The sequence below is a fragment of the Acomys minous genome (genome assembly GCF_964271855.1).
Source record: "Acomys minous genome assembly, chromosome: 12".
Lineage (NCBI taxonomy): Eukaryota > Metazoa > Chordata > Mammalia > Rodentia > Muridae > Acomys > Acomys minous.
Window position 1 is genome coordinate 4590575 of NC_140493.1, and position 137341 is coordinate 4727915.

The following is a 137341-nucleotide window of genomic DNA, read 5'->3' on the forward strand; positions in this document are numbered from 1 at the left end:
TTGAGTTCGAGGACAGCCTGGTCTACAAAAGTGAGTCCAGGACAGCCTAGGATACATAGAGAAACCCTGTCTCGAAAAAAACCAAAAAAAAAAAAAAAAAAAAAAAAACCCAAAATTTTACTTAATTTTTAAATTTATGTGCATTGGTGTGAGGGTGTCAGATCTTGGAGCTACAGACAGTTGTGAGCTGCCATGTGGGTGCTAGGAATTGAACCCGGGACCTTTGGAAGAGCAGACAGTGCTCTTAACCACTGAGCCAACTCTCCAGCCCCATTTATTTATTATTATGTATACAGTGCTCTGCCTGTGTGTACACATGCGTGCAAGAGGGCATCAGATCACATTATAGATGGTTGTGAGCCACCATGTAGTTGCTGGGAATTGAACTCAGGACCTCTGGAAGAGCAGTCAGTGCTCTTAACCTCTGAGCCATCTCTCCAGACCCTCAAAGAATCCTCATAGCGGTCCAACTGCCTCTGCCTCCCGAGTAAAAATTATTATTTTTATTTCACGTGTATAAGTGTTTTGCCTGCATGCAGGTGGGTGCACCATGTGGGTGCCTGGTGTGAGCAGGGGCCAGAAAAGGGCATCAGATCCCATAGAACTGGAGGTGCAGATGGTTGTGAGCCACCATGCGGGTGCTGGGGAACTGAACCAAAGCACCCTGAGGACCAGTAAGTGCATCTAAGTGCTGGCTGTGACAACAAGCCCCAATAGGAATTTAAAAAATGGATAGAGACGCAGCTCAGCCCCAGTGGTACAGAGAGCGCTTCACTTGGACAGACCTTGCCTAGAATGTGTGGGCCCCATGTACAACTCCCAGGACTACCGCCACCACTACTAATACGTGTGTGTGTGTGTGTGTGTGTGTGTGTGTGTGTGTGTGTGTGTGATGGAGGCAACAGGATCCAGAATTTAAAACCAATGCTCAAACAAGCTAAAGTACAATCAAAGTAAAATCAACAGGGATGCTAAGAAGGCTGGTGAAGTGCTGCGGTGCCTGTATGAGCACCTGCGTGCGATCCCCAGGGGTGTGTAAGATGCTGCACAGGGCGTCTTAGAATCCCAGCAATGGAGGAGTGACATCAGCAGAGTCCTGAGGTTCATTGTCAGGCAGCCCAGCCTAATCAGTAAGCCCCAGGTCCCATTGAGACCCCTCCTCAAAAACAAAACAAAACACACACACACACACACACACACACACACACACACACACACACACACACCGTGGGGCTGGAGAGATAGCTCAGTAGGGAAAGCATTTTTCCTTGAAAGTCCGGCAACCTGGGTTCAATCCCGAGAAGCCATGTTAAGGCGAGAGGAGAAAACCGAATTTTAAAGATGCCCTTTGACTTGTCCCATGTATACCAGTCCCCAACATTACCCCATCTCTACTACCTGCTCCCCTACCAAAAAATTAAATAAAAAACATAAATGAGGCCGGGCGTGGTGGCGCACGCCTTTAATTCCAGCACTCGGGAGGCAGAGGCAGGCGGATCGCTGTGAGTTCGAGGCCAGCCTGGTCTATAAAGCGAGTCCAAGACAGCCAAGGCTACACAGAGAAACCCTGTCTCAAAAAAAAAACAAAACCATAAATGAGTAAATTAATAAGAATCACCTGGCAGGTGGTGGTATAGCATAGGCCTTTAATCCCAGCACGGCAGAGGCAGAGGCAGAGGCAGAGGCAGAGGCAGGCAGATTTCTGTGAGTATAAGGCCAGCTTGGCCTATAGAGTGATACTAGGACAGAAACTCTGTCTTGAACTGCTCCCCTCCAATACAAAATATGATAACTTAGATGTGACACCTGAAGGTGACATGACTGTGTGGCCATGAGGTGGCAACATAAGAAAAAGTCAAGAACTGTAGAAGTGCCAGACCAGATTGCTTCAGCTTTGTTACTTTGTTGAGGTTTGGAACTGTGTTTTTCTGTTATAGTATCCATATAAGACTTTGCTACATTGTAATAGTGATTGAACCAAGGACCTGGTGTTTGTTAGGCAGGTGCTTTCCCACCTAAATCACAAGTACGTTTTGTTTCGTTTTTTTGGAGACAAGGTTTCTCCGTGTAGCCCTGGCTGTCCCGGAACCCACTCTGTAGCCCAGGCTGACCTCGAACTGAACTTAGAGATCCACCTGCCTCCACTGCTGGCTTCAATTAAACACTCAAGTAACTACGATAAGCTAGATATTAGCAAGTCCAGGTTACTGTAGATACCCAATTTGGAGGTTTGCCCAACAGTTGACAACACCTTGTCTGCATGAAGCGGGGTGTTCAGGACTGGGTAGACGGTGCTGGTAGACTTGTAGGATTCAACTCCAGATGTGGAAAACTGCCTGCCTGAGTAAGTGCAGAACCCCAGCTTGCCACAACTAATGCAGAGATAATCTGTTGTAAAGTTAAAAATTGCCACAGTTACTAGAGAGATGGTTGAGTGATTAAGAGCTCTTGCTGGGAGCTGGCATGGTAGTGCAGGTCTTTAATCCCAGCACGCAGAGAGTCAGAGGCAGGCAGATCTCTGTGAGTTCGAGGCCAGCCCGGTCTACAGAGTGAGTCCAAGAAAGCCAGGGCTACACAGAGAAACCCTGTAACAACAACAACATGTTCTAGGCCAACATCATCATCAACAACAACAACGTGTTCTAGGCCAACATCATCATCATCAACAACAACAACAACAACATGTTCTAGGCCAACAACAACAACAACAACAACAGAGTGTTCTAGGCCAACAACAGCAACAACAGAGTGTTCTAGGCCAGCCAGAGCTACATAATAAGTAAGACCTTGCCTAAAAAAAAAAAGAAAAAAAGGCCGGGCATGGTGGCGCACGCCTTTAATCCTAGCACTAGGGAGGCAGAGGCAGGCGGATCACTGTGAGTTCGAGGCCAGCCTGGTCTACAAAGCGAGTCCAGGACAGCCAGGGATACACAGAGAAACCCTGTCTCAAAAAAAAAAACCAAAAAAAAAACCAAAAAAAAAAAGAAGAAAGAAAAAAGAAAAGAAAAGATAGAAAAGCAGCTTTTGTGGCACACACCTTTTTTTTTTTTTTTTTTTTTTTTGGTTTTTTGAGACAGGGTTTCTCTGTGTATCCCTGGCTGTCCTGGACTCGCTTTGTAGACCAGGCTGGCCTCGAACTCACAGTGATCCGCCTGCCTCTGCCTCCCGAGTGCTAGGATTAAAGGCGTGCGCCACCACGCCCGGCTGTGGCACACACCTTTATCCTAGCACTCCGAGACAGAGATAGGTGGATCTCTGTGAGCTCCAGGCCAGTTTTGCCTACAGAGTTCCAGGAAAGTCAGAGGTATGAAGGGAGACCCTGTCTTATAAAACAAAAAATACAAAACAACTACCAAACCCAATCCAAACAAACAAACAAAAAATATAAACTACAAAAATAATAAAAAATATCCCCAAACCCTATATTGTTTTGAGCTACAGCCGCCACATATTGATGTTTCTTATTACTGTTTTGAGACAGGCTTTCTCTGTGTAGCCCCGGCTGTCCTAGAACTTGCTCTGTAGACCAGGCTGGCCTTGAACTCACAAATCTGCCTGCTCCTGCCTCCTGAGCACTGAGATTGGAGGTGTGCCCCACAACTCCCAATGCTGTTTATGATGATGCTTATTATATATATATATATATACCAGCAAGGAGCTGAACCCTGCTCTATGAAGCATAGCATTAGTCAGAATTTTGCTTTGGTCTTACCGAATAACTGAGAAAAACCAAAATGCACTACAAGGAAGGGGTGTTTTTTTATTTTTATTTTTTTAAGATTTATTTATTTATTATGTACACAGTACTTTTTCTGCATGTATGGGTACCAGATCTTATTACAGATGGTTGTGAGCTACCATGTGGTTGTTGGGACTTGAACTCAGGACCTTTGGAAGAGCAAGCAGTGCTCTTAACCTCTGAGCCATCTCTCCAGCCCAGAAGGGGTGTTTTATTTGGGCTCAAAAGTCCATAGTTAGTCTACAGTCAGTTGGCTCTAAGTTTGTGCCTGCGGTGACCCAGTCTCATTGACGTAGAAGCAGGCATACAGGAAGGGGCCAGAGTGGACCAGAGCCTCACAGATACCCTCCCCCAGGAACAGCCTGCTGCCCAGGCTTTGCCTCATCAAGGGATGAACTCATGGGCTAATGTAGAGCTGTTCATGACATAATGGTCTGCCTCAGGTTCGTGTGTGTGTTCTGGGGACTGAACTCAAGGCAGGCCTCGTGCAACTCCAACCTCTGTGGACACATTTATTTTGTTTTTGTTTTGTTTTGTTTCGAGACAGTTTCTCTGTGTGGCCTTGGCTGTCCTGGACTCGCTTTGTAGACCAGGCTGGCCTCGAACTCACAGCGATCCCCACCTGCCTCTACCTCCCGAGTGCTGGAATTGAAAGCATGTGCCATCACGCTCAGCCCCTCTGTGAACACAGTTAAAGGCTAGGAAAACGGAGCGGGTCTTTCTCAGCAAGCCTTGGGCATGACTGGTCCAGCCCATGTAGAACATGGCTCAGTGGCCTTTTTTCTTTTTTTGGTTTTTTGAGACAGGGTCTCACTGAGTAACAGGCATGGCTGTCCTAGACTTGCTTTGTAGTCCAGGCTGGCCTCAAACTCACAGAGATCCAACTGCCTCTGTCTCCCAAGTGCTGGGAATAAAGGCATGAGCTACCCACACCCGGCCTTTTTCTTTTTTTTTAAGACAAGGTCTCTTGGGCTCAAACCACTATGTAGCTGAGGCCATAATGAATTTGAACTTCTGACCTTCCTGTCTTCACCTCTTAAATCCTAAGATCATAGGCCTAGGCCACCAGACTTTTTTGTTTTGGACAAGGTCTTACACATTAGTCTTGTGTGGCTTGATTTTGTTTAACCCAGGTGACTCTCAAACTCCCAGCATCCTCTTGCCTCAACTCTTTTTTTTTTTTAAGGATTTATTTATTATGTATACAGTGCTCTGCCTGCATGTACACGTGCACACCAGAAGAGAACCCCAGATTTCATTATAGATGGTTGTGAGCCATCATGTGGTTGCTAGGAATTGAACCCAGGACCTCTGGAAAAGCAGTCAGTGCTCTTAACCTCTGAGCCATCTCTCCAGCCCTTGCCTCAACTCTTGAGTGCTGAGATCAGTAAGTATTTGCCGACTAAATTATACACATATTTGGTGCCCTGATTATAAGGAAATAGCCTGCACAGTCACGCTCTGAAGCAGTTTTCCCAAGAACTCCAGTTCTGTCATAACTCCTAGAAGAAATCACCAACCACCAACGAAAGGTCCGGGCTGAATGCTAGGGAAAGAGGAGGGAAACTGGACCTGTTTTTGTTTTCTTTTTTTCCTAGCCCAAGGATCCTAGAGACTTTAGAAACCAGAGGCCCATCCCCCACCCCCACAGGGTTTCTCTGTGTAGCCCTGGCTGTTTTGGAACGCAGGCAGTGCAGTAGATTAGGCCGGCCTCTAACTCTGAGACAAGCCAGTCTCTGCCTTCAGAGTGATGGGATTAAACGCATGAACCACTACCACCCGGCTTCAGAGGCCTAGAATCTTTCAACGAAACCTCCAGTCCCCTTTAATCCAGTACCGTGGCGGGTAGTGACAACTGAGTTTTAAGCCAGCGCCGTTTATGTGGAGTTGTAAGCCAGCCAGTGTTACACAGTGAGACCCTATTTCAAAAGCAAACGTTCCAGCCCAACCACAACTGGTATTTTCTTTTTTGTTTTGCATTTTCACAACAGGTGTTTTCCATCTACGATTCAAATTCACAGCCTCTTTCGCTAGTCCGCAAGTGGGCAAGTTACCTCTAGGACCCCGATTTCCTTTCTCTTTCTTTATGAATGAAGAGTCACAGGTCTACGCATGTGCAGCTCCCAAAGATCCCTCTCCACGTGAAGCCCACCCGTCCCTCCGGTGGAGGACTCCGCCCTCCTTCATTCTAATAGACCAATAGGGAGCATCTTGGGGGGCGGAGCTGGGAGCCGCCCCATAGGGTATCCCGTCCGCCCCCGCCCCCGGCCCCCCCCCCCCCCCCCCGCTCCATCCCCGACCCCGCGCCCAGGTCCCTTACGTAGAGCCGCGGTGTTTTGATCACGTGGTCCGCCCGGGGCGCGCGACTTGTTTTGGTTTTTCTTGGGATTGCTGGGCGTAGCTTCAGTGAGCGGCAGTCCTTGCCTGGTTCCACCGCCGTCTGGTTCCTGGCTGGTTTTCGGACTCTCTCGGCCCTCACTCATACAAGCTCCTCGGGGCGGCGTTCCTGTCATGCCGCTGGTGCGATACAGGAAGGTGGCCATCCTCGGGTACCGCTCCGTAGGTGAGTCTCCGCCCTCCCGAGAGCATCGTTGCTTTGTGGCCAGAAGAGGCGCGCTGTCGCGGAAATGTGACACGAGAAGCCAATGTGGCCTGGGAAGTAGTCGGATTTACTGCTTGGAGATGGAAGGGTGGAAGGATGCTGGAAGAGGAACGCGCAAGGGTTAAAGTGTACCGCGCCGTGGTTGCATCAGTGGTCCTGGCGTTACTCTGGGAGCCGGGGTTGGGATCTGTGTTTGAAGGCGTGGTGGAGGTCTACGGGGGTGCGGTGGGGAAGCACACAGTAGCAAGTGTCCTTGGGCTGGTGCACTTCATCCTGGGGAGTCGTGGATCTTCCATAGGGTGAGGCGGGGTGGGGCGGGCCAGGGAAAGGCTCCCTGCAGCGCCAGTGACTGCATCCAGCAGCAGAAACGGTGCAGAATCAACGCGTAAGGATGGTGGTAATGATAGGCCAAGGGGTCTTGCTTGGGGTCTTCCACGGACTGGAAAGCTAATTTGGGGTGCCCTTTGGACACCAAAGGACAAAAGGTGTGAATATGGATGGATGGTTGTATTATAACAGTCTCTGGTCCTTAAAGGGAAGACATCTTTGGCACATCAATTTGTGGAAGGCGAGTTCTTGGAAGGCTACGATCCTACAGTGGAGAACAGTGAGTACTATTCTTTTTTTAATTTATTTTTCCTTTTGGCTTTTTTTTTTTTCCGAGACAGGGTTTCTCTGTTTATCCTTGGCTGTCCTGGAGCTGATCTATAGGCCAGGCTGCTGGCCTGGAACTCACAGGAATCCACCTGCCTGCCTTCCCATCCTGAGTGCTGGGATTAAAGGTGTGCCGCCCTTCTTCAAAAGTGTAGTGTTCTAGTTTTGTTTTTGTTTTTGTTTTTCGAGACAGTGTTTCTCTGTGTAATAGCCCTGGCTGACCTGGAACTCACTTTGTAGACCCGGCTGGCCTCGAACTCACAGAGATCCATCAGCCTCGGCCTTCCGAGTGCTGGGATTAAAGGTGTGCGCCACGCCCAGCTAGTGTAGTGTTTTTTAGTGTGAAGGGAACAGAATCTAGATAAACTGGGTATTCTCTGTCATTTATAATTTGATATTTTTTTGTTGCCAAGTTGCTGATTTTTTTATGTTAATTTAATCCATTCTGATAGTCCTGTTCTGCATCTAGAGAATGGAATTTACAAGGTTCTAATCCAAGATAGTATCGATCAGTGGTTCTCAACCTGTGGGTCGTGACGTCTTTTGCAACCCTCTAACTCCAGAAATATTTATATATGAATTATGATTCATAACAATAGCAAGGTCAGCCTGGCGGTGGGGGTGCATGCCTTTAATCCCAGCACTTGGGAGGCAAGTCCAGGAACAGGCAAGGCTACACAGAGAAACTCTGTCTGGAAAAACCAATAGCATGATCACAGTTATGAAGTAGCAACAAAAACAGTTTTGTGTTTGGGATGTCACCCAACATAGGAAACTGTATTGTAAGCTCTCAGTATTAGGAAGGTTAAGAGCTGTTGGTCCAGATGAAGGTAGCAAGTCTGTGTGTGTTGCTCCCAGGGTCAGGCGTATAGGAACACTTATCGATGGCACTACAAAGCACCTCACCAAAAAACAAAACAAAACAAAACAAACAAACAAACAAAAAACCAAAAACCACCTCACAAGCAAGAGGTTCTCCTTTTTGTTTTTCCAGCTTACAGCAAGACAGTGACTCTTGGCAAAGATGAGTTTCACCTTCGTCTAGTGGACACAGCAGGACAGGTACCAGTTGGGGCAGGGTGTCCTAAACGTTTCAGGTTGTCCTTATGTAAAGTCTGGTGGTCTGTGTGGTTCATGTGTGACAACGTATGAGAAGAAGATCATTTGAGCTGTTAGCAGTTAGCAGCCTCATTGGAGCCTTCATAAATACTTGTTTAATGGAGTGTCCCAGGGAGGGACACTCAGCAGCTTATGCCATCTGAGGCATGTCATGTGGCTCTGAATATTCCTGTTTCTGCTTCTTGTCAGGATGAGTACAGCATCCTGCCCTATTCGTTCATCATTGGGGTTCACGGTTATGTGCTGGTGTACTCTGTCACTTCTCTGCGCAGGTATGTGATTGAGGTTTTGAGCGGGGCTTGGCAAGACTCCAACAATTATCCTAGAGCCAAGATTATAGCTCTTTTTCTTACGTCTGAAGCTTCCAAATCATTAAGAGCCTGTACCAGAAGCTCCATGAAGGCCATGGTGAAACTCAGTAAGTTGGCCCTAGGAAGTAGTGTGGGCGAAGGGACGGATTCTTCAAGGGGGCCTGGCTGGCTTGGGGAACCCTCTAACCTTGATGTAGTTGCGGTCCATGGAGAACGAAGAAGGGGATCTTAACAGTCCTGAAGTAGTAAGTGCTGTTTTCTCACAGGCTGCCGGTGGTGCTTGTGGGGAACAAGGCAGATCTCTCTCCAGACAGGTGTGTAAATCTCTGCTGCTCAGGTCAGAGGGAAATGTGTTGTACTGGGGATGAGTTAAGCTGTGGTTCTTCCTGGCTTTGCTGCTTGACTGAAGCAGTCTTACTTTTGTTTTGAGGCAGGTTTTCACCACGTAGCCTACGGTGGCTGTCCTTTAACTCCCAGTCCACTGCTTCAGCCTTCCTAATAGTGGCAACTGAGAATATAGCATTTTCCCTTTTTTTTTTTTTTTTTTTTGGTTTTTCGAGACAGGGTTTCTCTGTTATAACAGAGCCCTGGCTGTCCAGGACTCACTTTATATAGATCAGGCTGGCCTCGAACTCACAGCGATCCGCCTGCCTCCCGAGTGCTGGGTTTAAAGGCGTGCACCCCTCCTCACCTCCCCATGCCCAGCCCCTTGATGATTACTTAAGGATAATCCAGTCATATTTCAATTCAATCCATACTTCAAGCTACAGCCTTACATTTACCCATCATGCTTTTGTTTACATGTATTTTTCTCCTCAAGCCTTGGAGGAGGGGTCTGGTGCGTCAAAGGAAATCTAAATCCTACAGGTTTGGTGTTTTTTGTTTTTTGTTTGTTTGTTTGTTTGTTTGTTTTTGGGAACTTGCAGACTTTGCTCTCTGCCTTCCTTCTTTACATCTTTCACATCTGCTTCCAGAGAGGTACAGGCATGGGAAGGGAAGAAGCTGGCAGAGTCCTGGGGTGCGACATTTATGGAGTCATCTGCTCGAGAGAATCAGGTGCTGAGCCAAAGACTCGGTGGTGGGGCAGTGGTGCGTTTGCCTCAAGTAGGGTTGGCTGAACTAATTGACTGTGACCTCTGAAGCTGCTTATTCCTTGTAGCTAACTCAAGACATCTTCATCAAAGTCATCCAGGAGATTGCCCGTGTGGAGAGCTCTTATGAGCAAGGCCGCCGGTGCCATCTTATGTGAGCTCTTGGCGCGGAATAACTGCCTCGGGTCTGCCACCGGCATTTTCCAGCCTGCAGTGGGGTGGGGGTGGGGCCGACTCAGGACTTAACTGGTATGGTTGCCAATTATGTCCCTAGCACTGTGGGCACACAGTGTGGTACCCTCATTTTTTGCACACTCATCCCAGGTTCTGGTAGCCTGGATGCTAATGTTTACAAAGGGGCAAGACGTCTCATGGACACTGGCTTCTAACTCCTTGTTTTTCTAAATGAACTTTTACAGTCTGTACAGTTGGGATACCTGTCTCGGGCATTGATTATCCAGGATCCACCGTTCTGGGTCGATTTTGGGTGTTGGTTGGGTAAGGATGTTGGTTGCTTGGCAGTTCCGAAGTAGAACTGGCTGCTGGGGTGATTGTGTATTTGCAAATAAACTGAGAAATCTTTTGTTGTTGACTTTTCTGTGTCTGGGGAGAGCTGAGCAGTGGTGGAGTATGGAATCTTGCCTTTCTCCTCCCTAGGAATCACTATCCTAAGACTTAACTACTAAAAAATAAAAAATAAAAAAGGACTTAACTACTTGTCCTTTGCATTTATCTTGCTGTTTTGTTTTGTTTTGTTTTTCTGTACTTCACTAAGTTCTATTGGCCTGCCCCACCCATGTAAGTTTGCGGGGTCTAAAGTTCCCCTTAACTATGGATATACCGCCCTCTAGTGGCCAGCTGCCATATGCTGATTAGCTGTTGTCCTGGGGTCATGATTTGCTGTAGCTCTGCAAGAAGGAAGCCCCTCATTCATTTATTTATTTATTATTTATTTATTTATTTATTTATTTATTGGTTTTTCAAGACAGGGTTTCTCTGTGTAGCCTTGGTTGTCCTGGATTCACTTTGTAGACCAGGCTGGCCTCGAACTCACAGCAATCCACCTGCCTCTGCCTCCCGAGTGCTGGGATTAAAGGCGTGCGCCACCACGCCCGGCAAGCCCCTCATTTCTAAGGATGTGGAGGAGAGTAGAGGCAGAGACTACAAGTATATGCTAACCTAAGAAAACTGAGAAGAGTATTGTGCTTGGTGTGTGCTGGTTCTGCCGCCCCTCGAGGCCCTTCTCCTCTGCCCCCACTCCCCCAGTCACCTTTTTTTTTTAACCCAGACAGGGTTTCTCTGTGTAGTCCTGGCTGTCCTAGAACTTACAGAGATCTGCCTGCCTCCAGAGTGCTGGGATTAAAGGAGTACACCAAGCCGGGCGGTGGTGGCGCACGCCTTTAATCCCAGCACTCGGGAGGCAGAGACAGGCGGATCACTGTGAGTTCGAGGTCAGCCTGGTCTACAAAGCGAGTCCAGGACAGCCAAGGCTACACAGAGAAACCCTGTCTCGAAAAACCAAAAAAAAAAAAAAAAAAAAAAAAGGAGTACACCATCACTGCTCACCTTACTAAGAGCCTCGTCCCTTTCAATATAGCGATCATTTTTTTTTTCCTTTATCCCTTTGGTTCTCTTTTTGTGCCTTGCACACCTTTGGAATTGTTTTTGGAATAGTTTTTTAGGCATCAAAGACTTGCTTTTGTCTTTTCTGATTCACTGTTGTAGTAGGATGGGTATTTCTGCTACTAAGAGGCTTTTTTTTTTTTTAAACCTGCTTTGTTGTTGTTGTTGTTGTTGTTGTTGTTCTCGAGACAGGGTTTCTCTGTGTAGCCTTGCCTGTCCTGGACTCACTTTGTAGACCAGGCTGGCCTGGAACTCACAGCGATCCGCCTGCCTCTGCCTCCCCAAGTGCTGGGATTACAGGTGAACGCCACCGTGCCCGGCTTTTACTTACTTTGTAAATGTGTGTGTGTGTGTGTGCGTGCACGCGTGTGCAGGTATCTGGTGAGACTAGAGGCATCATATTCCTTGGAGCTGTAGTTACAGGTGGTTGTCAGCTACTTAACTGCACTTGGGTCCTCTGCACAAGCAGTGTGTGTTAGCTGTTGAGCTGTCCCTCCAGCCCCTGCCTCTGTTTTTCTTGACTACTCACCACCATTTATCCTCAAAGGGAGTTGTAAGGGAGACCTAAGTGGCACTATAGCATGCTAGAGGACAAAGACCTCTGTCACCAGGGGAAGCTGAAGTACACCCCCCATCAGCCTGCATTGCCCATTTGTGAAGTATGGCTGAATTGGCCTCAGAAGCTGGGTGTGGTACCCTCTGTAATGGCAGCATATTGAAGGCTGAGGCAGGAGGTCATCCTGCGCTGTATATCAAGGTTTTATATACTACCCAAATGCTCTATCACTGAGCTATAGCTCCTAGTTTTGAAAAATGTATTTTAAAAATATTGTGTGTGTGGGCATACGATACCATGCAAGTGGCCCTTAGAAGTCCACCTGAAAGAGTTGATTCTCTCCTACGATGTGCGTCCTGGGGCTCAAACTCAGCTCTTCAGCTCTGGCGGCGAGTGTCTTATTCATTGAACCATCTTGTCAGCCTTCTAGATAGTTCTTTTTGATTGTTTGTTTATATTTTTAAGACAGGGTTTCTTTGTGTAGCATTGGCTGTCCTGGAACTCACTTTGTAGACCAGGCTGGCTTTGAGCTCAGAGACCCTTGTCTCTCTGCCTCCGGAGTGCTGAGATTAAAGGGATTAAAAGTATGTGTCACCATTTCCCAGTGACCTACTCATTTTCTATTCCTGAGTGAGTGTTTTACCTGCATGCATGTCTGCACTACATGTGTGCTTGGTGCCTACGGGGATCATAAGAGGGCATCAGACCCTGTGGACTAGAGTTATATAGGTGGTTGTGAGCACCATGTGGGAACCAAAAATGTCTTCCAAAAGAGCAACAAATGCCCCTAACCCCTGAGCCATCTCTTTAGAGACAGGGTTTCTGTCTCTAAGGCTGTCGACTGTCCAGACTTACTTTGTAGACCAGGCAGGCCTTAAACTCAGAGATCCACCTGTCTCTGCCTCCTGAATGCTGGGATTACAGGCATGCACCACCTTGCCCAGCTATTTTTTTTTATTAATTAATTAATTTTGTTTTTTCTTTGTTTTGTTTTGTTTTTCGAGACAGGATTTCTCTGTCCTGGACTCACTTTGTAGACCAGGCTGGCTTCGAACTCACAGAGATCCACCTGCCTCTGCCTCCTAGGTCCTGGGAGTAAAGGCCCAGCAAGATTTATTTTGTAGCTAGGCAATGGTGGTGTACGCCTTTAGTTCCAGCACTGTGAGGCAGAGATAGGCAGAGTTTGAAGCTAACCTACTCTACAGAGCAAGTTCCAGGTCAGTCAGGGCTACACAGAGAAACCTTCCCCCTTCCACAGGGTTTCTCTGTGCATAGCCCTGCCTGTCCTGGACTCACTTTGTAGACCAGGCTGGTCTTGAACTCACAGAGATCCACCTGCCTCTGCCTTCCAGGTGCTGGGATTAAAGGTGTGCGCCACCACTGTTCTCTTTCTCAAACAAAAAATAGTGATTGGGATTTTTAGTGTTTTGCCTACATGTACATCTAAACATCACATGTGAGCAGGGTCTTCTGAGGCCAGACGGATGCATCAGATCTCTTGGAAATGGAGTTGTGGATGTGGGTTCTGGGAACCAAACCTAGATCAGCTGGAAGATCAACCAGTGAGTGCTTTTAACCACTGAACAATACGCCACCTGGCCTCTGAATGTATTGAAATAGCGTCTCACTAGGTTACCCAGGCAGGCTTGAGTCTACCACTCCTGCTTTCTCCTTCTCAGTAGCTGGGACTGCAGATTCCAGATTGTGAATCACATTGTGAAAAGACAAGACTGGTGTTGCTGTTTAAAAAAAAAATTGTTCTTCTGATGGGATGTGTGTGTGTGTGTGTGTGTGTGTGTGTGTGTGTGTGTGTGTGTAACGTGTGTGTGCAGGGTGCAAGTGTGGAGGTCAGAGTACCACATTCAGGAATGAGTTCTCTTTGTTTTGTTTTTGAGACAGGGTTCTTCTGTGTAGCCCTGGCTGTCCTGGAACTCACTTTGTAGACCAGGCTGGCCTTGAACTCACAGAGATCTGCCTGCCTCTGCCTCCCGAGTGCTGGGATTAAAGGTGTGTGCCACCATGTCTGGTTTCTGGAATTGGTTCTCTACATCCACTATGGGGGTCCTGGGGTTCAAGCTCCTCCGGCCTGGTAGCAAACTACCTGCTGAGCCTCCTGAGCTTAGAGGGTGACTCTGAAGTCCTCACTGTCCTCCTGCCTCCACATCCCTAGTAGGAGATCATAGGAGTGCAGCCCCAAACTTGGCTTGAGACCTGGTACTGAAAAAAGAGCCTTGGGCTCTGTGCTAAGGGGGCTTACCAAGCACCTCACAGTGTCTCAGACCAACCTGTAACTACAGTTCTCGGCTCTGATGCCCTCTCCTGGCATCTGAAGGCTCCTGCATCTATGTAGTTAGTACACACAAACTAACATAGCCGCACAGAGATACACATACAAAGAAAACTGTTTCAGAGCATTAAACTGAGAAAGGAGGGGGCAGGTGTGGTATGCGCCTTTAACTCAAGCTCTCAGGCGGGAGAGGTGACATGGATCTTTTTGTTTTTAAAGATTTTATTTATTTTATTTATTGTATATGAGTGCTTTATCTGCAGAAGAGGGCATCAGATAGCATTATAGATGGTTGTGGTTACTGGGAATTGAACTCAGGACCTCTGGAAGAGCAGGCAGCGCCCGTAACCACTGAGCCATCTCTCCAGCTCTGGTGACATGGGTCTTCTCTCCAGTTGAGAGGTAGCCCTGTCTACACGGCAGCTTCCAGGTTTTTCCGGATTACACGGTAAGACCTTGTCTCAAAACAAAACCAAGTACACCAGGGAATTGAGGTAATATACACAGAATTTAGGAGAGTCCACCATAGATGAACCAGTCAGTACTATCACCTGGTGGGAGCCTGCTCTTCCTTTTGGGGTACAGGCCGTAGGAAGGTACCTCCTACTTTTCAACTCCTGGTTAAACTTGTACTATAGCTAAGACAATTGTGGGATCCCTTAAAGTTTCTTTCTTTCCTTTTTTTTTTTTTTTTTTAACTTTCTTGAAGTTGACTTCAGTGACCAGACTAGAAACTATGATGCCAGTGTATGGAAGGCAGGACGTCTAGCACTGATCCCTCCTGTGACCACAGTGGGATCCACACTGGCCAGTTTGCAAGGTCACACAAGGCTAACATAGTTATTATTAAGTTACTGAGTTGCACCACCTGCCTACATTTCAAAGTACTCAGTAGCTACATGTATCTAATGGCTTGCTTTGTTCCTGTGGACACAGCACATTTCCATCAGAATGAATCATGCTGTACTTTTCCCACAAAAGTAGCCTCAGACCTAATTTGCCAGCTTCTTTCTACCTTTTCCTTTCCTTTTTTTTTTTTTAATTAACATTATTTATTTATCGTGTGTGTTTGTTTGTGGGAAGACCCTTGACATGTGAAGGTCAGAGCACAACTTGGGATCAGTTTAGTCCTTCCACTATGTGGGCCACAGGGATTGAACCCAGGTCTTTTGTGGGTTCGGGACAGAGACAGGGTTTCTGTGTGGCCTTGGCTGTACTGTACTTGCTTTGTAGACCAGGCTGGCATGAAACTCACAGTAATCTGTCTGCCTCTGCCTCCCGAGTGCTGGGATTAAAGGTGCGCCACCACAGCCTGGCTTGGTTTGGAAGTGCCTTTTACTCTCTAGCCCATCTCATAGGCCCTTAACTCTTTATTTTTTATTTCTATTCTACGTGGAAAACGCTGCCTTTGGTTTGAATCCTGGGTTAAGTCCTCAGTCAGGGCGATTCCTTGGATTTCCTATTGTTTAGCTTTAGTCTTTTCACCTGTAAAATGGGGATAATTCCACAATGCTGGTGAGGAAAAAGTAAGAGGATATAAAGTAACGAGTACCCAGTTAATTTGTCTCAACCTCCTTGCTCCCTGTATACGGTCTATACAGAAAAGACAACTATTCTCCCCCTCATCCACACTTGGGGTAAAGGCGCTTGCCAGGGTCTTATCCAGATTAACAACATTCCAGCCAAGTAGCAGGGTATTTAGCTTAGTTATTAAAAAAAAACAACAACAACAAAATAAAAAGGACAGGTTCAGAAAATTTTCGGGAAAATTAAATACGGGGTGGAGACACTCTACAGCGATGTTTGGTAGGGACGTGGTGTTTGGGGATCGTGAGGACACAGACAATCCTTCGGCACCAAAGGGTCTTGGAGTTAGAAGACCCGAGAGTCGCCCAGCTTTCTTCCGGCCCCCGAACGTGGCAAGAACCCACCAGTGCCAGGCGCCCTGCCTCACTTTCTCCATTTGCGGACTCCAGTTCCCAGGATGCAGAGCTGCGGCCAATCTCCAGCCTCTCTTTCCACCCCCCAGCCCCCCCCCCCTTGGCAAAGATTTTCCCCAGCCAAAGCAAGGAGTCCCGAGGGTCGGTGACTTTAGGGAACAGGATTAAGAAGTGGCCAGACTCCTAGCTTCACTACCCAGAAGGTAAAGGAGGCAGTTTCTGGGCCGCGGTGAAGAAGAGGGGGGCTTTATTCCCACGTGTCTGCCCGGCGGCCAGCCTGGCGCAGTCGGGGTTAACCTGCGGCGGAGGGATCCCGGAGCGTGTGCGTAGAACTGCAGAGTCACAGCCTTTCCTCCAAGAGGGCTGTACCCCTCCGCCGCCCCGCTCCAACACAAAATAGGGCCTCCTCTTCTCCTTTCTCCCCTTCTTGAGTGGGGTTCCCCAGGCAAAAGGCCCTCCCTGGATCGCGCGCCGGACGCTCCACAAGTCTCTACGACCGCTGCCCAGCTCCCAGGCGAGGAAATAGCCTCTTCGCAGGAACCACCCTACCGGCCGAGCAGGAGGCGGAGGGGGGGAGGCGGAGCGGCGCCGCGCTGCACTACTTTCCTCTCCGGTTGCAAATGGCTGCCTCGTTCCCCACTTTCCGCTCAGTTTCCTGACCCCCCGGCGCCGGGAGCCGGGGTTGGACCATGCACCTCTAGACCCCCCGCGATCGTAGCCTGCCGGGGGTCTAGGGGGTGCTGCGGACCACAGCCGGCCAGGCCGGGGGCGGGGCAGCTCCCGAGGCCAGAGGGGAAGGGAGGCGAGCGCTGGGCCTGGAGCGGCCGGAGGGGAGCGGGCAGAGGGCTCGCACCGCCCGCCCCTTCCTCTTCCTCGCCCACCAACCCTCCTCCCTTCCCCGGGGGGAGCAGAAGGTGGGGGGCTCGAAGGCGCCGAGGGGGGGGACGCTCGGGGTCGCGGAGCCCGGCGCTGGGTGTGTGTGTCAGGTTCGGCCCCGCCGGCTCCGCGTCGCCGTAGCTCGCGCGGCCCCGGGGCGCCGGCCGGGCGGGGAGAGGGGCTCGGCGCGGCTGTGAGGGGCTCACGTTCCATCCGGGCCCGGCGCGCGGCGCGGCGCGGCGCGGCATTCCTTCCGGGCTGCTGGGGAGGCGCCTCGACGTTCCATCTGGAGAGCCTCGACGTTTCGCCCGAGCCCGGCGCGGGCGGCCGGGGCGCTGGCCGGGCCCTAGGACTGAGAGGCCGCCCGGCGACGCGGATGCGGAGCCAGCTCGCCCAAGATCAAAGCCACCGGTGCTCTCTTTGTGTCCGCTCGGGATTCGCCGCCCTGGGGCTGTCCATGGAAACCTAAACTGCTGGAACCTGAGGCAGAGAACCCCTCTTGGCTTCTTGCTTTTTTTAAATTTTTTTTCCGCTTCTTTTTTTTTTTTTCGGGGGAAGGGTGGCCACTCCGACCTGGATTTACCGTTCTTGGCCCCCCTAAGCCCCCCCGAGTGGGGGGCGGCTGTGATCGCTCTGGCGGTTGGAGGTCGGGGAGCGGCCCGGGCTCTGGCCATGTTCTCGGATGAAGATTTCTGGATCGCCTTGTGAAGAGGTGAGTGAAGTCCGCCCGGCCTGGGCCCAGAAAGGGTTGGACTGGGGGCACGGCCAGATGGACTATCTTGGCCGGTGCTGGCCTTTAGGTTGGAGAAGGGGGGTGCCAGAGCTGGGGAGGGTTCCCTTGGCAGGGTCTGTCAAGGGAACCTGAGCCAGTCGCCAAGGCAGAACTGAGGCCTGGTTTCTTGGGGTGTGCCTCTTTAAAGATTGGGGGTTCAGGGAACTACAGGAGTTTGGGAACATGTCCAGATAGCCTCTCTGCTTGTTTATTTTTGTGTTGAGGGAGTTCGACCAAACTAGGACCCAGGCCCTGATGCCAGCACCAATCCCCAGGCTGCTGTCCCCCACCTCCGCCACCCCCCCCCACCGCCACCCCCCCCCCCCCAGCGTTCCTTGGGATAGAGCAACTTGGGGCGCGGGTGCCACTGCCAGGTCAGACTTACTGCCGGATTGGACTTTAGTGTAGTTCCTACCTATCCGACCACCCAAAACAGTCAGTGGGAAACTCAAAGGAGCCCTGGGTCCTTCACGGGGGGAGGGAGGGTGGGTGGAAACTGGTGTAGTCAAGAGGATGGCTGGGGCAAGAAGGAGGTGGGGCTGGGGCAGCTCCGGCCCTGCTGGTCAACTTTAAACTACCTCTGCCTGGCAAAGTGACCCTAGCAAGGCCTAGTGGTGTCTTAGCCTGCTTTGCTTCCCCTCCTGTCGGGGTGGACATAATCTCCAGGGGATTATAGAGGAGGCCGTCGAGAGAGATCTGTTCTCCACAAATGTGGGCTGCAAAAAAAAAAAAAAAAAAAAAAAAAAAGGCTTTTGTCTCTTGCTTTCTCTGGGCCTAGTGTAGAGAGTTAGCTGCCCATGAGCCCCTGCCCAATCCTGAAAGCCCTCCGCCAGACCTCTACAATGCTTTTCTGGCTACTGAATTGGTAAATAGTTATGCTGCCCCAGCCCTGTAGAATAGGGTGTCTTGTACCTCTTTGGTGGAGAAATGACTTTATTTGTGCTTTTTTTTCTGCTGGAGGCCAGTGACTCCAGCTCCGGTAGGAGGTGCTGGGGAGAAGGGGTGTGTTTGTGCAGTAGGAAGGGTGCAGAGTTAACCTCCTGCCTCAGCTCTGGGCCCTGGGCTGGGACAGCCTCTCTCACACCTGTCATGTTGCCCAGCAGGGTTTTGGCTACTGCCTCTCGTTCCCTCATTCCACCCCCTCCAAGATACATTTGCTGGGTCTCCCTTGAGTCTTGTCTCAGAAAGGGGAAAGTAGGGGGTCTTGGCCTTGAAAGATTTCTGAGAGGTGGCCCAGGGGTGGTGGGGTAAAGGGAGCTGTCACCTGTGGTCTCTGCCTCTGTTGTTCACTCTCAAGAGAACTTCCCTAAGTGGGACTCTGCCTTGTTTGCTCTGGCTGCCCCCTAGGCCACCCAGGGACAATGTGTTAGCATTGGGATCCTTCCTGGAGGGCTGGCTGAAAACGGGGGTGGAGAGAGGTGTGGTTTTGATTCTCTAGCTGGGAACCAGGAAGTCCTGAGCCCCACTCAAGAGCTGTTCACTCAAGGGCCTGCTCCATCCTTTCACCCCTCCAAGCCTCCATTTCCTCCCGTGCAGAGAAAATGGAGCGAAATCTCTTGGTCAAGGGTGAACCCAGGAAGGAGAGCGGCTGGAGTAAATCTCTGCCTCCTTTCTTGCTGTTCTGGGCTTCTTAGTTTAAGGGGTGTCAACTCCGTAGAGCGGAGGAAGCCTGGCCCAGGTATTCTCGTAGTTTTGATGCGGGAGGGGGCACCCCCTTGGGATATACGTGTGCCTCTGTTTACTGCCTGTGAATGCTGGGACAGGAGACCTTTGCCTTTATTTGCTTAAATGCCTCCAGGGACTTGACTGCTATGGCACTTGGTATTTCGGTATAGATGCTGGCCGGCAAGCTCGAGTGGTCAGGGGCTAAGGTTTCAGGCTTCTCGGAGGTGCCCCTGAATTTTTTTTTTCTTCCTGGATTCTTTATGGTACATACAGAGAAAGGACAGCTTGCTGCTCTTTGCTGCTCAGTCTTGCACTTTCTGTAGCCCCATGAGCAGGCCTCTTAACTTTGCCAGGCATTGCTACTCTGTTCCTCAAGGCTGGATGGAGAGGGTAGTTTCTGTACCTTCTTGGGCAGGGCTAGCTTTTACCAGCCAGAGAAAGCTGCGCTTGGGGGAGGGCAGAGGAATTTGTCCCTCTGGCCTTGTGTGAGGCGGTCCTCCTCCTCCCCACTGTATTATCGCTGTTGTTTTCTATTTGTTGCTGTTTGTGGCTCTCTTGGCCTCAACTCTGAGAACAAAGTTTGTGGAGGGTCTGGAAGGGTTAAGGAAGATAAAGTAAGATGCAAACACGGAGAAAACTGTGTGAAGTCCTCTTGGCCCTTTGGGGTGCTCAGGCCTTGAATGACTGAATAGGGAGAGGGGCCTGGCTTGAGCTTTTGACCTCCAGTCCCCCCTCCCCACAGGTGGCTGGCTGGCTCGGAAAGGGCCTCTTGCAGTGCAGAGCGCTGTGAGCTGGCCTCATAAGCATCCTGCTCTCCTGTAATTGGACTGTTGTGTGTGTGAGGTGGTTTGGGGATGGAGGTAACAGGTGTCAGGTGATGCCCCGGGCTCTTTTCCCTGTCAGGTTCTGAGTGTTAGGAGGAAAGTGAAGTGATGTCCTGTACTTGGACATGGCTCAGGGGGGAGCACCAACATTGGGAAATGCAATTGTGAACGTAGGGAAAGGAACTGATACTGTGGTGGCTAGGCATTGATTCATTGATCTTGGGCACGTTGAGGGTTCCCCTTGTTATTCAGCCCCAGGTGATTGACTGGGATGTTTGCCTTCCTGTTTTAGAGGGCAGGATTATCTGTCCCCATGTTGGTGTGATCATTGGCTAAACAAGAGGAGTGGGAATGGTGGGCGATAAGTCCTCAGGCTCTTAATATTTACACTTCTTTTCTAGGGACTCCCCTTACCTCATCACCATCTTCTTTAGAAGCACTAGACTCTGGTTAAGTCAGAAGACCCACCTTCTCACTAACAGCTGCAGGCACTTAACCTGTTCAGCTTTCTTATGTAGGGTTTCTTTCCTACTCATCATTTTGGGAATTCTTGTCTATCTAAAAGGTTTCAGTATGTAGCTCTGGCTAGGCTGGAACTCTGTGCAGACCAGGCTGGCCTCCAACTTGCATTTGATCCCTCTGCTTCTGTCTTCCAAGTAATGGTGTTGTTGGTTTGTGCCACCAGTCCTAGTAGCATCTCTGTAATTTCTTATTCTTAGTTTCTCTTAGTCTTTGTACTCTACTTAGTGTGCTGCCTTGGAGGTCAAGGAAAATACCCCCAGTGTTGTGTGGGTCTCAAGCCTTTCACATGTAACTTTAATGTGTATCATTGGATTTTGAGATATGCCGGTCTGTATGAGAAGGGAGAGAGGGACCGTTAACTCTTCAAGTATTTGGAAACCTGGCTTGACTTAAGAGGAAGGAAACTATTCTGCTCTGTTATGTCCTGCCCCATTTAGCCCTCCTCCAAGTCCAATGTGCTTCCTGAGACTACAACTCCCAGCATGCTTAGCCTCAGGCCTTGCTTACACATGCTCAGTACCTCTTTGGGCCCACTTCTGTTAACTACTAGTAGCATCTAAGGAAGAAGGGCAGTTGGCGTTGCTAAGGGCAACAACTTGAGGCCTTCATGCTAGGTGAGACCCAGGGCTCATTTAGGGGTGGGGCCAGTGGTGGTCCTGAGTTTCATCTGCCAGGCAATTGAGGTTTCTTCTGTTGTATTTGGGATGTCCTTGTTGAAAGCAGTGGAGATCCATTCATAGCTAGCCTTTGGCATGATTAAGACTTCTGGGTTGTGATTACCCAATGGGTTGCTACTTTCAGGCCTGTAAAATGGTAGCTGACCTGAGGTCTGAGGCTAAAGGTGAGGGGACAGGGCCCAGGAGTTAAGATGAGACAGTGGATTGTACTAAATGTAACAGCATGCATTTTTAGTTGGATGTGATTGCCCTAGGAACTGTTACAGAGGAGGGTGGAAGTGGGAGAGTGGGGTAGAGACCCTGAGAACCCAGAATGGGAGGAGGAGGAGGTATGTGTTCGGGGAGGAAGCGGGTAGTGGGAGACGAGTTACTAGAAAATGTCAGTGCTACACGGACTTGTAGACAAAGTTTATCTCTGGTGTCTAAAGGGTCTACTTACATGAACTGACTTATAATGGGACAAAGGCTCAGTGGGGAAGCTTACTGGACATACAGGTATCTTTTGGGCACCGACAGGTCTCCCCGAGAGGGCCCTGCCCAGTCGGAGAGAGGGATGGACAGGCAGAAGCCGCCTGGTGAAGATAAAGATTCAGAACCGGCAGGTGAGTAGGACAAACTTCCCAGTTTGCTGACAGCTTTTGACTCCTCGTGGGTAGCCCTTTATTTCTGGTCCTGGCACAAGTCCTGCCTAGGTCTGTAATAGGTTATTGAAGAACTTGGTTCTTTAAATGCCTTCTCTGTTAACCACTGAGGGTTTAGTCTCATGCATCTGTTGAGTAGACTTGGTGATACAGGTAGGGCTGACATGTCCTTTTCTGTCTGTTCATTCAGCTGATGGGACTGCAGCCTCCGAGGAGCCAGGTGCCACTGAGCCAGACCTTCCCGTCCTGTGTGTCGGGGAGGTCTCTGTCCCCGGTTCTGGGAGTTCCAGGCTTCAGAAGCCTCCTCATGACTGCCGGTAACTTGTTTGTGGAAAATGGGACTTTATGGGTCCATGAGAGTTTGATGGAAGCGTGTAAGGCTTTTTTCTGGAAGAGGACTTTAGGATGCTTGAGTATGCCACATCATGGGGTTGGGGGGCCAGGTAGGGGCTGGGTAGGATATGTGAGTATGCCAGGTTGTGGCGGGTGGCCTGGTACTGATATTTGTGTGTCCACAGTGGGGGTCCAGCACGGCGGCGGTGTGCTCTCTGTAACTGCGGAGAGCCCAGTCTGCACGGGCAGAGGGAACTACAACGCTTTGAATTACCATTTGACTGGCCCCGGTCTCCAGTGGCATCCTCTGGGGGAACCCTGGGTCCCTGTGACGCTGGGCTGCCCAGTGAGGACCTAGCACAAATTGGTTTCCCTGAGGGCCTTACACCTGCCCACCTAGGAGAACCTGGAGGTAACTGAGAAAATGGGTTTGGAAGCAGGGTGGAGGCCTGGCCGTCCTGAGCTACTGGACACTGTTAACTTGTCCTCTCTGTCCCCTCCTTCCGGCCTGTAAAGGGCACTGCTGGGCGCATCACTGGTGTGCTGCATGGTCAGCAGGCGTATGGGGGCAGGAGGGCCCAGAACTATGTGGTGTGGACAAGGCCATCTTCTCAGGGATCTCACAGGTAGGGCTGAAGACAGGGCTGGCACGCTTCTGGGGAGGAGGGCATAGTGGGCCGTCCTGGGAGGGGCTAGTGGCTGAACTGTCTAGAGAGAGTGGCTCTCAGGCTTTGCTCCCTTCCCCGCAGCGCTGCTCCCACTGCACCAGGTTCGGAGCCTCCATCCCTTGCCGCTCACCTGGATGTTCACGGCTTTACCACTTTCCCTGCGCGGCAGCCAGTGGTTCCTTCCTATCCATGAGAACACTGCAGCTGCTCTGCCCAGACCACAGTGAGAGGGCTGCACATTTGGGTGAGAAGTCCGTGTTCTTTGGATATAGAGCAAATGAGGGGCCGAGGGTGCCTTGGATGTCGGGACTCTACAATGCATTATTCAAAGTGTAAAATTACAGAGTCATTCTGTCCCAGTAAAGTAGATGCGAACTTGGTGAGCGCAGGAGCTTTGCCTGTATTTGCCTATGTGCAGATGCTCTGGTATCTGCAATGCCTGGAACAGAACCTGGCAAGTATTTGAGAGGCATACTTGGTAACTGTATTTTATTCTATGTCCGTGAAATACCTGTTAAGTATATATCACAGTGTCCATGGCTGACGTCACTGCACTGTCCCTGTCTTCCTACGCAGAGGAGGCTCGCTGTGCGGTGTGTGAGGGGCCGGGCGAGCTGTGCGACTTGTTCTTCTGTACCAGCTGTGGGCATCACTACCATGGAGCCTGTCTGGACACCGCACTGACTGACCGCAAGCGTGCTGGCTGGCAGTGCCCTGAATGCAAAGTGTGCCAAGCCTGCAGGTAAGAGTGTGAGGGCTGAAGTGTAGCCATATGCAAAATTTGGGCAGAAAATGAGGCTAGGAAGAATGCCATGATGTGTTCTGTGCCCCTCAGGAAACCTGGGAATGATTCTAAAATGTTGGTCTGTGAGACGTGCGACAAAGGATGTCATACCTTCTGCTTAAAGCCACCCATAGAGGAGCTGCCTGCTCACTCATGGAAGTGCAAGGTGCGTGTCTTCTGATGCCACCTCCTTTAGCGTCTCCAGAGTTGCCTTTTCGTGCAGTCTGACTAGTGCCTGTCTTGCCTGCTTGCTTCCCCTAGACGTGCCGGGTGTGTCGGGCCTGTGGCGTAGGCTCAGCAGAACTGAATCCAAACTCTGAGTGGTTCGAGAACTATTCACTCTGTCATCGTTGTCACAAAGCCCAGGGAAACCAGCCAGTCGTTTCTGTGGCTGGTCAGCACCCACCTGTCTGTAGCAGGTAAGTGGTGTAGACAGAGATTGGATTGGGCCTTGGGAGGGATGAGGCTGGCAGGACCATGTTACACAGGTGGATAGCTGCCAGTGCTGCTGTCAACCCACTATATCGACGCCTTGCCCCAGTCTGCTCGCTAGGAGTTGTTACCTGGTGAGCCACAGCGCCTACTCCCCTGTACCCTCTGCAGACTCTCACCCCCAGAGCCTGGTGATATCCCCATTGATGGGCCCCATGCTCTGTACATTGGATGCCAAGGGCATGCAAAGGGTGGGCACGTGACCTCTATGCAACCCAAGGAACCGGAGCCCCTACAATGCGAAGCCAAACCACTAGGTGAGTAGGGCCTAAAGGCCCTGAAATTAATCCTTTGTTCTGTGGTAAGAGACAGTTTTTGCTTTGCCTCAGACCTTGCACTTTTTGTGGAGTTAGATCTGAGCTAGGTGGGAATATGGTATGTTGTGCCGACAGGGAGAGCAGGGACCCAACTTGAATCCCAGTTGGAGGCTCCCCTAAATGAGATGCCACTGCTGCCCCCGCCTGAGGAGTCACCCCTATCTCCACCACCTGAGGAGTCACCCACATCTCCACCACCTGAGGCCTCACGCCTGTCCCCGCCACCTGATGAGTCACCTGAATCCTTGCCACCTGGGGCATCACATCTGTCCCCACCGACTGAGGAGTCACCCCTTTCTCCACCACCTGAGGAGTCTCCTTTGTCTCCTCCGCCTGAATCATCAACCTTTTCTCCGCTGGAGGAGTCGCCCCCATCTCCTGCACTAGAGACACCCCTGTCCCCACCTCCTGAAGCCGCACCCTTGTCTCCGCCATTTGAGGAATCTCCTCTGTCCCCCCCACCAGAGGAACTGCCTTCTTCCCCGCCACCGGAAGCATCTCGCCTATCTCCACCACCTGAGGAGTCACCGATGTCCCCTCCACCTGAGGAGTCACCGATGTCCCCTCCACCTGAGGCTTCACGCCTGTTCCCACCGTTTGAAGACTCTCCTCTGTCCCCTCCACCTGAGGAGTCTCCTCTGTCCCCACCTCCAGAGGCATCACGCCTGTCCCCACCCCCTGAGGACTCACCCATGTCTCCCCCACCTGAAGACTCCCCTATGTCCCCTCCTCCTGAAGTGTCACGCTTCTCGCCTCTGCCTGTCCTGTCACACTTATCTCCCCTGCCTGAGGTATCCCGGCTGTCCCCGCCACCCGAGGAATCTCCCTTGTCCCCGCCACCTGAGGACTCTCCCACGTCCCCACCACCTGAAGCTTCACGATTGTCCCCGCCACCTGAGGACTCGCCCACCTCACCTCCACCTGAAGCCTCACGATTGTCCCCTCCCCCTGAAGCCTCACCTGCTTCACCACCACCAGAAGACTCACTCGTGTCTCTGCCGCTGGAGGAGTCACCCTTGTCGCCACTGCCTGAGGAGCCGAGACTTTGTCCTCAGCCTGAGGAGCCTCGACTCTGTCCCCAGCCTGAGGAGCTGCCCCTGTCCCCACAGTCTGAGGAGCCATGCCTGTCTCCTGTGCTTGCAGAGCCCTGTCTATCTTCTCAGCCTGAGGAGCTACGCTTGTCCCTTGTGCCTCAGGAACCACACCTGTCCCCTCAGCCTGAGGAACCGCACCTGTCCCCTCAGCCTGAGGAACCGCACCTGTCCCCTCAGCCTAAGGAATTGCACCTGTCCCCTCAATCTGAGGAGCCTTGCCTGTCCCCCATGCCTGAGGAGCCATGCCTGTCACCCCAGCCTGAGGAACTACACCAATCTCCTCGGCCTGAAGAGGCTCTTGAGGAACCAAGCCAGTGCCCTGCACCTAAGGAGTTGTGCTTGTTTCCCCCTACTGGGGAGCCACCTTTATCACCCATGCTTGGGGAGCCAGCCCTGTCTGAGCCTGGAGAACCACCTCTGTCCCCGCTTCCTGAGGAGCTGCCCTTGTCCCTGTCAGGGGAGCCTGCCTTGTCACCTCAGTTGATGCCACCAGGTAAGGAGATAGGTGTTCATGAGCCCTTACTCTGGGGCAGTCTTAACCCTTTATGGCACCTCTAATCTAAGAGCCTCTCTTTTTCTCTTCTCCGCCAGATCCTCTTCCTCCTCCACTCTCACCCATTATCCCGGCTGCAGCCCCTCCAGCCTTGTCTCCTTTGGGGGAGTTAGAGTACCCCTTTGGTGCCAAAGGGGACAGTGACCCTGAGTCACCATTGGCTGCCCCTATCCTAGAGACACCAATCAGCCCCCCACCAGAAGCTAACTGCACTGACCCTGAGCCTGTGCCCCCGATGATCCTTCCGCCATCTCCAGGCTCCCCAATGGGACCCGCTTCCCCTATCCTCATGGAGCCCCTTCCTCCGCCGTGCTCCCCACTCCTCCCGCATCCCTCACCTCCTCCAGCCTCTCCCCCTTCCCAGTGCTCACCTCCTGCTCTGCCACTGTCTGTACCCTCCCCACTGAGTCCCGTGCATCAGGCAGGGGACATCTCAGACGAGGCTGAGTTGCATGAAATGGAGACCGAGAAAGGGCCAGAACCTGAGTGCCCAGCCTTGGAACCCAGTGCCACCAGTCCTCTGCCATCCCCTGTGGGGGACCTCTCTTGCCCTGCCGCCAGCCCTGCCCCAGCCCTGGATGACTTCTCTGGCTTGGGAGAAGAAGACACAGCCCCTCTAGATGGGACTGAGGCTAACCCTTCACAGTCACAGGCTGGACAGACCTCTGGCAGTCTGGCTAGTGAACTTAAAGGTTCTCCTGTGCTCCTGGACCCCGAGGAGCTGACCCCTGTGACCCCTATGGAGGTCTATGGCCCAGAATGCAAGCAAGCAGGGCAGGGCTCACCCTGTGAAGAGCAGGAAGAGCCTGGTGCACCAGTGGCCCCCATGCCACCCACTCTCATCAAATCAGACATTGTTAATGAGATCTCTAACCTGAGCCAGGGCGATGCCAGTGCCAGTTTTCCTGGTTCAGAGCCCCTGCTGGGCTCTCCTGACCCTGAGGGGGCCGGCTCCTTGTCTATGGAGCTGGGGGTATCTACAGACGTTAGTCCAGCCCGCGATGAGGGCTCCTTGCGCCTCTGTACCGACTCACTGCCAGAGACTGATGACTCCCTGTTGTGTGACACTGGGACAACTGTCAGTGGAGGCAAGGCCGAGGGAGACAAAGGGCGGCGGCGCAGCTCCCCAGCCCGCTCCCGAATCAAACAGGTAAGAGGCTCTTCAGCCACTGGGCGTGCTCAGGCGCACATGGCTGCCAGCTGCAGCGCAGTGCTGCCTTTGCATTTGACTCTGTCTAGATGTTATAGAGAGCCTTTAGTCCCACCTTGCCGAGCTGACCGCTATGCGTAGAGGAGGTAAAAATGATTTACCCAGGTTCATGGTCACTCAGAAATAGAATTGGGAACAAAAACTTGGTACTCCAGTGGTTGTTTGTCCTTTTCCCATGTTAGCTGTTCTGGGACGAGGAGCTTGCGTTCACCGTGGTCACTACCTGTTGATATTGGAACTGTGGCTGTTTTTCTGTCCTCTCAGTGGGACACCCGGGTCTTTTTCTTTCTCTTTTTCTTTCTTTTTGTAAAACCTGTTACACTCTTCGTTTATCATCTTTTTCCCTCCAAGCCTGTGGCCCCAACACACCTGGTCCTGTAACGGGCCTCTTCCTCACTTAGGGTCGTAGCAGTAGTTTCCCAGGAAGACGCCGGCCTCGTGGAGGAGCACATGGAGGACGAGGGAGAGGACGGGCCCGACTGAAATCAACCACTTCTTCCATTGAGACACTGGTAGTAAGGACAGGCTTTGCACCCCCAAGCATGTCTCACACGCTCCACAGCGTTAAGCACTCTTAAAATCCTGTCAGTCCTTTGCCTGCTAGCCTAGGGCCTGACCACTTGACTCCAAGGCCTCCCGCTGGGGAACTGGCGTCTTCTGCCTCTCAGGCCTCTGTCTTAGCCAGGCGTTCACACCTCTGTTCTGAGTGCGGAAAACAGGGCAGCGTAGCTGGCACAGACTCTTCACTTTCCACAACCTTCTGTCTTTTAAGGTGGCTGATATTGATAGTTCTCCTAGCAAAGAGGAGGAGGAGGAAGATGATGACACCATGCAGAATACCGTGGTTCTCTTCTCTAACACAGACAAATTTGTTCTAATGCAGGTACTGTACTGAACTGGGATGGCCCAGCTTTATCAGTGACAGTAGGCATGCAGAGCCATGTGTGAGTGTGCACCTGCAAGTGTGCACGTGCATGGGCTGTACGCGAGTGTGTGTGTTCCAGTGCATGAGTGTGTGTGTGTGTGTGTGTATGTGTGTGTGTGTGTGTGTTTGGGCTTACTTCGCTGAGAAGGTGGATGGGCATAACGGGACCCAGTTTGCGTCTTGGGATACTTAGCTAATGGGGAGGAAGGTAGATGGTGAAAGCCCACATAGTGAAAAGGGCAGAAGGTAGTGTAGGGAGCCTACATATGTTGACAGCTAAATAATCTTGACACTACTGTGGTTTTTGTCACATACAACTCTTATTGGGCAAGTGTTTACCCTAGTTTGTTCTTCTTATAACTTCCTAAATTTAATGATGCTAGACTATATTTCTAGTTACTTATTTAGGCCAGGAAGGTATCCTAAGGAGGCCTAGCTTCTCTGAGTTGGGTGGGAGATGCAAGTGTCCTCTGGTGATGTAGCTAATGTCTTAGTACTGTGGGATGGACTTCTGATCAACCCCCTGGTCTTTAGCATAGCTGGGGACAACAGACAGCTTTGCAGGGCTCGGGAAATGGCTTAGCAAGAGGACCTAGTTAAAAGCTAGTCCCAGGACCTAGTTAAAAGCTGGGGTGGCCATACATGCCTGAGCCAGTGTTGTGGGGAGGAGACCAGTGGCTTCCAAGAGCTTGTTGACCAACCAGCTTAGTTGGAATTGTAAGCTTCGCGTTCAAAAACAACAGAGAAAGACCCTTGACTTCTTCCATATACCGCCCGCCCCCTTCCCCTCGCCAAGACAGGGGCGGGAGGGAGGGGAGGGGATGGGAGGGGGAGAGACAGACTGACAGACAGACAGACAGACACAGGCAGAGAAGCAGAGGCATTCTTGGGTGTCTGGGTTTCTGTTTTTCTGTAGGACATGTGTGTGGTGTGTGGCAGCTTTGGCCGGGGAGCCGAGGGCCACCTCTTGGCCTGTTCCCAGTGTTCCCAGTGCTATCACCCATACTGTGTCAACAGCAAGGTGAGTTCAAGTCCCAAGACGTGTAGGCTATGTGCAGGGTCAGTCCTCTATTCCCCTAGACCCCCATTCGTACCACACTATTTATTTTTATTATTTTATTGCATTTATGTGGAGCGTATGGTGGGAGAAGGGGGCGGGACTACATGTGTCAGGGTGTGATTGTTGAGGTCAAGGACAACTTGTAGGATTAGTTCTCTCCTTCCACCATGCTGACTCCAGGGAGCAAACTCAGGTTATCAAGCTTGGTGGCAAGGGCCTTTACCTGCTGAGCCATCTCTCCAGCCCCGACACATGGTTTCTTAAACTGACTGTGGCTCTAGCAAGTCATCGATCAGTTGTCAGTGCTGTCAAACTCAGAAAGGTGCTTGGGAATTACAGCAGACTTTATAGTTTGTTGCATAGGCCAAGACTTGCTAGTGTAATCAGTTTCTGTATAAATGCCACTAGTAGCATGACATGGCCAGGAGTGGTGGCACACACCTTTATCCCAGGCAGAGGCCTTGAGGTCAACCTGGTCTACATAGTGAGCTCCAGGTCAGCCAAAGCATCGCAGTGAGACCCTGTCTCAAAAAAACTAACCAAAACAACCCATGGTGTAGTCTGGAAGTAGAGTCAAAACTGTAGCTGCGTATCTACAGCCGATAGCCACTATGTTGTCTTCACCTCCTCCTCTTCTTCCTCTTCTTCCTCCTCCTCCTCCTCCTTTTTCTAGACACGGTTTCTCTGTATAGTCCTGGCTGTCCTGGGCTCATTTTGTGCACCAGGCTGGCCTCAGACTCACCCTAATCTGCTTGCTTCTGTCTCCCCGAGCTGGGATTGGAGGCTGTGCCACCACGCTCAGCTGTTAGCAGTGCTGTTTACTTAAGTATAATCAATCCTTTGGGGTTTTTCTAAAACTATCAACTTATTTGTTTATTTATTTATTGTTTGTTTGGTTTTTTTTTTCCGAGACAGTGTTTCTCTGTGTAGCCCTGGCTCTTCTGGACTGGCTTTGTAGACCAGGCAGGCCTTGAACTCATAGGGGTCTGCCTGCCTCTGCCTCCTGAGTGCGCCACCACTCCTGGCCTCAATGTATTAATTAATCCACTGATTACACTTACTAGCTTACATTATTAGTAACAGGTTCTAGAAGGTGAGGAGAAGTGGAGGTGAATGAACATGGTTATCAGCTTGAGTGCATCTCACTCAGAGTGGGGCTGCTCAGATCAGCAGTGTCCCCTCGGAGCCTCTGGAGCCAGGCTTGTGTGGGCAGAGTGCTCTGAGCAAAGCCCTCTGAGCTCTGAGGTCTGCCTTCTGCCATATAAACACTGCAGTCCCTCCCCAACACACACCTGAGGTGTCTCTCTGTACCAGATCACCAAGGTGATGCTGCTGAAGGGCTGGCGCTGTGTGGAGTGTATTGTGTGTGAGGTGTGCGGCCAGGCCTCCGACCCCTCACGCCTGCTGCTCTGTGATGACTGTGACATTAGCTACCATACATACTGCCTGGACCCTCCACTGCTCACCGTGCCCAAGGGTGGCTGGAAATGCAAGTGGTAAGGAGACTTGTTGGTCTTTAAAGGAGCCTGGGGTCTGACAGGAGATGGCGAATGGACCTGAGATACAGTTAGAGCAGATACAACGTTGCGTGCATGACACCCCGTGTTTAGGAGACCAGTCTGCTGGTTTGGGTCTCCGTGGGGGCGCCTCTGGGACCCTAGGTTAGATGTTGAAGTTCTTTCTGCTTCCACTAGGTGTGTGTCTTGTATGCAGTGTGGAGCCGCTTCCCCTGGCTTCCACTGTGAATGGCAGAATAGTTACACGCATTGTGGGCCCTGTGCCAGCCTGGTGACCTGTCCTATCTGCCATGCTCCTTATGTGGAGGAAGACCTGCTAATCCAGTGTCGCCACTGTGAACGGTGAGAGTGTTCCTCTCTCATGCCAGCTCCATGTGCTGGTGTCAGCTGCCTTAGCCTGTGCTTACCACGTCTTCCCTCTCCCAGGTGGATGCATGCTGGCTGCGAGAGCCTCTTCACAGAGGATGAGGTGGAGCAGGCTGCTGACGAGGGCTTCGACTGTGTTTCCTGCCAGCCCTATGTGGTAAAGCCTGTGGGTGAGTATAGGGGCTGGAAGAAGCAAAGAGGACACGATTGTGCCTTACTTTGGGACAGTGCCCTGAACTGTCTTGGCTTTGTCCCTCTTCCCATAGCACCCGTGGCCCCGCCAGAGCTGGTACCTGTGAAGGTGAAAGAACCAGGTAAGTCCTTAGCAATCTAGGCTCAGTGTGCTGGCATTCAGCGAGTAGAGTCAGTCCCTTCCTGCTCCTTAGCAGCTTGAGAATCTGTTTGGTACACTTGGGATTGACAGGTTCTGAATACGCTAGGTCACTGGCAGAGTTGTTCATGGCCCTGAGGAGCCCACAGGACTTGTTGTCTGTCACTGCTTATGTCTCAGCTGGGAACATGGGTTGAAATTTGGAGTCTTGGTTTCCCTGGGGCCTCTGTTCAGGGGTCATAGGTCATATGTTCTTCCCTGTTGTCCAGAGCCCCAGTTCTTTCGCTTCGAGGGCGTGTGGCTGACAGAAACTGGCATGGCGGTGCTGCGTAACCTGACCATGTCACCACTGCACAAGCGGCGCCAGCGGCGAGGACGGATAGGCCTCCCAGGCGAGGCAGGGCTGGAAGGTTCTGAGCCCTCAGATGCCCTTGGCCCTGATGACAAGAAGGATGGGGACCTGGACACTGACGAGCTGCTCAAGGGTGAAGGTTGGGCTGGGGAATCACAGAGAATGGCTGATAGTGGGAGCAGCGCAGCCCACGGGTGTTGGGATCTATTGGCTAAGGGCCACACGGCCACTCCTGGGCATCCTCTAGCACTGTTGGTCTTGCTCAGGTGGCACTGTGGCAGGCTACTGGGTTCCCTCTTGCAGGATGACAGGGATAAAAGACCTGTTCCTCTGATGGGCCTGTCTCTTCTGTTACATGCAGGAGGTGTTGAGCAAATGGAGTGTGATATTAAACTAGAAGGCCCCACCAGCCCCGATGTAGAACCTGGCAAAGAAGAGACAGAAGAGAGCAAAAAACGCAAGCGTAAACCCTATCGGCCAGGTAAGGCTCTGCAGTGGGCTGTGAGCCAGTGATGCAGCTCATCAGGGTGTCTGGTGGCTTCTCAGTATTTACTTATTTTTTTATGTTGGGTTTTTGAGACATAGTTTTTCTGTTTTAATTCTGGTTGTCCTGGAACACACACTGTAGAGCAGGCTGGCCTCGAACTCACAGTGGTCCGCCTGCCTCTGCTTCCCCAGGGCTGGGATTAACGGCGTGCGCCACCATACCCAGCTGGCTTCTCGTTCTTAATTCTGCTTTCTCACAGGCATTGGTGGTTTCATGGTACGACAGCGGAAGTCTCATACACGAGTGAAAAGGGGGCCTGCTGCACAGGCGGAGGTGTTGAGTGGGGATGGGCAGCCCGACGAGGGTGAGACGGGTGAGGGCACCTTTGGGGCCTGGGAAGACGGTGGGGTAACAGCACCTGGGGCACTGCCAGTGAGGCCAGGGTGTGAAGGCACTGTCCGGGCAAAGGGGGGTGGGTGGGGAAGGAATAGGTAGGAAGAGTCTCCCACCAGTTGAAGTCTCCAGAAAGCCAGAGCCCTTCTCTTTTGTCTGTAGTGGGGCCAGCTGATCTGCCTGCGGAGGGCTCTGTGGACCAGAGCCTTGCAGAGGGGGATGAGAAGAAGAAGCAACAGCGACGGGGGCGCAAGAAGAGCAAGCTGGAGGACATGTTCCCTGCCTACCTACAGGTAGGCTTCAGACTTCCAGGGGTGAGGAAGGGGAGGGGCTGCACCCACAGCGCATCAAGAGACCATTTCTCTTGACTCCTCCTGCAGGAAGCCTTCTTTGGGAAGGAACTGCTAGACCTGAGTCGGAAAGCCCTGTTTGCACTTGGGGTGGGCCGGCCAGGCTTCGGCCTGGGAGCCCCAAAACCCCGGGGGGATGGAGGTTCAGATAAGAAGGAGCTTGCAGCCTTGCACAAAGGTTGGTTAACGGGGATGAGTGTTCTGGGGCGTCCAGGCCACCCTCTGTTCATCGTCGGCAGAGGGTGTGTGCGTGGTGGTGGGGTGGCAGCTAAGGGTGGGTCAAGGGCTCTGTTCTGGGCATCAGGTGTCATTAGTCTGACTAGAGTGGGCCTGTTGCTCATAGGAGATGATGGTCCAGATGTTGCGGACGAAGAGTCCCGTGGGCCTGAGGGCATGGCTGATGTACCAGGTGAGGGCTGCTGGAGGAGCTGGGTCTGTCTTGTTGTCAGTTGGCTGTGCCCCTGCCATGTTCCCTGAGGCTCACATTGCCTTGCGTGGTGTGTGGCGCCCCTCTCCTGCTGACTGCTGGTTCTTCTCTGCCATTACAGGGCTTGAGGATGGGGGTGTAAAGGCATCCCCAGTGCCTAGTGACCCTGAGAAGCCGAGCACCCCAGGGGAAGGGGTGCTTAGCTCCGACTTAGACAGGATCCCCACGGAAGGTGAGGCCTGCATGGGTCTCCTGTGTATGAAGGCTCTCCTCGGGTAGAGAAGGTCCCATCTGTACTGCTCTGTGGGGGAGTCCTGGTCCCCCTCCTTGGCCGTGACCATTTGCAGATCTGTGGTGCCACCATGTGAACCTTTCTCTCATCAGTGTGCTTTGTCATTCCCACACAGAACTGCCAAAGATGGAGTCCAAGGACCTGCAGCAACTCTTTAAAGATGTCCTGGGCACAGAGCGAGAGCAGCATTTGGGTTGTGGAACTCCTGGCCTGGAAGGCAGCCGTACACCACTGCAGAGGCCTTTTCTCCAAGGTGCTTAGGGCAGAGGCGCGTTTCCAAGCCTGCCGTAGTTGGAGCTGTTCCTTGTTCCCTGAGTAGGTCCGTGCTGCGTCTTCTCTGACCTGGTTGCTCTTGCAGGTGGACTCTCTTTGGGCAGCCTCCCCTCCAGCAGCCCAATGGACTCCTACCCAGGCCTCTGCCAGTCCCCCTTCTTGGATTCTAGGTTGGTATCTGTGCTTAACTGCCTTGGGTCTTCCCCTCCTTGTTCTCACCTCCATGTGGCTCCCTGCCTTGCCTCTTTTGACTGTGGGTGGGTCTTGAAGTCTCTGCCCTCTGTGACTCTCTGCCCCTGCGCCCCAGGGAGCGCGGGGGCTTCTTCAGCCCAGAACCCGGTGAGCCCGACAGCCCTTGGACAGGCTCAGGGGGCACCACGCCCTCCACTCCCACCACCCCTACCACAGAGGGCGAGGGCGACGGGCTGTCCTATAACCAGCGGAGTCTGCAGCGTTGGGAGAAGGATGAGGAGCTGGGCCAGCTCTCCACCATCTCACCTGTGCTCTATGCCAATATTAACTTTCCTAATCTCAAGCAAGATTACCCAGGTACCTCTCGGCAAGGGCAGGGAAACAGCCTGGCGGGTGGAGGGGTCTCCTGCCAAGTCTCTTCTGACTCCGTCTTTCTGCTCTCCAGACTGGTCTAGCCGATGTAAACAGATCATGAAGCTCTGGAGAAAGGTTCCAGCCGCCGACAAAGCCCCCTACCTGGTAAGACCGTCGTGGCCTGAAACGGAAGCAGTTGTAGGGGCCTCAGACCCTCCTCCTGCTCCTGCTCCTTCTGCCCCTCTTCTCCTGTCTCCGGCTGTCCCTGAAGGGTGGACTGATTTCTGGGGAGGCATGGTGACACAAGGCTGGGCTCCAGGCTGAGCGCAAAGCCCAATGTTGTGTCCCGTGTCCCTCAGCAAAAGGCCAAAGATAACCGGGCTGCTCACCGCATCAACAAGGTGCAGAAGGTGAGTGGGTGTGGCCTTCCTCGGGCTGGGGGGCACAGGTCACACCTACAGCAAGCGACCTGACTTCTCTGCTTGGTTTCTCTCTGTAGCAAGCTGAGAGCCAGATCAGCAAGCAGGCCAGGGTGGGCGACATAGCCCGAAAGACTGACCGACCAGCCCTCCATCTTCGCATTCCCTCCCAGCCAGGGGCCCTGGGCAGTCCGCCCCCTGCTGCGGCCCCTACCATTTTCATTGGCAGCCCCACCACCCCTGCTGGCTTGTCTACCTCTGCCGACGGGTTCCTGAAGCCACCAGCGGGCACAGTGCCCGGCCCTGACTCACCTGGTGAGCTCTTCCTCAAGCTCCCGCCCCAGGTGCCCGCCCAAGTGCCTTCGCAGGACCCTTTTGGACTGGCCCCTGCCTACGCCCCGGAGCCCCGCTTCTCTGCGGCACCACCCACCTATCCTTACCCAAGTCCCACTGGAGCCCCTGCCCAGCCCTCGGTGCTGGGTACCACAACTCGACCTGGGACTGGCCAGCCAGGGGAATTTCACACTACCCCACCGGGTACCCCCAGACACCAGCCTTCCACGCCTGACCCCTTCCTCAAACCCCGATGCCCCTCGTTGGACAACCTGGCTGTGCCTGAAAGCCCAGGGTTAGTGGGAGGCAAGGCTTCCGAGCCTCTGCTTTCACCTCCACCTTTTGGGGAGGCTCGGAAGACCCTAGAAGTGAAGAAGGAAGAGCTTGGGGCATCCTCTCCTGGCTATGGTCCCCCAAACCTGGCCTGTGTTGACTCACCTTCTTCAGGCCCCCACCTGGGTGGCCTGGAGTTAAAGGCACCTGATGTCTTCAAAGCCCCCCTAACCCCTCGGGCATCTCAGGTAGAGCCCCAGAGCCCGGGCCTGGGCTTACGGGCCCAGGAGCCACCCCCTGCCCAGGCTTTGGCCCCTTCTCCTCCCAGCCACTCAGACGTCTTTCGTCCTGGCCCCTATCCTGACCCCTATGCCCAGCCCCCATTAACGCCTCGGCCCCAGCCACCCCCCACTGAGAGCTGCTGTGCCCTGCCTCCTCGATCACTGCCCTCTGACCCTTTCTCCAGAGTGCCCGCTAGTCCTCAGTCCCAGTCCAGTTCCCAGTCTCCACTGACGCCACGTCCTCTGTCTGCTGAGGCTTTCTGCCCGTCCCCGGTTACCCCTCGCTTTCAGTCCCCTGATCCTTATTCTCGACCACCCTCACGCCCTCAGTCCCGTGACCCCTTTGCTCCATTGCATAAACCACCCCGACCCCAGCCCCCTGAAGTTGCCTTTAAGGCTGGGCCCCTAGCCCACACTCCGCTGGGAGCTGGGGGCTTCCCAGCAGCCCTGCCCTCCGGCCCAGCAGGTGAGCTCCATGCCAAGGTCCCAAGTGGGCAGCCCCCCAATTTTGCCCGTTCTCCTGGGACAGGCGCATTTGTGGGCACCCCCTCTCCGATGCGGTTCACTTTTCCACAGGGGGTAGGGGAGCCTTCCCTAAAGCCCCCTGCCCCTCAGCCTGGTCTCCCTCCACCCCATGGGATCAACAGCCATTTTGGGCCTGGCCCCACCTTGGGCAAGCCTCAAAGCACAAACTACGCAGTAGCCACGGGGAACTTTCACCCATCAGGCAGCCCCCTGGGGCCCAACAGTGGGCCCACAGGGGAGGGCTATGGGCTGTCCCCACTACGCCCTGCATCAGTTCTGCCACCTCCCACACCCGATGGGTCCCTCCCCTACTTACCACATGGAGCCTCACAAAGGCCAGGCATCACCTCTCCGGTGGAAAAGCGAGAAGACCCAGGAGCTGCAATGAGTAGTAGCTCTTTGGCAACACCTGAACTCTCAAGTGCCCAGGATGCAGGCATGTCTAGCCTCAGCCAGACAGAGCTGGAGAAGCAGCGCCAGGTGAGTGGTTGTCCTGTAACTGGCCCCACCCACTTCTCTCTCTAGCAGCCCTAAGATTAGAATGGACTGGGGAGCTAACTTCTCTGCTTTCTGGACAGCGCCAGCGACTACGGGAACTGCTGATTCGGCAGCAGATCCAACGTAACACCCTGCGGCAGGAGAAGGAAACAGCTGCAGCAGCTGCAGGTGCGGTGGGGCCTCCCGGCAGCTGGGGTGCTGAACCCAGCAGCCCTGCCTTCGAACAGCTGAATCGTGGCCAGACCCCTTTCACTGGGTCTCAGGTAGGTAGAGTGGCCAGGTGTGGTGGGGCCAGCGCACTGGAGGTGGCCGCACTTTCATCTGTCTCTGCCATCTAGGATAAGAGCAGCATGGTGGGGCTGCCCTCAGGCAAGCTGGGGCCAGGAGCCTTCCCCAGTGATGACCGGCTCTCCCGGCCACTTCCACCAGCCACACCTTCTTCCATGGACATGAACAGCAGGTGAGGTTCCAGGAGAGGGCGTCTGGGTGTGTTGGGGGTTGGGTGGGAGAGATTTTACCATCACTGTCCTCTGCCTCTGATCTTTCCCTGTCACTGGTCCTTCTCTGTCCTCATGTACTCTTCCTCATCCTTCCTCACGGTCCTGAGCCTCTGTTCTTGCCCTCCATGCTGACTGTTTCTCATAGACTACTGCATATTTTTCCAGACAACTTGTTGGAGGCTCCCAGGCCTTCTATCAGCGAACACCCTATCCTGGGTCCCTGCCATTGCAGCAGCAGCAGCAGCAGCAGCAGCAACTGTGGCAGCAACAGCAGCAGCAGCAGCAGCAGCAGGCAACAGCAGCAGCCTCCATGAGACTTGCCATGCCTGCTCGCTTCCCATCAACTCCTGGACCTGAACTTGGCCGCCAAGCACTAGGTTCCCCCTTGGCAGGAATCCCCACCCGCCTTCCAGGCCCTGCTGAGCCACTGCCTGGTCCAGCTGGTCCTGCTCAGTTCATTGAGTTACGACACAATGTACAGAAAGGACTTGGGCCTGGGGGATCTCCGTTTCCTGGTCAGGGGCCCCTACAGAGGCCCCGTTTTTACCCAGTAAGCGAGGAAACCCATCGGCTGGCTCCTGAAGGTCTTCGGGGCCTGGCTGTTTCAGGCCTTCTACCACAGAAACCCTCAGCCCCGCCAGCCCCTGAGCTGAACAGCAGCCTTCATCAGACACCGCATACCAAGGGTCCTGCCCTACCAGCTGGCTTGGAGCTGGTCAGCCGCCCGCCATCAAGAACTGAACTCAGTCGTCCCTCTCTGGCCTTGGAGGCTGGGAAGCTGCCATGTGAGGATCCTGAGCTGGATGATGACTTTGATGCCCACAAAGCCCTAGAGGATGATGAGGAGCTCGCTCACTTGGGCCTGGGTGTGGATGTGGCCAAGGGTGATGATGAACTGGGCACCCTGGAGAACCTGGAGACCAATGACCCCCACTTGGATGACCTTCTCAATGGAGACGAGTTTGACCTGCTTGCATACACTGACCCTGAGCTGGATACTGGGGACAAGAAGGACATCTTCAATGAGCACCTAAGGCTGGTGGAGTCTGCAAATGAGAAGGCTGAGCGAGAAGCCCTGCTGCGGGGGGTGGAGCCGGTGTCCCTGGGCCCTGAGGACCGTCCTCTCCCCGCCACAGACAACTCTGAGCCTCCTCGCCTAACATCCGCGCTCCCTGAGGTGAAGCCCAAAGTGGAGGAGGGAGGGCGCCATCCTTCTCCTTGCCAGTTCACCATTAACACCCCCAAGGTGGAGCCAGCACCTCCTGCCACTCCCCTGAGCCTGGGATTGAAGCCAGGACAGACTGTGATGGGCAGCCGGGACACTCGAGTAGGCACAGGTCCGTTCCCCAGTGGTGGGCACACAGCTGAGAAGGGCCCCTTTGGGGCCACGGGAGGAACACCAGCTCACTTGCTAAACTCCAGCTCACTAAGTGGCCCTGCTGGATCCTCCATTCTGGAAAAGTTTGAGCTGGAGAGTGGGGCCCTAACCTTGCCCAGTGGACACGCAGCCCCCGGGGATGAGCTGGACAAAATGGAGAGCTCATTGGTAGCCAGCGAGCTGCCCCTGCTCATCGAGGACCTGCTGGAGCATGAGAAGAAGGAGCTGCAGAAGAAGCAGCAGCTTTCAGCACAGCTGCAGCCTGCCCAGCAGCAGCAGCAGCAGCAGCAGCCCCCGCAGCAGCCCCCGCAGCAGCCGCCCCTCCTTCCCACACCTGGCCCTGCCCAGGCCATGCCTTTGCCTCATGAGGGTGGGCCCCCACAACAGCTTGCTATGGGCCTTGGAAGTACCCGGCAGCCAGCCTTGGGCCAGTCACTGATGCCCACCCAGCCACCAGCTCATGCCCTTCAGCAGCGCCTGGTCCCATCTGTGGCTATGATGTCTAACCAAGGACATATGCTAAGCGGGCAGCAAGCGGGGCAGACGGGCTTGGTGCCCCAACAGAGCTCACAGCCAGTGTTAGCACAAAAACCCATGAATGCCATGCCAGCTTCCATGTGCATGAAGCCCCAGCATCTGGCAATGCAGCAGCAGCAGCTGGCTAACAGTTTCTTCCCTGACACAGGTAACTTCTTAGTGGCATAGTTAAGTGTGATGTAAACCAAGTGGGCACTGACTCTAGTGCCCTAAGATACGCCTTACTTAAGGGAGGTGGGACACCAGGGACTTAGGCTAAACAGCAAAGCACTAAGCAAAAAGCAGAAGCAGTGGAGCTTTTGAGAGGAGAGCCGAATGAATGAATGAATGAATGAATGGCTCACTGGTTAAGAGCAGTGGTTGTTCATCCAAAGGTCCCGAGTTCAATTCCCAGCAAACACATGGTAGCTTACAACCATGTGTAGTGAGATCTGGTGCCCTCTTTTGGCCTGTGGCATACAGGCAGGCAGGCAGGATATTGTATAAGTAATAAATAAATAAATCTTAAAAAAAGAAAAAATATTTCTATTAGCCAGGCGTGGTGGCACATACCTTCAATCCCAGCACTTGGGAGGCAGAGGCAGGCGGATCTCTGAGTTGGAGGTCATTCTGGTCTACAAAGAGAATCCAGGACAGCCAGGGCTACACAGAGAGACCATGTCTCAAAGAACAAAACACTACAAATCTTTCTATTGTAGCCCTTGAGTCCTAGGATTACAGGTTTACAGGTACCATTGTGCCCAGTTTTTATCTTTTCCTCAGTCCTAGACTAGCAAGATCATTGGTTGTTGGGAGATTTTCTTTTTGGTTTTTTCAAAACAGGGTTTCTCTGTGTAGCCATGGCTGTCTTGAACGCACTTTGTAGACCAGGTTGGCCTCAAACTCACAGAGCTCCATCTGCCTCTGCCTCCCGAGTGCTGAGAGTGGTGGCAGGTGCCACCACTGCCAGGCTGGAGAGATGTTTTTAGGGCTTTGTCATAGCCTATACCTTGGGTTCTTGAGCTGTGTTGGTTGTGGAATGCTACTTTGAAGAGTATTGTCTGCCTCAGGAAGCATGCCTTTATTCTTGTCACATGATCCTCTATAGGACCAGGAGGTAGGCAGAGTAGGTCTCAAATGAGGGAAACTGAGGCTTACAAAGCTGACTGAGTGACTCAGCAGATGTTTACTGACTCCCTTTTCTTTCTTTCTTTCTTTTTTTTTGGTTTTCGAGACAGGGTTTCTCTGTGTAGCCTTGCCTGTCCTGGACTCACTTTGTAGACCAGGCTGGCCTCGAACTCACAGCAATCCGCCTGCCTCTGCCTCCCGAGTGCTGGGATTAAAGGCGTGTGCCACCACGCCCGGCTTCTGACTCCCTTTTCTTAAGCAGTGAGCAAATAAAAGGGCTGTGTGTTCCCTGGACGTTAGTGCTTCATCACCAGGTCCCTTGGGTCCCGCATCACCAGGTCCCTTGGGTCCCGCTAGGCCAACTGGACTAACCACATCATTGTTCTACTTGTAGAGGTCAGAGCATTGTAGAGGTCAGAGCATTGGAAAAATTAGCCATCATGCCGTGGAGCCTTGACTCTCAAACACAGCTTATGTATTTCTTCCCTCCCCAGACCTGGACAGATTTGCTGCAGAAGATATCATTGACCCCATTGCAAAGGCCAAGATGGTAGCTTTGAAAGGCATCAAGAAAGTGATGGCGCAGGGCAGCATTGGGGTGGCGCCTGGTATGAACAGGTGAGCTTCAGGGCTGCAGTGAGGCTGGCTTCCTATCACATTGGTTCTGGTGGGTCCATCCCAGCATGCACCATTGCTTCGTGCTTGACCTGTGCCTTGATGCCCTGTTGCTAACCACGTGATCCCCTATTGCTTTATAAACTCTAGGCAGCAAGTATCGCTGCTGGCTCAGAGGCTCTCTGGGGGGTCTGGCAATGATCTTCAGAACCATGTGGCACCTGGGAGTGGCCAGGTAAGGGGGAAGTGGGAGCTTGTGTACTATTTCACTGGGCTACCTTTTTTTTTAGGTCATGGCATGACACAATGACCTTCTAGAAATCTCTCTTACCACAGGAGCGGAATGCTAGCGACCCTTCCCAGCCTCGCCCCAACCCACCTACTTTTGCCCAGGGAGTGATCAGTGAGTATGGGCAGAGAGGGAGGGGGCAGAAGAAGCGGCCACAAGTCTGTGGACGGGTCCTTCCTGCAGATCCTAACACACAGTTGCGTTCCCAGACGAGGCTGACCAGCGGCAGTATGAGGAGTGGCTGTTCCACACGCAGCAGCTCCTGCAGATGCAGCTGAAGGTGCTGGAGGAGCAGATCGGTGTGCACCGCAAGTCTCGGAAGGCTCTGTGTGCCAAGCAGCGCACGGCCAAAAAGGCCGGCCGTGAGTTCCCAGAAGCCGATGCTGAGAAGCTCAAGCTCGTTACAGAGCAGCAAAGCAAGATCCAGAAGCAGCTGGACCAGGTGGGGAAACCAAGTTAGGCTTAGGACCCGGAAGCCAGGGGTAAGGAGCGGCTGGGTGGGCAGTCTCCACACTAATATCTCCAACCCACCAATGCTAGGTCCGGAAACAGCAGAAGGAACATACCAACCTCATGGCAGAATATCGAAACAAGCAGCAGCAACAGCAGCAGCAGCAGCAACAGCAGCAGCATTCAGCTGCAATGGCCCTCAGCCCTTCTCAGAATCCTCGGGTCCTCACGAAGCTCCCTGGCCAGCTGCTCCCTGGCCATGGTTTACAGCCACCACAAGGTCCTCCTGGTGGGCAAGCTGGAGGTCTTCGTCTGCCTCCAGGGGGTATGGTACATCCTGGACAGCCTGGTGGCCCATTCCTCAATACTGCCTTGGCCCAGCAGCAGCAGCAGCAGCAGCAGCAACAGCAGCAGCAGCATTCTGGTGTGGCTGGATCCTTGACTGGCCCCTCAGGGAGCTTCTTCCCTGGCAATCTTGCTCTGCGAAGCCTTGGACCTGACTCAAGGCTTTTACAGGAAAGGCAACTACAGCTGCAGCAACAACGAATGCAGCTGGCCCAGAAACTGCAGCAGCAGCAGCAGCAGCAACAGCAACAGCAACAGCAACAGCAACAGCAGCAGCAACACCTCTTAGGGCAGGTGGCAATCCAACAGCAACAGGGTCCCGGAGTACAGAACCAGGCTCTGGGTCCCAAGCCTCAGGGCCTTCTGCCTCCAAGCAGCCACCAGGGCCTCCTGGTTCAACAATTGTCCCCCCAGCAATCACAGGGATCCCAGGGCATGCTGGGTCCTTCCCAGGTGGCAGTGCTGCAGCAGCAGCAGCAGCAACAGCAGCAACACTCTGGAGCTTTGGGTCCTCAGGGCCCTCACAGACAGGTGCTTATGACTCAGTCCAGGGTGCTGAGTTCCCCTCAGCTGGCACAGCAGGGTCACAGCCTTATGGGACACCGGCTGCTCACAGCCCAGCAGCAGCAACAACAGCATCAACAGCAGGGATCTATGCCAGGGCTTTCCCATCTTCAGCAAGGAATGATATCACATGGTGGACAGCCCAAAATGAACGCTCAGGCCTTGGGCTCCTTACAGCAGCAACAGCAGCAGCAACAGCTGCAGCAGCAACAACAGCTGCACTTGCAGCAGCAGCTGCACCAGCAACAACAGCTGCAGCAACAGCAGCAACTGCAGCTTCAACAACAACAACAACAACAGCTGCAGCAGCAGCAGCAGCAGCAGCAAATGGGCTTCTTGAACCAGAATCGAACTTTACTGTCTCCGCAGCAGCAGCAGCAGCAGCAGCAGCAACAACAACAACAGCAGCAACAGCCGCAGCAGCAGCAGCAGGTGACACTTGGCCCTGGCATGCCAGGCAAGCCTCTTCAACACTTTTCTAGCCCTGGAGCCCTAGGCCCATCCCTCCTCCTGACAGGCAAGGAACAAAACATTGCAGAGACAACGCTTCCTTCAGAGATCACTGAAGGACCCTCATCACATCAAGGAGGGCCACTAGCAGTGGGAACTACACCTGAGTCAATGTCTGTTGAACCGGGGGAGGTAAAGCCCTCCATTTCTGGAGACTCACAGCTCCTACTTGTTCAATCCCAGGCCCAATCTCAGCCCACCTCAATGCAGCTGCAGCCACCACTAAGGCTCCCAGGACAACCCCAGCAGCAAGTTAATATGCTCCACACAGCAGGTGGAGGAAACCATGGGCAGCAACTAGGGAGTGGATCCTCTTCTGAGGCCCCATCTGTACCCCACTTGCTGGCCCAACCCTCTGTTTCCTTAGGGGAGCAGCCTGGACCTATGGCCCAGAACCTTCTGGCCTCCCAACAGCCCCTTGGGCTAGATCGACCCGTTCAGAATAACACAGGTCCACAGCCTCCCAAATCAGGACCTGTTCCTCAGGCAGGGCAAGGTCTTCCTGCGGTTGGAGTCATGCCTACAGTGGGTCAACTTCGAGCTCAGCTCCAAGGAGTCCTGGCCAAAAACCCACAGCTGCGACACCTGAGCCCTCAGCAGCAGCAGCAGCTGCAGGCACTCCTCATGCAGCGGCAACTGCAGCAGAGTCAGGCAGTACGCCAGACTCCACCGTGCCAGGAGCCTGGGACCCAGCCCTCTCCCCTCCAGGGCCTCCTGGGCTGCCAACCTCAACCTGGGGTTTTCTCTGGATCTCAGACAGGACCCCTCCAGGAGCTAGGGCCAGGGCCTCGACCTCAGGGCCCACCCCGGCTCCCTGTCCCACAAGGAGCCTTATCTACAGGACCAGTGCTTGGCCCTGTCCATCCCACACCTCCACCATCCAGTCCCCAAGAGCCAAAGAGACCGTCACAGTTACCTTCCCCCAGTGCCCAGCTAACCCCCACCCATCCAGGGACTCCAAAGCCCCAGGGGCCAACCTTGGAGCTACCTCCTGGGAGGGTCTCACCTGCTGCTGCAGATACTTTCTTTGGCAAGGGGCTGGGACCTTGGGACCCCTCAGACAACCCAACAGAAGTCCAGAAGCCCGAGCAGAGCAGCCTGGTAACTGGGCACCTGGAGCAGGTGAATGGACAGGTGGCACAGGAGCCATCACAGCTTGGCATCAAGCAGGAGCCTCGGGAGGAGCCGTGTGCCCTGGGTGCACAGGCAGTGAAAAGGGAGGCCACTGGGGAGCCACCTGGGACACCAGGCACCAGCAACCACCTTCTGCTAGCGGGCTCCCGCTCAGAAGCTGGGCATCTGCTCTTGCAGAAGCTTCTACGGGCAAAGAATGTACAACTTGGCACTGGGCGGGGTCCTGAGGGGCTTCGAGCTGAGATCAATGGCCATATTGACTGCAAGCTGTCAGGGCTGGAGCAGAAACTACAGGGTACTGCCAGCAGCAAAGAGGTGAGTGGCTAGAGTGGTGCCTGTAGTTGTGGAGGGCCGAGGAGCAGGCCTGGGTCAGAGTAGGTGAGGGCACCAGCCTCACAGGGCTTCTCTGGTTTAGGATGCAGCCACAAGAAAGCCTCTGACTATGAAGCCGAAGCGGGTACAGAAAACAAGCGACAGGTTGGTGAGCTCCCGAAAGAAGTTACGAAAAGAAGATGGAGTCAGGGCCAATGAGGCTTTATTGAAACAGCTAAAACAGGTAATCCGCCAGGACCAGCCCCATGGTCTCATCTCAGGGCTGGGGATGGGTAGCTTGTCCTCTGAGCTCTGAATGCTGCAACTTGCCATCTTTGTCGTCTTGTTCCTCCTAGGAACTGTCCCAGCTTCCCCTGATGGAGCCTACCATCACCGCCAATTTTAGCCTCTTTGCTCCCTTTGGCAGTGGCTGCCTAGTCAGTGGGCAAAGCCAGCTCCGGGGAGCCTTTGGAAGTGGGGCTCTGCATACCGGCCCTGACTACTATTCTCAGCTGCTCACCAAGGTCAGAAAAATGGCAATACATTTTGGGAATAATAAAATTCATGGGGGTGGGGGTGGGGGTGAGAGGCTGGAGGAAAATGCTGATGTAGTGTGGGGCCAGGAGACTATTTCAGTCTCCCCATGCCGCCTTGCACACAACACCCCCCCACCCCCAGAATAACCTGAGTAACCCGCCGACACCACCCTCGTCGCTGCCCCCCACCCCACCCCCATCGGTGCAGCAGAAGATGGTGAATGGTGTTACTCCCTCTGACGAGCTGGGGGAACACCCCAAGGAGGCAGCCTCTGCCCAGGACCCTGAAGGAACATTGAAGGGTGAGTGAGTAGCTTGTCCTCCTTTCCCGGTGGCACTTGGTGGATGAGTTCCAGCATGTAGTGGTGTCCTGCCACTCAGTCTCAGAAATGAAAGGGTTGCGTACTGCCTGTGCACTTAAAGGCACTTGGTGGGCAGGGCCCATTCATGGTTGCGTGGCTGAGGATACTAGGGGTGGGGCCTCTGGAGTCTGCAAAGGCAGCAGGGGAGGTGGCGGGCAGTAGGGTGAATCGGAGCGAAGTTTGTGAGAACAAAGCCAGCGCTCGTGGATCTAGAGTCACGGTCCTGCATTTTGAGCTCTAGCACATGAGTGTACTTAGCTGTGCGACTTAGACCAAGTAGCTCGAGTGGCTTGTGTGAGCCTTGATTTCCTCCCTGTAGACTAGATGCTCTAAAAGTCACCTCATAGTTTTTAAATGATTTCAGTAAGGAGTGATATGGCTGCTCCTGCCTGTGGCTTGGGTCAGAACTGAAGAACAAAGGTGACAGGGATTCTGAGTTTGAAGTGGGCGAGCCTGTGCTACATAAGTGAGACCCTGTCTTTAAATGGGTGTGGCACACAACAAAGGCCCAGTGTCTAGTTTTCCTGCTCCAAACTGTTAGGTAGGTAGATAGATAGCTCATCACAGTAGCTAGTTGAACCTGAAACGCTGGGGACCGAGCACCACCTCCTCCTCACGCTCACCTTGACTGTTCTTCTCCCTTCCCTCTCAGATGCCGCAGAGGTGAAGAGTTTAGACCTGCTGGCTGCTCTGCCTACACCCCCTCACAATCAGACTGAAGATGTCAGGTGGGGACAGGGTGGAGGACAGATGGCCTAAGATTTCCTTAGTTGGGGGCAGATTTCACTTATGGCCACACCTCCTGCTGTCAAGCTCTGAGAGGGAGCTTGTACCAACACCTGTTTGCATTTGGCTTTAGGATGGAGAGTGACGAGGACAGTGATTCTCCGGATAGCATCGTGCCGGCTTCTTCCCCTGAGAGCATCCTTGGGGAAGAGGCCCCTCGTTTCCCGCAGCTGGGCTCGAGCCGCTGGGAGCAAGACAACCGGGCCCTCTCTCCTGTCATCCCCATCATCCCTCGTGCCAGCATCCCTGGTATGTCCTTCTGCTGGCAAGGGCTAGGATGGTGGGAAGTGACTGAATCTACACAAGCTTCTCTTCTTCATCCAGTCTTCCCAGACACCAAACCTTATGGGGTCCTTGGCCTGGAGGCCCCTGGAAAGCTGCCTGCTACAGCATGGGAAAGGGGCAAAGGAAGTGAGGTGTCAGTCATGCTGACCGTCTCTGCCGCCGCCGCCAAGGTGTGTCCTACAGTACCGTGAGGCCAAAGAAGATTTTGTGTCACAGGGCAGCCTTCCAAGTACCTGCTTTGTTTGAAAGGCTGGGTTAGGGATGGTGGGCTGAGTGAGGAAGGTAGGGTCCCACATCTTACACGGACAGAGGCAACCAACTGATTGTCAAGTGACAAATGCTACAAGACCTCTCTCCTCCAGTCACGTTAGGTGGAACCCTGGTACAGGGTTCTATGGTCAACGAAAGTTGGGGAACAGTCCAAGTCTCTTTGCGAACATTGGCATCACCGTCCCATCTGTGGTGCCCTGCTGTGCTTTAGGAAAGGTGGTGAGGACCGCTCAATGGAGCAGGGAGCACTGAGCACCCCTGTGCCGTGGGATTGGTGCGCTTGTCTTTGTCTGGTGATGCCCACTGCAGACACTGCCCTCCTTTCTTCTGCCCCAGCAGAACCTGAATGGTGTGATGGTTGCAGTGGCAGAGCTACTAAGTATGAAGATACCCAATTCCTATGAGGTATTGTTTCCAGACGGCCCTGCCCGGGCAGTCCTCGAGCCTAGGAAGGGAGAAGCCGAGGGTCCTGGTGAGTTGAGCTCTTCTGGGGAGATCCCCTTCAGATCAGAGAGGAGTTCTAGGGGAAGACTGACTCTTCCTTTCTATAGGTGGGAAAGAAAAAGGCTTGAGTGGCAAGGGCCCGGACACCGGCCCTGATTGGTTAAAGCAGTTTGATGCAGTGTTGCCTGGCTACACCCTCAAAAGCCAGTTAGACATCTTGAGCCTCTTGAAGCAGGTGGGTCTCGGGGAGCAGGTCAGCTTTGCTAAGAAGGTGCTCCTAGGGCAAAGAAGACAGTGGGCTTTTGGGGGAGTGGAGTCTGGTTGAGAGGAGGGAGGGGCTAATCAGCTGAAGGACTGACACTAACATCCGGGGCCATCCCATAGGAGAGTCCTGCCCCAGAGCCATCCATCCAGCACAGCTACACCTACAATGTCTCCAACCTGGACGTGAGGCAGCTCTCCGCCCCACCTCCTGAGGAACCTTCCCCACCTCCGTCCCCTTTGGTACCCTCTCCTGCCAGCCCCCCCACTGAGCCCATGGTTGAACTTAAGGCTGAGCCCCCTGCTGAGCCACCAATCCCTTCACCTCTACCACTGGCCTCATCCCCTGAACCTGCCCGGCCTAAACCCCGAGCCCGGCCCCCTGAAGAGAGTGAAGATTCCCGCCCGCCACGCCTCAAAAAGTGGAAGGGGGTACGTTGGAAGCGGCTGAGGCTGCTGCTGACCATCCAGAAGGGCAGTGGGCGACAGGACGATGAACGGGAGGTGGCAGAGTTTATGGAGCAGCTTGGTACAGCCTTGAGGCCAAACAAGGTGCCTCGAGACATGCGACGATGCTGCTTCTGTCATGAGGAGGGAGACGGTGCCACTGATGGGCCAGCCCGCCTGCTCAACCTCGACCTGGACCTCTGGGTCCACCTCAACTGTGCCCTGTGGTCCACAGAAGTGTATGAGACCCAGGGTGGGGCACTGATGAACGTGGAGGTTGCCCTGCACCGAGGATTGCTAACCAAGTGCTCCCTGTGCCAGCGAACTGGTGCCACTAGCAGCTGCAATCGCATGCGCTGCCCCAATGTCTACCACTTTGCCTGTGCCATCCGTGCTAAGTGCATGTTCTTCAAGGACAAAACTATGCTGTGTCCAATGCACAAGATGAAGGGGCCCTGTGAGCAGGAGCTGAGCTCATTTGCTGTCTTCCGGAGGGTGTACATTGAACGGGATGAGGTAAAGCAGATCGCCAGCATCATCCAGCGGGGGGAGCGGCTACACATGTTCCGAGTAGGAGGGCTCGTGTTCCATGCCATTGGGCAGCTGCTCCCACACCAGATGGCTGACTTCCACAGTGCCACTGCCCTCTACCCTGTGGGCTACGAGGCCACCCGCATCTACTGGAGCCTTCGTACCAATCATCGCCGCTGCTGCTACCGCTGTTCCATCAGCGAGAATAATGGGCGGCCCGAGTTTGTGATCAAAGTCATTGAACAGGGCTTAGAGGATCTGGTCTTCACTGATGCGTCTCCCCAAGGTGAGCCCTGCAGAGGAACTGGGCAGAGAAAGAAGCGAGGCAGCTTTTCTGTAGTGCCCTTCCCTTCCCTCATGTGGCACCATACCTCGAAAACCCCAAATAGTGGGGTTCCGCCTACTCAGTCACTTTAAGTACCTTTGCAATTAGAAATACTTTGTTTAGCCAAGTATACTGCCTCATGCCTGTAGCCCTGCAATATTTGGGAGATTAAGACAGGAAGGTCCTGAGTTCAAAGTCTTACTCAGCTATGTAGTGAACTGGAAGACAGTCTGGCCTACAGGAGACCTTTTCTCAAAAGAAAAAAAAAATTTTATAGCTCCCTGCTACCATAACCTTGGTAGATTAAATGATGTTGTATATGTGTATGTGTCTGTTTGGTTTGAGTTTTGTTGTTTGTTTTTTTTGAGACAGGGTTTCTCTGTGTAGGCCAGGCTATCCTGGGACTGACTCTGTAGACCAGGCTGGTCTCAAACTTAGAGATCCCCCTACCTCTGCCTCCCAAGTGCTGGCATTAAAGTTATGCAACCACCACCGCCCAACATTTGTTTTTTAAATTTTATGTGTATTGGTGTTTCTCCATGCATATGTGTGTGTACTATACGGCTGAGTTACAGACTGTTATGAGCTGCCGTGTTGGGAATTGAACCTGGGTCTTTTGTTTTGTTTTGTTTTTCAAGATAAAGTTTCTCTGTGTAGCCCTGGCTGTCCTGGACTTGATTTGTAGACCAGCCTGGCTTCGAGCTCACAGAGATCACCTGCCTCTGCCTCCCGAGTGCTGGGTTTAAAGGCGTGCGCCACCACGCCCAGCTACACCTGGGTCTTTTGGAAGAACAGCCAGTACTCTTAACCATCAGGTCCATCTCTTAAGCTAAATTTTTTTTTTAAACAGGTCTCTCTCTTTCTGTCTCTGTCTCTCTGTGTGTCTGTCTGTCTGTGTCTTTCCCTCCCTCCTTCCCTTCTCTTCTCTTCCCTCCTGCCAGGGTTTCTCTGTGTAGCCCTGACTGTCCTGGAACTCTCTCTGTAGACCAGACTGGTCTCAAACTCAGAGATCCGCCTGCCTCTGCTTCCTGAGTGCTGTAATTAAAGGCGTGCTCCATCATGCCCAGTTGAATAATGATGTTTTGAAATCCTATTGTCTCTTTTGCTCAGTTTTCAATTCCTTTTTTTCCCCATTCCTTTTTCTTTTTAGGGTTTTGTTTCTGTGGTACTGGGGTTGGAACCCAGGACTCTGGACATGCTAGGAAAGCTTACACCACTGAGCTACAGCTGCGCCTAACCCCCTTCAAAAATTTTAATTTTTGGAGCTGGGTGTGGTGGCACATGCCTTAAATCCCAGTACTCAGGAGACAGAGTGCTCGAACTTGCTGTGAGTTCGAGGCCAGCCTGGTCTACAAAACCTCCAGGACCACCAAGGCTACACAGAGAAACCCTGTCTCAACCCCACCCCACCCCCCTAAATTTAATTTTTGTGTGTATGGCTATTTTCCTGCATGCGTGTCTATGCAACCCATGCACATGGGGCCTGTGGAGGGCAGAGGAGGGTGCGTTGGAATCCTGGGTCTAGAGTTGGAGATGGTGTAAGCAGGCTGATGGCTGCTGGGACCCCAACCCAGGTCCTTCGGAAGAGCAGCCATCACTCTTAACTGCTGAGGTCATTCCTTTTTACCTGTGTTTTTGTGTTGATAATAAATAAGGCAGCAGGAAGTGTGCTTTATTGAGCACGGACTGAGTCACAGTTGAGTTAGTAGAGTGATTCATGCAGGTGGTTTTGCCCATGCAACCCTAGGAGGTGGGCACAGTCACTACCTGCAGTGTAGACAGAGTGACTGAGTCTTGTGAGGAGACTTGGGTGTTAAGTTCCATGGCATTTACTCAAACCTCAACATAATCTTCCAACTCCAAAGCATGTATGCCCGTTTAGAAAGCACTGTGGCCTCTGCTAGGTCTCTGGGTGCTGCACTTATCTTCCTGTGTCACGGGCTCTGTCTCTCCCCTCAAAAGGGAAGCCTCTGGGATTTCTAGGAGACCAGGAGGGGGTCCTGAAGAGTCACAGGGAAGTGTTGGCCATATGGCTGAAAGTAGAGCTCAGGAATGGGGTTGCAGGCTGGATATCAGTAAGCAAATGTTACTCTAAAGGGTGCTGTCTGTCTCATGTCTAGCTGTGTGGAACCGCATTATTGAGCCTGTAGCTGCCATGAGAAAAGAAGCCGACATGCTGAGGCTCTTCCCCGAGTACCTGAAAGGCGAAGAGCTCTTTGGGCTGACCGTGCATGCTGTACTTCGCATAGCCGAATCGGTAAGCAAGTGGCAAGGAGCTGGGGCAAGGTGGGGCATACTGGCCTGTCTCAGGGGCTAAGGCAGTGATTCCTGTGCCCACAGCTACCTGGGGTGGAGAGCTGTCAGAACTATTTATTCCGCTATGGGCGCCACCCTCTGATGGAGCTGCCACTCATGATCAATCCCACCGGCTGTGCCAGATCAGAACCTAAAATCCTCACACACTACAAACGGTGAGCTTGTGCAGCTGGGCCATGGGCTGCAGGTGTGGATGTGGGTAGGACCGTCCAGCTGCGTTCTGAGGGTTTGAGGTGCAGATCAGAGTTGTTTCCAAGAACCTGGGGAGTCACCCGTAGACCTGATTAGAGGCACACAAATACCCCAGGGTACCCCTTTCCTCTTCCCTACTCAGCTCAGGTGCACTGGGTTGACCAGGAAACAGGACAGAGTGCTCTTGGGTACCTTGGGAACGGCTGCTGGGAGGCTCTTGGTGGACGATGGTGCACTATATAAGGGAGCTGGTTGCTGCTTCTTCTTTGGTTTTGCTTCCAGAGGGGCCGGTGATGCTCCCAAACTTCAGACAGCCCTTGAGTGCTGGGGCACCTTCCCTTCCCAAAGCGGAGTTGGCTTAGAAGTAAATAATTAGAAGTATTATAGAGATCTAATACAACCTGACATTCGTATAGCACTTTATACTTTTTTTTTCAAAGCGTTTTCACATCCATTATCTCATTTGATGCTCACAACAACCTTATGAGGTAGGTAGGGCAGGTGGTATGACCCCACTTTCCAGCTGAGAACACTGAGGCCCAGAGAGACTGTGTGACTAGATCAAGGTCACACAGCTGGGACTAGACCCTCCTCTTAACTTGTGGGTTGCTGGTCTTTCTGTGTACCACAGTAGTCTAACCGTGGTCCTTGGGCAGAGGGAGGCAGAGTCCATGGCAGCAAGGCTTTCCATGAAGGCCTTTGGTGTCTCGAAGGCTGTCATAGAATGTCGAACACTCTACCCCTAGTTAGCCCTCATCCTTGGTGCTCTACAACAGTGGTTTTCAAACTGTAAGTACATGTGTTCCCAAGGCCCCAGAACATAGAAGCCAGTGGGCAGCCTCGCCCTTCTGTGTGTAATTTCTCCTTCCTAAGATTGGATTTACCATTTGTACCTACGGATTGGAGTCACATTCGATATTTTGCCAAACAAAAGAATCTGCCAAGTAAAACTGAAAAGCGAGTGCCCCCAACGTTTGAAAACCACTGCTCTGGGCAAGACTTTGGCAGGTACCCTAGGGTGGTGAAAGGCTCCCGCCCAGGCAGCCATCATTCCCCTGCACTGAGCTGTCTGCACAGAGCCCAATGCTGTGCTGCAGAGCGGGACAGTCTCAAGAGAGGCAAGGTCACCATCTTGAGGCTGTGAATTCACTGCCACTGAAACGTCAGATGGAGCCACTGTGGTGCAGATGGCTCCCATTTTCAGGGCTTACGGCACATGCAGGAGGTAGGACTCAGCACTGAACAAACCATCAGCTTAAATTCTGGGCCTGGGCTCCTTGGGGAAGACCTCAAAGAGTGTGGCCTTGAGCATGGTTTGGCAAGAGGGTGGAAGGAAGCGTGAAATGGGAGCGCAGGCTCGGTGTAGGGGAATTGGTGCCTCTTCCCTCTCTACCTACTCCCTCCTGGGTGGTCTCTGCTACCCAGGGTGTCCACAGGGGTCCCAGTAGGGAGTCGCTGCCTCGTCCGGGCTGAGACCCAGGTGCAAGGTAGCAGGCACTTTGTACTTGCTGAGCGGCACACCCCTAGCTTAGCACGCTGTGTTCCCGGGGAGGAGGCGGGCGGTGCACGCTTGGTCTGTCTTGTCATGGACTGTGTCACCCCCAGGCCCCATACCCTGAACAGCACCAGCATGTCTAAGGCGTATCAGAGCACCTTCACCGGCGAGACCAGCACCCCGTACAGCAAGCAGTTTGTGCACTCCAAGTCGTCCCAGTACCGGCGCCTGCGCACTGAGTGGAAGAACAATGTTTACCTGGCTCGCTCCCGTATCCAGGGCCTAGGGCTCTACGCAGCCAAGGACCTAGAAAAGCACACGATGGTCATCGAGTACATTGGCACCATCATTCGCAATGAGGTGGCCAATCGGCGGGAGAAAATCTATGAGGAACAGGTACTGTGGGATGGCGGGGGACTGGTGTGGTAGGAAGTCCACCCTGTGCCGAGGAGCAGGCCAGGCTTGGAGGCAGGAGGTGGTTGGAAAGCTGTGCAGGAGAACGGGAAAGGTGGTCATGTCGGACAAGCCCGCGGCCTGGGTTTGCGTCCTGACATTCCTGTTCCTTCCACAACCTCTGCCTCTCTAGAACCGAGGCATCTACATGTTCCGGATAAACAATGAGCATGTGATTGATGCTACGCTGACTGGAGGCCCTGCCAGGTGAGAGAGGGACCGTTGAAGTGTCTCGGGTTGGCCATTTTGTGGGTGTCTCCTGGTATCGCTGACGCTGACTGACTGTCCTGCCATCCAGGTACATTAACCACTCCTGTGCCCCTAACTGCGTAGCGGAGGTTGTAACATTTGACAAGGAGGACAAAATCATTATCATCTCCAGCCGCCGAATCCCCAAAGGAGAGGAGGTGAGAGGACACCCGCCTCCCCTGCCCCACCCTTCCCCGGCGAGCACACCCTGACTGCCCTCCTGTCTTTCCAGCTGACCTATGACTATCAGTTTGATTTTGAGGACGATCAGCACAAGATCCCCTGTCACTGTGGAGCCTGGAACTGTAGGAAATGGATGAACTAAGAAGAAGCTTTGAGGCTACCAGGCAGGGGCAACCCCCCCACGCCCACCTCTTCCCTGAAAGGGAGGAGGTGGAAGAGAGGTAGCAGCCAGAGCCAGGACCCAGGGCTGGGGCTGCCGGCCAACCGGAGCCCCTGGAGCAGGAGGCTGGGGCGGAGGACCCTAGGCCAAGCCTACCCTGGGCACCAGGGACGACCTTCTTCCCTGCCACCGGCCCTTAGGCTGGCATCTGCCCCCAGCTTCAGGAGGGGACAGACAGAAGCAGCCGCTGGGCATCTCAGGTTTGAGGGGGATGTGGGCCGGGAACTACCCAGAAGTGTCTGGGAGGCAGCAGGGAGCAGGGAGGAGGAGGTGTGGCTGGGCCTCACAGCCCTGCTGCCTCCACCGACCTCTCTGGCCCAACTCAAGGCTGCAAAGAGACTTGACTAAGCTTGACAATCCCAAAGGCCGGGTCCCATGCCTGGCCCTGCCTGCCGGGTCCTGCCCCTCCCCTCCCCTCTCCCCTCCCTCTCTATCTGTCTCTGTCTCCCTCTTTCCCTCTGTGTTTCTGTCTCTCTATGGGTTGTGTTTCCTTGTTTTCCACTCTGACAAATGCAACATGACGGGAAAGAGGCATCCAGGTGCCCAGGAGGGCAAGCTGGGCAAGGAGACCCCGCACCCACACCTACCTCATTTAAGTGTTGGATTTTTTGCTGTTTTGAAATGTGAGACCCTCTCCGAGCCCCCTGCTGCCCCGACTCTCTCCCTCACCTCACTGCCCTCTTCTAGTGGGTGGAAGGAGGGTAGGAGAAGGAAAAACAACAACAATAACAACAACAAAAATCCATCTTTGTTTTTAATTATGGGCATGGGATGGTGGTTGAGGCAAATGGTGATGAAGATTGGGGATGACTGGTCCATAGTTGCTCTAGAACTTCTTTCTCCATCTGGACATGGAGGCAGGAGGGGTGTGCTAAACCTAGGACCAGGATCTCTCTCTCCTGTTTTCCCAGCCTCAACCTGAGCCCATTTGCCCCCCAGCCCCTGGACGGGGTGTAGGGGGTGGGGTGAGGGCTATCCCTGAGTGGCATGCCCATACCCAATGAGGCAGGGTGTGGCCCAGAGCTCTCACTTTCCCTCAGTCACCAAACTGCTGCTGGTCTGGTGGGAATGGGTGGTGATGTGGGGGTGGGGAGCTTAGTGTCAGCGCGGGGAGGGTGGGGGGTATTTATCTATTTATACATGGGGTTGTACATAGTCTTGTGGGGCACGGGGGAGCCGGCTGGAGGTGAGAACCCTCCCCTCTCCCCCACCCCCCGGGGAGAGCAAATGTAAAACTACTAATTTTTGTGCTTTATATATTCTATATAAATATATCTATTTTCTTTTTACAAAACCAGTTTATAAATGGTAGGGGGGTGTGGGGCGGACACTTGGAGCTCCCCTTGTGGGGGGGCCCCCTCCACTACCCAACCTACCGCCCTTTCCTCACCCCCCCTCCCCACCCCCTGGCTATGACTGCTGTAAGGTGGGGGTATAGAGAGAAGCTGGGTGAGTGTCACCCCAGTTGTATAGTTGGACTATGTTACAACGCACAAAAGTGAGCTGGCCCCAGGGGGACCCCCATCTTCCTTCTTCCTTCCTTCCTTTTTCTGCCCACGCTTGTGCTGCAGTTGAACCTCTTCCTGCGGTGGTGGTAGGGTGGAGGGGGTGTGAGGCCTCAGACCCCTCTCTGGTAAAGAGCTAGGGGATGAAAATGAAGCTTATATGCAGTTCTCTCCTAGGGGCTGTGGGCAAAGGGCATTTTGTAATTAATATTTTCAAGAACCAGATTCTCTGGATGGTGGCAGATGGGCAGGCCTGCTGGAGGGGAGCACGGTTGCTGTTGTGATTTTAGGTTTCTGTTTTGTTTTAAATTTGGGGGATTGTGGATTGATGGGGGTAGGGAGTTTTTTTGTTTTGTTTTTGTTTTTTGTTTTTTTCTGGCCTTTTTTTTTTAAGCTGCTTCCTCAACTGTTTCAAGCTGCAAATGTTTAAGAGAATAACAACTACCCCCCGCCCCCAGCACACTCCCACAGAAACCATTGTAATTAGATCTGACAGTGGGAAAACTGGGCTGCTGTCCCCAAAGCCACAGAGCATCAGGTGGGGGGAGATTGTCTCCTGTGAGTCAGGCTCTGGTCCGGGCGTGGGCCTTAGAACTGGGAAAAGAGAAGGGGCAGACTTTGTAAGCATATGCTAGGTATCCGATAGTCCTGTAGACCTTAGTGAAGAAACCGTACAGTTTTTAATTTTTATATAAACTATAACTCAGACCCACGCTACAAGGTTGGAATTTTGGTTGTTGTTGGTTTTGTTTTTTTGGTTTTGTTTTGTTTTGTTTGTTTTTGGGTTTTTTTTTTTTAAAGTACCCCGCCTGTATAATTGCATCAGAATCCCACCCCCCTGTGTTTGTATTTTGGGTTGGTTTACACTTGCACATATTCAATTTTCAGTTTCTCCCTTTTACCTTCTACCCTCACCTCCAGGACCCTCCCCCTTTTTTAAAAAATAAATCGCTGACAAGTGTGAATCCCGTGAAGAACTTTATTTTGTGTTGTGTGTATCCTGTACAGCAAGGTTGGTCCTTCGTAACAACGGATGAAATGGTTCCCTTTTTTAAAGCGCTCTCTCTTCCTCCACCCCCAGCGCCCCTGTCCTTGGCATGTTTTGTATCAGCGATCATTCTGAACTGTACATAATTTATGTTGCGAGAGGCAAAGGGCAAGTTTTGGATTTTGCTTCTTCAAAGTTTGTTTTTAAACGACAAATAAAAAAAGAACATTTTAAATACAAGCGCCTCTGTCCCGTGACCCTCGCCGTTAGCTAGATCTTAAGGTCCTGGAGACCTGGGGAAGGGAGGTTATCCAAGCCAGGCTCAGCCAGTGCCGGAAGGGTGGGTTCCCCGCCTTCCGCCCTGCGGCTGCGATGCTGTGACGTAGGCGGAAGTGGCGTGAGGCACCGGATGTGGGGCGGGGTCTGCTGCGAGGGAGCTTTCTAAGCCGAGGAACTGGCTGGCGCTTGCAATGGAGTCGGTGAGTGGTGCAGGAGGGCGGCGGGGGGCGCTGTGGAGCCAGGGACCCCCCCCACCAGGACGGGGTGGGCCGGGCGGGGCTTGACGCTGCAGTCCCCGACTCCCCTCTGCTTCTGTGGGCCATTCGTGTAGGTCTGGGCCACACCCGTGCCTGCCTGGGGTCCCTGGTACCCTGAGAGAGCAGGCTGTGAGCTGGCAGCCCACGAGCTCCACGGTAATCTTGGCCTCCTGCCTGTGAGTGCCTCAAACCCTTTCAGAAGTTTGCGTGGTTGTGATCCCGCATATTAGGCGAGCGAGCCCCGCATGCAGGGAGCTCCAGGATCCCGTTCGTGTGACTGTTTACTGCATTTCTTGGCATGGAAGGACAATACAGCATCCAGCGAGGTTCCGTTCTTTTAATAAGCTCGTGAGAAGAGGTTTCTGTGAAGGAAGGAGCCTATGAGGCCACTGTGTCCCTTGGACAAGTTTAGGTCGTGTCCTGATGAGTGACGCTATGCATGCCTGCTGACAATTTTTGGCGAGCAGCGTTGACCAATAGTGGCAGACCCCAGGCACTTGTTAGAGATGCTACAGGTTACAAGCTACTTGTTTGACCCGCCTTATCCACAGGAGCCTTTCTATGCCACTCCAAAAGCCCTCCCATCGACTTCCTGCTCCACGGGTTTTTAACCAAAATCCTATGTAGGCAGCTTGGGGTTTGTCATACCTCCCGCTGTGTGGCCGTGTGACACCTGCAGGTTCACTCTTAGAATGTTTTCCTCCTCTTCTTTGAGTCAGTTACTTGCCCAGAGTAATTTTTGCGTCCCGCCTTTGTCTCAGAGGAGTAGAGAAAATAGATACAATGGTAAAGTGGTGTGTATGCAATTGGTCATCCACGCAAAGTTTTAGTTTTTACAGAGAAAGAGTATTTTAAGCGAAAGCAGTCTAATTACATTAAATTTAAAACAATACTTTTTTTTTAACTTGTAAATGTATTATAATGGTTTTGGGTTTTCAAGACAGGGTCTCTCTGTGTAGCCTTGGCTGTCCTGGACTCACTTTGTAGACCAGGCTGGCCTGGAACTCAGAGATCCACCTGTCTCTGCTTCCCTGAGTGCTGGGATTAAAGGCGCATGCGCCACCACGCCCGGCCTGTAGTTATAATGTTTTAAAACTATAATTATTATGTACTGCCACTTTATATGTATTTCCAAATCCAGCCCTTTGTTTTCTATTGGAGAGGGAGGGAAACAGAGGCAGGGGGAGAGATGTCAGTTAAGTAGGCCGCAGTCAGTACCATCATGATAAACTGAAAGCATAAAGGAAAAGTACATTGAGCCTAGGAGCCCATTACAGACTGCAGAAGAATATATGGCTTGGTGGTGTTGAAACTTTGGATTTTGGTCATGGTGTGAGAAAAATTGACTAATACCAAGTTGGAATTTGCTCTCATGTATGCACACACACACACACTTTTGGTTTTTTTCAGACAGGGTCTCTGTAGGTAGCTTAGATCTTCTGCCTCCGCATAGGTATGCACCCATCACTCCCAGCTCAAACTTTTGTAATCAGGGAGCCCGCGGAAGATTTATGAGCAAGGCAGTGAATGTGCTTTTAAGAACATCCTTAACAGCTTTCTGTGAATAGGCTGAACCATTTAAGAAAGTAAGTTTTGCCGGATGTGGTGGCGCACGCCTTTAATCCCAGTGCTTGGGAGGCAGAGGCAGGCGGATCACTGTGAGTTCGAGGCCAGTCTGGTCTACAAAGAGAGTTCCAGGACAGCCAAGGCTACATAGAGAAACCAAAAACCAAAAACAAACAAACAGACAAAAAAAAACAACCAAACCCCCCTAAAAAAAAAACAAAAACAAAAAGAGAGAGGAAAGAAAAGAAAGAAAAAAGAAAAAGTAAGTTTTGAGTTTTTATTTTGAAGTGTATGTGTGAGAAAGAAAGATGGGGGTGCAGAGGCTGATTTCCTGAGTGTGTTTTCTCCTTCTACCCTAATGTGGATTTGGGGATCAAACTAGGGTCATCTGGCTTATGGGGTAAGCTCTTTTACTCAATGAACCGGCTTGCAAGCTTTGGAAAGTATTTTTATGTGGCTGAAGATGAAAATCTTCAAATGAGCTGCTTTGGTTATAGAACTTGGTCAAAGCACAAAGCAAAGATTGCGATAGGCGTGGGGCAAGGAGACTGGTAGTGAGAAAGCTGCAGCTGCTTAGCGCAAGACTCAACCTTGGGTGCCCAAGACGGTGGCCTCTGTAATTGAGCGCATTCAGTGAAAGTTTAGAAAAACTTCGAGGTGCTACAGGGTGAGGCCAGGGTTGTGAAAGCCAACGGAGATGGATATTTTTAACGTCAAAAGCCCTTCGATGTTAAGGGAAGCAGAAAGAAGAACTGAATGTTAAAAATAGCCTCTGTAACAAGCGGTTGGCACACACCTGGAAACGTAGGCCGGGAGTCTGAAAAGCCATTTTGTCTCGGTGTCAGATCTAGCCTTTGTCTCTGTAATAGTGCTTTGCACTTGTGTAGTACAGGTATAGAGTCTTGGCCCCCTGAGATGTTTTGTTTTAGGTGTTTTGTTGTTTTGAGTCGGGGGCTAACCTTGAATTCTTTCTGTAGCTGAGGCTGCTCTTGTGCTCCCAGTCCTTGAGCGCCACCTCCTGGGCTTGACTGGGATTACAGCCGTGCCACCAGTACACAGGCCTCTCAGTCCAGTTTTATTTATTTGTTTGTTTGTTTGTTTATTATTTTGATTTTTGGAGACAGGGTCTCTCTCTGTTAGCCTCAGCTGTCCTAGACTCGCTGTGTAGACCAGGTTGGCCTCAAACTCACAGCGATCCGCCTGCCTCTGCCTCCTGAGTGCTGGGATTAAAGGTGTGCGCCACCGTGCCTGGCTATTTTTTTTTTTAAGATGTATTTATTTGGGCTGGAGAGATGGCTCAGAGGTTAAGAGCACTGACTGCTCTTCCAGAGGTCCTGAGTTCAGTTCCTAGCTCATCTATAATGTGATCTGATGCCTACTAGTGTACATGCAGGCAGAGCACTGTGTACATAATAAATAAATAAAGCCAGGTGTGGTAGTACACGCCTTTAATCCCAAAGGCAGGTGGATCGATGTGAGTTGGAGGCCAGCCTGGTTTACAAAGCGAGTTCTAGGGCAGCCAAGGCTACATAGGAAAACCCTGTCTTGAAAAGCCAAAATAAAATAAAATAAAAATCAATCCATCAATCTCTGGAAGAGCAGTCAGTGCTCTTAACCTCTGAGCCATCTCTCCAGCCCCTAGTTCTGTTTTATTAAAAGAAGAGGGAACTGGTCACCTTTAATCCCAGCGCTCGGGAGGCAGAGGCAGGCGGTTTTCTGAGTTCGAGGCCAGCCTGGTTGGCAGAGTCCAGGACAGCCAAGGAACCCTGTCTCAGAAAACAAAAACAAGAGCAACAAAACAAACAAGAGCGGAGTGGCCCCAATTCCCCTTCTTGAGGAGAAACAGGCAGAAGGATAAAGTTGTGTTTAATTGTGTCTGATGGCTAGCTTTGTCAACTTGATACAACTTAAAATCACCGGAGAGGAAGATTTCAGTGAGGGGTTACCTATCTACGTTGGATTGGGCTGCAGACATGTCTGTGGAGAGTTGTCTTAGTTAATTGATACGGGAAAACCAGCCTGCACCGAGCAGCACATTCTTAGGTAGAAGGTCCAAGACGGTAAGAATGGAGAAATGAAACAACGCAGCAAGCAAGCAAGGAAACGAGAGTGCAGACACCCGTTGCTCTCTGCCCTGTGCATGAAGCTCCTGCTGCGGTGACCTCCCATAGTGATGGACTGTCACCTGGAGTTGTCCTCCGCCAAATTGCAAACTGCTTTTTATCAGGGTATTTCACCACATCAACAGGAAAGGAACTGCACCCCGTCCGACTCTTACATCGGTATCTGTGTCTCTAGCTGGACAGGTCTTTCATCTCTCAGTCTTAGGTTTCTGTTCATATCTGTTTACATCACTATTAGAGAATTTTTTGAACTGTAAATTATGCACAATGCTCTATGTTAGGGGAGCCATATACACAGTATAAGATAGTTGAAGGCTTCTGGGAATTTATAATCTGTTTGCGTAGATAATGCACAGAGTAACTGTAGCAAAGTGCAGTGTGTGTCGTGAGATGGGTGCCATCACTTTGGGAAGCAGCCTTTGCGTGCAGCTTGAGAACAGTGTGAGTCTTCACTGTGGAAGAGCCCTACTCGGTTTTAAGGAGTCTGTTCTTGGTCCGATAGCCTTGCCTAACATGCCAGACCGTTTTGATAAGTGTGGTTTTTTTGTTGTTGTTGAGACAGGGTCTCTCTGTGTAGCCTTGGCTGTCCTGGACTCGCTTTGTAGACCAGGCTGGCCTCAAACTCACAGCGATCCACCTGCCTCTGCCTCCCAAGTGCTGGGAGAGAAGTAATTTTTTTAAGTTTGTATAAGGGACAATACCCAGAGCAGATGGAGCCAAAGTATTGATAGAGACACATTTTCATGATTCCTCTGGGTTCCTAGACAGCAGTACAGTTTCTGAATGTTCCATTTGAGAGAGCTCTGTGAGTGCTTGTCTTTCTGTGTAAGATCTCTTTAATCTCAGACTTTCTTAGGAAAGGAAACCTGAAAACCCTTTGATTCCCAAGGGTGTTGAGAGAACTCAAGGCTCCCAGGTGCAAATGCTCCTTTTGTTTGTGTGGGTGGGACGGTCTGCTGCTTGCATCTCCGTAGACATGGCCCTCTCTGAGTAGTGAGGGCTAGGACCATGATTCGAGGGCCACAGCTATGCTTGGAAGTCTTTGTAAAAAGCAGCGTTGCCTAGGGCATTTATGTGGGTTTGAGGCTTGCCTCAAGTTCATTATGAAGCCCAGACTGGCCTCCAATTTCTGCTTCTGCCTTCATAGTGCTGGGATTACGGGTGTTTGATGCCACACCATCTGTTTTCTTCTTTTAATAAAGTAGATCTCTGGGAACCTTTTGGCACCAACTGTAAGCTCAGATATTTTAGTCTTAACTCTTGTTTTATGATTTTTTAGACAGTCTTACTGTGTGGCCCTGGCTAGCCTGGAACTCATTCTGTAGACCAGGCTGGCCTCACACTTGTTACCATCCCCTGACACTAGTGAGGCTAAGAAAGAGGATTTTAAGTTTAAGCCCTGCATAGTCTACATGTTGAAACACTACCTTAAATAACCAACCAACCAACAAAAAACACCTACTATTTCATTAGGCAGTGTGTTACATAAAACATGAGCTTTGGAACCAGATAGATATGTGTTCAAGTCCCTGCTTCCCCCTTTAGCAGCTGTGTGAGTTTGGACAGGTTACCTACTGACTTTTGGGTCTCATTTTTCTATTATAACAGTGTTTCTGTTTATAACAGTGTTTACCTCAGGGTTGTTAAAAAACTAAATGAGATAGTTCCCCCCTTTCTCTTTCTCTTTTTTTAAATTTTTTAAAATTTTTTTTTATTTTTTGGTTTTTTGAGACAGGGTTTCTCTGTGTAGCCTTGGCTGTCCTGGACTCACTTTGTAGACCAGGCTGGGCTCGAACTCACAGAGATCCACCTGCCTCGTCCTCCCAAGTGCTGGGATTAAAGGTCCCTCTCTCTTTTTTTGAGGGATGTTGAGATAGAGTCTCATGTAGCCCAGGCTAACCTCAAACATGCTGTCTAGCCATGACTAGTCTTAAACCTGAATCTCCTTTCCTCACCTCCCAAGTGATAGGTGCCACCTACTCAACTGAAATACCATTTCCTTTTTTAAAAAAATTTATTTATTTTAATGTATATGGATAATTTGTCTTCACACACATACCCAGAAGAGGACATCAGATCCCATTACAGATGGTTGGGAGCCACCATGTGGTTGCTGGGAATTGAACTCAGGCCCTTTGGAAGAATAGCCAGTGCTCTTAACCTCTGAGCCATCTCTCCAGCCCAAAATATTATTTCTTGAAGAGTCTGGAAGTGCTTTTTTTAAAAAAGGAAACCATTTGTTCACTAGCCCCTTTGTAACTACTATTTTCTTTTTTTTTTTTTAAACAGTAGTGGGCATTGAGCTAGGGCCTTAAACATATTCTACCACTATCTGTATCGCTGAGCCATAACGGCCTCCTTTTTTTTTTGTTGGCTTTTTGCGATGGAGTTTTGCTTGTATAGCCCAGGCTGGCCTAGCTTCAAATTCATAATGATGGTCCCCATTTCCTCTTTTTCTAATGTGGGGCTGAAATGGAGTCTCGGTTAAGGTAACGGTGCTTCTCTTGTCTTGCAGGTTGGTGTAGAGAGTGCCCCAGCTCTAGAGAACGAGCACTTCCAAGGTACGTTCACCAAGGAGTCAGCTGAAAAAAGGAAACTGAACGTTGTCTGGAGCTGCAATTTTGAGTCGCCTGGGGTTCTCCTATGGAAAAGGCAGGGTTTCTGGGCACGGAGGTCAGTGTTAGAGCACTTGCTTACCTGGCATAGCTGAATGAAGGAGTCAGTGGGCTGGCTCTCTGGGAACGGATCTTGCCCAGCGCACTCTTTATTCTTCCCGAGACATAAAGTCTTTATTGTACTAAGATATTTTCCCAAAAGATTAAAACAGAGACTGAGCATACATTGCAAGATTGTACAGTGGGGCTGGAGAGGTGGGTCAGTGTTTTAAGAGCACTTCCTGTGCACTCTAGAGCACTGGAATTCGGATCCCATGGCTCTGTTAACAAGCCAGGTGTCCTACACATTCCAGAGCCCAAACTCCAAGGGGGGACAGGGACAGAGGGGGCAGTGGGGCTCCCTGGCTGCAGCTTAGTGGGAAAACCATGGGCTCCATCTTCAGGGAGAGACCCTGCCTCCAAGGAGTGGGTGGGGAATGGTAGAGGACCCCCCAGTACTCTCTTCTGGCTCCCCAGCTGACCAGCCCCTGATCAGATCCTCTGTATTGAGACCGTGGGCCTCCTATACTGAGCCCGTCACGTGTCTTAGGGGGCATTCATTCATTCGTTTGCTTCTTTGTTTGTTTGTCTGTTGGTCTCCTGTAGCCCAGGCCGGCCTGAACTTAAATTTGATTTGTAGCTGTGCTGGATAGTTTTGTGTCAGTGTGACACAGGCTAGAGTCATCTGAGAGGGAGCCTCAACTAAGAGAATGCCTCTAAAAGATGAGGCTGAGGGGCTGGAGAGATGGCTCAGAGGTTAAGAGCACTGACTGCTGCCCCAGAGGTCCTGAGTTCAATTCCCAGCAACCACATGGTGGCTCACAACCATCTTTAGTGTGGTATGATGCCCTCTTGCAGGCAGAGCACTGTATACATAATAATAAATAAGTAAATCTTTTAAAAAAAGAAGAAGATGATGATGATGATGCTGAGCCAGGTGTGGTAGCACACTCACACACAATTTTCTTTTATATAAATTAATTTGAGGCCGGGCTCAGTGGAGCACTCCTATAATCCCAGCACTCAGGAGGCGGAGACAGGTGGAACACTGTGAGTTCAAGGCCAGCCAAAACTACACAGAGAAACCTTGTCTTGAAAAACCAAAACAAAATTATGAAAGCAGATTGAACAAGCCAGGAAGCAGCACTCCTCCATGGCCTCTGCAGTAGCTGGAGATGACTTTGAACTTCTGGTCTCCTGGCTCCGCCCCCTAAGTACAACCATTCCCAGTCTTTGTAGGACTGGCCCATATGCATACCAGGCAAGTGTCCTAACAGCTGTTTATGTGTGTGGGTGTTTGGGTTCAATGTCTGTCTGTGCACCTGTGTGTGCCTAGTCCTTGTGGAGGCCAGAGGAGGGCGTCACAGCCCTTGAGACTAGAGCTAGCAGGCAGTTGTAAAGCACCATGCCTGTGGTGCACAGTGACCCCAGGGCCTAGAAGAACAGCTCTTTTGAGTCCTCTCTCCCCAGTGCCCCCCACCTTTTCAAAGCTTTGTATTTATTTTATGTATGCAAGTGCTCTGTTTTCATGCATACCAGAAAAGTGCACCAGATCTCACTATAGATGGCTGTCAGCCTCCATGTGGTTGCTGGGATTAAACTCAGGACCTTTGGAGGAGCAGTCAGTGCTCTTAACCTCTGAGCCATCTCTCCAGCCCCCAAATTCTCCTTTTTTAAAAGTATGTTTTACACCTGTTTTTCTCATGAAATGGTCTTTACTTGAGTATGTCTCATGGTTATCAAGGTTTTTCCCTGTACATTGACTTTCCCTCCAGTTCCCTCTGGGTTGTTTCCTTGTACTGTGCTTGGCATATTTTGGATAGTTTTTTGTATATTTGGTGTAGGGGGACAGTTTAAACCACTGTTGTATTGTTGTTGTTTGGTTGTTTGGTTTTATTTTGTTTTTGAAGACAAGGTTACTCTGTGTAGCCCTGGCTGTCCTAGAACTTAATCTGTGACCAGGCTGGCCTTGAACTCACAGAGTCTCTGGCTCCCTAGGGCTGGGATTAAAGGTGTGCACCACCACACCTGGCTATAGGTCTTAATAATACTTTTTGGATACTGTGCTATCTCTTTAAAATTTTGTGCTTCTGTGCATCTGTGTGTATTATTTGAATCCTGTGTTTCCCATGTATATATGTGAATGTACATGTACATGCGTGTGCATGTGGAGAGTTACACTTGATGTTGAGTGTCCTCCTTGATCAGTCCCTCTCCTTGCAGGTCACTGATTGAGCAGGGCCTCACTGGTTCTGACATCTGGCCAAGCAGTTTGTTCTGGGATCCATCTTTGCCTCCTAAGTGCTGGCAGAACAGGCCCTGCTGGCTTAGCCCTTATGTGAGCTCTGGCACTCACACTCCAGCCCCACACTTTCCAGGCAAGGCTTCCCGCCACGGATTCTTGTTTTAAACCAAGGATTAATAGACATCTGAAGAAGGTGCAGGGGGTGGAGAGATGGCTTAGGGTTTAAGAAAACTTCTTGTTCTCACAGAGGACCTGAGTGCAGTTTCCAGCACCCACCATTATAGATGGTGGCTCCCAACCATCTATAATTCCGGTTCTGACCTCCACGGGCACCAGCATGTACATGGTACACAGACATACATGCAGCCAAAACATACATGTCAAAAAATTTTTAAGTAGGAGCTGGAGAGATGGCTCAGTGGTTAGGAGCACTGGCTGCTCTTCCAGAGGTCCTGAGTTCAATTCCCAGCACCCACATGGTGGCTCACAACCATCTGTAATGGGATCTGATGCCCTCTTCTGGTGTGCATGCAGATAGAGTACTCATATGTAAAGTAAATAAATCTTCAAAAAAAATTTTAAGTATAAAAAAAGTGATCCAAGATGGGTGTTGTGGCGCATGCCTTTAATCCCTGCACTCAGGAGGTGGAGGCAGGTGGGCTGCTGTGAGTTTGAGGCCAGCCTGGTCTACAAAGCAAGTCCAAGACCATCAAGGCTACACAGTGAAACCTTGTTTTGGGGGGAAAAAGTGATCTAGCACTCAGAGGCAGAGGCAGGTAGGTATTTGTGAGTTCGAAGCCAGCCCAGTAACAGAGTGAGTTCCAGGACAGCCATGGCCACGCAGAGAAACCCTGTGTCTTAGGGTTTTGTCGCTGTGAAGAGACGCCATGAGCACAGCAGTTTTTATGTGGAAAACATGTGATAGGGGGCTGGCTTACAGTGCAGTGTTTAGTCCGTCATTGCTGTGGTGGGAAACATGGCTGTTCACAGGCAGCCATGGTGCTGGAGGATGGCCAGGCAGCAGGAAGAGAGACACAGGGCTGGCTTGGGCATCTGAAACCGGAAGCCCAGTGACATACTTCCTCCAACAAGGCCATGCCTCCTCCAACAGTGAACATTAGTGTTACCCAGTGTCACTCCATAAGCGTTCAAATGTGAATCCATGGGGCCAGTTCTTTAATTTTTTTTTGATAATTTTAATTTCAATTTATGTGTATTGGTGTGAGGGTGTCAGATCCTCTGGAACTGGAGTTACAGACAGTTCTGAGCTGCAATGTGGGTGCTGGGAATTGAACTTGGGTCCTCTGGAAGATCAGCCAGTGCTCTTAACCACTGTGCTATCTCTCCAGCCCCCTATGGGGCCATTATTCAAACCACCACACCCTGTATTGAAGAACAAACAATGCTGCCATGTGTCACACCATCCAGATACCCAGGTACGCCTTCTCATGGCACCCATGCTTACTGTGTGTTTCTGAGCACGTCTGTAGCAGCTCCAAGACAGCAGCAGGGACTCAGCTGTTTATGTGGATCCAGTAGATGAGGTGGACTAAATATGATCAGTTAACAACTTGTAAATCAAAGAGACAACAGCTAACAGCTATCTATATCTGCTCAATTAAGGCCCTTTTTTGCCAGATCTCATTTTTGTAAAGAAATTGAGAATTTGGATTTTTATATAAATCTGTAGCATTTTTAAATTAGGAAACTGATTTAAAATATTTTTTAAGTCGGGAAATCCAAATTCATTATGTGTATGGGCTTCTGGGTTAAAACAGTGGCATCTAACTCGGTGCAGTGTGTCATCACGCGGTGTCTAAAGCTGTCTTGGTAGCTGCAAGTTGGATTTTCATGTTTGAAAACGATAAAGTCTTCCAGTTAGCATGGCAGGCTTGAGTGCCTACACCCACCTTCAGCCATTTGAAAAGCAAAACCAGGGCTCAGAGGTGGCTCAGCCATTAAGAGCACTGGCTGCTCCTCTAGAGGTCCTGGCGTCCATTTCTAAGCACCCTTAGGGCAGATCACAACCGGCCTGTCTGTAACTCCAGTTCCAGGTGATCTGACGCCCTCTTCTGGCCTTCACAGTCACTGCATGAACATAATAGATGCAGGCAGAGAACCCTGAAATAGAACATAAGAATGAGAATCCTGGGCTGCTGAGATGTCTCAGCGGATAATGTTGCTCTCCTCAAAAGCCTGGAGAGCTGAGTTTGTTATCCTGAGCTCATGTAGAGGTGGAAGGAGAGAGCCAACCCCGCACGGTGTCCTCACATGCCGTGGCATGTATAGATACCTGCACGCATGCACGCGCACACACAGCCACCCTAAAGAACAAACCTGTACAAGGAACACAGGGGAGGGTGTAGAGTGGGAGTTGGACGTCGGGAGGCCCATGGGGGAGAGCTACATGACTTGGCCGTCTACACATAGTGCGTCGAAGTTACCAGTCAAGAAAGCTGGAGGTGGCTCAGAGGTTAAGGGCACTGGCTGCTCTTCCGAAGGTCCTGAGTTCAATTCCCAGCACCCACATGGTGGCTCACAACCATCCACAATGAGATCTGGTGCCCTCTTCCGGCCTGCAGGTGTACATGCAGGCAGAACACTGTATACATAATAAATAAGTAAATAAATAAATAAATCTTTTTTTAAGAAAGAAAGAAAGAAAGAAAAAGAGTGTAAGAAACAAGGCTCCCAGGACAGAATGCCTCGCTGCACACTGCTGCGCTACTGTCCCACCCAGGCAGAGGGGCTGTGGTGTGGAGGGGCTTGCGTACATACTGAAAGCCAGAACCTGAAGTAAGCTGAGCGTAGAGCCTCCCCTGTACAGCTTCCAGAGCACTAGTGGGAAAGACTTCAGTCTTCCAGGCCCAGAGTTAAAGAGTCACTAGACACCCCTTGGCGGGAAGACTTATAATTGCAAGTGTTAGGGGTTCTCAAAATGGCTTACAGTCAACAAGACCCAGTTATACATTTAGAGCTCTAGTCAGTGCTCAAGTGTTTCCACTTAGGATACGATTTAGATAAAATGAACAAAAACAGAATTTGAATCCTGTGTCTCTGTGTGCGCGGAGAGGTGGGAGGCGGCTATGTGCCACGGGTGCACGTGGGAGCCTGAACGTCATGTCTTGTGGCCCTTCAGTCCCATTGTCTTCCTCCACTTTCTTGACTGAGGCAGGTCTCCCCAAACCGAGGACTCTGCAGTTCGGGCTGTCTAGCCAGTCAGCTTGCCCTGGGGTCCTCTGTCTGTGCTGAGCCTTAGCCGGCTTTCACACAGGTTCTAACACTTGGGGCAAGCCTTTCATCATGGAGCCACTGCCCCAGCCCCCGAATCCTGCTTTAAACCATGGCTTAACAGATATCTAGAGAAAGTCAAGAAGGTGATCCAAACTGTCCCCCCTGTCCCCTAAGGACGTAATGGTAAAGGGCAAGTGGAGGGAAAGCCAATGCACAGGGGACAGAAGCTTTGATACTAATTAACATAGTCAAGAAAAAGAACATATTTTTCTCCATGTGGTAATGCACACCTTTAATCCCAGCACCTGGAGGGCAGACGCAGGAGGGTCTCTGTGAGTTTCAGGCCAGTCTGGTCTTAATAACAAGTTCCAGGACAGCTAAGGCTACACAAGAGTCCCTGTCTCAAAAACAAAAAACAAACAAACAAAAAGGAGTCCCAGCACATCTGAAAGGATCAGTGTAGAAATCCTGCTGTCTGAATCATAAGAGTAACAGAGAAAAATGGCACAACAGAGGGAAGAATATAGTCAAGATAAACACTTGGCAGCATCCCAGAACTGGAAAACATCACTTTTCCTATTGAAAGAAAACCTACCGGGCTGGAGTGATGGCTCAGAGGTTAAGAGCACTGGCTGCTCTTCCAAAGGTCCTGAGGATCACAACCATCTATAATAAGATCTCGTGCCCTCTTCTGGCGTGCAGGTGTACATGCAGGCAAAGCACTATACTTAAATAAATAAATCTTTAAAAAGAAGGAAAGAAAACCCACCAACTGTTCAGCACAGTGGACAAAGGTGTACCCAGGAGAAGCAGATTTCAAAGCCTCTGAGTTTGCAAAGAGGAAAAACAGCTTGCAAGAGTTAGAAACAACAGCAGCACTGGCAGCTACAGGCGATGAGCAGCACCTTCCACGCTGCAGGAGAGTTCATTCCAACACAGCACCCGGTAGCCACCCACGTTATAAATCAAAGGAGGATGAGGGGACGGAGATAGCTACAGGCGACTGGATCTTTAAAAAATGTGCTTCTGTACATCCGCCTTTCTCGGGGAATTACTAGAAGATCTATTAAGCCAAGGGAGCGATGTAAAGTGTGTAAACATGGCACACGAGAAACAAGGGCGCTGTGAGGGAAAAGGCAAGGTGACATCAGAAGATCTAAAGAGACACTTTTTCTGAGGGGGGGATGTTTCAAGACAGAGTTTCTTGTGTAACCCCTGGCTGTCCTCGAACTCACAGTGATCCTCCTGCCTCTGCCTCTCCAGTGCTGGTATTAAAGGCGTGTGCCACCACGCCTGGCTGAAAAGACATCTTTTGATGTTCTAAATTCTGAATTTCCTGAGATTCAAGTAGTGAGTAGACTCTGGGGCTTTAATTAGTTGTGAGTGCTACATATAGAAAATTTAAACAAACAAAAGAGTAAGACCACTCTTAATTCCAGAGGCAATAGAAAGTACCAAAGAAAGAAAAAGTTTGTTTTTAAAATTTATTTTTATTGTTTCCAAGTGTGTGTGTGTGTGTGTGTGTGTGTGTGTGTGTTGGAGTACAGGTGCCCACACAGCCCAGAGGTTTCTTGATGCCCCTGGAGCTGGAGTTACAGGTGCTTATGAGCCACCTGATGTGGTTACTGGGAATCAAACTTGGGACCTCTGGAAGAGCGACATATGGCCTTAACCACTGAGCCATTTCTCCAGCTCCAAGAAAAAGGTTCTTATTTAACTAAGCTCTGATATGCTTAGTCAAATGGTTATGATGGCCACCAGCATTAGGGTTTAACTCCTGGAAGTGAGGGCTACAAAATGGGAGGTACTTGTTGGTGTTAGTTTGGGAAGAGAACCAAGCATTGTCGTCCTCAGGAATGATGGTCAGAAAGCAGCAGTGCAAGCCTGTCATCCGGCGATGCAGGAGGAAGGACAGTCGGCCTGTGGAGGTGCCACCTGTGACCACAGCTCTCGGGGGCTGAGGGTTTGAGACTAGCATGGTCTACATAGCGAGACCCCAAATTAAAAACAAAAATGCACTGGCTGCTCTTCCAGAGGACCCAGGTTCAATTCCCAGCCCCTGTGTGGTGGCTCACAACCATCTGTAACTCCAGTCCCAGGGGACCTGGTGCTCTCTTTTGGTCTCTGTGGGCACCAGGCATGCATGCAAAACACCCATAACATAAATAAAAATGTAAAAATGTTTAAGGACAAAACAAAACCAAACCACCATTAAAGCCCCTCAAGAAAAATACCCTGCCTGCTGGGTGGGCGTGTTGTTACACACTTGTGGGAGGAAGGCCAGGTCAAGGTCCTTCTTGGCTACGTATGAGTTTGATGAAACAGGTAGGAGCCATGTGTGGTGATGTCTGTAATCCATCACTAGAGAGGCTAAAGCAGGGTCTGGCCTTGATACTGAGTTGGGGAGCAGCCGGACTGAGAGCCTCTCAGCTATCCCAGACATCAAGGCCTGGGCGTACAGTTGGTGGTACAGTGTTTGCCTAGCATTGCAAGGCCCTACGTGTGCTCCCTAGCACTGAGAGAAAAAAATTACTAGAAGTCTTTGTTTGTTTGTTTGTGGTATGACCTTGAACAGTTCATTTAACTGCGCTGCACATTTTCTCACCTACAACACTAGGTGAGTACTTACCAACAGGCCAGTGAAAATTCAGAGGTGTAGAGTGGGTGGTGGTGATCCCAGCACTTGGGACACAGTCAGGTGAGTCTCTGGGAGTTCAAGGTCAGCCTGGTCTCCATAGAGTTCCGGGGCAACCATGCTTACATGGAGAGGCCCTGTCTTGAAAAATGGGAGGTGGCGCACACCTTTAATCCCAGCACTCGGGAGGCAGAGGCAGACAGGTCGCTGTGAGTTTGAGGCCAGCCTGGTCTAAAAGCCAGTCCAGGACAGCCAGGAGTACAAGAGAAACCCTGTCTCAAAAACCAAAAACCAAAATGCATAGTCAGAAGAATGGAGAAAAACCTAGCCAGGCTCTCCCATTTGAGATTCTGCCTCATAGGGTGACGCTGAGTGTTCTGGCCGAGTTGATTGAGCAGTTAGTGTTGTTAGAATGGCCTTGCCGGAACTGTACGTTTCCACCTGTCATCTTCAACAACTGCAAAGAAGGGTGCTTGATATTTCATCTTTATTGAGAAAAAAGTGAAAATACGTTAAAGAAAAATGCTTATGAAAAGACAAGAAACAATAAAAACAATCTCTTTAAGAGTTGAGAAATTGCTGGAGGGGGTGGCGCACGCCTTTAATCCCAGTGCCCAGGGAGGCAGAGGCAGGCAGATCGATGTGAGTTCGAGGCCAGCCTGGTCTACAGAGTGAGTCCAGGACAGCCAAGGCTACACAGAGAAACCTTGTCTTGAAAACAAACAAACAAACAACCCCCCCAAAAGTTGAGAAACTAGAACTGTCTTTCGATTGTGAGTTCTTGCAACTTTCCCACCCTGTGCAGAGACCCCGGAATCGAACAACAGTGTGTATACCTCCTTCATGAAGTCCCATCGCTGCTATGACCTGATTCCCACAAGCTCCAAGTTGGTGGTTTTTGATACTTCCCTGCAGGTGGGTAGAGCCCCTCCCCTCTTAGATGCCCGTCACACTTCCCTCCATGCCACAAACCCGTTCTTTCTTACAGCGGCGCCTTCTATGGGTCCCTTAGGATATTGTTCTTTTGGCCATAGGTAAAGAAAGCCTTCTTTGCCCTGGTGACGAACGGTGTTCGCGCCGCCCCCTTGTGGGACAGTAAGAAGCAGAGTTTTGTGGGTAAGCGGAAGTTTCCGAAACGCGCTGATTGTCATCTCTGCCGATCAGGGAGAGCAGCTGTGGGCCGTGCTGAGGGCGCTTGTCTTGTCTTCTAGGCATGCTGACCATCACTGACTTCATCAACATCCTGCACCGGTACTATAAGTCGGCCCTGGTAAGGGACCCGTGCCCCCAAACAAAAGCCACGCCCCAAACCAAGGCCACGCCCCCTGCCTTTGGGTCCATCCTCTGGAGAAGGGAGAACAAGTGTCAGGTCTGGTGTCTGCTTCTAGGTGCAGATCTATGAGCTGGAAGAGCACAAGATAGAGACTTGGAGAGGTACGGACAGAGTCGGAGGTTGTGGAAGGAGAGCTGCCTGGGGAACACTTTTGTTTGCCGGTGTTGTGTGACTCTCCCTTTTCTCTTCAGAGGTGTACCTACAGGACTCCTTTAAGCCACTCGTCTGCATTTCTCCAAATGCCAGGTGAGTTCTGGCGTTGTGTTTATTCCTGAACACCTGGAGACCCAGCGCAGGAGCCTGAGAGAGCGTCTCCTGCTGGTGCACTCAGCCATGCTTTCTGGTTGTTTTGTTTTGTTGAGCTCTGCCCCTCTCCTGGCTTCGAGCTTTCCCTGTCTGTAAACACGCTCTAAGGAGCTGTGGGACCTGACTGTGACCTCTGCCTTCTCACAGCTTGTTTGATGCTGTCTCCTCACTAATTCGAAACAAGATCCACAGGCTTCCAGTGATTGACCCAGGCTCAGGCAACACCTTGTACATCCTCACTCACAAGCGCATCCTCAAGTTCCTCAAGCTGTTCGTAAGTCACGCAAACCCAGTCGTACGTCTCAGGTGCTGGGTTGGAGGCATCTCCCTGTGGTCTGAGGGCCTTAAAAGTCAAGCAGTGGTTTTGGTGCTGAGGACGACCACTTCATGCTGTGGTACGGAAGCCCCCAAAACCTGATGACTCTTTCCTCAGATCACTGAGTTCCCCAAGCCAGAATTCATGTCTAAGTCTCTGGAAGAGCTACAAATTGGCACCTATGCCAATATTGCTATGGTCCGCACCACCACGCCTGTCTATGTGGCTCTAGGCATCTTTGTGCAGCACCGGGTCTCTGCCTTGCCTGTGGTGGATGAGAAAGGTGAGAGATTGGGATAAAGGGGGGCGGGGTTGCGGGGGTCAGGTGGCGCTGAGAACACCTGCTCTCCCCGCAGCTCAGCCTGGAAGGTGGTGATCCTAGGGGGTTGGTGGGCCTGGCTATCAGATTCTTACTGCTTTCTGAGCTGCCTCTGTCTCCCTAGGGCGTGTGGTAGACATCTACTCCAAGTTCGATGTGATCGTGAGTGACGGTGGAGGGGCTGGGAGGTAGGGAAGGGGAGGGGGTGCAGGATATAGAGAGGGGGCCGAAGGGGCCTCCTCTGTGTTGCATGCTGCTGGGCTTTCAGTCCAGCCCGAGCAGAGGCTGCCTGAGCTGGCTGCGGCTTGTGAGCAGACTTGAGGAGTGCCCTCAATCCCTCTGCTGAGGTTGGGGTGGTCCAGGGTTTGGGGACTGTTCCCTTTCAAGCTTGTCCCCGACCTGCAGAATTTGGCAGCGGAAAAGACCTACAACAACCTTGATGTGTCTGTGACAAAAGCTCTACAGCACCGGTCTCACTACTTCGAGGGTGTCCTCAAGTGCTACCTGCATGAGACTCTGGAGACCATCATTAACCGGCTGGTGGAAGCCGAGGTAGGAAGCCCAGCCACAAAGCAGCCGGTGGGCGTGGCCCGAGAGCTGATGCTGGCACTAACTAAGGTTACTTGCTGTTGCTCTGTGCCAGGTTCACCGTCTGGTAGTGGTGGATGAGAACGATGTGGTCAAGGGCATTGTGTCGCTGTCTGACATCCTGCAGGCCCTGGTGCTCACAGGTGGAGACAAGAAGCCCTGAGCACGGGAGGGACAGGCAGTGCCTGGAAAGATGGCCACCTTCATCGCTCGCTGCCTGCTGGAAGCTCTGGGGATCAGATGGAATCCTGGGAGAACCGAGTCTGTTCCCTCCGAAGCTCTGCGCCCACAATCTGGAACTAGAGATGGAGGAGAAAGGACTTTTAGTTCCCCTCACCACCATGTGTACACTTGAGAAAACTTTGAGCTTAGCCAATCCCAGCCCCTTAGACATAGCCCCCTTCCGGGTGCTCCCCAGGCAGATTCTGATCTCTAAGAGATCCCTAGACCTCACTGTGCGCCACCCCTGTCTCTGCCCTTACTCCACCTGAGGTAATAGCTCCACAAAAGTCTTTATAAAGTATTTTTACTCTTGCTCTTCCTTCTGTGTGGAGGAGGCTGAGTCCATTTCATGTCACTCCTTCCCATGGGTCGTGTGGGGAGGTGCACGTCTGGGTCCCTGTGCTGTGTGCATATGAAGGCAGATGGCTGTGGAGGAGGCCAGTGGGTAGGCAGCCAAGATTAATGGTTTTTTGTGGCAGATCTAATTAAATGACAAGGTTTTCATCGTGCTATTGCAGTGTTTGATTTCTGCACTTGATAGACATCATTTCGCCAAACTTCCTACCTCATAAATCCGCTTCAGCGCATTAGTAACAGCAGTGATGCTAATGCTCACACGAAAGCATCACAGTCTCTGCTTTAACTAACAGGCTGTGCATCTTCTGTCCAGAGCATGGAGGCCTCTTCAGTGGTTAGGTTTGGGGAGAATTTATGGGTTTTTGTTTTTGTTTTTGTTTTGAGACAAGACTTTCTATCATATGTAGACCAGGCTGCCTTCACATTTGCAACAATCCTCCTGCCTCAGCTTCCTAAGTACTGGGGTTACCGGCCCGTGCTGCTCACCCAGGGTCTTTGTGTAAGTGTGTGCATGGGCAGGTGGAGTGAGAGCTGAGCCTCAGGGCGACAATTCTTGACTTCCACCTTATTTGAGACAGGCTCTCTTCCTTCTGTTTTTGGGGAGGGGGGTGTGGGGTTCAAGACAAGGTGCCTCTGTGTAGCCCTGGCTGTCCTGGAGCTAGCTTTATAGACCAGGCTGGCCTCAAACTCAAGAGATCCACCTGCCTCTGCTTCCCAAGTGCTGGAACTAAAGGTCTACGCCACCACGCCCAGCTGTACAGCAGTGTTTTTGAGAGAGTCTCCTGTGGACGTAACCCTGGTTGGCCGAAGCTCACTACAGACCAGGCTGGCCTCAAACTCAAGGAGATCGGTGTGTACTTCTTTCTCATTAGTGTTGGTATTAATGACAGGGGACATCACAGTCAGCCTATGAACATCTTTATGTTTATTTTTAAGTATGTTTGTGTGTGCATGTGAGCGCAGTCACCCAAGGGGAGTAGAGGCAGCAGACCTGAAGCAGGAGTTTAGGTAGTTGTGAGCCACCTCACTGCTGAGACTTGAACTAGGGTCCTCTGAGAGAACAACATGTCCTCTTAACCTTCGTGCCATTTCCTCAGATCCTAAATCAAATTTGTTTTAAATTGCTTGTTCAGATGTTTCCCTGCATGAATGTGTGTTCTGTGTGTGCGTGCCTGGTGTCCCTAGATGCACTGGATCCCTAGAACTGGAGTTACAGACTATTATCAACTGCCCTGTGAGTATTTATTATGTATACAGCGTTCTGCCTGCATGTACACCTGCAAGCCAGAAGAGGGCATCAAATCACATTATAGTTGGTTGTGAGCCACCATGTGGGTGCTGGGAATTGAACTCAGGACCTCTGGAAGAGCAGCCAGTGCTCTCTCTTTTTTTTTTCATTTTGGAAGAGATTTATTGCTTTAATATATATCTGTTCATAGGGCATTTTTATTTTTATTTATTTATGCAACCAGTGCTTTTAACCTCTGAGCCATCTTTCCTGCCCAAACCAAGATCCTTTAGAAAGGCAACCAGTGTTCTTAACTGCTAAGCCAACCCCCGCCCCATTTAAAAACTGTTATATGCCATTCCAGCCAGTGAGGGGTGTGTAGCTGGAGGACAGCTCAGGCAGCAGTCCTCACAAGGCTTCCTTTGTTTTTGTAACAGTATCTCTCATTGGTCACACAGACCGGGTTACATGGCCAGCAGGCTCCAAGAATCCCTAGGACTAACCACACATGCCAGCATAAGTGGCTTTTTGTTTTTTGAAACAGGGTTTCTCTGTGTAGCCCTGGCTGTCCTGGGCTCTGTAGACCAGACTGGCCTTGAACTCACAGAGATCCGCCTGCCTCTGCCTCCCGTGTGGTGAGATTAAAAGTGAGCGCCACCACCGCCTGGCCATAAGTGGCTTTTTATGTAGGCTCTGAGCTCAGCTCCTCCAGCTTCAATGGGCATGTTTTACAAAGTGAGCCATCTCCCCAGCTCCTTTTCCAGTTTTAAGAGAATTTTTACAAGTGAAGCACAGAAATTCAAAAGCCGGCCCAGATCCACACTGCTAGTAAAAAGCAGTAAGTGGTAAAGGCACTTGCAACTCAGCTACCTGAGTTTAGTTCCCAGACCTTTAAAAAAAAAAAAAAAAGATTTATTTATTATATATACAGTGCTCTGCCCGCATGTACACCGGCAGGCCAGAAGAGGGCATCGGATCACATTATAGATGGCTGTGAGCCACCATGTGGCTGCTGGGAATTGAACTCATGACCTTTGGAAGAGCAGACAGTGCTCTTAACCTCTGAGCCACCTTGCCAGCCCCCCAGAACCCATTTAAAGGTAGACAGAGAGAACATCCCATGGATCTGACCTCTGACCTCCATACACACAGCATCACTGCGCTGACACACAAAACATCATGCACACTTTTTTTTTTTTTAACAAAGCTGGTAGGTAAACACAGAGGCATATTCCTTTAATTCCAGCACCTGGGAGGCAGAGGCAGACAGATCTCTATCTCTTGAGTTTGAAGCTAGCCTGGTCTACATACATAGCAAGTTCTAGGAACTACATAATGAGCTCATGTCTCTTAGGTGGGTGGGGGGTGGGGAGCCAAGTGGTGGTGGCTGCATACACTTTTAATCCCAGCAGGTGGATCTCTGAGTTTGAGGCCATCCTGGTCTACATAACAAGTTCCAGGACAGTCAGGGCTACATAGAGAAACCCTGTCTTGAAAAACCAAAATCAGGGGCTGGAGAGATGGCTCAGCGGTTAAGAGCACTGACTGCTCTTCCAGAGGTCATGAGTTCAATTCCCAGCAACCACATGGTGGCTCACAACCATCTATAATGTGATCTGATGTGCACTGTATACATAATAAATAAATAAATCTTAAAAAAAAAAAAAGAAAGTTAGAAGGTCTAAGAAAGTGTTTAAAAAAAAAAAAAGAAAAAGAAAAACCAAAATCAGAATTTAAAAGCTATTACTTATATTTCAACCGTCTGATTCTAGGTTTTAGTTTCCTGTCTTTGCACTAATCTTACTTCCTCTCTAATTCTCCTCTCGTGACTGCTGTTCCCACCTTATTTCCTGTGGTTACTCTTATCTTATTCCCTCCTCTGTCTGGACCATAGATAGGGCCCATGCAAAAGTCCCTAACATGTCCGACAGTGAAAACCCATTAGGGTCTTTGGGCAGACCTTTCTGAGGAAATGTTGAACTTTTTGGGTTTCGCTGGACTGGTGTTCTGTTTGAACCCCTTTCCTCTAAGATAGAGAGTGGCTCATGGAGGAAAGCAGTGCTGCGGTCAACCCACCAGACCCATTATCTGTGCTGAAACCACACAAATGGAGAGTAGCACCAAACACCAGGAGTAGCACCAAACAAACACCAGGAGTAGCACCAAACACCAGGAGTGAGTGCCAGGCTGCCTTCCCTTCTGCCATGGCTTTGCATCCAGGGCAGGAGCAGGTTCTGAGAAACTCCCTCGCTCTCCCTCCTCTGTGCCTGTGCCTTCAGAGGAACCGCTGCCGCTGCTGACTATTCCTGTTCTTCCAAAGCAGGCTTCATGATGGAAGCCGGGGAAACAGTCAGACACTTGTGAGAGGTTGCCCTTCAAGGCTGCCTCTGCCTCTGGATTCACATCTTTGATGCTCTCAGCACATTCCCAAGCCTGGGGGAGGGAGGCTTCCAAATTTATTAGAATTAGAGCTTGTTTGTGCTTGTATGCTGTGTGTGTGTGTGTGTGTGTGTGTGTGTGTGTGTAGGGGGGTGCATGGTGGAAAGGACAAATGTCTCTTGTGTCACATTCCTTCATCGGGGAGGGTTTGTCTAAGGAGGAAGCACTTTAAAACCTGTGGGACTGTGGTGGGCCTGCTGCGAAGCAGTGCCTTGGAGCCCTCTTCAGCTGGTAGGTGCATGGGGCCGGGAGGGGGGACTTAATGGGACAGTATGACAGCCTAGATTTTACTTTGCTGCTTCTCAGTGAGTCCTGTCTACCCTGTCACAACCCTTTTGATCTCTGTCCCCTTAAAAAGAAGGCTCTGTACCCATATGTTCCATGTGCTTTTAGGAAAAACCAGCTGGGATCTCTCCTTTCTCCCATTTGCCCGCTCAGTCTTCCATCACCAAGTCTCAGTCTGAGGACAGGAGCTGGGGAAGACAGGGGACATGGGACAAGGGACGTTCCTAAAGTCAGGAGAAGCAAATGGTCCCTTCTTCCTCAGGAGCTGTTGCCACCCTCTCTTCCTGCTCCCTGCACCCCTCCCCTCCACTGAGCTGCTGCCATGGTTGCCAGGCATGGTTGCTAAGTCTCTGTATGGAAGGGCTGCCGTGGGCTGTGCTGCCACTAACATTACCATGGTGACTCAGGGGACACCTGGTGCAGGCTTGGGGGGGGAGGGAGCCTGAGGATGCAATCAGCACAGTCAGTGTCCCCCCCCCCCCACCTCCCCAGAACAGAGCCAGTCCAAAAGGTGAGCTGCGCTTCAGAGTGATGAAGTGAACCAGGCTTGGGGTGGCAGTAGTGAGTGGGACCCCCTTCCTAGGAAAGAAAGGCCATTGTTATCCTTTCTGTTGCTAGGGGATTTGGCTGCGCCACAGGAACACACTGCCCTTCCTCCACCCACCCCACCCCACCCATATTAGGGTACAAGTGTATGTAGGCACTCTATCTGTATCCTACATAAGGCTTTGTAGAGCTGTGTGGGCACAAAACTGTGTAACCCTAGAATCCTGGCCTCGGGGTGAGGGGAGCCAGCCTGCTGCTGTTACAAGGCCCTATGGGTGTCCAAGGACACCAAATCTAATTAGTAGGAGTCTTCCTGTTGCTCAGGTGGCCAGGACAGACTGAGTTCGGCCTTACACACCAGCAGAGAAAAAGTGAAGAGTGCAGGAGCCACTTTTTGGAGGGCTTGGGGGAGCAAGCTGTCCCCGGACTCATACAAAAGCGTCCTGAAAGCTGCCACCTCTTCTCTCCAGTGCTTTGGTTACTCATCTCAGCTGCACCCGAATGCCACTGATGCTAAAAATAGCCCGCCCCCCCAGCTGTGGGCCAGCCTCTCTTGCACCCCAACCCCATGGAAACGAGCAGAGAGTGGCAGGCAGAGACCTTGAGTTCTATTCTCGCCCGCTCCCTGTCAGAGAAAGGAGTCCAGGCAGGCAAGGATAGACCTCTGGTGGTCAGGCAACCTGACAAGAAAGAAAGCAAAGGGTTAAAACTTCAGGAAGGGTGGGGAAATGGGGGCTGGAGAAGAGGGCACTGTGAGCTTGGCAAGGATCTGAAGTCTCTCCCCACCCACTCGCGGGTCCCATTAGGCTTGGGGGACCTAAGCAGTGGGAAGGGGCGTCCAATCCCAGGCCCCAGGGGGCGGCCGTGCACATGGGGGAGGTAGCAGCACAGAGCGGTCCACGGCGGCGGCGGCGGCGTGTCACATGCGCGCGCGCTCGCGCGCGAGCACACACGCATATACACACACACACATACACACACACAGACAGGCACACACGTGTGCCCGGGTATATATAGTTGCCAGTCCCTGGGCCTGCCGCTCTGCAGTGGGCGCCCGCTCCTTGGGTTGGGAGGGGGCTCACGGGGCGGGTGGGAGGGTGGGGGGCCGGGGTGGGGTGGGGCAGGATGCTGGATGGCCCGTTATTCTCCGAGGGGCCCGACAGCCCCCGGGAGCTCCAGGATGAGGAGTCGGGCAGCTGCCTCTGGGTGCAGAAGTCCAAGCTGTTGGTGATTGAAGTGAAGACTATTTCCTGTCATTATAGTCGTCGCGCCCCTTTTCGACAGTCCATGGACATCCAGGCCAGCCACTGGGCCCGTGGGCCCCAGAACCGCACGTGAGTGAAGGAGGGTGAGGGGCAGCAAGCGGTGGGGCGGGAAGTGGGGTCCAGACCTCCCCGCTGGCACCAGCGATCACAGCTGGCCCTTCCCTTTCCCGCGCCTCCCTCCCCCACTCGTCGAGGACTGGGGCCTGACTCATTTAGCGCTGTTTAGGGGGACAGGACTGGTAGTGAGGAAGGGCAGGAGGTGAGATGGGGCAGTCGCTGTTAAAGTGTGCATGGAGAAATGGCGAGGAGTCTCATTTCGACTTCAGCCCTAACATATACGCACGTGCACTCACACACACACTCACACGTACCCTCCCACACGGCTGCCCCAAGTGGTCTCCAGTGCTCCCAGCTCCCCGGACCTCGGCTCTCTTTCCTCACAAACTGCTCACCTGGGTTCCTGCTCATTGTCCCAGGTGTAGGCTGCGCCCGGGATCCCCTGAGCCGCCACCCCGCCGACCCTGGGCCTCCAGGGTGCTGCAGGAGGCGACCAACTGGCGGGCAGTGCCCCCCGCCGAGGTCCGAACCCGGGAACAGGAGAAAAGGAAGGCGGCGTCGCAGGAGCGGGAGGCCAAGGAGACCGAGAGAAAAAGGCGCAAGGCTGGCGGGGCCCGACGGAGTCCCCTAGGTCAGCCCCGCCCAGAACCCCGGAACGCCCTTCGGGCAGCCCAACCTACAGGGATCCCAGTTTTCTCCAGACCAGAGCGCTTCGGGCAGGTGGGGCGAGCGCCCCGTCCATCAGCGCTCCCGCTGAGTGACCCATTGGTGGCATGGGCGGGGCCATGGGGAGGTAGGAGGCCAGGGCCCCCTAGCTATGAGGCTCACCTGCTGCTGAGAGGCGCTGCAGGCACAGCTCCAAGACGCCGCTGGGACCGGCCGCCACCCTATGTGGCTCCACCTTCTTACGAAGGCCCCCACAGGACCCTAGGGACTAAGCGAGGCCCAGAGCTCTCCCGAGCGCCCACCTCATCAGCCCCAGTTCCAGTCACTAACAGGACAGAGGGAGGGCGCACGAAGAAGAGGCTGGATCCTCGAATCTACCGGGATGTTCTAGGGGCTTGGGGTCTCAGACAGGGACGGGGACTCTTAGGGGGAGCTCCAGGCTGTGCAGCAGGCAGACCCAGGCCAGAGCCTTGCAAAGGGGCCATGGAGAAAAATCCGGGCCTAGCAGCAGCAGGCCTGAGCAGTGGTGGCGACGGCCTTCCCCAAGCCAAAGCTACTGGCAGTCCAGGCACCGAGGCAGCTCCATCTGGCTCCAGGATGAGCAGCCCACCACGTCCCGCTCCCAGGTCCAGGCAGCACCTCAGGGACTCAAGGAAAGGGAAAGAAGGAAGTGAACCGATTTGGCTTCCCAAGTGTTGGCTTTCCTCTCCTAAAAAGCCTCCAGTTAGGCATAGCCAGACTCTCCCTAGACCATGGGCTCCTGGAGGCACTGGATGGAGAGAGTCCCTGGGTCAAAGAGAGGGCACAGAACACGAGTCCCTGGAAGTTTGGAAGGCGACTCGTCACCCCCATACCCTGCCCCGCAGTTCCCGAGGTTCTGCTCGTAGAGAAGGCATCTTTGTCATTGACGCCACGTGCGTGGTGATAAAGTCCCAGTATGTTCCAACCCCTCGAACCCAGCAGGTGCAGCTCTTGCCCTCTGGGGAGCCATGCGTTGTGAGCGACAGCCCTAGGCAGCCCAAGCCCTGCCACAAGGAGGGCGAGAGGGCCGCAGGCAATCTCTCCTCTTGCCAAAAGCGACCGCTGAGCTGTCACGTCTTAAACCAGCCGGGCGAGGGTCGCGAGGGCGAAGCTGAGGGCGGAGAGCAGGGGGAGTCGTCCCTGGGGGACCGCGCCCCCTCCGTTTTAGAGCTCCCTGTGGGCGAAGCGAACCTGCGAGACGCCCCCACGCAGCCTGGTAGCCCAGAGCGCCCGACCTTAGGCCCAGCGGCTCCGGGATGCGCGGGCAGCGTGAAGGGCTCCGAAGCGGCTGGGGTCCCGCGGCGTGCGGGCGGGGGCTGGGCGCGGACTCCGGGGCCCTACGCCGGGGCGTTGCGGGAAGCCGTGTCTCGCATCCGCCGCCACACCGCCCCAGATTCGGACTCAGACGAAGCTGAGGAGCTCAGCGTCCATAGCGGTTCCTCTGATGGAAGTGACACAGACGCCCCAGGCGCCTCCTGGCGGAACGAGAGGACCCTGCCTACGGTTGGGAACAGCCGGCCCAAGGAAGGCGGCAAGACTGCCGAGCTGAGAGACAGTATCCGGGAGATTCTAGATGTCGTGAGCCAACCCGAGGAAGGCCTCTTCCGAGAGGACAGCAGGAAAGCTCCACAGGGAAATAAAGAGAGAGAGTGAGCGATAGCTCTCTTTGTTCTGATGTCGCTCAGCCCACCCATCCTTGGGGGTCGTCTCTCTCCTTGGTTTTGCTTCCCTTTTCTCCTTTCCCCCACTTACACCTGTTCCCACGCTTGAAACAGGAAAGGAAAGAGAGGCAAGGCAGCACACGCCAACTCAAGGATTAGTTTCAGGGAAAGTGAGGATGGGATTCGACACCTGCTATCTTCCATGCAGAGAGACAAGCCTACGGGCAGGAGTGGTGGCAGTCATAAGAAAGCGATGGGCAGGGCAGGGTCCCTTTGACAGGAGAGAACACACACACACACACACACACACACACACACACACACACACACACACAACCAGCAAACTAGGAGGAGGCTCTCTTTGACGTTACAACTCAAGTTTCCATTCCAACTCTGCCACCGACTTCCTAGTGGACCTTGGAGTTACTATTTTTGCACCCGGGCATCCTGGACTCTTGTAAATGTAAAATAAGTGATTTCTGCCGCCCATTCTTTCGCCCCTAGGATTTTGTAAGTGAATAGAATTTGAAGGTTCTTATCCGCTTCAGTCATCCTCAGTTCGGAAGACTGTCAAGGTTTTCAGATTTAAATGGGCAAAGGGCTTCTATTCCAACCTCCCAATTTAGGTGAGTGCTCCCCAGGGCTTCTGGCCTGTGGTGGTCCAAGCTGGAGACGGATGATAGCCAATGGATCAGCTTGGGACATTTTTAGGCCTTCCCCTTTTCCTCCATCTTCGTGTCTTTAGTGATGCTCTGAAGTGTTGTTGGGATTTCCCACGCAGACGGTGTCGCCCACCGGATAGGACCCTGACAATTTCTGCATCTCTCCTAGAAACAGCCGGGCAAAGAAGGCAGGCTGATCCTAAGCAGACGGTGTGGGGTGTGATACTCGCTGTAGCCACTACGGGGCGCGCGCAGGTCGCGGATTCCCCCCGGTTGCTGGTGCTCGAGTGTCCTTACGCCAACACTGCCATTTACCTGGATCCCTAGTTGTTACCGGGCGCCGGTTTCCCGCCTTGACACCTCCAAACCGCGCGCGGGGCCGGGAGCAGGCCTCCGGTCTCCCAGACCTCTGGGGCGCGCCGAGCCCTTCTTTGTATTGAACCACGCCAACCGGTTTGAGACTGACATTTAAGTCCTTTAAAAAAAATTTTTTTTTTCTTTCCGACCCTGGGCACTTCCTCTGTGTCTGCCATTTACTAGCCATGTGACCTTGGCCGAATCACTTCACCTCCCTGAGCCTCAGTTTCCTCATCTGTCAAATGGGGGTTTATAAACACCTACCTCGCAGGGTTGTTGTGAGGATTTAATGAGGTAATGTATATAAGGCGTCTTCCACAGTGCCTGGCACATAGTAGGCGCCCAATAAATCTACTCTTCCCTTTATAAAGCTCTGGAGTCTCTCTTGCGATGACCCAGCCCCACCGTGTCCCTCCCTTGGGACCTGACTTCTTCCCGCTCGCTGTGAGGGGGAGGAGGAGGACTCCTCTCTGGTGGAAACTTCTGGCCCATCCTGTTTCCCTGGCTGGGACGCTCCCTTCCTTGCCCCCCGCCCCACCCCTGCCGGCTCTTCCCTCTGCCCTGGTGCACTCCCCCCTCCCCCCGCCCCCTATTCCGGGCAAGGGTTGAGTCAGCCTAGGTAAATTTAGCCGCCTGCTGGTCAGGAGCGGGGCTTCGCCCAGACTTTTCGCCCGTCTCTTGTCCCTATTCCCACCGAACCCCCACTAACCCTAACTCCCGCAACACTTTAGATCGCTCGCAAAACACTTAAGCTTTTAGTCTTCAGTTAGTTCGAAAAGGCAGGATGCAGAGGGGGCAGGGCTTTCAGTCGCACAGCCACAGCTGGCCTTGAAACAGTGGAGGAAGGTCTGTTCGGGTTTCCCAACTCTAGGGGCGTTCACTGGTCGGAGCTCCCCAGGAATACTCACTTGCGATCTTGTCTGTAACCTACACATTTCCTGTTGCTCTTGGTGGAGGAGGCCAAAGAAGCCAGGTCACCTTGGGCAAAGATCAAAGGCACCAAAGGTCTTAGCACCATCCACTGCAGTTCTCACTGCTGCTAAGTGCGACCTAGCGTTTACCGAGCTCTTCCTAGGAACAGGGCTCTAGGCTGGGCTCAAGGATAGAAATGGCATGGCCTATCTAACAGTCAGACATGAAAACACGAAGTACTGGGCACTTCTGTTAGGTTCTGAAAAGAGTCAATTAAGGGAGATCCTAATTTTAGGAGATCCAGGGAGAGTCCATGGAGGAGGTGACATTTAGATTAAAAACTAGACATTTAGATAAAAATTAGTGAAAAGAGACAGGCTGGTGGCTTTTAATCCCAGCACTGGGGAGGCAGAGGCAGGGGGAATGGATGGGTGTTCAAGGCCAGCCTGGTGTACATAGTGAGTTCCAGGATATATATACACACACACACACACACACACACACACACACACATATATATATATGTATATATGAGAGAGAGAGAGAAGCCAGGTATGGTAACACCTCCTGTAAATTGGAGCCAGAGGCAGGAGGATGGTTATAAACTTTGAGCCCAGCCTGGCTTACATAGCAAATTCAGGCCCAGTCCAGTCTAGCCCAGCACGATTCTGGTTCTGTCTCCAAATCAGAAGGGGAGTGCAACCCCTTGGGATCCCTTGGACGGTGGTGGTTCAGGTGGTGGTTCAGGTGGTGGTTCAGGTGGTGGTTCAGGTGGTGGTTCAGTGCTAGCCTGATGGACTAGAACTCACAAAGTCCCGAATTGGGTTCCCAACATTAAAGAAAGACAAACCCTAGGTTAGGTAACAACCACCCCCGTTTGTGCAAGGAATGTTTGCGAATTTAGGGTGTCAGGGCAACGTGTGCCTTCTTCCAGAGCTTGCCAAGGGTAAAGTCAGAATCAGCTGCCAAAGTTCTGGGAGAGGAGAGGGAGGGGGGGAGGAGAGGAGGAGGAGAGAGGCTGCAGGTTTTAGGGCCAGACCCTGCTAAGTAGTATCTTAGGCCCCATGGAGCCCTGTGGGTGGCTGGTTAGAGACTCCCTGCTGTGAAAATGACTTCTAAATGTAGCTGTGTCTGCCAGCCACCCAGCCTCCTGAAGGAGGCCACAACCAACCCCCTGGGACCGCCCCCTTGATCAGGAGAAAAGACTGCAGGAACAGGAGGGAGGACTGCTCAGTTGGGGACAACAGAGCTTAGGTTAACAGCCAAGTTCTTCCTGGAAGCATTTCCTGCCCCACAGTTCTGTCATACTTGATAAGGCACTAAGGGGGCTGGGAACCCTGTCCTTTTCAGACTTGAGGGAGCTCTGGAGGTGTCCTGAGGCCAGATACAAACGGGTAAGGAAGGATAAAGGAGACACAGGCTGTAGCTTCGACATCACAGAAATCAATGATGTGAACGCGTTTGCAAGAGAAGAGGACAGAGGAAACTGCTGAACACAGGGACTTGGGACGTGTGCAGAGTGTGTCCATGGAGGACAGCATACAGTTCTCTCAGTAATGACGCATTTGTCCACTTGCCCAGTAACTGTGTGCGCCAGGGACTCATAGGAGACGCAGGCACACCTTCAGGGAAGCCACACATGTACTAAAACTGGAGCAATGGAGAGGAGGCTAGCATGGTGCCTGTGCAGAGGTGACATTCACAGTGGAGAAACCTTCCATATTTAAAGAAGAAGAAGAAGAAGGAGAAAAACAAGAAGAACAAGAAGAACAAGAACAAGAAGAGAGAAGATGAGGAGGAAAGGAGAGCAGAAAGGAGGGACAACTCCTTGACTTGGACTTAGAGGGGATGACAATATATCCATGATGCCCCTGGGAGACAAGTTTTCTAGTGGGGCATGTATGAGGATGGACATTTTTTAACATTTTAAGATAGGCACTGTCCTTGCCTCTCCATGGCATGGCATGGGGTAGGCTCCCTTCTTTGAATCTGCTTGTATTAACTAGGATAGTAAGTTATTTTTCATTTGGATGCTCCATCCACCCACCCACCCACCCACCCATCTATCCATCCATCCATCCATCCATCCACCTATCCACCCATCCATCCACCCACCCACCCATCTATCCATCCATCCATCCATCCATCCATCCATCCATCCATCCACAAACCCACCCGTCTGTCCATCCATCCATCCACCCACCCACCCGTCTGTCCATCCATCCATCCATCCATCCACCCACCCACCCATCTATCCATCCATCCATCCATCCACCCACCCACCCACCCACCCATCCACCTATTTATCCATCCATCCACCCACCCACCTGTCCATCCATCCATCCATCCATCCATCCATCCATCCATCCATCCGTGCATCCCTCCTATCCATTCACGAATCTAGTCACGAACTCATCCGCTGTGCACCTGAGAGCCTTCCCATGTCTTTCTAGCCAAGCATCTATTTTAACCATGAGCCAATCTGATCATCATTTCATAGGATGTCGATAGCTCAGTGTTGGAAGGGATGGTAAGATGAAAAGCACACATCCTCAGGCATGTGGAAGCCTAGCCTACCACATATACAGATGGCCAGTGGGTGTCAGGAAGGAAAGCTCCTAGAGCAAAGAGCTCAGAAAGGCAAGGCCAATCCCCCAAGGGAAAACTGAAGAGGCTCCACAGGGATGTTTGAGGTAGTTTTTTTTTTTTTAATTTTTTTTTTTTTACCAAGATGAGGGAAGGGGGTGCATACCAAATGTGGGAAGACATATGGTTTCCACAGGGAACAAAGCCCTGGAGAAGAAAGAGGACTAGATAGATCATGAAGAGGGTATTGAAGGCAAGAATAAAGTATTCGGCCTTCACCAGGGTCAGTAAGGTACACCTGTATAGTCCCAGTTACTTGGGAGGCTGAGGGTGGGGCTCCCTTGAGCCCAGGAATTCAAGGCCTACGTGGGGAAAGCAAGGAGGCTCTGCCTCTGACTAAAGAAACACAGGAGCTTTTGTGGGAGGAATTGAAAGAGAGATGACAGTTCCGAGCTGGGAACATCTTACTGTATTTCAATGCCAAACATTTTCCTCCAAAAAGGATTGTGTAAGAAAGAGGAAAATGAGTGCCGAGGATGTAACTCAGCTGATAGAGCACTCACCTAGCATTCACAAAGCCCCACATTTGGTCCGAAGAACTCTATAAACAGGACGCGCTAACTCCACAAAATCCTAGCATCCGGGAGGCAAAAGGATCAGGCATTCACCGTTTATCCTCAGCACATGGGAGACTTGAGGTCAGCCTAGGGTGCATGATACATTACTTCAAAAAGTGGGGGCATGATTTAAAATAAAAACTGTAAGAGCAACCCTGCCATGACAACGTAGCATGGAGGAGGACGCGGCTGCTGCCCAGCTCCACGGCCTGCAGCTGCTGTCTTTGCTTTCTTAGTGTCTAAGGAAGCTCTCCCAACATTTACCACGAGGTGGCGCTGTTCGAACTTTAGCGCCGAGAGCCACCGGGATCCTTGGTGTGCCATGTCGTCAGCTGCCCGTCCAGGAATGATCCAGACAACCCTTCCTATTAAGTGCTAGGTAAAGGAAGAGCCTGAGGACGGATGTTTAAAAGAAGATCCGACGGACCTCAACTTCTATGCAAATACCGGCCTTATGTATCTTGCCAACCCAGGTACAATATTAGGATCTTGTAAAAATAACAGTGACCGAGACATAATTTTTGCCCTCAAGGATTTCACAACCTAGTCTAAACCAAACCTACTTTTCACTGTCTCTTACACACATCACACACGTGAGTGCGCGTGCGCGCACACACACACATACACTCACATACCTGCTCTTCATTTTCATATGATGGCTACTCACATAACTAGGTTTTTCTCAAGGTCCTTGCATGGCACTTATTAACAGTCTTGTTGGTGCGGCTCTTGGGGGAGCAATCTGACTCTGGATTGCTTCTCCCCAGCACGGGTCTTCACCCGGTCTTTCTGCTCCCAACACACCCTTTCCTGTTCTTTCTAACCTTCTCCAACATGCCCCACAGCCTCTCACTCTGTCTGGTAGCTTCCAGAAGCTCTTCACAGTACACCTAGTAGGCTGTAGTCCAGAGTCCTGTAGGCTACAGGGACTTATGAGAGGCCCCATGAGACCTTGGGTGCCATTTAAGCAGAAGTGAGGAGTGCCAGGCTGGCTGTGTGGCTTGAGGGCTTCTGCCCGACAAACCTGTCTGCCTTCTTTTTTCTCACACCCTTTAAGAGCACCAGGTTGCTCCTCAATACTCCTCCGTAGTGGTGGTCGGTCGCTTTGGGAGACACTGCTTGAAGGTGGAACATCGTGAAACATTGGTTGTCCACTTTTCCCAACATGCTCAAGGGCCCATCTTAGCCCTTGGCGCGTTTTGGAGGGGAAGGGAGGGAGGGTTGGTGCCGAGAGTGGGAGCCAGGCCCATCGAGGTCCCGGGAGTGAATGCAAGTGAATGCGGCATTGTTGGCCAGGCCAGAGTCACAGATAATTACCTCAATTAGTGACAATGGGAGAGTAATAAATACAGGCTTAGTGTCTCCTACCCCACCAGGGCTCCGAAGATTAATCCAGGCTGACGGGCGGGCCCTGAAAGGCGTGATGGACAATTCATTAAACTCCCCAAATGCCGCACAACCTGGGCGTGAAGGCTGAGTTAGCCCCCTGGGGGCTGTGCCTTTGTCCTGATTGTGTGTCTCCGCCACTGCAGAGCCGAGCAGCCCCCAGAGAGCCGGGAGGTGAGTGGGGCTCCCTGAGCCGGGCCAGGCGGAGGGGGGATTAGGCCTCGGTCTGGCCCTGGTTGCCCTGGCACACTGGCCCGGCCTGCCTGGAATGTCCGTCGGGGGGAGCGGACCGAGCGGAGGGGCGGGGCCGACAAGGTGGAGTAAGGGGGGCACACAAAACCAGGGGCAGGAGGAGTTAATTAGACGCCAGCCGAGGAGGGCGAGGGGCCACAATAGGGCTGAAGGGCCGTCAGGGCCGGCCCCTTCACTTCCGAGGATTAATAGGGAGGAGGGAGGAGGAAGGAGGGAGGGGGTTCGACCCTGGAAGAGGAGGCCTGCCCCTCTTGCCTAGATGGGCACCTACTTAGCAAGCAGCTGAGCGCCAGGAGGCTCTAGTAACCTGGGTCGGTCCCGCAGCATCCCACAGAATAGCTCTCCTTACGTGTTGGCACCTAGCAGTCAGGGAGTGATCTATCAGGAAAAGTAAAGAGGGGCAGCACATTTAGGGGTCTTCTTCTCACCTCCTCATATGACCTGAGACAGTGCTGGTGCTGGATAGCAACTTTCCCTGCGCGGGCGTTGGGGGGGGGGGAGGGCGGCGAAGGGGGAGCAGCTGAGGCTGGAGCTTACACTAGTGACACCAGGCATGGTGTGTGAGCACACCTCAGTGAGTGAGTGAGTGAGTGAGTGAGTGAGTGAGTGTGTGTACGGAACTGTTTTCTTCCGGGTATAAGGAAGGAAAGATGGGGCCCAGGGCTGCACCTTGACACTGTGTGCCTGCCTTTGAACCTCTTTCACGATGAACTCATGGCCATACACCCGGGAGGGTGAGGAATCCCGGGTGTGAGATAAACAATTGTGCAGGGCACATCTGTATCAGTGGCTCACTCACCTGGGAAAGGTAAAAATAAATAAATATTGCAGCACCTGGTTGGAAGCCATGACTTCCTCCTGGGCCAGAGGGGGGATGAAGGGGGGCAGGGGGGGGCTGGAGTAGATAGGGCAGCCCTGGCTCCTCCCCAGGTGCCACCCCACCCTACCCCCTCCCAGGGGATGACAGGGGAGCGAGTTGGCAGCAGTTCCCTGGGCATATTTATAACCTACTGCTCTCTCACCAACCCAGCGTGTCTGCTTTTAGCCCAGACGGGGGAGGGGGCAAGGGGGTGGTCTGTCTCCTGCTGGGCCCTGGCTGGGTGTGGAAAGAGTGAGTAAGGGTGAGTGGGGGGCAGCGCTGCAGGGCTAATTCCTGCGCACACCACAGCCAAACAGCTTATTTTCTCCTCATTTTGTTATTTTTCTCCCTCTGGCCCGGAGCAGAGGACCGAGCCTGCCTGGGGCCATCGGGAAGGGGGGCTGCACCCTAGGGTATTTGCAGCCCCACTGACAGGGTTTTTCCAAGGTGCCAGTGGCGGGTTGTCCGTAGAGTAGGCTTGCTGACCCCCCCCCCCAGGGACTGTGCAGCCTGCCCACCTCAGTCCTCTCAGCTTTTCCGCCATCCCTGGGGTATTTCAGGACTAGTTCCTGCATGGGGTGGGGGTGGGGGACACTTATGAGGTCAGCTCTGTGTCCAGGGTCCAGATCCTCTGGTGCCCATCTGTGTGGCACCTGAAGATCAGAAGTGAGCTGAAGGTCAGGGCCCTGCGTCAGGCACATTTCTGATGACATTATCTTATGGCCACCACCCTGTGTTTTGAGCTCTGAGACTCTTTTTAGGTACAGCCTCCCTCCTTCCCCCCCCTCCCCGCCCTGCCCAGCTCCCCCAATCTACCGATCTACTGCCTCCGGTTCACAGTGAGAACGTCACAGGCAACACAGGGATACATGGTAAGAAAGCTCTCAGCTCCTGAGCTATAGAACAGACCGCACAGCCCCTTTATCCATCTCCACCAAGTGCTGGGGATCAAATCCGTTCTGGTCCTCACACATGCTCTGCCGTGGAGGAGTCACGCTTCCAGCCCTTTTAATTTTATTTGTGCATGCTCTGTTAGGGCACCCAAGTTTCAGCCCCTGGGAGAGAAGTGCATTTGCCACGCTGAAGGCTTTCCTGTCCCAATAGCTTCTGTTGTGCCAATGTGCTTCTTGGCTTGGTTGTTTCCCTAGCTGGACCTGTCACCACACTGCCAACCTTTGACAAGTGGCTGGTACAGACAAGGTATCAGTAAGAGTCCACGTGACCCAAGCCATCACAAACACTGCCTCTTTTGAACCTTATCACCTCCTGAAAGGACAGTGTGACTAGTCTCAATTAATCGTCAAGGCAAAGGAAACTGAATACCAAGTTAGGGGCAACAGGGGGAAAATGCTCTTTTCTCAACTTCTGCAAGTCAGCTCAGCACCCCAATTCCCAAGACCATAAGCTTCATTTCTGGGAGGTGGGACTTAGGTGGAAGTGCTTGGCCCTGGTTCCCCTATCCTATTGCTTCTCCCTAACAATTAACATTGTGCAGCCATGGCCCATCCTTACTCACTCTCCCTCCCTCTCTCTCTCTCTCTCTCTCTCTCTCTCTCTCTCTCTCTCTCTCTCTCTCTCCCTGGGACAATCCAATAACTCCTGATTTTGGGAGAGCTGGGGAGCTGTTGTTCTCCTTGGCTTAGGATTGACTACTCTCTGACGGATGATCTTCCATGGGAATCCAGGGCCTTTTAGATGCTTGCTGTCCAAACTTGGATCCACTTATCAGAACTGAGACTGTGCTAGCTGTGCCAATGGAAAGACAGGGAAAGGAATGCCACTGTGAGGCTGAGCAGGCCTTAGATCTACTTCCCTGCCCACTCACAGAGCCACAGGGGTCAGAGTTCACACCCTCCAGAGAGAGGCGATAGCCTGCAAAGACAGCAAAGGACTCTGGGAAGAGTTATGGCTCTTGCAAAGGTGGGGTGCTCTGCAGCTTCCGTGCTGCTTTTGGGTCATCTCTTGTGGGGAAAGGGCTATCGTGGAGGACAGGCATTAGAGTTTAGGAAGGTTTAGTGTACCACAGAGTTAGGGCTATGGGTATGGTTGACAAGGAAGGGAGGATTGGAGTCAGGTTTAATACTGTGAGCAGGATTCTTGTCCACCTGACTGGTGACTGTGTGCACAGAGGTGGCCTGCAGGTACTGTTAATAAAGGAATCCTTGGGCCTGGAGTGGTGGCGCAAGCCTTTAATCCCAGTACTCAGGAGGCAGAGGCAGGTGTATCTCTGCAAGTTCAAGGCCAGCTTGGTCTACAAAGTGAGTCCAGGACAGCCAAGACTAGATGGAGAAACCCTGTCTCAAAAACAAACAATGACTGGTCCTTTCAGCTTTCTGGTCCAGGCCTAGGAGCCATTGTTAACTGGATCTTCCTTACCTCAAGGCTAGAGTGGTGGTTTCATAAAGTATTTCCCAAGTCTTGTAGAAGAGCCCGGGAGATGGGCCTTCCCACTGCCCACACACCAGCAAAGGAGGACAGGATGGCTGCCTCAGCAACAGGGATACCTTTCTTCTTGGGCTTTTCTTTCCTTTTTTTTTAAAAAATTTTTTATTTAGTTTTATTTTATGTGCATTGGTATGTAGGTGTCAGATGCCTTGGAACTGGAGTTCCAGACAGTTGTGAGCTGCCATGTGGGTGCTGGGAATTGAACCCAGGTCCTTTGGAAGAGCAGACAGTGCTCTTAACCACTGAGCCATCTCTCCAGCCTCCGTTTCTAGACATGGACCACAGGTCTCATCTCACTGTAACTGTCTCCCAGCTCTTTCAGCAGGAAATGGCTAATCCTCATGGGGTCCTCATTCCACAACCAGCCCCTGTGAGACAGGGAGGAAGGACCCTGCGGGGGGGGGGGGGGGTCCTGAGCAGGGCTCCCTAGAGGCCTCAGAGAGGTCATCTAAGGGTCACTATCTCAGGGTCCTCTTTCAGGGCCAGGAAAGGGGTTCTTCAACAATTATATCACTTCTGTTTGGTCAAGAGCAGTAAGTACCCTGGAGGGGAAGAGGGCAGAGTAAACCGTGCTGTGTTCTGGATTCAAGGACCAGAGTCATTGATAAAAATAGAGATTTTATTCCTCAGAGGAAGATACTACTACATAGGTGTGGGCGAAGAGCCACTAATAGCTACAGTGGAAGGAAATACTGATCTGGTGGGCAAGGGCATCCTTGGGAAACTGGATAAAAAAATTTTTAAAAAGTCAGATAACAAAAAGAGGATGGAGAGCAGAGCAGGGGAGGACCAAGTTGGAGTGAAGGTGGTCTCTGCAAACCAGGCTGGGACCCAGCACAATAAATAATTTTATTTACATAACCAAACTGTGGCTTTGTATCCACATTTCAGTGCAAATTATTTACACACTGATGAGGAGGCAGGGCAGGAAGGAGTGGGAGGTGGCTGAGGGAGGCATGGGTCACAGCTGTTCAGTGGCTTCATGACCGAGACTGAGGAGAATGGAGGTTTTTCTGCTGGGTTCCCCATCCTCATTTCCCACATCATCACAGCCGCCCTTGCCCTTTCACCCCGGAAACTCTAACTTCAGCTACCGATGGGAGGGGGAAGGAAGGCCCCGACGCCCAGGTGTGCGGGTTACAGAGCGGAAGGAGCCTGTAGGGTTACCGAGAGAACGGAAGGGGGTAAGGTGATAGGCAGGGAGGTCACCAGCACGACGCGGACGGACGAGACTGCAACACCTTCAGGAGCTGACACTCCCCCTCGGCCTCAGGAGAGGGAGGAATCCTCTCCTCACCCTGTGGCCAAACAGGGGGCAGTGCAACGAGGGGTCTCCCACGAAGAGGGAGGTAGGTAGGTTGGCCAGGGCCCTCAGGATAGCAAAAAGGGTTCGTGCTGCCTCAGGCAAGTGGTTTGAGGAGTCCCCAGGAAGGAGGTGGGAGAGTTGGGTCACTATGAACCTCTGGAGTGGTTGGACATGCTAGGGTGGGCGAGTATCAGGGTCTTGAGTGCCAGCGAAATTAGTCTGGGGAGAACTGAGAGAGAGAGAGTTCCCGGAGGTGCAGCGCTTCATAGACACTCGTGCAGTACGCGCGTGTGCGTGCAGTTGCGGCAGCTGACGTGGCAGCACCAGTGGAAGGTGCAGTTGCAGCGCTCCGTGACGCGCTGCGTGCGCGTGCGGTGGCCCCGGCCACAGCACAGCAACTCGCAGCCGTCCAGCGCGGGAGAGGAGCTGTTGCAAACACGCCCAGCTGTGCCAGCTGTGCCCAGTCGTCCACTGTACGTGCAGAAGTTGGGCGATTTCTCGAAGTAGACAAGGTCGTGAGGGGAGGGAGGCTTGTGAGCAGGGTTTTCGGGCTCTAGGCGCAGGAGCTCCGCCCGCGAAGCGCGGTTGTTGCCCCGGTTGCCGTAAAGGACACGGGAGGCGCCGTCGAAGCGGTCGCGCAGCACGTCTCCTACGGCGCGCAGAGTGGGCAGCCTCATCCAACACGTGCGCACCGTACAGGAGCCAGACATCCCGTGGCATTTGCACTCCTGGCGCATCTCAGAGAACACGGTCTAGGGGAGAAGGGGAGGAGGGAAGGAAAGGTATCACAGGGTCAAAGCCAACATACCACATACCACCCCCCCCCATTTCCCCACCCCTACCCCATCCCTGTCACATGCATGTTGTGGAACTCTCGACGCAGTTCCCCCCCCCCCCACCAAGGTCCAGATGTGAGGGGAAGTGTGAAATGGCCTGCTGAGATACGGACACTCAATTAGACTCTTCTCCACGCCAAGAAGTCAGTTTTATTTTTTAAAAGTGTGCAATGGAACCATAGCTCTACAGCCTATGTGTTGGTAGCCTGTTAACCCCTTCTGGCCCGTCAACAACCCAGGGGTCCCCTCCCCCCACCCTCGCAGCCACCACCTCTCTCTCCTCTGTCTTCTAGACTCCCACTCTCTCAGGAAACCCCTTCCCTGTGCCTCTATCCTCGTGGACTGTCACTTCTCCCCGGCCCTGCGAATGGCATACCGACGTGACGTACCGTGCGCCCGGCCTCGTTGTTGTGAAGGTTCATGAGGAAGCGTAGGTCCCGCCCCTTCTCCCCAGAGTCCACGAACTCTCGGCCAAAGAGGCGACCGAAATCGATGTTGTCACTGCAGCCTCCCCAGTGCCAGTCGGGGCCCCCAGGGCCGCGCCGCCGGTAGTCACAGGTGCAAGACTCGATGGAGCCTTCGGAGCAGGAGCGCGCTACCGAATGTGTGACCCCGGCGGAGGTGATTGCGAAAATAAACGCTGTTTCCCGGCAGCCTGTGGGTGAAGCGACCCCGCACCAGTTAAGAAGAACGCATGGGGCCAGCTCAGCACCCTCTTTGGAAGGCTTGGCACCCTACAGTCCAACACCCGGCCTCCTAGAGAAAGCAGGTGCGCGTGCGCGAATCCGTGAATGCGCTCCTCGCCCCGCTTAGCTGAGACTTTACGTGGGACATCTCCAAGAGGAGATCCCAAGTTGAACAACTCTGAATAGCCAAGATCTCTACCAGACCAAACTATTGTTGGCAGTGCAAACTTTGTTGGGTGCAAAGCACACCCAGGCCCGCAGAGAGCAGTTTTCCATGCACCTTTGAGGAAGGCTGGGGAAAGCTGTCTGTCGCCCAGCGCCCACGATCCGGAATTCCCTTTCTGTGGGTCAGTGGCTCAGAAAAGTTAAAGATCACGCTCAAAACGCATGCCTGGAAAGAATCTGGCTCTGACCTGTGTTAGCGCAGGGCACCAGGCTGCTTGATCCTCAGGTCGGTAACGGAACCCTGAGACATCTGAGACATCTTCCCTGCATTCGCCCGCCCATGCCCTGGAGCTGACCCTGCTTTCCTCCTAATCCCGGAAGCGTCGCTTTCCTGGGCACCCACCTCGGTTGACGATCTTGCCGAAGAGGTGGGGCCCGGGAGCAGTGGGGCAGTTCCAGCGGCGGTTTCGGAATTGCCACTTGCACTCTCGCACTGCGCTCTGCAGTCCTCCACTCACGCTGTGCAGGATTCCCGGGTTCTGGCGGATCAGTCGCCGCTGCTTCCGGCTCAGTAGCTGCAGACTGGGCTCTAGCACCAGCTGCAGGCTCTTGGAGTCCGTCAGCAGGTTCGTGGAGGAGGCTATATTCACGATGCCCCTGGTGGTACGCAGAAGGGCTCAGTCTGGGGCAGGGGGCCTGCTGCACCTTAACCATACGGGGCTCTACCGCCCCTCGAGTCTAGTTAGTGGGCTGAAAAGGCGCCATGAGCCCATGCGCCCTAACTCTTACATCCTTTTTCAAGTCCGGCCCCTGAGAAGAAATCCCAGCCTACAGCCTTGCCTACCTCAAAAATACTTAGGAATTCACCCCTTCCTCACCTCTTTCCAAGCTAATATCTGGTTCTTTGGTTCAAGACCCGAGGGGCATCTGAGTACCCAGCACAGTGAGGCTGGACCTGGTTGGTGCTCAGTGGGAGAAGGTTATCTTCAGTGGGGGGTGGGCTCTGAGCCTGGTGTATCTGGGCTTCTGCTTGAGAACGATTTCCCCCCCACTTCAGCACAGCTGGAGTCTTGGGTTAGTTCTAGGCGAGAGCACCCTGGATGTGGTGAAGTCATGGTGCAGGAGGGAGTCTGTGGGTTGGTGATCCCCACAGCGTGGGAACTGGGTAGGGCCGGTTCCTGGCTCTGTGCCCCAGGACAAGTGGCGACCCCGTAACTAGCTCACTTACCACCATCGGCCACTGCTGTTGGCAGCCAAGGCTGCGGGCAGAGCGGTCAGTGCCAGTAGCAACGTAGCCGAAACCCAGCTGGGCAGCAGCGCCCAGAGCCCCATGACCTGCCTGCCCTGGCCTTGCCGGTTCTGTGCAGCAGATCTGGCGGCTTTGGTTGCTGCCCGCGACGGTGGGACTGGACGCGGCGGTGAGGGCAGTGGTGAGAGTTCTGAGGCTGGCTCTAGGAACTCTGGAGGCGGGCTGCAGGCAGCATGGTTCGCTGTCCTGGCTGGTGGGCCGAAGCAGCCACTGCGGGAGGCACCGCCTCTTATAGTTGCGGCTCTGACTGCACTGAGGAGAAGAGGCTGCCCCTCCAGACCCACACTATGACACCAGGGTGCACTGGTCAGGCCCACAGACAACAGAGTAGCTAGCTGAGCTGTGGCTCTAGCCGGTCTGAGCAAAGAGCTGACGGGCTAGCCGTCGGGGCTCACCCCCGCCCCCTTGCCTGGTGGCCCCCGCCTCCAGGTCTGCACTGGCCGCCGACCCCTCCCCTTGGGTTGGCCTCCCACGCGCGCCGGCCTCACTCTTCTGCACGTCCGGAGCCCGTCGGGGACCAGCATCCGCCAGGGGGCGCGGAGACTATGTGCTGGGGACAACCTGTTTGCAGCCTGGATTGCCTCCCCACGCGCGCGCGGTGGGGCTGTCCTCTAGATGTCAACCCTCCCCCACACACGCTGCGGTCCCTTCTCTTCCCTATCCTGAATGGCGGGATGAAAGCTGTGGTTCTGGCCAGCGACTCCGGGGAGACGCTTCCTCACCCAGGATCCCCGACGGCTGGACAGAGAAGGAAAAGAAGGAGACAGAGCCTGGGTGGAGCTGTGGTCAGGGATTCCCGGGCGTGGGGTGTAGGGGTAGGGTGACCAAACTGAGCTGGCGGCAGAGAGAAGCTCAGAACTATACAGCAGTTTGGGGACGTGGGCTTAGGGGAGGGCAAGCTTCTGTGTGTCACAACAGTGAGGTCAGGTGAAAAAGTAATGTGCTCTACAGGCGGGGTGCCCGTCTGTATTCAGAAACTTATAAAGAAGGGTATTTTGAGCCCTTTCCAAACAATTGTGTAATTTGGCTCAAGACAGGGAGATCATGAAATCATTTTTGTTACAGTCACCACTTAAAGCAGTGAGTGTATCAGGAAGGAGGTGGGAGCTGTGCTGGGAGAGGTCCTGAAGGCTGACTGAACAAGAATGGAAGCATGTTTGCAGGTGGGTGGATGAGCGTGTGTGTGTGTGTGTGTGTGTGTGTGTGTGTGTGTGTGTGTGTGTATAACTATGTGCATGCATGTGTCATTCTGTCACGCTGGGTACTTTGTGTCAGCTTCCTGTGCTGTGTGTCAACTTGTGCATGTCATTAGTGGGGGGGGGCAGTTGGGGGGATCATAAAGATGAGCCAGGTGGTTTCTCTGGCAACCGGGCAGGTAGTGGTGAGGAATAAGGGACCTTCGCGTCCTCAGGTTTATTTTGTTTTTGTTGTTGCTGCTGGTCTTGTGGCAGCCTCTTGCTATGTAACTCTACCTAACAAAGAAATTTAATATTGTAGACCGCACGGTGGTCACCTGCCTGCTGGGATTACAGGCCTGTGGCACCGTACCTGACCAGCTCAAGATTGATAAATTGGGGCGTCTAGAGGGATGGGTCATTGGCTGCTCTTCCAAAGGCCCCAGGCTGTTCTCAGCATCCATAATGGTGGCCTATGGCCTCATGTAATTCCAGTTCCGGGGAATCAGGTGCTGTCTGAACCCCACTGGCACTAAGCACGCACAGGTGCTCATATATAAATGCAGGCAAAACACACATAAGTAAATATTTGTTTAAAGATTTTTTAAAAAATATTTATTGTTTATTTATTTATTTTATGTATATGGCACATGTATATGGTCTTCTTGCACACCAGGAGAAGGCAGCAGATCTCATTATAGATGATTGTGAGTCACCATGTGGTGGCTGGGAATTGAACTCAGAACCTCTGGAAGAATAGCCAGTGCTCTTAACCGCTGAGCCATCTCTCCAGCCCCCAAGATTTTTTTTTTAAATTAACAAATTGCAGAGAAGCCCTGTCTTAAAAAACAAAAAACAAAACAAAAAGCCCCCAATTTTTCTGCAGTACCCCAGAAACCCCTGTAGTTTCCCTCCTCTCATCCCAGTGCCTACAACTCTTCCTTTGTACACTTTTCTTTTCGGGAGATTCCTGATATCCTCAGGCCTTGGTAGCCTTGTGCTATCACGCTGCTGTTCCCGGTGTGGGCTACAGGGGGCGCTGCCAGCGTGCTTATCGTGCACCGCTACCACAAGAGAGCCCCCCACCCCCATCTTAATATTCCTCCTCGCTTCCGTTTTACAGAGGAAACAGTGGGTGAGGTAGTGGTCCCAGGTCCCAGCTAATAAGTGACTCCATGTTAAAGCCGTATCCCTGGAGAATGAGGTACAGTGTTCACCTAGCAGGCATAACGGCCTGGTTTGGAACCCAGAGCTTTTGTAGTGCAAAATTCAGGAACGGTGGCACCTGGCTGTAACCCCGGAGCCAGGAAGATCAGATGTTCGTGGTCATCCTCCACCTCCTGGCATTCTGGAGACACTCTTGAAAAACAAATGCAAGGGGCTGGAGAGATGGCTCAGCGGTTAAGAGCACTGTCTACTCTTCCAGAGGTCCTGAGTTCAATTCCCAGCAACCACATGGTGGCTCACAACCACCTATACCCTCTAATGCTCTCCTCTGGCATGTAGGGGTACATGCAGATAGAACATTCATATAAATAAAAATTAAAAAAAAAGAAAAGAAAAACAAATGCAAGATTTGTGGTGGACACACCTTTAATTCCAGCACTTGGGAGGCAGAGGCAGGTGGATCCCTGTGAGTTCAAGGCCAGCCTGGTCTACAAAGCGAGTCCAGAGTCCAGGACAGCCAAGGCAACACAGAGAAATCTTGTCTCAAAAAACAAAAACAAACAAACAAAAAACAAAGAAAGAAAGAAAGAAAAGAAAAGAAAAATATGGGCTGGAGAGATGGCTCAGTGCTTAAGGGCCCTGACTGCTCTTCTCAAAGGACCCAAGTTCAATTCCCAGCAACCACATGGCAGCTCACAACTGTCTGTAACTCGAATATCTGACACCTTCACACAGTCATACATGCAAGCAAATGCCAATGCACAAAAAATAATAAGTTTTTAAAAAAATATGATAAATAAATCCCACACCAACTCTGCATGGTGGGACGTGCCTGCCAGTTCCAGAGCTTGGAAGGCTGAGGCACCTGTCTGTAATCCAGCACTTGGAAGTTAGAGGCAGGTAGGCCATCTCTGTGAGTTTGAGGCTAGCCTGGTCTACATAGCAAGTTCTAGCTCAGCCAGCCCAGGGTACATGGTAAAATCCTATCTCAAAACCCAAACCCAGTGGGCTTTTTTTTTTTTTTTCCCTGTTCTTGTGATTTTGGCGGGTGAGGGAGGATCTTTTTTGTTTGTTTCTTTGTTTAGTTGGCCTGTTTTCTTTTCTTTTTTTCTTCTTTTAAAAAATTTATTCACTTTACATCCAGATCATAGTCCCCACCTCCTTTCCTCCGGCCCCACCCTCCCTTCTTTTTCCCCCATACTTCCCTCCCCTCGTCCTCAGAGAGGAGGAACACTCCTTCCCTACCAACGGACCCCAGCTTATCAAGGACTGCCTGCATCCTCTTCCTCTGAGGCAAGGTAAGGCACCCCTCCCCCCCTTCCTCACCCACACCCAGGGGGAAGTGATCAAAGTGCAGGCAGCAGAGTCCATGGCAGGGACAGCCTTGGCTCCTTTTAGTAGGGGACCCCTGTGGAGACTGAGCCACCCATCAGCTACATCTGAGAGGGCGGCCTAGGACTTCTATGCATGATCCTTGTTTGGTGCACCAGTCTCTGCTGGCACCCTTGGGCCCAGATTTATTTGATTTTCTCAGACATGGTTTCTTTGTGTAGCCCTGGTTGTTCTGGAATTTGCTATGTAGGACAGGTTGGCCTCAGATTCAGAGATCCACCTGCCTCTGCCTCCTGAGTGCTGGGATTAAAGGCATGCGCCACTAACACCAGGCTTAATTATTATTATTTTTTTGTGTATGAGTATTTTGTTGCATGTATGTACATGAACCATGTGCATGCAGTGCCTGTAGTGGCCAGAAGAGGGCACTAGATCCCCTGGAGATGGTTATGAGCCACTTGTGTGTGCTGGGAATCCAACCATGCTCCTCTGCAAGTGTTCTTAAATGCTGAGCCATCTTTCTAGGCTCCTTTGCTGTTTGTTTATTTGTTGAGGTAAGGTCTTTTGTAGCCTAGGCTGGCCTCAAACTCAAGATATAGTTGTAGTTGGCTTTGAACTTCTAGTCTCCCTGCTTCCCCCTCTCCAGGTGAGATTAGAGGCGCGCTCCACCAGACCTGATAACGCAAAGCCTATGGCCGTGGCTCAGTGGTTTGCCAGTGTGCAGCGGGTCCCTTTTCAGAATTAACTTAAAAAGAAAATGATTTCATTACGTATGACTTCTGACTAAATTGCGCAGGTCTGATCTGACCCTAAAGAGCATGACTGACTACCAGAATGGATCAGGCTCTCCCGGGAAGGTGCAAATCCCTCTAGGGAAGGCACGACTGATAGATAACATGTAGTTACTGCTCCTGGGGCACTTGTATCTAGTTTAAAATTGTAATCACATTTATTGTGTGTGCCTGTGTGTGTGCGTGTGTGTGCGTGTGTGTGTGTGTGTGTGTGTGTGTGTGTGTGTGTTCGAGAGAGAGAGAGAGAGAGACAGACAGACAGACAGACAGACAGAGAGACAGAGACAGAGAGGAGGGAGGGAGAGAGAGAATGCTGTACCATGCACAATGAAATAACAAGGAACAACTTGCAGGCGTAGATTCTCTCCTTCCATTACCTGGATCTCAGGGACAGAGCTCAGGTCATTAAACTTGGTGACAAGTTCCTTTACTCACTGAGTCATGTCACTCAGTGTGAATGTATTTAAAATATGATGTACATTGACCCAAATGAAGCTCGGTGAAGATTTTTTCCCCCTAAAGGAAATTTCCTTCCCAGGCCCTCTCCTTAGCCTAACCGGACCAGCATCTCACACAGGTCTGCAAGCCAGGAGCTTCTGCAAATGGTGCCCCACGTGGATGGCTCAAGGGACTGGACAGCACACACGGGTAACCTGACTTAGCCCCTGAGAATGTTCTCACCACTGAGGCCGTGGTCACTTATGCCTTTCTTGAGCTGGTCTATTGGTCTAATTCTGTGCTGATGGAATGAAGGCTGGAAGGCAGGGAAACCCTGCCATCTGTGACCCCCAGTGCTGAAGTGGCAGGAGAACTGACATCACAAAGCTGTCCTTGACCTCCACATGCTCATCACGATGCGCACTCAACACCCCTCACACTGATAATAAATACAATAGAAATTAAGCATAAGATAAAAAAAAATATATATATATATATATATATATATATATATATATATATATATATGGCAGAGAGAAATAGAGGACAATACCCCTTGACCTTTGGCCTTTGCATGTGCACACATATGTATGTGCACACACACACACACATATACACACTTGAAGGCTTACCTAGTATATATGAGGTCCTAAGCTGACCATGGGTATGGTAAAAATAAACAATAAAGCCAGGTATACGGCCACACACCTGTAATCCGACCACTGTAGGAGTTCATATTTATCTACACATTGAATTTGAAAGTACATGTGGGCTCATGTGACTCAATATAAAAAGAGGAGGAGGAGGAAGAGGAGGAGGAGGAAGAGGAGGAGAAAGCCAGGATGCTAAAGTACACCTACTTTAAGCTAGCCTTCTTGGCTTATTCAAACTCACCTGGCAAACTATCTGGCTTCTTGCTCCCTGTTTTATCTATTTAATGTATATGGATGCGTATCTGTGCATCACTTACGTGCCTCCCCTGGGACTGAAGTTACAGACAGTTGTAATCCCCATGTGCTGGGAAGGGATTGAACCCAGGTCCTCTGGAAGAGCAGCCGGTGCTCTTAACTGCTGAGCCATCTCTCCAGCCTTCACACTTCCTAATTGCAACTTGGGCTGTGACTCTAATTGTATACCTAAAACCTAAGTACCCCAAAATTCTCATGTCCACCACTAAATTCTTAATCTCTCTCATTGCTTAATTTTCTCTTTCTTCAGTCATTTTCATCTCAGTAAATGACAACTTTAATTTTCATTTTCAGGGTGAAAATGTTCAAGTCAGGGATAGCCTCTGTAGGCACACACATGGTACACAGACATATGTACAAATAAAGCACTCAAACACATAAACACACACACACACACACACACACACACACACACACACACACACACGTTTTTCTGAGACAAGGCCTCTCTGTGTAGCCCTGGCTGTCCTGGAATTTACTCTGTAGACCAGGCTGGCCTTGAACTCACAGATCTGCTTCCCAAATGCTGGGATTAAAGGTGTAGCCACCATCACTGGGATATATATTATATGTATATATTATATACTTTTTGTAAAATTTTTACTCAACCTGGGCTTATCGGTTTTGCACTTCACTTTAGGCTTCAGCAAACCTTGACTCTCAGTCTCTAAGGTACGCACAGAGTGTGATCCCTTCTCACCCCTCTGAAGCTCAGTGGTAGAGTGTCCATTGCCTCTTTCTTCCTAATAACATCTCCACGCTTTTCTCTCCCACCCCACAGTCTGAAAAGGACGCTGGGGCTGGAGGGATGGCTCAGTGACTAAGAGCATGCACCCCTCTGGTAGAGGACCTGCCTTCCATCCCCTGCACCCACTTCAGGCAGGCGGCTCACAACTAACTGCCTTGCAACTCCGCCTGCATGTGCACCTGCCTGCCAGAAGAGGGCATCAGATCCCACTGTAGATAGTTGGGAGATGCCTTGTGATCTCTGGGAATTGAACTCAGGACCTCTGGAAGAGCAGCCAGTACTCTTATCCACTGAGCCATCTCTCCAGCCCCGAAAAAAGACAAAATCTTAGTGACCTAGAAGGTGGTTGGGTGTGACTCTGTTCCCTTCTAGGTCTGCAGCTTCACAGCTAGCCAAGAATTTCCTCACAAATGACTTCTGTTCAACCAAGCAGATCTTTCTGATCCATTGAACATTCCAAGTGTGTTCCTTTCTCAAGGTCTGTGTACCTTTCTGTCTTTTGTGATGGTCCTCCTTAGACACCTTGGGGTTTTGTTGTTGTTTTGTTTAGAGGCAGTCTCACTATGTAGCCCTGACTGGCCTGGAATTCACCATGTAGACCAGGCTAGCCTCATAGCCTCCAACCCACAGAGATCCATCCAATCCACTTGCCGCTGCCTGTCCTGTATTCAAACTAAAAGCATGGCCCATGAGCTGACACTCCTAACTTCGGGATCCAGTTCTTTTTTAATTAATTAATTAAAAATATTTTTGTTTTGTTTTTCAAGACAGGGTTTCTCTGTGTAACAGCCCTGGCTGTCCTGGACTCATTTGGTAGACTAGGCTGGCCTCCAACTCAGAGATCCTCCTGCCTCTGCTCCCAAGTGCTGGGATTAAAGGCATATGTCACCATGTCCAGCTTAAAAAAGATTTATTTATTATTTATACAGTGCTCTGCCCCCATGTGTGCCTGCACATTAGAAGAGGGCTCCAGATCTCATTATAGATGGCTGTGAGCCACCATGTGCTTGCTGGGAATTGAACTCAGGACCTCTGGAAGAACAGACAGTGCTCTTAACCTCTGAGCCATCTCTCTACTTATTAGATGTATTTATTTTTCTTTATAGTATGAATGTTTTGCCTGCATGCATGTATGTGCACCACACTCATGCCTGTTGGATCCCATGGAGCTAGGGTTATGGATGGTCGTGAGCCACCATGTGGGTTCTGGGGAACTGAGCCTGAGTCTTTTGCGAGAGGAATAAGGTCTCTTCACTGCTGAGCTCTCCAGCTCCTTAACCTCGAACTATTGATCTTCCTGCCTCAGCTTCCTTATTAGAGATGTATGTGACCTGGAGCTCTCTACACATTTGGCTAGAATTAACCTTGAAGGCTTGAAATAAAAACCCTGTAGCACGCCTTTAATCCCAGCACTCAGGAGGCAGAGGCAGGTGGATCACTGTGAGTTAGAGGCCAACCTGGTCTACAAAGCCAAGGCTAACATAGAGAGACCCTGTCTCGAAAAAAGAAAACAAAACAAACAAACAACAAAAAACCCCAAAACAAACAAACAAACAAAAGAATAAGGTGGTAAGGTGAGGCAAAGGAGCTTTGGGATCTAGAAAGAGAGCAAGGGCCCAGGGGCCAGGGTTCTCGGCACGCCTCTGAAGCACAGGCAGGCAGCAGGCACTATGCCTCAGGCAGGGAAGGCAGTTGTGGCCCATCCATCAGCCTTTGGTAGACAAGGGGGTAAAAGTCTGTCTAGGATGATCGAAAAGAGTTGTTGGGGCAAACTCCTGAGAGTGGGGGCATCCCTGGAGTCCCACAGTTTATCTGCAACATCTCTGGCGCCCCTGGGTGGTGGCCTTCGGAGCTGCAATGGAAGACCGGTGAGGCGGAGGGAGGCTGCAAACGTAGCTGAGCTCACCGCCCGCAGGCGCATCCATCCCTCCCGGGCCTATAATTTGGGTTCCCTGGGCTGGCCGCCCCTATCAGCGGCTTAGCAACAGATGAGTCACCCAAGACCCCAGCCAAGGCAAACATCAGGGGAGGGGGAGGAGGAGATTCCCGAGTGTAGCCTGGCCTTAGACACCGCCTCGGTTGCTTGATTCCCGCCTCTCCAGAGGCCCCCACTCTTTTATTCGACACTCCCCTACCCTTTGGGGCCTCAACGTTTTTTTTTTCCCACAATGTTTTTGCTACACTCCCCATTCTCATGAAGGGCGAAGAAGCTTTCTACTTTTCTCATCAAAGGGAAGGTGGACCAGGTGGCTCCCATTTCCTCTCTCCAGGGATGGCAGCCCCCTTTCCTTCCCCCTCTTGTCGTCTTGGTCCCAACCCTTGTCAAGGTCTCTCTGGTTCCTGCCCCTCCCCTTTCTTGGAGCTGCCTGCGTGCTTAGGGTATTAGGCAATGGGTGTGCACCCACAGCCCTCTCCAGCCCCGCCTGTCCCACCGCCCTCTAGCTGCCTGTGGGTCAGTGCTCGGGCCAGGCAGTCGGCAGGAGGGTACCCTCAGCCAGCTCAGGCCACCACTGCTTGCCTGTGGCCTCTTATCGAAGAGTGAGACTTCAGAGAGGTGTGGGTGGAGCGGTAGGCGTTCTAAGGTTTGGGACAGTCCAACTTGGGGAGCCCCCAGGCCACTGAGAAGTTGAACCTCAGGCTGCTAATCTTTATTATTATTATTATTATTATTATTATTATTATTATTATTATTATTATTATTATTATTATATTAAGATAGGATCTCTCTACATAGCCTGGCTGCCCTGGAACTCACTATGCACACCAGGCTGGCCTTGAACTCACAGACATCCACCTGCCTTCCTAGTGCTGGGAGTAAATGTCTGTGCCACCACCTTAGCCCCTGGAGTCAGACAACGATAACATCAGAGAGGGGACAAATAGGAACAAGACAAAAACCCAATGCCTGAGATGCAGATGGGAGAAGCTGAGTCTGTGAATAGGGCCTGATGAGTCCCAGGCTGCCGGCAGGAAAAAGGATCAGGCATTGATGAGGAGTAAGGGCAGAAGCTACCAAGATAGTACTTGGCTTGGCCACCTCAGAAGTGGCTGAACCCCCTTCCTTTAAGTGGGAAGAAGGGCTGGGAGGAATTCTTCAGCTGCCTTTCCCTATTCCAGAGGTGGTGGTGGGGGAATCAGAAAGTAGACCCCTCGCTGTGGTCCAGGCTGTCTAGCCTAGGGCTCCAGCACCCTCACCTCAGGCACTCAGTGAATAGCCCCAGACACCTAACTTCCTCTGTCCTGTTTAGACACCTGGTCAGTTAGGCCCCTTCAGCACAAGGCAAGACTTGCAAGAATGCAGACCAGGGACTGGCTGCCCAGCATTGCTGCTTGCCACCACCAATGAAGAGGTGGTTGTGGCTATGGGTACCAACCAGCCCTGTGCTTCTGTTTCCTGGGGGGGGGGGGGGGCGGTCGTTCCTGAGTCAATGTGCCTTGGGTGCGCAGGGCCAGTCGCGCTGTGCTTGGGGCTGCGGTCTGGCAGGGGCTTGGGGGGGGGGTGGTTAGGAAGCCTTGAGGCCCCTCTCTGGCAAAAATAGTCCGCAGTGGTTAGAGCTAGGAGGGTGAGTCAGGCGGTAGCTGCGGTATTGCCTAACCCATTCGCTGCCGCCAGAGCTCGGAACCGCGTTTATGCCTCCGCCTGTGCGCACCCAGCCAGGTTCCTTTCGGAACTGTCCTGGAGTTGAGCTCAACTGGGGATCCCAAGGCCTTCACCCGCTCTTGTGAAACACACGTGCGGGCATGGAGCACGAATCTGGGTCATCTCAAGCGCTCGGCCAGCAGTTCCGGATGGGAGAGCCCTGGAGAGGATGCCTGCCAAAGAGGGAAAGCGTAGGGGCCGACTGAAGATCTTTGGGGCTACCCGAGCTTTTGACCAAGGCCCAATTCTGAGGCCAAAGCTGACCCCTCCCAAGGGGCAGGCGTAGGGCTCTGAGGTGGGCGGGAGCCAAGCCACACGGTGGCTTCTCACTTGCAGGCTGAGTGCCCTGTCGCGCACAAGCTCGTGGGCTCTTCTAGAGACTGTCAGAAACCCGAAGGTCGTCCAGTTCCGTCCACAGCGTGTCAAAGGAGCTCTCTAGTCACCCACTGTTGGTGAACTAACGGAGGCAAAGAAAAAAAGATGAAAGATTTGCCATTGGAACCAGGTCCTGGTCCCCGTAGTCAGAGACACTGCACTCCCCCTACAGCCTGGGAGACCCCAGGGCAGGTGAGAGGAGCTCTGACCACTTGCTCCTGCAGTGGGGCTAATCGTGATCCCGGGCGACCGGGGAGAGGGTGTGAGTGTACGCTTTGGGTGGGGGGAGCCGTTGTGTTCCCCTGGTCAAGGCAGGGGGTGGGGTGCGGGTGGGGTGGGGATGCCCCAGGCTCTGGGAGGGGCCCGCAGCTCCGTCAGCTCTAGCAGAACCACCCGTGAGTTAGGTCGAGCTGAGCCAAAGCCCCCGGTGCTTTGTCGCGGGATCCTTCTCTAGCTGTCTCGATCGCTCCCTCCCTTCTACCCTCCCTTCCTCCCGGCGGCCGCGGCGACGCTGGGGAAGCGGCAAAGAGGAGTGGCCCGGCACTGGAAGAATGTTGCTCTGCCGAAGGGGCCGAACCCGACACAGTCGCCCCACGGTTTAAGCCCCAGGAGCCGAGCCCAAGTGACACAACCGCGAGTGTGGTGGATCCTGCACCTGAACCGCTGGAGGTAATGGGGCGGGAGAGAACAGGGAGGGCAGACAGAGGCTAGACAGGCAGCGGGCACAGCGACGGACAGACAGACAAACGTCCACCCTCAAGAGCTCAGACACGCCGAGAAAGTCAGAGATATAGCTAGAGACACCCACAGAATAAAGGCGTGCCTCTGGATTTTGAGGGCCATGGACGCCAACAAAGGGGGTGGGAATTGGGGTAGGACCCGTGGGGACCAGACGGGCGGCGCACTACAGAGGGCGCATTTAGTTAGGAAATGGTGGTAGATGGGGTAGTGGGCGCAACTAGCGCCACCCGCATTTGCGGAGGGCACCTGGTTTCCTTCGTTGTCTTTGCTGTGCTTGGACCTTTCCCCTTTGGGGCTCCTTGGTCGCAGAGTGGGTCTGAGAGCCTGGTCTCAGCTCCTTCTTAATCTAGCTTGCTTGCTATAGCTAGCACGAGAAGGCAACACCCCTCCAGGTGGTGGGGAACCCCCTTCTAATCCCTCCCTCTACCACTGTAAGGGCGGGTAAATCAGTTGTGGGGCCCTCAGAGAGGTTGGTGAGGAGGGATCGAGGGTCTCAATCTCAGCTAGGCATGTATGTGAGTGTCTCGGGACTCCGTATGCATTGTGTCTGACAGGGTGGAACTCTGGGGGCACACCGGAGGGCCCTGAGTTGCTTGGGCTTTTCCTCCTCGAGGGGTTCCAGAACTCAAGACACTTGAAGCCAAGGGGTGACTGTTATTGTTCAGTTTGTAGAGGGGGTGAGAAAAATCAGTTGGGCCACACTGTTGGCTTAAGGAACCGAATAGAGAGCATTCTTCGGTCCTAGGGAGCCACTCTATTCCTCATCAAAAGTTCCTGTCCCGCAGGCGCTGACTGATTCGCCCACCGGAGCCTCCGGGCTTCGACATGCTGGAGGAGCCCGGGTCTCGGCCTCCGCCCTTGGGCCTCACGGGTCTCCTGTTCTTGGCTTTGTTCAGTCGGTGAGCATTTTTCAAGCTATGGGGGGGTGGGGGGGGGAGCGCCGAGCTGGGCTGGGAGGGAGGTCGGGGCGGGGGAAGCAGTTGGAGGGCGTGCAACTAGACCCAGACCCTTGTCCCTTGTTCTCAGGGCTCTAAGCAATGAGATTCTGGGCCTAAAACTTCCCGGTGAGCCGCCGCTGACGGCCAACACCGTGTGCTTGACCCTGTCTGGCCTGAGTAAGCGGCAGCTGGGCTTGTGCCTACGCAGCCCCGACGTGACGGCGTCGGCGCTCCAGGGGCTGCACATCGCTGTTCACGAGTGTCAGCACCAGCTGCGCGACCAGCGCTGGAACTGCTCCGCACTGGAGGGCGGCGGCCGGCTGCCTCACCACAGCGCCATCCTCAAGCGCGGTGAGCAGGACCGGGCGGCTGGGCTGTCTGTGCTGCCGCCCAGGGGTTGGGGGCAGGCCGAGGCGCGCGGAGGCGCGAAGGGACCGGTTCACAGCTTCGGGAGGGGCCTCTCTGGGAATTTCCCCAGCAGCCGGGCTCAGCTGAGTCTGGTCACCCGTCTGGGCCTCTGCCTGCCTTGCCTTCCACCTGCGTTGCTGGCGAGGCAGCTGTGTCCCTGCTCCCCTACCCTAGGGCCTCACTTTTCTGCCTCCACCCAGCTGGATCTGGGATGCACCTGTGAACAAGAGATGCCCCCCAACCCAAGAAGCTTCAAACACCCCCCTCTACCCCCTATTTTTCTCTCCCCTCCCTCTCCACCCAGACAAGCCCAGGCTGGTGTCCCCAGAGTCTCAGCGGGGGTGGAGTGACGCCCCCAACCGTTTAAGGGTTAAACCTGCTCCCCTAATTGCTGGGGTTCCCAGGAGCCAAAGCTGGGAACAAAGACCCTGATGACTTTGAAGCTGGGGAGCAGCCCCCTCCTCTGTGCTGTGGGGGCCCCAGGTGTCCCTCACCTGAGCAGGTGAGGAATGGCTAGAGGGCCATGAAACAGGTCACTGCTGGCCTGGTCTAGAAGGAATGATCTGGGAGGCTCCATTGCCTCTCCCTATGCTCAGCTGGAGTTTATTCCCTGAGGAGTAAAGACCACGGGGGGGGGGGCCCGCGGGTGCTCAAGTCCAGGGGTAGGGTAATGCTTTGGGGACTATGGGGTTAATAGGCAGCTGCCATCTGCGGGGGAATTCCCAAGACGTGTGCAAACAACTTCACCCCTGGATGGTTGGGGGATCGTGAGGCTGGCCCTAGAGCCCTAGATTCCCTGGTAAGAGGGGCTTGGCCTCCAACTGTCTTTCATCTTCCCAGTACTCCAAAGTGCCCTTGCTTAAAATGAAGTGAGGGACACACACCCCCCACTTCTCTGCAGGGGCCTGATACAGTATAAGGTTTTGACACCCAGATGGTGAAGGTGTCTCTCTAAGCCTGGGAAAGATTTGTCATCCCGAGCCTGCCTCCTCCTCCTCTTCCTCCTCCTCCTCCTCCTCCTCCTCCTCCTCGGTGACCCCCAAAACATAACAAAGAGGCCAACCTTTTAAAAGGGCCTTGGGGAAAATTACTCCCGCCCGGTTCTCCTCCTCCCAGTATTTTATAAGGTAATAGCAGGTTAGAATAAACATAAAGGGCAAGTTTAAAACTAAAACCTGGGAAGGGGGCGGGCAGTTCCAGTGTGTTATGGTTATTACTACAGTGGTTCGTGGCAGCCTGGTTAAAAGACTCATTTAATAAGGTGGGGGAAGAACCCCCTCCCCGTACCTCATCCCCCCCCACCAAGATCCCTGCAGTGTTGGGGAATTTCTAAGGCTTTTAGAAGTCCTAAAGGTCTCAGGAGTGTCTGAATTATGTCAAACCCAGTGGTTCTCAACCGGTGGCTCTCCATTTCTCTGAAGGATTGAGAGGATGGCTAATGGACCCCTGAGGGGGTCAAATATCAGACAGCATGCAGATCAGATATTTACATTAAGATTCTTAGCAAAATTACAGACATGAGTAGCAACAAAATAATTTTATGGTTGGGGGTCACCACATGGGGGGGCAGTATCAGAGGGCAGCAGCAGTAAGAAGGTTGACAACCACCACGGTCCTAGGCTATCTCTTACATTTACACCCCAAAATGACAGATTTACAGAGGTTTTGCCTTAGCAAAATCTTGACCCCATGGGTCTCTTTTTTATAGCTGAGGGAACCTGAGGCCTGGTGCTATTTCCTGTCTCACTCAGCTGGTAAACCAATGCAGTTAGAAATGTCTGACTTGGCTGTTGCCTGTTGCGCAAGCGCTAGTGGCTCACACCTGTAATCCTAGCACTTGGGAGGCTGAGGCAGGGGAGTTGTCGAGAGTTCAAAGCCAGCTTGGGCTACATAGCAAGACCCTATCTGGGGAAAAAAAAAAAAGATATTGAGGGTGGCTGGCTCCTTCCCCTACCTGCTTTCCAACTCAGCTGTCTGTCAACCTTACCTTGCCGCTCAGGCTCACACTCATTTCTTCCCCAGGTTTCCGAGAGAGCGCATTCTCCTTCTCCATGCTGGCCGCTGGGGTTATGCACGCTGTGGCTACAGCCTGCAGCCTGGGTAAGCTGGTGAGCTGTGGCTGCGGCTGGAAGGGCAGTGGTGAGCAGGACCGGCTTCGTGCCAAGCTGCTGCAGCTTCAGGCGCTGTCTCGGGGCAAGAGCTCCCCCCACTCACAGCCCAGCCCTATCCCGGGCTCAGGCCCCAGCCCTGGCCCCCAGGACACGTGGGAATGGGGTGGCTGTAACCAGGACGTGGACTTCGGAGAGAAGTTCTCTCGAGACTTCCTCGACTCCAGGGAAGCTCCTAGGGACATCCAGGCTCGGATGCGAATCCATAACAACAGGGTAGGGCGCCAGGTACGGTACCTGCATGCGGGCGTCCTCCTGTCCTGGGTCTTCCTTTGCTGTTTGACACAGGGGCTTGCTATGTATGTAGTACAGGCTAGCCCCAGACTTGGAATCCTCTGGAGTGCTGTGACTGTAGGTGTGGCCACCAAGCCCAGCTTTTCTCAGTCTCTTTCTCCCTCCCTCCCTCGAGGCCTCCCGCAGAGTTAATAGGATGAGGTAGGATGAGTGATCTTATCAAGTCACTCAAAACATGTTAAGCCTGATGGTACTTACCATATGTTAAGGCCCTGTGCTAGCATATAGCATCTTTTTTTAAAAATTTAATGCAGATAGGTGTTTTGCCTGCATGTATAGATCTGAATACCACTGGCGTGTCCGATGGCCTCAGAGGCCAGGGGAGGGTATTGGAGTCCCTGGAGCTGGAGTTAAAGATAGCTATGAGTCATCATGTGGGTACTGGGACTTGAACCCAGGTCCTCTGGAAGAGCAGCAGCCAGTGGTCTTAACTATTGAGCCACATCCCAGCCCCACAGCATATACTGTATTTTATAGGTGCCTAGTACTCATTGCATAGAACAGCTGCCTTCCCCACAGACTTTGGGGGTCATTCTAGCCTAGCCCCCCACCCCCACCCCACCCCCATTATCAGCGTTTACTCTGGACTGGGAGTTAGGCAACTGGGAGTTGTCTCCTTGTGAGCTAGTGATCAAAGATGGACAAATCACGTGACTCTACCTTCGCACAATGAGGAAGTTGGACTAGTGGCTAACTTTCCTGACAGTCTGCGTGAAGCTCCCTTCCCTTCTTTCTCCTGTATCCCCCGTGCTCCATTTGTAACCCCGCCCCGCCCCCATTCCCTTCTCTTCTTGCCACTCTGATGTTCTAGGTGGTAACTGAAAACCTGAAGCGGAAGTGCAAGTGCCACGGCACCTCAGGCAGCTGCCAATTCAAGACGTGTTGGAGGGCAGCTCCGGAGTTCCGGGCCATCGGGGCAGCGCTGAGGGAGCGGTTGGGCAGAGCCATCTTCATCGACACCCACAACCGCAATTCTGGAGCCTTCCAGCCCCGCCTACGTCCCCGCCGCCTCTCAGGAGAGCTGGTCTACTTTGAGAAGTCTCCTGACTTCTGTGAGAGAGACCCCACCGTGGGCTCCCCAGGCACGAGAGGCCGGGCTTGCAACAAGACCAGCCGCCTATTGGATGGCTGCGGCAGCCTGTGCTGTGGCCGTGGGCACAATGTGCTCAGGCAGACGCGCGTGGAGCGCTGCCACTGTCGCTTCCACTGGTGCTGCTACGTGCTGTGTGATGAGTGCAAGGTCACAGAATGGGTCAATGTGTGTAAGTGAAGCTGAGCTGAGCCTTGGGACTAAGGAAGAACGCTGATGCTGCTGCGCTGCGTGAGGGTGTCCTTTGCTCTAATTTCTGCCCAGGTAAACCATGGCGCCTGGAAGCTCAAAATACCTACCTGAAATCATCTATCTGTGATGAATAGCCTTTTGTGGGGGAAGTGGCCACCATATTCAGTTCCGAGACACCCCCAATGGACTAAGATGAGATGCCGTGTACTGCTACCCTCTTTTCCACCTGTAGGGTCTCTTGGGCTCAGATTCATGCTCCTTTGGACAGGAGTGTGTTATCTGGCCACGCCTCTTCCTTGAAGGATAACACCAGGCACTGTGTGGAGTCATTAAGACCTGCACATGGCAAGAAATCACCTCTTTCTATCTGAGGTTCTCAAACTCCTCCACTGCAGCCAGGAACCCCCTCTCATGGGGCCACAAGTGACAATAATGAGAGGTTTTTGGTTGGAAAAGGACAGAACGCAGGAGGTCTCCTCCAAATCCTCAGACAGCTCTTAGGGAGGCTTCTGCCTTCTGTTCAGATGGTGAAAGGGTCCCTGCAAAGGAAAGGCTTTAGCTCTCACTCCTGGAGGCTCTTTTTCCTTCTTCAGCAGGAAGAGGGTGGGAATGGATAATTTATTGTACTGGGACATGTTCTTGGTTCCTGTTTGAAACTGAAATAAATTAAGTTGCTGGACTGGTGGCCTGGTGGGTGCAGACGTCGGTGTGTCTAGCCACGCTTGGGGTGAAGCCCACACTTGTGTACTCGGTGGCTTTTGGTGTATGTCCCGCTGCCTTCCACAAAGGATTTGCACTGATGCTCAGTGACTCAGTCCACATTCTTAGTCCATAAAGCTAAAGTGGACTTCTGGGTGGAAGGACCTATAGACCCGAATATACATAGATAGACCCCGTTCACACCAGACCCCCAACTCAGGGTGTCACCTTCACTATTACTTAGAACAAAAGTGGGCAGGGTTTTTTGTTGTTGTTGTTGTTTGTTTGTTTGTTTGTTTTTTGTGTTTTCCTGAAAAGGGCTAGATGGTAAATATACTAGGCTATTTATAGCGTGGTCTTTATATCAATTACTCATTTCTACCATCATTACTCAATCTTGCTGTTATAGACCCAAAATAGTGATGGGCAAGGGACGGACAAAAGCAGACATAGACCACACATAATGGATGGATATAGCTGTGTTCAACACAATCCACGAAGCCGGTGTGTAGGGCGAGACCGGGTCGGCTTGCTGTCATTTGTTGACCCCTCTGCCATACTCCAAGGTCACCTCTGCTATGGGAGCTTCACGCCTTGAATGTATCTTAACTGTAAAGTAAACTTCAAAGAGCAGATGCTGCTGTTGTCTCTAAGTCCAAACCAGAGAATCTGCGGGGTCCACGCGAGGCTGATGGGCAATATGGAAGGATTTCTATGCTCAAAACACAAATTGGTTTTGTTGTCAAGCGAGGGTCTCATTGTGCACCCCAGGGTAGACAGGAAGTCAGTGTGTATCTTTGGATGGGCCTCAGACTTTCTATTCTGCCTGAGTACTGGGGATTACAGGTAGGCCCTCCCAGGCTCAGCTAGAGTGAGATATTTCTAGCAAAACTACCACTCTCTGCCACTGAACTATTTGCATATATATATTTTGTTCTTCTTTGTTCGCTGTTCTTTTGTATTTAATCTGAGTAAAATGATTCTTTATCTTTTAATTTTTCTACATTTATTTCCGTGTGTGTGTGTGTGTGTGTGTGTGTGTGTGTGTATGTGTGCATGCTCATGCATGTGAGTGCAATGTGAGTGTATGCAGGCATGTCATGGTGCTCATGTGAAGGTCACAGGACAACTTGTAGAGGCCATCTCTCTCCTTTTACCACATGGTTTCCAGGGACTGAGCTTGGGTCTTCAGGCTTTGTGGCAAGCACCTTGACCTGCTGGGCATCCTGCTGGCTCCTCCCTTATCTTTTCTGGTATTACTAGAGAAAACAGAATTTCTTCTACAACATCTCCAATTCCAAGATCAATATCTTTCAAAAGAAACATATTTAAGATGCAATGTGGGGCCGGGCGTGGTGGCGCACGCCTTTAATCCCAGCACTCTGGACCCAGGGGCAGGTGGATCTCTGTGAGTTTGAGGCCAGCCTGGTCTACAGAGTGAGTCCAGGACAGCCAAGGCCACACAGAGAAACAACAAACAAACAAACAAACAATGCAACGTGGAGGGCCTGGAGAGATGGCTCAATGCTTAGGAGCACTGGCCGCTCTTCCAGAGGATCCTGGTTCAATTCCCAGCACCCACATGGCAGTGTACAACTGTCTGTAACTCCAGTATGAGGGATCTGAAACCCTCATAGAGACATACAGGCAGGCAAAACACCAATGCACATACAATAAGAATAAACAAATTACCTGGCATGGAGGCAGAGGCAGGAGGATCCCTATGAGTTCGAAGCCAGCTGGTCTACAAAGTGAGTTCTAGGACAGCCAGGGCTGCTACACAGAGAAGCACTGTCTCTAAAAACCAAAAAAGAAGAGAGAGAGAGAGAGAGAGAGAGAGAGAGAGAGAGAGAGAGAATAGATAAAATAAAAATAAAAAGGTGCAATGTGGACAAAGGACCTGCAGCATGCTTTCAGAACACCTGCATATTCAGGGGATATAAGATGCTCCCAAGGGGGCTGGAGAGATGGCTCAGAGGTTAAGGGCACTGGCTGCTCTTCCAAAGGTCCTGAGTTCAATTCCCAGCAACCACATGATGGCTCACAGCCATCTATAATGAGATCTTCTGGTCTGTAGGTGTTACATGGAAGCAGAACACTGTATAAGTAAAATAAATAAATTTTTAAAAAAAGATACTCCGAGGGAGGTTGGAGACAGTATGTGCTGCTTTTGCAGAGGACCTGGCTCCAGTTCCCAGCACCCACATGGTTGCTCATAACCATCTGTAACTCCAGTCCAGAGGATTTGATGCCCTTGTCTGGCTTCTGCAGGCTCCTGTACACCCACAGCACAGAGACACATATGAGGGCAAGGCATTCAACAGAAAATAAAAACAAATACTAAAAAAAAAAGATGCTGCCAGGGAGTGCAGAAATAGCTGCCTATGCGCCTCCAGGCAATAGATATATCTGCTGCCCAAGTTTCCCATAGATCTGCTGACATAGCCCCAGGGTGACCAGGAGAGTCAGGGCAGCACTCCATAGTGACATTAAACCCATTTATTTTGGGAGGCCAGGTGTGGTGGTCTGTAATCCCAGCACTCAGGAGGCAGAGACAGGTGGATCTCTGTGAGTTGGAGGCCAGCCTGGTCTACAAAGTGAGTCCAGGACAGCCAGGGCTACACAGAGAGACTCTGTCTTGGGGAAGGGGAAAAAAAAATAGAGTGTTTGTTGCCCCTGCAGAGGTTTGATTCCCAGGTTCCATATGGCAGCTCACAACTGTCTGTAACTCCATTTCCAAGGGACCCAGCACCCTATTCTGACCTCTACAGGCACTAGGCATGCACATGGTGATGCAGACATACATGTAGGAAAAACACTCATACACACAAATAAATCTAAATTTAAAAATATTATGTCTCTATGTGCATGTTTGAGGATCCATAAGAGTCTTGAGTCCCCTGGAACTGAGGTTTTAGGGTGCTGTTAGCTGCCTGGCATGGGTACTGGGAGCTGAATTCAGGTCCTCTGCTGAGGCATCTTCTTAGCTCCATGGCAACAGCTTGCCTGGAGATGTCAGACACATGCTGCCCTAACGTGTGAATGAGGAGAGGAAGAAAGGAGAGGGGACCGGAAGTAAGAACAGACTTGGATATGACCAGGGTATCCAGAACAGAGATAGATGCGCTACATTCAGGAAGAGCACACACTCCAAGGGGGTTGGGGCAGGACTATCTCAACTTTTTCCTGTTTCCTTCCTCTAGCAGTCCCTTTGGCTCCCTTTCTTTTCTAGCTTTCCCACTTCTTTCATTACACACTGTGTGGCAAACTTAAACCCCAAACCACAACCTTGAGGAATTCCAATCGGATTTTGTCAGCAAGGCAACACCCCCTCCCCGGCACACGCGCTGGGCTCAGGCCCAGGTCTGGGGTCAGTGACTGGGTGGGAGCATTGCAACCCACAGAGCTGGTGGCTACAGTTTCAGCTTTTACTGGGCTCCCGTGACAGCGAGCGGGAGGGGAAAGACTGATGAACTGTAAGTCAGGCGGCCGGGCCTCGAGCTCTTTGCCCTCCACAGTTGCTTCACCAAATGGCTGGGAAGTCGAGAGAGAGTGCCGGTGAGCAGCTGGGCGCCATTAAGGCTCCTATCTCTGTCCCTGCTTGTGTCGTGGCCGGCCCCTTCTGATGCTACAACTGACCTCTTTCCTCTCCATACACGAGAAGAAGGCTGAAGGACAGAGTAGCTGAAGGCGTTCTGCAGTCTCATCCATCCTCCCCAAGTCAAACAGCAAGCAGTACCATCTCCTTGTTGGGGTCCCACAAGGCATGCTGGTGTGGCTGGGGCACTGGGAAGAGGGGTGGGTGGTTGTAGAGCGTGTGGTGGTGACTGTAGGGGTATTAACTGGCAGGGTGTTGTTAGCAAGTCTTAGGGAAGAGGCGGGTGACAATCACAGATAGGACCTGTCACAGGAGTGTGTAGCTCTCTTAAGGTTTCTACTGCTGTGATGAATACTGTGACAAAAAGTAACCTGAGGAGAGAAGGGTTTATTTCACCTCACAGATTATCCAGTCCATCTCTGAGGGAAGTCGTGGCAGGAACTCAGGGTAGGAACTTGGAGGCAGGAATTGAAGCAGACGCCACGGAGGAGTGTTACCTAGTGGCTTGTTCCTCATGGCTTCCTCAGCCTGCTTTCTTTTCTTTCCCTTTCTTTCTTTCTTTTTCTCTTTCTTTCTTTCTTTCTTTTTTGACAGGGTTTCTCTGTGTAGCCCTGGCTGTCCTGGACTCACTTCGGAGACCAGGCTGGCCTCGAACTCACAGCAATCACCTGCCTCTGCCTCCCAAGTGCTGGGATTAAAGGCGTGCGCCACCATGCCCGGCTCCTTCCTTCCCTTTCTTTTCCTCTTCCCCCTCCTCCTTTTGGACAGGGTTTCTTCTGTGGACTCCTGGCTGTCCTAGAAGTTGCCATGTAAACCAGGCTGGCCTCAAAGTCAAAGAGATCTACCTGCCTCTGCCTCCTAAGTGCTGGGATTAAAGGTGTGCACCACCATGACTGGCTCAGCTTGCTTTCTTAATTTTTTTCTAACATTTGAACTTATTTTTACGTGCATGAGTGTTTTGCTTACATGTATGTCTGTGTTCCACAGCATACAGTGACCATAGAGGCCAGAAGAAGGTGTAAGATCCCCTGGAACTGGAGTTACAGATAGTTGCTAGCCACCATGTGGACACCGGGAATCAAACCAGGTCCTCAGGAAGAGCAGCTCTCTGAGCCATCTGCCCAGCCCTCATCTACTTTCTTATAAAATCCAGGTGCGACACTCCCGCAGCGATCTGGGCCCGCCCACATCAATCATCAATCAAGAAAAAAATTCCCCACAGGCCAGTCTGGTGGAACATTTTCTAAATTGGGATTCCTTCTTCCAAGTGATTTTAGCTTGTATTAAGTTGACATCAACTGACTCCTTGTCAGTTTGACACACAAATACATCACCATTCCACTAGAACCTTTCCTTTCTCAGTGGCTCCAACATGGCATGTTAATATTAATACAATGATATGAAACATTCCAATGTTTAAAGTTCCTACAGTTGTTAAAAATTCAAACATTTAACAATTCAGTCTCTTTTAAAATATTCAAAGTCTCTTTTAAAGCTCAAAGTTTTTCTAGAATTCCAAAATCTCTGTAAAATTCCAAATTTTCTTAAGTGTGGAGTTTTGTAAAATAAAAAACGTTACATGCTTTATTACTTTGAAAAGGTAAAACCGGGCTGGAGAGATGGCTCAAAGGTTAAGAGCACTATCTGCTCTTCCAGAGGCCCTGAGTTCAATTCCCAGCAACATGGTGGCTCACAACCATCTCTACCCTCTAATGGCTTCTTCTGACCTGCAGGTGTACATGCAGATAGAGCACTATATACATAAAATAAACAAATTAATTAATTAAAAAAAAAAAAGGAAAAACCAAGGCAGCTGTAAACAACTCAAAGCAAAACTAAAGTTCAACTCATGACTCACTGGACCCCAAAGTGCTCCATTTCTACAACTCTACCAGCTGGTCTCCTAGGCTCAGGCCAGCTCTGTTCCACAGTGACTCCTGCCCTTGCCAGTTATTCCATGGCACACCTTCACCCAAAGCGCCCCCCTCCCTTCCTGGGGACAGTAACCTTGACACGTGGTCCCAGTAGAGCAGGCTGACTTCAAACTCAGCGATGCCCCTGCATCCGCCTCCCACGTGCTGGCTTAAAGGCGTGCGCCACCACACTGTTCGGTTCATCACAGCTGCGTCTTCAGCCCCAGCTGACCAGGATCAGTTGTCCAAGCAAAGTAAAAGTTTCACTTTAGTTGCTCATTAGTTTGAGATGGCGTCTCCCTAGATAGCTCTGCCTGGCCTGGAACTCACTACGTTGATCAGGCTGGCTGCCTCTACCTCCAGAGTATGAGCCACCGCACCTGCGCGTCAGTGGTTTTTAATTCAAAATGTCAGACGTACAATCTTCAAGATGCTCTCAGATTTCTCTCTGTAACTTCGTAAGCCAGGCCTCCTTCGTCTGTACTGCTTCAGTGTTATTTCGTAAGTCCCTACAACAACCCACTGAGCTCTGAGCAGCGATGGCTTTTCCAGCCTCGTGTTCAAATGTCACCACAGTCTTCCTGAAACATATGGTCTGGTCTGTAACAGTAACAGCCTGCTCCTACCAACTATCAATTTGACTCAGGGTTTCTTTTGCTGTTACAAACACTTTTTTTTTTTAAGCTTTTAGGATTTTTAAAAACTTTATTATTATGTATACAGTGCTCTGCCTGCATGTACACCTGCAGGCCAGAAGAGGGCATCAGATCACATTATAGATGTTTGTGAGCCACCATGTGGTTGCTGGGAATTGAACTCAGGACCTCTGGAAGAGCAGCCAGCGCACTTAACCTCTGAGCCATCTTTCCAGCCCCCACAAAACACTCTTAACAAAACGCAGCTTGAGAAGGAAAGTGTTTATTTCATTTTACAGATCACAGTTCATCACTGAGCTGTAAGTCAGGGCAGGAAGTCGGGGCAGGAAGCCTGGAGGCAGGAACGGAAGCAGAGGCCGTGAAGGAGGGCTGTTCATATGCAGGCTTGCTCAGCCTGATTTCTTATACAACTCAGAGCCGCCTGCTCAGAGTGACACGATCAGTCAAATAAAATGCCCCATGGGCTTCCCCCAGGCTAAGCTGATGGAACCATTTTCTCAGGTGCTCTCTCTTCTCGTATCACTCCAACCAGAGTGAGTTGACACAAAACTAGCCAGCACAGTGACTATATTTTGAGGAGTCTTTTGACTTTAAAAACCCAGAGTGGGAACTAGAAATGATCTTCCTGAGTGAGTTAACCCAGACCCAGAAAGATACACGTGGTATATACTCACTTATAAGTGGACTCTAGCCCAACGTGGATGTCCTCTGAGAGTCTTCATTTAGTGGGGGATTGGGATAGATGTTGAGACTTCCTACTGGGACTCCAGGTGAGAGAGGTATGAGAGAATGGGGAAATGGAAGGATCCAGAGGGTCCTGGGACCCTAAAATAAAACCATCAAAGCTGCCAGATCTGGACCCAGGGGGCTCTGCTCAAACTACTGTACCAACCAAGGACAATGCATGCAGTAAACCTAGACCCCCTGTTCAGATCTACCCAATGGACAGCACATTCTCCACAGCTGTGCGGAGAGTGGGGACTGACTGTGACGTGAACTTTGGTCCCCCCTGTTTGACCACTTCCCCTGGGTGGGGAGGCCTAGTGGCACTCAGAGGGAGGGTAAGCAGGCTACCAGGATGAGACCTGATAGGCTGTGATCATATGGTGGGGGAGGAGGTCCCCTTCTGTTACAGGCTTAGGGGAGGGGAGTAAGAGTGAAAGAGGGAGGGAGGGGGGAACGGGAGGATACAAGTGAGGGGATAACAATCTGAATAAATTATTTAAACAAAACAAAAACCTAGAGTGACGCATAGTGGCACACACCTTTAATCCCAGCACTCAGGAGGCAGAGGCAGGAGGATCGCTGTGAGTTCGAGGCCAGGCTGGTCTACAAAGCTAGTACAGGACAGCCAGGGCTAACACAGAGAGACCCTGTTGGGGGATGGTCTGATGTATTTTGATGCTAATTAATAAAAAGCCATCCCACCTGGGCAGGGCAGAGGAGAAAGAGATATGGCTAAGGTACTCGGGCTTGGGGTGGGGACAGAATCCTTGGAGAGAGAAGACCACCATGAGGAGAAAGAAGAGACACCCAAGGAGAGACCTGAAGGGAAGAGAGGAAGAGTTAGATGGAGGAGAAGCACATGGCCGGCGTGGATGGAGAATCTGGCCCAGATGAAGAACATGAGCAAGCATTTGGGATTATGGATGGGAGGGAGCTTGGTAGAAGTTGTTAGAAGCAGATGGCATGGGATTGGGGCAGGGATCCCATACCTGCCCCACTGTGGGAAGTAGATTAGAGGATTAATGTCTGCCCTGCCCCAGGTTAACTAAGGCTATTTTATTTTATTTTATTTTTTGTTTTTTTGAGACAGGGTCTCTCTGTGCAGCCTTGGCTGTCCTAGACTTGCTTTGTAGACCAGGCTGGTCTTGAACTCACAACGATCCGGCAGCTCTGCTTCCCGAGTGCTGGGATTAAAGGCATGTGCCACCATGCCAGTCGAAACTAAGGCTATTTTAAAATATAACAAGTGTCTGGGTCTTAATTGATTCCTAGTTGGGCATACCAATAATACAGGAAATACATATAATTTAAAAACAACAAAACCATGTATGGGAAAACAAAATAAACAAACAAAAACAACAAAAAACCAACCAAACAAACAAACCCAGAATGTGAGGGGCTAGAGAGATGTCCCTGTGGTTAAGAACACTGGCTGCTCTTCCAGAAGACCTGGGTTCAACCTCCAGCACCCCATGGCAGCTCATAACTGTCTGTGACAGTTCCAGGGGATCTGACAACCTCACTCATACATATATGCAGGCAAAACACCAATTCACATGAAGTAAAAGTAAATAAATTGTTAAAACAAAACAAAACAAACAAACAAAAAACCAACCCAGACTTGTGGGCTAGGGAGATAGTTCAGGCATTAAAAGTTCTAACAAGGCTGGGTGTGGTGTCACACGCCTGTACTCCCAGCACTCAGGAGGCAGTGGCTGTGAGTTTGAAGCCAGCCGGTTCTACAAAGCAAGTCCAGGACAGCCAAGACTACACAGAGAAACCCTGTCCCAGGGCTGGGATTAAAAGCGTGCACCACCATCATCTGGTCAGTCACGTTTATTCTTGAGGTAAACACACAGAAGACAAAATGGTCTAAGAAGGTCTGGTGAGTGTATAAACCAGAGATGGCTGTGACAAGGAATAGACTGATCGGTCACTTTCCAGCCTATTTCTTGGAAGAAGATAAGAGTGACAATTCTGAGTCAAGCTCTAGGGAGGAGCTACGTGATCTTTCACACTTCATGCACGCAAAGAACGCGTTGTTCAGGGAGAGAACCCTTCTAGCCCAGCTTCTAACGCAGCAGCTCGTGATTAGGCTCAGGCAGTGTCTCCGTCACGTTAAAAGATGAGCAGAAGGGAAAGGAGGAAGGGACGTGGGTGCTCTCTCCTTGGGATACTAAAATCAATTAAGCATCTAGAGGGACTTCATCAGACCCGCGTCTGAAATAAATACGTCTTTGCCCTTTCCCTTTCAACTTCCTAGACGACCCAGTTCCAGAGGTTTCCCTTAGCATCTTGACGGCATCATTCTCTCTCCTCTTCCGGATCTCAGAGAAACTATCCTCAGGAATTAGTGAGTTGAGCGGCGAAGCAGATGGGGTGCGTGTGAAGCGCGGTTGACTAGAGAGAAGGCTCGAGTAGGGTAGGCTAGGGCAATGGCTTTCGCTATGCACGGTCCACTAAGAAAGCCCAAGACTTCCCGGGCCGCGCCGCGACCCCAGTGCAGCCAGAACGCAGCAAGGTCCTGGAACTCGGAGCCTCACCTCGGTCCTCCACAGCCCCCATCTCCACACTCTGCCTTCGGATCCTCCAGCCCCCACACAGGCCCCCGCCTAGACTCAGCTTCAGCACCCGGTTGCTTTTTTGCTGCAGCCGCTGCCATGGTGATGGCTCTCGCGAGAGCTGCCGCTCGCTACCGCGCACTTCTCGCGCGATCGTGGAGGTGGGAAGTATCCCGGGCTGGGGGTGGGGGTTCGCAAGCACAGCTCCTGTCGCCGTCGCGGCTTCCGGTGCTAGGTGGAGGGAAGGAAGGAGGGAGCCGGGGAGCGGGCCAGCGGACCAGCTTCGCCGCGGTCGGCTTGGGGAGCGGGAGGCAGCGGCCCGAGAGCCAGGCGGAACCTGCGGGGGCGGAGGCGGCGGCGGCGGTGGCAGCCGCGGCGCTGAGAGCAGGAACTGGTACGGAGCTGGAGAGGGAAGGCGGGTCCGGGCGGGGAAGAGGCTGGGTCAGGGTGGGTGGGAGCCGAGGAGCCCGAGCCCCCCCCCTGCCGCGGGCCGGACCGCACCGCTCGGCGAGGTGCGGTAGGCAATCCTCGCAGAGCTGGGGGCGGGGACCCCCAGCCCCACTGCTGCCCCCGCAGCTGAAGGACGCCAAGCTTGAGTGGGGGTGGGGGGCGCGCACCGATTTGTCCTCCGCCTCGCTCGAGGGGGCGACCTGGGCTGCAGAGGTGAGCTTTCGAGGGTTGGGGTTGAGGGGGAGGCAAGCGAAGGGGGAGGTTGGGGGTGATGCGGGGGCGGTGTGGCTGTTTGGCTCTTTCCCTTCCCTTCTGTTTAAGGGCTATGAGGAATGCTGCCTTTTCTCTCTCCCTCCCTCCCCCGCCTGAGCTGGGTGGGGGGAAACCAAAGAAAAGCCTTGCTGTGGTTATTCCCTCCCTCACCCATCGTGAGACATGGGGACTGGGGCTTAGCATCTGGGCCTACTGGTGGGTTACCGCTGCGCAGTGTTCTCGTGGAGGTTGCGTTCTGCTTTGGGGTGTTGGGAAGGGCAGCAGGTGGGGAGAGGGTGGAGAGGAGGCTGGAGAAGGGGGAGGGGGGCCTGAGCTAGCTTGGAGGAGAGAGGTGGGGCCTACCTCCCCCAGGCGTAGCGGGGGCGGTCTTTTGTAGGAGAGAGCATCTTGTCACTGGCCCTGAGTTTGTGTCTTCCAATCCGCTTTCTTTCTCTAGGAAGTACCAGGATTCCCGGAACAGAAAACGAAGCCATTGCTTACGCCAGTCCTTTGAAAAAAAGGAGGGGGTGGTAGGGAGGTAAAGTTCCCTGTTAACAACACTCAGGGCTGATTAGGAAAGTGGTGACTCCTTTTTGGAGAGACTTGTTCCTATTTGGGGTTATATTACTGCTGGTCTCTGGGACAGGAAGAGTGTGGCGGAGGAGTGTGTGGTCAGGAGTGAGAAGAAAATATTGTGAGGTCGTTAGGGTGAGGGAGAAGAGTAATGTAAAACCTGTCTCTGCTGCTTTGGATTGGGTCAGCCTTGGGTCTATGGCATGAAATTTTTATAGGGAGGAGATCTACCGCGGGAGTCTGATTGCTTGAGTCATTGCAACAGGATAGAGTCTGGTCTCTGCATACCTCCACCTCCATCCCCCGTCAGGTAGATAGGTGGAGACTGTGTTTGCTGCCATTTTGTCTTAGACCGGTTTGAGGATAGTGTCTCCACTTGTGTGTGGCAGTGGTCAGTGGACTGGTCTTTCACATATTGAACCTGAGTTTGAATAAATTGTGACAGCTGTTTTTTTTTTTTTTTTTTAGAAAGGCTGGATTCACTTAGGTTCGAGTCATTGACCTTGGAGGCAGCTGGGAAAGGCTCCCATGGGTCACATATTCAGTCCCTGCCGTTTTCCTCCTCCTCCTTTCGCTCTTTCCCTTTTCCCTCCCCTCTTTGTCGTTTGTTTGAGACAGGCTTTCAATGTGTGGTCCCCTTGCTGGTCCCAATCTCAGAGCCGGCAGCCCCTGTCACGTGAGTGCCGAGGTTAAAGTGTGAGCCACCACAGCAGACCCCTACTTCCTTTTTGGAGACTTAAGAATCTTGCTTTTATAAGATGAACACGGGGTTGGAATGTATAGAGCTCTGCAACGTTTCTAGCTACAGCTTAAGGAAAAGGGGAGGAGGGCCTGGTGTGGTGACACAGTCCTGTTGTAATCTTGGCACTAGGGAGGTACAGCAGGAAGATGGCCTTTTTAAGGCCAGTCTGGCTTACATAGCAAGACCATCTCAAAACTAACTAAATAAAAGCAAACAAAAGGCCTGACATACTTGGAGATAGCTGAGCAATTGAGAAGTGTGTGTTCATTTAAACCTTTTCTTTTTCTTTTTTCTTTTAATGGAGTTAAAGGACAGAAGTGATTTCCATTGAGTAGAAGGCAAAACTTCTTTAAAACCATGTTTGTTAAAACTGAGGTTGTAGCTGAAGGAAACTGGAGTTTGCTTCCTCACGTAACTAGAAATAGATACCGAGAGGTCTGAGAGTCAAAACATACCAGTGTGTTTGGCTCCTCTCACCACTTCGGCTAACAGTGCTGTTAGAGACAGAATGCTGTGGTAATTGAAGGTGGGCTGCAGGATCAGACAGAACGGGAGTGGGGTCGTCTCCTGTCCATGCTGTTGTGTTGTGTGTATTTGGTGAAATTACTTGTTCTCACTTAGTGACGTTTTCCCTGTGCGTAAAGAGCGTAACAGTAGCGGCTACCTAGCAGGGCTGTCGTGAGAATTAAATCATGATAAATGTTAAGTACTGAGCTATGTGCAAGACACACACCAACAAGTGTTAACTAATTAATAACCGACCATCATAATAGTGATGGCCTGAACACCCAGGGCTAGAAGAGAGGACGTTCACAGAAGAGCAACTTGGTGTCTGTGTGAAGGGACAGTTATGACAGTGACTATACAGTGCCATGCAAGTGGTGACATTTTATTTTTTTTCAGTGTTAGCTTGTAGAGGTAGCGCTTTCTGCTTAAGCGGGAGGTGAAGCTGGAGCAAGGGAGCTCTGAGAGCCGTCCTCTCAGATGGAAGGACATCAGTGACCCAGAGTAGTGTTTGGGTTGTTTGTTTGTTTGTTTTTGTTGTTGTTGTTTGTTTGTTTTTTGGTTTTTCGACAGGGATTCTCTGTGTAGCCCTGGCTGTTCTGGACTCACTTGTAGCTGAGGCTGGCCTTGAACTCACAGAGATCTGCCTGCCTCCGCCTCCCTGAGTGCTGGGACTACAGGCATGCGCCACTCTAATCTTTGTTGGTAAAGTGCTTCCTTGGTGTTCTGGACCCAGCAGGGAAAATCAGAGGCAGGAGGATTAGAAGTTAAAGATTGAGGCTGGAAAGATGGTTCAGTGGTTAACAGTATAGACTGGCCCTGGATTTGATGTTTAGCACTCACATGGCAGCTCACAACCATCCGGAAGTCCAGTCTTGGGGATCTGACGCCCTCTTCTGGCCTCTGCAGACACCAGGCACGCATGTGTACAGACATAAGTGCAGGCAAACACCAGAATCCATAAAATAAATAATTTTTTAAACAACTTCAAAGTCATTTTCAGCTACACATTGAATCTGAGGCCAGCCTGGGATAAATGAGATCCCATTTAACAAAACAAGAATGTGAAAAGTGAAGGTCACTGAGTTGGAGGTGGTGATTGAACCCCCTGGTTGAATTTAGAGACTTGGTTTCCTGGTAATTCAGGGTCTCCATTGACTGCCTTCTCAGTTCTGTCCTTTAAAGCATGGTCAGCTTTAAAGGACAGTGAGTGTCTGTCTCACGTGTGTTAAAGCCCAGAGATTCTCTCTCGAGCCTTTTCCATTGCAAGATCTGCAGGGAATGGATAGAGAGCTAATAAAACACTCCCATAATAAGAGGAATTGGAGAAAATTTGGAAAGAGTTCCAAAAATGAAGGCTTCCTTGGGCGTGTGACACACCTTTAATCCTAGCACTCAGGAGGTAGAGGAAAACAGACCTCTGTGAGTAGAGTCTGAGTTACATAGCGAGAGCCTATCTTTCTTTTCCTTGTTTAATTTTAAATAATTTTTATTTTGTGTGCATTGGCGCTTGCTTTAATGAATGTCTGTGTAAGCGAGTCAGATCTGCTGGAACTGGAGCTACAGTTGCGGGCTGCCGTGTGGGTGCTGGGAATTGAACTTAGCCTTAACCACTGAGCTGTCTCTGGGCTCAGAGGCCATTCCTTTAAAAAACCAACCAAACGAAAGCTTTAGGGACCAGTGAGGCGTAAGGCTTAGCGCAGTGCTTCTCAGCCTGTGGTCAAATGACCCTTTCATAAGAGTCACCTAAAGCCATCAGATATACCAGCTGGTTTTTAACCTGCACATGTGTAACATAGCATACACCTACCCACATACACCACCTGTACACCAAATAAAAGTGGAAACTTTTTTTTTTAAGTCTAGAGAGAGATGGTTCACCAGTTGTTCCTACCTAGTGCCTATATTGGGCATTTTCTCTTCCTTTTTTCTTTTTTTTTTTTTTTTTTGTTTTTTTTTTTTTTGTTGTTTTTTGTTTTTTGTTTTTTTTGGAGACAGGGTTTCTCTGTGTAGCCTTGACTGTCCTGGGGTCACTTTGTAGACCAGCCTAGCCTCGAACTCACAAGTGCAGGGATTACAGGTGTACGCCACTGCACTTAGGCAAGGCTCAGTCTCTTCTGGTTTCACCTGCACTCACATTTACACTCCCTACTCCCCAGGATCGGTGGTGCACGCCTTTAGTCCCAGCACTCGGGATTCAGAGGCAGGAGGATCTCTGAGTTCAAGGCCAGCCTGGTCTACACAGACAAACCCTGTTTGGGAAAAAAAAAGGATTTATTTTTATGTATATGTTTTGCTTCCACATCTGTATATGCACCATGTGTGGTGCCTGTGGAGGTTGGACAAAAGGTGTCACATCCCAGGACCTGGAGTTCTGGATGGCTCTGAGCCATCACATGTTGCCGGGAGCCTGCCCTGAGTTCTCAGTGAGAGCAGCAAGTGCTGTAGCTGCTCACCCAGCGTTCCAGCTCCACCTTCGCATTTTATAAATTTATGTTTTATTTGCTTTCACTGTTTTTCTAAAGATTTAAATACAGTATCGATGTGAGATGGTGTGCATGCTGCTGTTGTGTATGTCTGTGTGATGACAAGTTGTTCTTTTTCACCTTCCACTATGTTAGTCCTGGGGGTTGAACTCACATTTTCAGGCTTGGTAATAAATGCTTTTAGCTGGGTGTGTAGTGCACTACTTTAATCCTAGCACTTTGGATCAGAGGAGGCAGATCTCTGTGAGTTCAAAGCCAGCCTGGTCTACAAAGCAAGTCCAGGACAGCCAAAGCTGTTACACAGAGAAACCCTGCATGGGGAAAAAAAAGTGCTTTTGCCTGATAGCCATCTCTACCCTTTTTGAGAGAGGGTTGCATGCATCCTAGATTAGTAATGTAGACTGCAGTAGCTTGACTGTCCCCATGTGCTGTGATTACAGGTGTATACCCTGCCTGCCTCTTGGCACCCTCTCAACCCTCAGGAACACGAGGGCTATGAGAACATGGAAACCACTTCTCCAGTTTGTCAAATTGAGAAGAGGACTGGGGCCACCAGTGGATTGCTCTCTGCCTTGACACCACATGTCTTGTCATCCTCAGTGGAACGATTTTCAGAAAGTGTGTCAGTTACTAGCTTCAGTCAGTCCTAGAGCTTTTGCAGGAGCAAGAAGTGTGTGGCATGGCCCCCCAGATAGAGGGCACAGTCAGTGCAGGGACATGAAGTGTGTCACATGACCCCGCAGATGGAGGGCACAGTCAGTGCAGGGACATGAAGTGTGTCACATGACCCCGCAGATGGAGGGCACAGTAGTGCAGGGACATGAAGTGTGTCACATGACCCCACAGATGGAGGGCACAATAGTGCAGGGGCATGAAATGTGTCACATGACCCCGCAGATGGAGGGCACAGCCAGTGCAGGGTTCCCAGCCTTTCCCCTATTATGGCATATACAAAAAATGATGCCAGGACTGCAGCTACAAATCTGAGCAGATGGGTCCAGGTTCTAGTCACTCAGGTCCTGCCTAGGCACGCACCAGCTTTGTGATGGGCGTGTCCAGCTGACCTGGGTGCATCAGAGGCTCTTTGGGAAGCTTTACCTCCCTATGACATGAAACAGACAAGTACCAATAAACCACAGTTTTCTGTTTCTTTAGGCTCTTTAAAAAGAAAAAGAAATATTACAGTATATGGGTGTTTTGGCTGTGTACACATCTGTGCACCACATGCCTGTGGTGAGTGTGCAGGCCAGGAGTTGTTTGATCTCCTGGGACTGGACTTAACCCAATTGCAAGCTGCCATATTGGTGCAGAGAACTAAAGTTGGGTCTTCTGAAGGCAGCCAGTGCTTCAACCACCGAGCTGTCTCTCCAGCCCTGCCTACGTGCTGCTGCTGTGCTTGGTCTTATCCAGAGTCTGGTTTGCTGTGAGCTCCCATCTTGATCTGCACCAAGGGTCAGGTTGGATATCTACCCAAGGTTACTGATAGATTTTTCAGTGACCTTTTTTTTTTTCTTTCTTTACTCTTTCTCTTTCTTTTCTTCTTTCTTTCCTGAGACAGAGTTTCTCTGTGTAGCCTTGGCTGTCTGGGACTCACTTTGTGGACCAGGTTAGCTTCAAACTCAGTAAGTAATCCACCTGCCTCTGCCTCCCTAATCCCTGAGTGCTGGGATTAGAGGTGTGCACCACCAGGCCCGGCTGATTTTCTGTGATTTTTAAAACTTTTCTCTTTTCGTTTTTCTTCTCACACATTCTATCCAGACCGACCACAGTTTCCCCTTCCTCCACTCCTTCTAGTCCTAGCCCCCCCCCCCCATCCCTCCTCCTCCATTTCCCTTGAGAACAGAGCTGTCCTCCCAGGGACAGCAACAGAACACAGCAGGACAAGTTACAGTAACTAGGCACAAACCCTCATATCAAGGCTGGACAAGGCATCTAGTAGGAGAAAAAGAGTCCTAAGAGCAGGTGGAAGGGGTCAGAGACATCCCCTACTCCCACTCTTAGGGTTCCCACAAGAAGCACCCGGCCGACAAACATTTCATGTTGCAGAGGACCTAGCTTAGATCCATACAGGATGCTGTCGCTTCAGGCTCAGCCCCTGTGAACCCTGCTTACCAGGTTCTGTAGGCCACACCCTGCTGGCGTCCTTGACCCCTCTGGCTCCTACAGTCCTTGCTCTCCCTCTTCTGCAGGTTCCTGGAGCTCTGCCTGATGTTTGGCTGCGGGTCTCGGCATCTGCTCCAGTCAGTTGCTGGAAGCCTCTCTGATGACAGTTGGGTTCAGCACCAATGAATGTAGCAGCATATCATTAGGAGTCATTTCGTAGACTCTTGCTTGTTTGTCAGTTAGTCGTGTTCAGCGCTGTCCTTGGTCTTTGGGCTACCCAGCCTCTGGTTCCCTGGTTCCTGGCCAGTCAGGCACAGGCTCCCTCTTCTGGTGTTGTGGGCCTCAGGTTGGACCAGTCATTCATTGGACAGCTGAGGGGTCTAAGTGATTGTTGTAGTGAGGAAGGCGTAGTGTTTGGGCTCTCCACAGCTGGAGATAGTCACAGAATACCTGCACTTGGGGCAGTTGTAAGCTGTTCGGGTCTTAAGGAATAGAGCAGGACCTGGTGAAATGGCTTACTTTAAGGTAAGAGCACTGACGGCTCTGACAAAGGGTCCAGGTTCAGTTCCCAGCACCGACATGACAACGTGTAATTGTCTGTTCCAGTTCCAGGGACCCAGCTCCCTCTTCAGGTGCCAGGCACCTTCGTGGTGCACAGCCGTATAAACAGGCAAAGCATACCCATAATCCAAGGCAAGTGCTACCATAGCCACCATATCCAGTGACTTTACCCACTGAGCCATCTCTGGCTCCAAAGGTTTTATTTTTTGAGATGGGAGTCTCACTATGTAGCTCTGGCTGGCTTGGAACTTGATATGTGGACTGGGCTGACCTCAAATTCACAAAGATCCACCTGCCTTTGCTTCCATAAGGCTGGAATTAAAGGCATTTCCCACCATACTACACCCAGTTAGGATTTCTTTTCTCCAGAGAGAGGGTCTCATGTAGCTCAGAAGCCTTGAACTTGATATGTAGCCCAGGATGTTTTTAAACTTACTAAAGCAGTAAGAAATATGACTAAAACGAGCCAGATATAAAAAGGCAGATGCTGCCTCCTGTGAGGTAGAGTAGTGAAGTGCTGCATCCAGGAAGAGGAATGCTGTCTGAGCGGGTGTTGCTGATAAGGACCACAGCAAAAAGAACCTAAGAGAGGAGGGTTTATTTCATCTACAGCTTCTGGTTTGTCATGAAGGGAACTTAAGGCGGGAACCTACCTGGAGGCAGGTACTGACAAATCACGAAGGGGCGCTGCTCACTGGCTTGCTCAGCCTGCTTTCCTAGAGAACCCACCAGCCCAGAGGTGGCACTGTCTACAGTTTGTGTCAAGATGGCAAAGACCCAGTACGTACAAAAGGAGAACAGTGAGATGGCTCAGCAGATAAAGATGCTTGCAGCCAGGCCTGGCAACCCGAGTCTGCTCCCTGGAGCCCACGTGGTGGAAGAAATTGTTAAAGAGTGTCCTCTGACCCCCACACGTGACCCACAGCACGTGTACACACACTCACACACAGACACACACAAACACACACACGTGTACTGAGAAAGGAATGGCAGCTTCCAGTGGCTGCATGGAGGGAGGAGGCTTCTTTCCACGGTACTGGTCTTGGACGCCTGGATCCTGCACATACTATATGCAGGTCTGCAGCCCAGCTTGTGAACAGGGTTTTTTGTTGAACAAGTAGTTTCAGTTGAAAAGTCCAGAGATGGATCTGGTGACCATGGCACTGCAGTGTAAATACACCTGATGCTCTTGAGCTGCTCACTTGAAGACAGCTAAAAAGTAGGTTTCATGTGTAATTTTCAAAAATGTTTGCTTTAATCCACTGGTTGTCCTTTTTGTTTGTTTGTTTCTTTGTTTTCTGAGACAGGTTTTCTCTGTGTAGCCTTGGCTGTCCTAGACTCACTCTGTAGACCAGGCTGGCCTTGAACTCACAGCAGTCAGCCTGCCTCTGCCTCCCGAGTGCTGGGATTAAAGGCGTGCACCACCATGCCTGGCCAGTGGCTTGTCCTTAAACGACCTGTGTTCTCCCATTTTTCTGCTCTTTTTTTGGGGGGGGAGGCTGTTGTGTGTCTCAGTGTGTAGCTGGGCTGACCTTTCTTACATTGTGGTCCTGCCATCTCAGCCTCACAGCAGCTAGGGCTCTTCTGTGTGCCCTTCACTTCCTTTGATTAGGATGCAGAGTGCTCATCATCCTCACTTTTGTTTTTAAGATTTTTATTTTTGCTAGACATCGTGACACACTCCTTTATCCCAGCACCCAGGGAGGGAGGGGGGGTGAATCTCTGTGAGTTTGAGGACAGCCAAGGCTACACAGAGAAACCACTCTGTCTTGAACACCCCCCAAAAATGGTTTTTATTTTTATGTGTACAAGTGTTTTGCCTATGTGTATTTATGTGCAGTATGTGTGTGGTGTCATCAATGTCAGGAGGAGGGGTGTCCTACACAATTGGGAGCCACCAGGTAAGAACTGAACTGAGCTTTATAGTAGAGGGCAGGTCCTCTGCAAAAGCCACAAGCCCTCTTAACATTGAGTCCTCTTTCTGACCTCTAGGAGTTCGGGGTTTGGTTTGGATTCGAGATAGGGCCTCCCTGTGTAGCTGGCTCAAACCTGTTGTTGTTCTAGTGTCCCAGCTTTTTTTTTTTTTGCAAATTGTAAAAAATTAACATTTATTTGTTTGTGTGTGTGGGAGAAGGCAACTGTCGTAGTGCACACATCAAGGCTGGAGGGTAACCATGGGGATCCTGGGGCCAAACTCAGCTCTTTTAGTGGCAAGTGTGTAGACCTTCTGGACCACCTTTCTGCCTCTCCCCTTGTCCTGTGTGCATGCTGGTGTGTGTGCATGGGAGTGTGCTGTGTGTGCATGGGGGTGTGCTGTGTGTGCGTGTGCGTGCATGGGGGTGTGCTCTGTGTGCGTGTGTGTGCATGGGGGTGTGCTGTGTGTGCGTGTGTGTGCATGGGGGTGTGCTCTGTGTGCGTGTGTGTGTGCATGGGAGTGTGCTGTGTGTGCGTGTGTGTGCATGGGGGTGTGCTCTGTGTGTGTGTGTGTGTGTGTGTGTGTGTGTGTGAGATGTATAGGCTGAAGGATAATTGCGTATCCTTAAGAATGACACCTTGCTGGGCAGTGGTGGCGCACGCCTTTAATCCTAGCACTTGGGAGGCAGAGGCAGGCGGATCGCTGTGAGTTCGAGGCCAGCCTGGTCTACAGAGTGAGTCCAGGGTAGCCAAGGCTATGCAGAAAAACCCTATCTCGAAAAACCAAAAAAAAAAAAAAAAAAAAAAAAAAGAATGACACCTTGAGTCAGGTTCTCAGCCTGGAGCTCCCCGGTGAGTCTGTAGACTGGCTGGACAGTGAATCTCAAAGGCTCTTCCTTGTCTTTACTTTCTCACCATAGCAGGTCACAAGCAGGTGCTGCCATAGCTGGTTATCTTTAGGTGGGTCCTGTGCTTTCAAGGCCAGTGCTTCAGTGACTGAGCCATCCCGTATGTTGATTTTGTTGTTGTTTCTTTGAGATAGGGTCTTACATGCTTGGCCGTCCTCTTGCTGTGGCCTCGGGAGTTTTGAGATTATAGGCATGAGCCACCACTCCAGGCTCAGCATTTCATCTTTGTATAATCAACTGAAGGCTGGACAAGAAAACACTCATGTTCTTACTTAAAGATTAAAGAGAACATTCTTAGACGCTCCCAGGAACTTGCCCCACATCTTACCGATGGCCATTTCTGCATGACTGTTAATGAGCAGTCACATCTTAGGTCACTTTGCATTCCCTAGGACTGAGGAACAGCCATCTTTGCTGAAATGCATTTCATACTCTGTCTCCCCAGTTTTAAACAAAACGGGGCTTTGATTAGAAGAAAAGGGAAGGCTGGATGAGGCAGAGGCAGCGGTCGTTTCTGTCATCTGAGGCCGTCTGGGTTCCTTTAAGCTTCAGTCACTGTTTGCCCAGGTGATTTCCAAGCGCGCTCCTGGCTATTGAACTTCATAGTTTGGCACATCTGGCTGTAGACCAGGCTGGTTTTGAACTCAGATCCTCCTGCCACAAGTGCTAGTGTCCAGTGAATTGTACCATATTGATGTTTCATATCGATTTGTCTTCTGTTGCCTGCTACCAAGAACTTTTTAAAAAAGGATTTAACTTATTTTTCATGTATATGTGCATTTTGCCAGCATCTTTGAAAGTGTACCATATGTGTGCAGTGCCTGTTGAAGCCAGAAGAGGGCACTGAATCCCTTGCTGTAGTTAGCAGACATCATGAGCCACGCTCTGTGGGTACTGGGAACCCAGCCAGGGCCCCCTGCAAAAGCAGCCAGTGCTCTTCACTGTTTCCAGCCCCTGGTTAAGAACCCGGACTTCTCATTTGTACTGTTGTACTTTTCAAGTAGTCGTTGCTCTCGGTTTTGCCTTCTTTGAATTTGTGGCACGGTTGCTAGAGTGGCCTTTTCTCCGGCGCTGTCTGGCCGTGTTCCCCGCCTGTGGTTGTTAGGGTGCTCCGTGCTCTGCCTCCTCTTTCTCCATGTCACTCCTTATCACTTCGACTGTTCACCATGCTGCAGCCGAATAAATGACTTCCCAGCTGCACATGACCTTGGCCAATAAACTGTGTGGTCTGTAACTCAACTGTTTATGACTTTGCACAGTATTCATTCCCACTTTATTATCTGTCTTCTTTTTTTTCCCTTTAGTGATACGATCTCTGTGAGTTCGAGGCCAGCCTGGCCTACAAAGTGAGTTCAGGACAGCGAAGGCCATACAGAGAGACCCTGTCTGGAAAAACAAAACAAAACAAACAAAAAAGATAGACTACTGTAGTCCATTTTCATCTCGAGTCTCTATCTTCTGTGTTTAACTGCTGCCTGTCTGTGGAACTCTGGCCATTTGCCCTATCCATACCGAGGAACCATCTGTGGTGAAAGTAACTTCAATAAATATGGAAAGATCCAGGGCTTTCCCCTCCTTTCTGCTTCCATCCTCTGACCTCCACCTCTCTTCTCTTCCCTCTTTGTTCTCTCTGCTGTCCTTTCCCCTTTCTCTCTTTCTTTACTCTTTTTTGAGGCAGAGTCTCACGTACTCCAGGCTGCCCTCCAACCCAGTTCATGCTGAGGGTGACCTTGACTTTCTGACCCTTCCCCCAGGAATGCTAACCGTGGCTGGGTTTGTGAGGCGCTGGGGATCAAGCACAGGGCTTTGTGCATCCTAGGAAGACACTTTGCAACTGAGTGCAATGGCCAGCTTACCTGTGCGTTTCTCTAGGTCTGCATTTTGATGCAAGGAATTGCATAGGGTTAGAGAGATAGCTGGCCCTAAAAAGACTAAGGTTTACAACCAACGAGGTAATAATTGTCTGTAAAAGCATGGGTTTGTGTTCTCAGCACACTGCTAAAAGCTGCCACCATCCGAGTAGTGGGGACCGTGTACTGTGTATTAGAAGGCAGAAGAGAAACAGAGAGCCAAAGCTCCTTCCGAAGTCAAGCTCCTGATTATGCTAAAAGAGAGTCCTAAACCCTGGCTCTTTCAGGAAGGTGCTTAGTAGCTGTGAGGCATTTAATTAGATTTTCATCAGCTTCATTTGCATTTTAACAAAAGGGAAAATGTCACCAGTTTTGCTCTGTTCCTTTAAGGGTGTTCCTGAACCAGTTCTGGGGTCAGCTATGTGTGGGAAATGGCCAAAACCTGTCAGCCCCTCCTGCCCAAGTCACATGTCCAGCCTTATTAAAGACACTGTTTATAAACAGTCACAGTATTGCAGGAGAGGTAGTCATGAACTGTAGGAGTCTCAAGTCTCCTGTAGAGTTAGTTCCAGAATCTGGGGACACTGTAAATTCAAGGAAGGGGTGGGGTTCAGATTTCAGTGGGAAAATACTCGTCTGGCACCTAGAACTGGGTGTGGTGGTGCATCGTATAATCTCAGCATTGGGGACGGGTGGAGGCAGGAGGATCACAGGTCATCCCTAGCTGGCACTTGGAGGCAGCTTAAGAGCTTGGGTTATATGAAATTGTCTCTTCCCCATAAAAACAACCCAACAAAATTTTTACTCTAAATA

At 51.8% G+C, this 137341-nt stretch overlaps 7 protein-coding genes and 1 long non-coding RNA gene across 25 annotated transcripts in view; 6 read left to right on the forward strand and 2 right to left on the reverse strand.

Moving 5' to 3' along the window:
* Positions 1-6025: 6025 nt before the first annotated feature.
* On the forward strand, positions 6026-10099 carry RHEBL1 (RHEB like 1). Of its 4 annotated transcripts, XR_014772990.1 has the most exons (10): positions 6026-6302; positions 6877-6948; positions 7990-8057; positions 8304-8386; positions 8476-8532; positions 8692-8739; positions 9246-9292; positions 9400-9481; positions 9585-9670; positions 9936-10099. XR_014772990.1 is itself a non-coding variant. In XM_084748934.1 (9 exons), the coding sequence occupies exons 1-9, from the start codon at positions 6251-6253 to the stop codon at positions 9586-9588; spliced, it is 513 nt and encodes a 170-aa protein (XP_084605060.1). In that variant the 5' UTR covers positions 6026-6250; the 3' UTR covers positions 9589-10099. The 4 variants fall into 4 exon arrangements, 3 of the variants coding, with proteins under 3 accessions (XP_084605060.1, XP_084605058.1, XP_084605059.1); XM_084748934.1 differs by having other exon boundaries at positions 9585-10099; XM_084748932.1 differs by lacking the exon at positions 9246-9292.
* A 6465-nt stretch (positions 10100-16564) lies between these two features.
* Positions 16565-56827, forward strand: KMT2D (lysine methyltransferase 2D). 12 transcript variants are annotated; one of them, XM_084748246.1, is made up of 56 exons: positions 16565-17510; positions 21775-21860; positions 22090-22216; positions 22418-22644; positions 22749-22858; positions 22982-23144; positions 23477-23642; positions 23736-23850; positions 23946-24103; positions 24288-24433; positions 24569-26080; positions 26179-27290; positions 27752-27865; positions 28123-28233; positions 29192-29296; positions 30650-30831; positions 31030-31194; positions 31279-31388; positions 31485-31532; positions 31819-32040; positions 32263-32382; positions 32648-32761; positions 32944-33074; positions 33162-33309; positions 33475-33540; positions 33680-33790; positions 33966-34103; positions 34209-34293; positions 34431-34672; positions 34761-34834; positions 35029-35079; positions 35169-36980; positions 37079-37261; positions 37337-37458; positions 37664-39561; positions 41015-41138; positions 41286-41370; positions 41454-41538; positions 41634-41866; positions 41965-44742; positions 44843-44983; positions 45096-45263; positions 45418-45577; positions 46290-46365; positions 46497-46672; positions 46748-46878; positions 47318-47450; positions 47530-47657; positions 47807-48947; positions 51107-51243; positions 51327-51457; positions 51935-51982; positions 53100-53385; positions 53576-53649; positions 53741-53849; positions 53924-56827. In XM_084748246.1, exons 2-56 carry the CDS (start codon positions 21812-21814, stop codon positions 54014-54016), a joined length of 16674 nt encoding a protein of 5557 aa, XP_084604372.1. In that variant the 5' UTR covers positions 16565-17510; positions 21775-21811; the 3' UTR covers positions 54017-56827. The 12 variants fall into 12 exon arrangements, with proteins under 12 accessions (XP_084604372.1, XP_084604364.1, XP_084604365.1 ...); XM_084748238.1 differs by having other exon boundaries at positions 45484-45577; XM_084748239.1 differs by having other exon boundaries at positions 45487-45577.
* Positions 56828-56974: 147 nt separating this feature from the next.
* PRKAG1 (protein kinase AMP-activated non-catalytic subunit gamma 1) lies at positions 56975-75173 on the forward strand. Of its 3 annotated transcripts, none has more exons than XM_084748251.1 (12): positions 56975-57066; positions 63328-63373; positions 72386-72495; positions 72615-72696; positions 72792-72850; positions 72969-73014; positions 73105-73159; positions 73367-73493; positions 73653-73818; positions 73979-74016; positions 74260-74406; positions 74498-75173. In XM_084748251.1, the coding sequence occupies exons 1-12, from the start codon at positions 57058-57060 to the stop codon at positions 74603-74605; spliced, it is 993 nt and encodes a 330-aa protein (XP_084604377.1). In that variant the 5' UTR covers positions 56975-57057; the 3' UTR covers positions 74606-75173. The 3 variants fall into 3 exon arrangements, with proteins under 3 accessions (XP_084604377.1, XP_084604379.1, XP_084604378.1); XM_084748253.1 differs by lacking the exon at positions 56975-57066 and adding an exon at positions 57257-57279; XM_084748252.1 differs by lacking the exon at positions 56975-57066 and adding an exon at positions 57279-57299.
* Positions 75174-77969: 2796 nt separating this feature from the next.
* On the reverse strand, positions 77970-81371 carry LOC311578430. The gene is made up of 3 exons (XR_014772874.1): positions 81237-81371; positions 80120-80199; positions 77970-79161 (listed from the first exon to the last, which is right to left on the reverse strand). It is a non-coding gene; the product is annotated as an uncharacterized lncRNA (long non-coding RNA).
* DDN (dendrin) lies at positions 80630-84578 on the forward strand. Its single transcript, XM_084748250.1, has 2 exons — positions 80630-80853; positions 81261-84578. Exons 1-2 carry the CDS (start codon positions 80645-80647, stop codon positions 83179-83181), a joined length of 2130 nt encoding a protein of 709 aa, XP_084604376.1. The 5' UTR covers positions 80630-80644; the 3' UTR covers positions 83182-84578.
* A 10049-nt stretch (positions 84579-94627) lies between these two features.
* WNT1 (Wnt family member 1) lies at positions 94628-98496 on the reverse strand. Its single transcript, XM_084751528.1, has 4 exons — positions 97487-98496; positions 96662-96915; positions 95797-96062; positions 94628-95323 (listed from the first exon to the last, which is right to left on the reverse strand). Exons 1-4 carry the CDS (start codon positions 97588-97590, stop codon positions 94835-94837), a joined length of 1113 nt encoding a protein of 370 aa, XP_084607654.1. The 5' UTR covers positions 97591-98496; the 3' UTR covers positions 94628-94834.
* Positions 98497-108564: 10068 nt separating this feature from the next.
* On the forward strand, positions 108565-114849 carry WNT10B (Wnt family member 10B). The gene is made up of 5 exons (XM_084751525.1): positions 108565-108870; positions 109728-109841; positions 109969-110231; positions 112311-112684; positions 113562-114849. Exons 2-5 carry the CDS (start codon positions 109768-109770, stop codon positions 114018-114020), a joined length of 1170 nt encoding a protein of 389 aa, XP_084607651.1. The 5' UTR covers positions 108565-108870; positions 109728-109767; the 3' UTR covers positions 114021-114849.
* Positions 114850-124351: 9502 nt separating this feature from the next.
* The window catches only part of ARF3 (ARF GTPase 3), a 24039-nt gene continuing 11049 nt past the window's right edge, over positions 124352-137341 (forward strand). The window contains exon 1 of one of the 2 annotated variants that reach the window (XM_084751526.1): positions 124352-124579. The gene's annotated coding sequence lies outside the window, so the exon portion shown is untranslated. Of the gene's footprint in view, positions 124580-124677; positions 124849-137341 lie in introns of those variants that run through there. The other variant, XM_084751527.1, reaches the window with a different exon arrangement.

Excerpts from the sequence above, each read along its gene's own strand:
- DDN (XM_084748250.1), top strand. The coding sequence starts at position 80,645 with ATGCTGGATGGCCCGTTATTCTCCGAGGGGCCCGACAGCCCCCGGGAG. Across the intron at positions 80,854-81,260 it reads CGTGGGCCCCAGAACCGCAC|GTGTAGGCTGCGCCCGGGAT; the intron begins GTGAGTGAAGGA and ends TCATTGTCCCAG.
- RHEBL1 (XM_084748932.1), top strand. The coding sequence starts at position 6,251 with ATGCCGCTGGTGCGATACAGGAAGGTGGCCATCCTCGGGTACCGCTCC. Across the intron at positions 6,949-7,989 it reads CGATCCTACAGTGGAGAACA|CTTACAGCAAGACAGTGACT; the intron begins GTGAGTACTATT and ends TTGTTTTTCCAG. Across the intron at positions 8,058-8,303 it reads TAGTGGACACAGCAGGACAG|GATGAGTACAGCATCCTGCC; the intron begins GTACCAGTTGGG and ends GCTTCTTGTCAG.
- WNT10B (XM_084751525.1), top strand. The coding sequence starts at position 109,768 with ATGCTGGAGGAGCCCGGGTCTCGGCCTCCGCCCTTGGGCCTCACGGGT. Across the intron at positions 109,842-109,968 it reads TTCTTGGCTTTGTTCAGTCG|GGCTCTAAGCAATGAGATTC; the intron begins GTGAGCATTTTT and ends CCTTGTTCTCAG. Across the intron at positions 112,685-113,561 it reads ACAACAGGGTAGGGCGCCAG|GTGGTAACTGAAAACCTGAA; the intron begins GTACGGTACCTG and ends CTGATGTTCTAG.
- PRKAG1 (XM_084748251.1), top strand. Across the intron at positions 72,496-72,614 it reads TTTTTGATACTTCCCTGCAG|GTAAAGAAAGCCTTCTTTGC; the intron begins GTGGGTAGAGCC and ends TTTTGGCCATAG. Across the intron at positions 73,015-73,104 it reads CAAGATAGAGACTTGGAGAG|AGGTGTACCTACAGGACTCC; the intron begins GTACGGACAGAG and ends TTTTCTCTTCAG.
- KMT2D (XM_084748237.1), top strand. The coding sequence starts at position 21,812 with ATGGACAGGCAGAAGCCGCCTGGTGAAGATAAAGATTCAGAACCGGCA. Across the intron at positions 31,195-31,278 it reads CAGTGTCGCCACTGTGAACG|GTGGATGCATGCTGGCTGCG; the intron begins GTGAGAGTGTTC and ends TCCCTCTCCCAG. Across the intron at positions 33,075-33,161 it reads TGTTCCCTGCCTACCTACAG|GAAGCCTTCTTTGGGAAGGA; the intron begins GTAGGCTTCAGA and ends CTCCTCCTGCAG.
- WNT1 (XM_084751528.1), bottom strand. The coding sequence starts at position 97,590 with ATGGGGCTCTGGGCGCTGCTGCCCAGCTGGGTTTCGGCTACGTTGCTA. Across the intron at positions 96,063-96,661 it reads CGGCAAGATCGTCAACCGAG|GCTGCCGGGAAACAGCGTTT; the intron begins GTGGGTGCCCAG and ends CTTCACCCACAG. Across the intron at positions 95,324-95,796 it reads ACAACGAGGCCGGGCGCACG|ACCGTGTTCTCTGAGATGCG; the intron begins GTACGTCACGTC and ends CTTCTCCCCTAG.